The sequence below is a fragment of the Aquila chrysaetos genome, chromosome 12 (genome assembly GCF_900496995.4).
Source record: "Aquila chrysaetos chrysaetos chromosome 12, bAquChr1.4, whole genome shotgun sequence".
NCBI classification, from domain to species: Eukaryota; Metazoa; Chordata; class Aves; order Accipitriformes; family Accipitridae; genus Aquila; species Aquila chrysaetos.
In genome coordinates this window covers 4,108,593-4,213,217 of record NC_044015.1, presented here as the reverse complement: position 1 = coordinate 4,213,217, position 104,625 = coordinate 4,108,593, and the positions used below count along the sequence as shown (strand labels likewise).

General features: G+C 48.2%; 3 protein-coding genes across 14 annotated transcripts; 2 read left to right on the top strand and 1 right to left on the bottom strand.

Annotated features, from left to right (window-relative positions):
- Window positions 1-9,799: 9,799 nt before the first annotated feature.
- Window positions 9,800-72,430, top strand: RFX2 (regulatory factor X2). Of its 11 annotated transcripts, XM_030033332.2 has the most exons (19): window positions 9,824-9,958; window positions 11,485-11,646; window positions 42,252-42,439; window positions 45,136-45,225; window positions 46,220-46,296; window positions 46,952-47,216; window positions 51,573-51,647; window positions 57,975-58,156; window positions 60,463-60,582; window positions 61,695-61,810; window positions 62,715-62,833; window positions 63,157-63,269; window positions 65,342-65,493; window positions 66,448-66,545; window positions 67,190-67,339; window positions 67,730-67,938; window positions 68,276-68,429; window positions 70,110-70,152; window positions 70,308-72,430. In XM_030033332.2, exons 3-19 carry the CDS (start codon window positions 42,335-42,337, stop codon window positions 70,415-70,417), a joined length of 2,178 nt encoding a protein of 725 aa, XP_029889192.1. In that variant the 5' UTR covers window positions 9,824-9,958; window positions 11,485-11,646; window positions 42,252-42,334; the 3' UTR covers window positions 70,418-72,430. The 11 variants fall into 11 exon arrangements, with proteins under 11 accessions (XP_029889186.1, XP_029889185.1, XP_029889194.1 ...); XM_030033326.2 differs by lacking the exon at window positions 11,485-11,646 and having other exon boundaries at window positions 9,800-9,958; window positions 42,330-42,439; XM_030033325.2 differs by lacking the exon at window positions 11,485-11,646 and having other exon boundaries at window positions 9,800-9,958; window positions 42,327-42,439.
- A 1,145-nt stretch (window positions 72,431-73,575) lies between these two features.
- Window positions 73,576-78,056, top strand: LOC115349294 (la-related protein 6-like). 2 transcript variants are annotated; one of them, XR_005933752.1, is made up of 5 exons: window positions 73,576-74,647; window positions 74,791-74,964; window positions 75,101-75,311; window positions 75,878-77,260; window positions 77,722-78,056. XR_005933752.1 is itself a non-coding variant. In XM_030033367.2 (4 exons), the coding sequence occupies exons 2-4, from the start codon at window positions 74,801-74,803 to the stop codon at window positions 76,883-76,885; spliced, it is 1,383 nt and encodes a 460-aa protein (XP_029889227.1). In that variant the 5' UTR covers window positions 73,576-74,647; window positions 74,791-74,800; the 3' UTR covers window positions 76,886-77,358. The 2 variants fall into 2 exon arrangements, 1 of the variants encoding a protein (XP_029889227.1); XM_030033367.2 differs by lacking the exon at window positions 77,722-78,056 and having other exon boundaries at window positions 75,878-77,358.
- Window positions 78,057-81,281: 3,225 nt separating this feature from the next.
- On the bottom strand, window positions 81,282-88,934 carry DUS3L (dihydrouridine synthase 3 like). The gene is made up of 13 exons (XM_030033339.2): window positions 88,866-88,934; window positions 88,127-88,442; window positions 87,033-87,617; window positions 86,306-86,347; window positions 86,054-86,206; window positions 85,842-85,958; window positions 85,393-85,458; window positions 85,195-85,305; window positions 84,458-84,554; window positions 83,845-83,920; window positions 83,342-83,530; window positions 83,125-83,253; window positions 81,282-81,471 (listed from the first exon to the last, which is right to left on the bottom strand). The coding sequence occupies exons 1-13, from the start codon at window positions 88,904-88,906 to the stop codon at window positions 81,399-81,401; spliced, it is 1,995 nt and encodes a 664-aa protein (XP_029889199.1). The 5' UTR covers window positions 88,907-88,934; the 3' UTR covers window positions 81,282-81,398.
- Window positions 88,935-104,625: the final 15,691 nt, after the last annotated feature.

Below are 104,625 nucleotides of genomic sequence, written 5' to 3'. Positions count from 1 at the left end.
AGGGAAGGAAGGGAGACAGAAGAGTCTGTTTATAGCATAGCCATTTCTAAACTTAAACAAGTCATCTTTCCCACCAAGGACTTGCAACATTTTTCTGGTCATGTGAAAGGGTCTACAGCAGATGGATGTAGGTCTCTCTGGAAAAAAAAACAACAAACCAAAACCCAAACCCCCCCCCCCCACACACACACACAAAAAGACACACATACTCTAAAATCCCCCACCAGATTAAGTTCTAGATTCATATGCAACTCTCAGCTGTCACAAATCAACATAGCTTCAACAAAGCCAAGGAGTCTTCACCTCAACACACCAGCTGATAACTGACCTTTATCTGCCTCTGTCTATAATAACATGACTCTTCTGCAATTTTGTTCTCATAAATGATACTGGAGCAAAAAGTATTTGCCCTGTCTGTCATAGGCACAAACCTAGGCACAAACTTTTTTATTTTTTTAATACTTATTAAAACCTGTGGATTTTGAAACAACACAGTATAGGCAAAAGCTGTCTATTGTTTTACGCAACATGCAAAGTATAGTGTGTGGCATACGTATTTATAAAGCATGAAAGGCAGTGGAGAATTAGAATTTCTAGCCTATATAATAATTTAGTTTGATGCTAGATATCACCTCTCTTTGGAGGTCTTGCCTATATCTTCTGAACATTAAAGCTAAAACCAAATTGCAATGCTATTTATGCCCACAGGTAATTCCACTTTTGAAGAAGAATTTGATGGAAAGCCATTTGCTGCAAAATGAGCTGCATACAGAAGTTACAGGTAGAAGAGGTGTTTCCAGCAGCTCAGAAAAAAACTGAGTTGCATTTCCGGAACTTCAATAAACAAAAGAATTATATCTTTTTTCTTGCTGCTGTAGGATGAGAACAGGGGGCTTGCTGCCCAATTCCCAGGCCAAGGGACTTCCTTGCAATGGTGTCACAATATTTACCAGGCAGGTCTAGCCCAAAGCAGAACAAGGCTGTGCCCTGTCTGTCCTCCCCATTTAAACTGTGTTGTAACCAGGAAAGGGATGAATGTGTAACCAGCGTAAGAGATAGCAACATGGAAACATGCTCTATCACTTATTGAGTCCATATACTGTTCTGTGTGCTGTGAGACAGTACAAGCAGAGGAGATGATGATGATGGTTGACTGTAGTTGGAGTGCGGTGCAAGACCTACGTACCTCTACCTCAGTCTGAAATGTTAATAATCCACAGGGCTACTTAATATTTTTCTGTGTTTTTTAAACACAAACTCGCTGTAGTAAAAAAGTTACAGAACTTTAAAATGCTCACAGTCGTGAGCATGTTGAACTTCCCCGTATGAACAAGCTGAACCTTTCTGTTTAATATTCAGGTTCCAAAATTCTGTAAGACTTCAACTTTTTGTCCCAGTTCAGGATGGAAGAAGTGACCCGAAACATTGAAAACATTCACAAGATAGGCAGATAGAAAGTGGTTTTCTTTCCACAGTCTGGTTTTCAGAATAATTCCGTGCCAGCTTACCTGGTCAGCATACGAGTTACATTATATTCAGCTGTGTGGTCTTTGCCCTATTGCTCGTCCGTCCTGCAGGATGGCCAGCTGTGCCCGTACAGCCACTGCAGCACAATTCCCAATGGTGATTTTTTTTGTAGAAGAAAATTGTCCCTCCTCCAGTTGTTGTAACCCAGGATTTGTGTTGCATGTTACAGGAACTACTATGGCAGGAACCACCCGACCCAGTGGAGAGCAAATCTTACAAGAAGCAGCGCAAGCGCAGCAGCAACCCGACCCAAGCTGGCTTTGGTGCCCAATAACTCCACACAACACACCACCTCTCCTGTCCTGAGTGACCACTGTAAGACATGGAGCCCAAAGTCATGGACTAGATTAACTCCATGGACATTTTGTGGACATTTTACAGCTGTGGTCCGTAGACTAATGGAATGGTATCTGTGTATTATATCAAAGGATGGGAAGTGGGGTGTGGTTAATGAGACTGTATTGGATAGTGTGGGACCTGAGCATGATGTAAATGGTATGGAATAACGGGTGGAGAATGTGCTGGTTTTGGCTGGAATAGAGTTAATTTTCCTCATAGTAGCTGGTATGAGGCTGTGTTTTGGATTTGTGCTGAAAACAGTGTTGATAACACAGAGATGTTTTTGTTATCGCTGAGCAGTGCTTACACAGAGTCAAGGCCTTTTCTGCTCCTCACCCCACCAGCGAGTTGGCTGGAGGGGCACAAGAAGCTGGGAGAGGACACAGCTGGGACAGCCGACCCCAGCTGCCCAAAGGGATATTCCAGACCATAGGACGTCGTGCTCAGCATATAAAGCTGGGGGAAGAAGAAGGAAGGGGAGGATGGTCAGAGTTACAGCGTTTGTCTTCCCAAGTCACCATTACACGTGATGGAGCCCTGCTTTCCTGGAGATGGCTGATCATCTGCCTGTCGATGGGAAGTAGGGAATTAATTCCTTGTTTTGCTTTGCTTGCACACACGGCTTTTGCTTTACTTATTAAACTGTCTTTATTTCAACCCACGAGTTTTCTCACTTTTTCACTTCCGATTTGCTCCCCCATCCCACCGGAGGCGAGGAGCGAGCGAGCAGCTGCATGGTGCTTAGTTGCCGGCTGGCGTTAAACCACAACACAATGGCTCACGGAAATCATGCTATAGCAGTTGAGGTAGTTATTGCCTCTCATTGCCCCCCCCCTTTACCTTAGCTGCTGCAGTTCACAGTGTCACAGCTCATTCACTTTGCTGCTGGTCGGGGCTACAAAGCCAGGCTGTGCACAGAGGTGGCCAAAGCAAACGCACACGTACCTTTCTCTTGGCACTGCTGGGCAGATGATGGCTTTTGGCAGAGTTAAAACGGAGAAGTGTGGACAGACATGGCAGTTCACTACAGCCTGTTCATCAAAACCTTAAAGACTCAGCTACACCTCCCTTAAATACAGCTGAAGCTGTTTGCTGCGACCCTTCTTCCAGCAGGTCGCTGGTACAGAAACCCAACAGCTCTTCGCACCTGCCTAAGAGCAGAGTCAGGCATCTTCAACAGCAGATCACACCACTGTCAGATCCAGCAGATGAGAAGTGAAGTTCTTATGCCAAGCTACTACCCATACCTGTATATTTTTATTGCAGGCAAAAGCAACTGATATGGCTTAAATCACGTAAATAATTTGTCTAAATTGGGGTAGCTGATTTTGCCTGATACAGCAATTTCAGTGATTGTTTCTCAACTTCACTGCTGGTAACATTCACCTCCAAAACACACGAGAAGGTGGTGCACATTTAGGGCAGTAATCTTTCCACCAGTGTATCTATATCTGGGAGGCAAACAACTTTAGTGTAAGCCGCAGAAAGAGGTGGTTTGAGTTAGTGACTGGTTTTGCGTGGCTGCAGGCTGGGCAGTGGTCGCACATACTGCTCTGCCGGGAGAGAGGTGGGGGAAATAACCTTGCCTATTAGGAGACAACAAACTGATAAAGGTGTTAACATCTTCAGCCTGAAGTTGTCTGTTGATAATATTAACTAGAAAAAAGAACCCCAAAACAGGACTTTTTTGCCAGCATAGCTGCAGTCATGTAGTGCATTTTTGGAAGCAGTGGTAGTAACACTTTGGAGGTAAGGGGTTTGTGTTTGGGGTTTCTTTTTCTGCACTCCCAGAGAACATTGCTGCACCCATCCCCAGGTGAGCTCCTTCCTAAAGAGCCTGTATCCCCCTTATCCCCCCTTATCCCCCTGTTGCAGCACTCATGGTCATGGGATCCATCCCACCACATCTCCATGATCCCAAGCAGATGGTAGCCCTGCAGCTGCATGCAGGTCTCCCAATTCCTCCAGTTTATTCCATGTGCTGCTGGCATGACAGCACAGGCACCTCAGAGAGGCACCCCAGCACACTGACTTCCTAGAAATGGTTTTGGGAATTTCTCCATGACCATGCCTTGTAAACACTTCTTTGCTCACATGCAAGTGCTGAAGGTGACACCGCTTAAGCCATTTTGTTGATTTTGTGACCCCTTCCCGTCACATCACCCAGGCCCTTTGCTTGTTGGTCCATCACTCCCTCCCAGGCTGCTGGTTACTCTGTCCCTCCCCATCGTTCTTTGTGCCTGTGGTTATTTGGGAAAGAGGGGGAGACTCATTTAAACTCACTGCCCTAGAAAAGAAGTTCCGCATTGTACAGAAATTCCATTGAAACTTTACGCCAGGGCTGTTCAGTCACTGAGAGTTTAATTACAGAGATGTTGCCTCCATACAAAAGTTGTGTTGACATAAGCTATATTGGTTTAGTTATATCAACATGACTATCTTTGATTACATCCAAGTCGTGAACACATCCTCCTCTAGCTTCTGCAAGCTGAGAAGGCTACAGCTCCCCACGGGGTGTGGCATGTGTAAACCCACATATACTAGTTTTTCCATGACCATACTCAGTGTTTTTTCCAGAATTTCCAGACAGCTACAGCCAAACCAAACAGATAACACTCCAGATAAATGCTTCGTCCTTTAATTCTGCTGAAAGAAAATTTCCAGGGTGGGGGGAAGAACGCATTTGGGTTTCTAGCTGTGCTAAAAACTTATTAGGGGGAAGGCACGAGGTTGAGAAGAGTAACCGCTTCGAAGTCCACGTCCTCAAAACGGCGAGCCAGGAAGCCTTTGCCAGGGACCGTTGCAATACTGGCTGCCACCCAAGGGAGATAGAAGAAAGAGAAGGGAAGGGCTGACTGCCCTTTCTTCTTTCTCCCATCTTCAGCACTCACCTGTTTGTTTTCAGGCTGGGTAAGGCTGGAAGGAAAGCAGAGCTCTGGCGGGCTGTCAGGACAGGACAGAGCATCCTGTAACACTGGAGCAGCGGCAGCCTGGATTTCATTTTCCTGCTGAAGAGACGCATGGGCAGAGGAGGATGTGTGCCACGATGCCATTGGGAAATTCCAGCATGGCCTTGGCACAACCACGCTCAACAGATTTATCCTCTTAAGCCCAGCCAAAAGCACTGAAGTGGGTTGTTGTCTGACCAGCAGAAAGTTCATAAATGTATGATGCAGAAGACAACACTCCTGGGGCCATGGCTGGAGCAGGCTCTCACCCAGCATTATCGATACACTGCAGTGCTCGAGGGACGTGGCAGCTCCGTGCAGGAAAAGCCGTCGCTTCAGTTTGCTGTCCATCCCTCTGAAGAATTTTCCTCAGGAGTACCTGGTATGGAGATTTACTTGGGTCTCAAGTGCTTCTCTTGAGCACCTACCTGTCTACAAAACCAGAACCTATTCCATCTGCATCACAATTTGAAATGATTGTGAAGTTAAATTTTATCACTGATACATTAAAAGAAAATCCATTAGCGCAGTTTAAACAATTTTCTTAGCTTGCATGGGATGATGCTGATTATATGGTAGAGTGGACACAGAGAGCCACCAGTTCAGGCTCCTTAGATTTTGCATCACGTACACTGGGATCACTCAGGAGTCAGATAAATACAGCATGGACAGGGGGGAGCTTGACACAGAAAGCTTTTAGGTGGGGAAGTGCTGTGTGGGTTGGTACCTCTATAAAATAGGGATTCTCCCCATTAAAACTGGCTGAACACAAGCAAACTTTTTTTTTAAAACAAAGAATCCCAAAGGCAATTTTTTGTTCTGTTTTGGTTTTAATCCTCTGGGAATGTTTTCATTTTTTCAGTAAAACAATTCAAGGGACTAGTTTCATTTAAGGTTTCATTACCAGCAACCAAAACAACAGTATTTTTCATGGATAAACATGAAATTTCAAAGGATCCCACTACCTTTGCAGGGCATTTGCTTCCATCAAAAGACTAGTTTTTGTCAAAATCTCCCTTTAGTGAAATCAAGGAGCGGGATTGGAATTTAGCTGAATTCCAGTTTGCTTTGAGGAACATGCCCTCCTGTGGGTATCTGTTACAGCTGCAGCAAGCGTGCTCCTTTGCAAGCAGGCTTAGTTTCTTCTCTTTCTTTACCAGCAGCTTTCTTAAATAAGGCTCCTTCCCCCCAGCCCACCCCAATACTGTACAGGCTGAGAGGGATGAGATCTGGCTTAGGCAACAGGTGACAAGAAACAAGGAAAAAATTCATTCCACTGATCACCTTGACACAAGAGATGACAGATGGGTCCCTAATTAAAAATAACAGCCCTGTGATTACTCCCTGTGTTCCCAGGAGGCAACTGGCTAACTTCCAAGGTTTGGAGGACTTTATCAAAGGTTGTGTGCTGGGCATTATCAAGAATTTGGGGATATTGCTGGCAGGGTACAACAAGACAGGGAACATCTGCTTTGGGTTTAATACAGTAATAGACACTTTGGAAAGAATAAGAGTACATCTGAATGTGGTTTACATTTCTTTCGCGGAGGTACAGATGCCGTGCAGTGGAGGATCGTGCCCTAAAAAATAAAGTGATAACAGACCTGCAATAACACGTTGCAGGTGATATGAAACTGGGAAGGACCGCAGGCACTTCTGAAGGCTTTCATTAAGCTCTTAGTAAATTTGAGTGATCACTCAAAACAAACAAACATGATGCAATTCAATACGGCTGAATGCAAAGGACGGTGCTTAAGCAGGAATAAGCAACCACGGTATTGCAGGTTCACAAATAACTATTTACATAGCGCTCCTGTAGGAAAGGCCTGGATTTTTCTTACAGGAAAGCCAGAGTGTTGTTTAATTTAGAAAACAAGAGATAGAAGGAAGGAATGAGAACAATCTTCAAACACATCAGAAGGAGCTATTAAGAAAAAGATATTAATCTGGTCTCCATTTCCCATGGTAAAGGTGGATGTTTATGTGCATTAGATGACTTTTCAAAAACTATTCCATCTCTATTTTCTATTTTACTGTTTATTAAGCAATGACACCCTCACCTAAAAGTTGATCTTTTTAAATATCCTTGGCTTAAGGGCCTATAACCCATTAAGAAGGCAACTTATTTTTCTTTGGAGCTTCTCGAAATCTCACCTGGCATGTCCTCAGTGCTCAGACACACAACTCTGTGATTTTTTCCAGTATAACTCTCGTAGTAACCTATCGAAAGCAGGTACACCAACCCCAAATCTGCGGACAGACCAAATGCTACCCAGCCAGTCCGGTTTCTCCAATTTATATTGCCTCACTCAGTCACTTTCTCTCCATCTCTCCCTTTTCCAGTAACTCCTTTCCTGATATGTTAGGTAAGAAAACTAATAATCCTGCGGCGTTTGGAGCTGGCTGTGTTATTGGAGTCTCCATGGGTACAAATTCCACACACTTCCTTGGCTTAGGCTGTGACATACTTTTCAGAAAACGTTACAGAAAAATACATCATAAAAGCTTTTTATTGCATGTCAATAAGGTGATCCTTGAAATCTTGAAATGTCTGACGGGGATTTTTCAAAGCAATTGGAAGGTGCACATGGGGATTCTGCTGGGTTTAACTGGGGGAAAAAACCAACAAAAAACCCACAAACAAAAGTATTCTGTAAAGCTTTATAAAAAATGCTGCTTTCCTTGGCAGCACCTGCCTTCGAAAACCATAGAGAAGAACTGAGACCGACCTAGAGCATGTATTGGTTTTCATTATGCAGCCCTTACTGCCAGAATTAAAATAAACAGGAGAGGACGTGGGGAGCGGAGCACCTCCCTCTCCTGTGGCTAAAGCAAGTGTCTTAGCCACCTCAGATCTATCAGTCATTTTAAACTTCAGAGAAATGCCTGGGATATAGGGCTGGGTTAACTCGGCATGGGTCAGGCCAGCTCCGAAGCAGCGAGGTTGATGTGTGTTGGTGTGAGATGAAATTACCCGCAGTAAGAGGAAGGACGCATCCCCACTTGTTTTGAAAGCTGTGCCTCCATTCATAATTTCTTCTTCAGGAGCAAAACCGCATTTAACCTTAACCACAAAGCCATGACCAGGCTTATCAGCATCATAATACTATCAAGACCCTTTGGCTGCAAAGAGAAACCTCTTAGAATTTGAACAACGGAACCATCTTAACTTTCAAATATGTTTAAATTTGTCACCTCTTACCAATGCAAGGTGAAAAAGAGACAAATCACTTTAATAGCAGTGTCAGTGTTTCCTTCACCAACTCTTTCTTAGGGACAGGCACAAAACTCAGCCTGCATGAAATGCCAGAAAACAAGAGGATTTGGCCATTCTTTGGAAAAAGACCGGGACGAGACGGCTCAGCATGAGCCAGGGTTCTTGCAACTACTTAATATCGATTTCCAAGGGATTTGCTTTAACTACCTGGACAGGTTTGTACATGCTGATTTGTTTTTATAGGAATCTGTATCCAGAGGAGCATCCCAACCCTGCAGGGGCAGAATTTGTGATGCCCACTACAAAAAGCCTGTTTTTCCCCCCCTAGATGAAGGAATAAAGACCATCCTTATGGATAGATTTTAGGCTGCGTGTGTTCAGGACCCCTGGCACTGCCTTGCTGGCGAGGCCAGGCAGTCATGTCCGGACTGGAAATGTAATCTTAAGGCTACAAATCCCCTTCTTCACACAGCACATTGTTTCGAGTCTCTCCTGGTCACTCAGGGGAAGGGATTTCAAGGAAATCCCACCTGAAATCTGCTGAGTTTCCAGCCTGAACCGCTTCCAGGAGGGCAGAGGATGTCCGTGCCGAATAACACCGATTCTCACTGCAGACGTAGAGGGGATGTTCATTCAAGGGGAGAAAGTGTAGAGCTGAGGTAGCTGCTGCTTTTGCAATTCTCTGCGTCCAGAGACTACAGTTTAGGCTTCATTTTCTCTCCGCCACCAACACAAAACCATCAGTTACCTCTTCCCACCCATCAGCCGGTGCTCTGGGGGTTTTCCCCTGCACAGTATCCCGAAGCCTTGTCGTTTTGCACACGTGCAAATATATGTATCTGCGAGGTGACCGGATCCTGCACATTTTCCGGCCAAGCGCGGGTGTCGGGAGCCGTTCTGGAGCTGCTGGCAGATGCCTCCTCCGGACTCGCTCCGGCTCCGCACGGAGCTCCCCAGAAAACACGTTTGCTGCTGCAGCCATTTGGGGTTCGAGCCTGGCATTTTGTGGACTTAACCCATTCTTTAAACCCCATGACGGATGCTGTTAGACGGATAATTTTGCATCATGATGCTGCTTCTCTCCACATCCATCGCATCCCCCAACCGATGGGGCGCGGGAGGACGCTGCCCAGCAATTCACTTATCTAAAATTTGCACTAAACCAGGACCCCTGGCCCCTGTTTCCCCATCAGCTCCCCTCCGTCCCTGTCGCTCCCCTTTTGTTGGCTGTGACGTCACAGCCGGTCGCTATGGAAACGGTTTGACGTCATGGGGAACTGGGAGCTCAGGTAACGGCAACTGGGAGAAACCCCGAGCCCGCCGGTGTGCCGACCGCCTTTGTGCCGTCGCCCGGGAGTCAACGGGAACTTTCTAATATTTAATAGAGGAAAAATGAACTTTTTTCTTGCCCCCTCAAGATAAAAACGCGGAGCTCGCGGGATCGCGGCTTCCCGCCCCTCCGCGCCCCGCCCCCTCGCTCCCCGCCCCGCCCCCTCGCTCCCCGCCCCGCCCCCTCGCTCCCCGCCCCGCCCCTTCGCCCCTCGCCCCGCCCCCTCGCCCCTCCCGCCCCGCCCCGCCCCGCCCCTCTCCGAAGCGCCAAAGCGCGCGCCAACTCTCCGCCCCGCCCCTTCCCCACCTCCATTGGCCTACCCCCGCCGCCTCCCGCCCCTCCAACGACTGACAGCCGGCGCTCCAACAGCCGGCGGGGAGCCCAGCGGGCCACGCCCCTGCTCCCACCCCCTCCTAGCGGGAGTGGGCGTGGCCGGGCGGTGACGTGAGGGGAGAGGGTAGCAACAGTTGCCTCGAGACCCGGCGCCAGGCGCCATAGTGACCGTAGCCCTGGAGACTGTTACTTGCCAACGGGAGCAACGCGCGGCCCCGGCGGCCGGAGCCCAGCGCGGCCCGCGGCGCCCGGCGGGGAGGGCAGGTGAGCGGGGGCCGCGGTGACCCGCCGGGCGGGACGGGGATGGTGGACCGCGGGGGGGGGGGGGGGGGGGGGGAGCCCGGCCGCGGGGGTCCCGCCCGCTGAGGGGACCTGTGGTGAGGTGGAGGGGGGGGGGGGTGGTGAGGAGCTTCGCGGCCTCCGCGGAGGGCGGTAAGGGACGGCGGGGACCCCCACACCCCCCCCACACCCACCCGCCTCTCCCCCGCTCCGGCTGAGCTTCTCCGCCCCGTCCCGGCCGCAGGTTTCGTTTCCCCGGGGTCCGCCGCCCCTCGGTGCCGCCCGGGGCTGAGGGCGCTCCCCGCGCCGCCCCCGGGAAGTTGGGAGCGGCACCGCACCCGGGCGGAGCGGGGGGGGGGGGAGGCGACACCCCCCCCGTCCTTCCCTCCTCCCCCCCCCCCCCCCCCGCCTTCCTCCCCCGCCCTCCGGTGCCGGTCCCCGCCCGGGGAACGGGGATCCAAACCGCGTGGCGGTGCCTGTGGCGACCCGGGGCGGGGGGGGGGACGGGACACGGACAGGGACACGGCACCCCTCCCGCTGTAATGAACTTCTCCCCCGGTTCGTATTTTCCTTTAACTCCCTCTTCTGAGCATCAGGCTCGGAAGAAACCTCGGTTGCTACAAACCCCGGCGGGCTCCGGGGCCGTGTCCCAACCCCGCTCCCACCCCGGTGGCAGCTTGGAAGTGCTGGGGGGGGGGGTCGGGAAGGGGGGAGACGGGCCGGCCGGCCCCTCTGCCCTCCCGTTAGGAAGCTTGCATACCCCTGGTGGTGTCTCCGTTTTCCCCCGGGCGTTTCTCCTAGTCTAACTGGGGGGAGTGGGGGGGGGGTTGGTTTCAACTCCAGCTCATCCCTATAGTTTGCCAGAGCTCTGAAATCCCAGCACTTGCTTTCTTGTTGGTCTTAGAAACAAGCGAAAATTACAATAAGACCTATTTTTAAGCATCTGCCGTCTATTCTTGACTTGGTTTCTCCTGTTTGTTTTGAATAAAGTGTGTTGTGAAACAAGACTCGTCTCCTGTTAAAGCAGATTTTGTGTATGTGCCTATTTCAAGTGTGAGTGCCTGCAGTCTGATTAAATCTTTCCATTCTTTTTACTTAGATACTACTCTAAAGTGGGGGGTTTTTTTGGCTTAGCTATTGAAAGAAGCAAATCTTTCTAATTAAGGAGCAAAGTGGAATAAATAATAAATTTATTAAATCTACTTTATGTTTTTGTGCTTGGAATATCCTTAAACCGACTGTGCTCAGCTTCAGATTCATTTGTTAGTCAAGGCTTTTTTTGTCTGCTTCTGCCCAAACTTTTCAGCTCTCTATCTTGGTTACAAATCAGTTGAGAATAGAGAGTAATTGCGGGCTTAAAAAAAAAGAAAAAAAAATCAGTCTCAAAATATAAACCTTAACTTCCCAAAGGCTGGAGTTCCTTCTTTGCCTCTGCTGTTTGACTGTTGGGTGTGAGTTTGCTTCAGTCAGTTTAAGATGAATTCAGTCTTATCTCGGGTTTTATTTTGAAGTTACACGTCTAGTGGAAGGCAGTCTGTGGAAGGGAAGGCATCTTGGATGGTCCTCTCGTGGTTACCTAATTCAAGATGGGTTGAACCAGCCTCTGAAGGTATCTTTCTCTGTTGGGGGAGTCCAGGATGAGCAAAGTTTGACTTCTAGATGGCTGAAGTCAGGTGAGGAAAAAGCACGCTGTAGGACCAAACTGTGAGTGTTGGATACCTGACATCGGGACTGGGATGTGGTGGCTCTGACAGTGATGCTCATTGTTTCGTTTTGAAAATCTTAGTGTGTACTTTAAAAAAACCCAACACATCAACTGGTTCTTTACCTCTCAGTATTGCTGTCCCAAGGGACATGAAATTTATTTGAATTTTGTGAGATGTTTTGCATCTGCAGAAAGGTGTGGGCATGCTCTGGGTCGGGTTTTTTTTAAGCCTTTAGAGTTCATGTTCTCAAAGCTGTTCCTGTACCAGTGAGGTTTGGAAATACTCCTCTTTTTAAATGGAATGTGAGTTCTCAGGTAGCTGCGGGATCTTGGCCTTAAGGGTGAAAGTGCACACAAAAGCAAGCGAGGGGTTGACAACTGGAATTTCTTTGTCCTCACTTGCTCTCTGCAAAATGGGGAATGATCCCAGCTTGCTTTCTGCAAAACAGGGAACGATCCCAATGCATTCGTGGATGCTGGTAAGAGCATCTGCTGCCACAGAGGAACACAAGAGCCAGGTCCATCGGACTTCACATGGAACTCCCACAGACAGTCCCTGCTTTGCATTTCCCTGCTGTGCCATTTGCATCTCATGAATTCCTCTCATAGTACCGTGTCCCTGTCCTGGGGCCCTGCGTGCCAGCTCTGTTTGCTGTGGAGGGGTCCGAGCGAGTGCGAAATCCCAACGCTGTGCTACAGCAACTGGAGAGGGTGTAAGACGTGCAGGCAACGTGCTGGGTGCCGTGGCCATGGCCCAGTGCAGCAAATTCTCCTCTAGCATCAGATCTGCCCTTTCAGGGAGAGCATTTTGTCAGTTTGGCATATAAGTTTGTAGGTTTGGCATATAAATTTGTAGGTTTGGCTTATAAATTTGTAGTTTGGCATATAAATGGAGGCCAATCTTCATCAAGGGACTTGGCACCATGTGTCCCGTTGAGTCCCCCCCTGCAGCAGGGGTGGGAGGGAGGGAAGGGGTTGCCCATCTCAAGACTTAAGGCTGAGTGCAGTCTTGAGAGAGTAGCTGTTAAAACGTGTGTTATGTACGTGGAGGTACATTAAAAACATGCTTTCTGTATATTTTTGCATGTGTAAATCTGAAATTTAAGGCCGTAATTGATGAAGACATGAGCAGCCAGTGCCACTGATGTCATGTGTCCTGGCTATCTGTTGGGGTAAATTCTCCAGTGGAGAGTATTCCTTGCCACTAAGTCACCTCTGTACTTGTTACCCTCTCTGTGACAACTTCTTCAGGGCTGCCATAAATGTAAAGCCTCAGTCAGTGGTTAATAACTGCAGCTTTTCCTAGCTCGATCGCAGTAAAATAGATGGCGCCAGTCATTGTCTTTAAATAGTCTCACGCTTGTAACACCTCAGAGCATTGACAGCTGTTATGTTTAATCACAACATGTTTTTGCTTTTAATACAGGCCTGTAAACATATCTGTTTTAACATATTCTAGCATATTTTCCTTGTTCAGTTTTAGTACTCAAGAGCTAAAAGCGTCCTGCGGCATGCAGAGTCACAGCACAAGGAGGGCAGTGCTGATTCAACAGGCGTATCTTGCCGCTCGGCTTCGCAGCCAAAGTTTCTGCTGGAGGCTGCCGAGTTATATTTAAACCAAGTTTTCCCCTCTTTCCCTCCCTCGAAACAAATGCCAGCGCAGTTAATGTCTGGACGCCTGCCAGCTGGAGCAAAGCACTGCCCGGACCAGCGTGCCAGGGCTTGCCGTGGGTGCTGCGGAGAGGAGCGCCTAACCTCCCCCTGTGTCAGTGCATGCAGCTCCGTGATCCGGGATTATGTTTCTGATATTTGAAACATATGCAAGGTTTCTTTCTGTAATCTGCGCTTTGAGACTCGGTATTTTGTCTTATTTGGACTGGCAGTTCTTTATTCCTGTGTTCACGCACTCACAAATCCACCTTATTGTCTAAGAATGTGCTGGCTTTCTCACGTTAGGCTGTTTCCATCTAAGTTGCATATGAACTAATTATGCCATAAATACATAAATAGATGACAAAACATTTCTTCAGCGCAAGCCGTGTACCCCTTAATACACTGAACAAAGAGGAATCCTTTCGTACGGGGCACTACCTACAGACTATCACTTTTCTTAACACAGAAAGCATGGAGGAAATTATTTCCGGGCACATCAGTACACGAACTGTTTCCAGTTAGTGGGGAAAGGGAAAAAAACCAAACCCACCTTCATTTTGGGTCATCTTTTTATGGAAGATGGCTATGTCTGCATTTCACCCAGCTAAAACACAAGGACTAGAAAAGTTTAAATTTCCTTAATTTAGCTGACTTGTTAAAACAATATATAGTTCCGTATAGACATGATTTCATGTCAATGAATGCAAAAATCTTCCTCTTCCGATGCTATTCCTGCTTACTTACGACACTGGGGAGTTAGGCAGTATCTATCCAGCAAGGATTTACAAGGAGTATTTTAAATTGCAACAGAAAACAAGAGTCCTCCCAAACAGAGGTTTATAAACTGTTTTGTTTTGTTGATCTGGTATTACACCCGAGTTGAGAGCTGTAGAAGTGCCAAATGGAGCCATTTGAAAAGTAATTTAAAGGCAATTGATAAGCTTGCTTTTTTTCCTAAATTAGATTTCTATTAAGAAATTAGGATTTTCTTTTTCTGAGCTTAATAAATACCGAAGAAGTCTCAGCATAGTACAAACATAGAGATAAAGCTTTGAAAGAGATTAACACTTGAACATTGCAGTTGCTTTCAAAGAAACGGGGGTCACAGAATGCTGTGCCAATGATGACTTTATATAAAGCAAATGCAAAAAAAAAAAATCAGATTCTTTGTTTTCCTGTCACAAATCAATACTCTGCTGAATGAAATCCTGTGTCTCTAGCAAGAAGCCAACAGGAGAAATAATGGCATTGACTGCAGCAATATTCCTCACTGCTGCATCATGTAGTTCACTGATGCATATTATGACCGTCCAGTCTCCACAAATGATTTTTTTCTGTTTGAGGTGGTTCTTCTCTGGCTTTACGTGTGGGAATATCTGAATGTGGATGAGGAGAAACAACAGCAGGTACCTGCATGTAGGCTAGGATGAAGAACAGCCGTTTGAGACACATCCCTGTCTTCTGTGGCAGAGTGACTTCATGCTCAGACTTCTTCAGGGCAGCGCTAGTTTTTACAAAGTCTCTAAGCCTTACAAAGAAAATGCAGAACACAACCAGAAACAAAGCACAAGCGGGAGGCAAGAAGGCTTCTGTGGATGCCACCGTGTCCAAGATGCATGTAGCAGCGTCTGTCCATGGCGATCAGCAGCTGCTCTTCAGGAGTTGTCCTGCCTCTCGGGACAGCCCAAGCTAAGCTGATAAAAGCACTTTTCTGTTGCTTGCTGCATCTATGCCGTGACTTCTGCTACCGTACATAGTGCCGAAGGGTGTGTTTCCTTTCTGCACCCTTGCCAGCTGACGCTGTTCTGCTGGGAGAAATTCAGTGTGGGTCAAGGTTTCCAAAACGTTGCCTGCTCAGCTGTCCTCATAGGAAAGGATTTGTGTTGTACTGTGGTACGTGGCAGCAGGCTCTAGGTTTTGGGGCAGGAGACCTGCCTCCAATCCTGCTGCCTCCTCTCTTAGCCAGCGAGTGGCTCTTGGTGTTGTACACAGATGGAGATGTTTGCATGCGAAATTGTATTTTCCCCATCCCTTCTAGAGAAGAGGTTCATGGCTGGATTTACTTTTCTCCCACCCAGCTTTGGAGTACGCATTTTGCCTTTCCTGTCGGGAACTGAACCCATGCTCGCACGCACCAGCAGACGCGTGCTGCAAACCTGCGCGCATCTCCTTTGCAGGTGTGTTATGGATGAGTGAATCCTTGTAAAGTCCACATAGCATGAGTGAATCTGGGTGTGAAGAAAGATGGTTCTGTCTCCATAGCTGAGTTTTGTAAGTGCCCAACTCATTGGGAAGCATTAGGATGAAATCAGTACTGAATGTATGCGGTGATGCACCAGTTATCTAGAAGTTTGTCTGGGATTACGTGGTTGGTGGTTCTTTGAGGTTAATGCGTGGCAAAGGCCCCACTGAACTGAGCCTGTAATTAAGGATGCTGCTTCTTTTGGAGATGTCACTAGCTAAGACTGACAAGAAACAGGGAAGTAGAGAGAAAGGAAGAGGTGCGGGTGGAATGATTATAAGCAAACAACCTAAGCATAATAAGCAATTTCCTTAGCTGCCACCTAGTAAGTCATTGTGAGACTATTCTTTAGTATCAGCTTAAGATCCCATTGCCACCATGACAACCACAGAACTATTCTGGATAATTTCTGGCTTAACACACAGCTGATCAAACATTCACCTTGTTTGGGGAATTATATTAGTTATTCTATTTCTTCTAATCTCTGGTGGAGGGTATCTGGGATGCTGGGAGTTCAGCAGGTTTTAGAAAAAGGAACCTCATGCTGACAGGTAAAACCCGTAGTCAGGCCTGCCTGTGTGTGGCTGAGCAGGTAGACAGTGGGACACTTTACAAGGGCTTCTTTCTTTTTTTTTTTTTTCCCCTGAAACAGTGCTACAGTGATTAGAGAAACCAGGGCACTGAGCATTTAATTTTTATTGTTATCATATATAGACATCCAGCAGACCTACACTGCGGTGCAGTGATGGCCTGAATACAACACTGCTTGAAGTTATTCTACTCACTTGATTTGGAAAGGTTATTTATGGTGGATGCATATGTCTTCTGGAGTGGCACAGTCTAGACGATCTGAGCATGTTGCATCTGATAATAGCTTTTGCATGGAGGATTTCCCATGTTTTGTCGCTCAGACTAGACGCTGGTGTAGTGAAGCTCTAATCGCCTCATGTGAAAAGGCCTTTTTCTTTTGCCTGCTTGGCTTTCTCCAGGATCTGATCCTGAGCTGAACCAGTGCTTGATGATGTGTGGGTTGGATTAGTGCTTCTTGTGCCTAGGATGGGTTCAGAGGGCTTTCCTTGCTGGTAATGGACGATTTCACAATTAGACAATTTCTTAAGTATCCTTTACTTGGCATATAAATGAGGCTGTGGGACTGGCTAACAAGGCGTAGGGACAGTAACTCGAAATGCAAATGCCATTCCTCTCCCTGTCGCCTCATGGCTGTGGTAGGAGAGGGTTTCACCGGTGTCTGAGGACAGAACTGAGTCTCCACTTGGACAAAGCAGGGCTGGAGAAGGCAGCCTGTCCTTACCAAGCAGCGTATCGCTGCCTCCCGCGGGAGAGGATGCCTGTTCTTCACAGCTTGGCCAAACCTTTTCAGTCTGCTGCAACCCACGCTACCGCTGGAGAAGGGAAGCAAAAGGCATCTGGAGATATGTGTGATTAAGTGGACAAATGGCCCACCTCCATACAGCCGGGGGATGCTTATGGGAAGCAAGGCTGATGGCCGGATTCTGCACAGGGCTGGATATTCCAGTTGGTGCAGCCAGGTCTGGGGCCTTTCTGGAGAGCAGGCAGTAGTCTCCTATTTTCTCTTACGCAAACTGTGTTCTTGTTTGGGTGGTAAAGAGAATTTTTTGCATAGCCTCTGATAAGATGAAGCTTGCAGAAAGCGGGGAGGAAGCAAGTTCCAAGATAAGACCAACCTCTCAGTCTGGTGTAGGTACATTGTTTATCAGTGGTGTCGCCTCGCTGGTCTGTGCAAGGATATCTTTCTCCTTCTTTCTCCTCCCCTGAGCTGTCTTGGATGGTACAGTCAAAAAAACAACTTGAAATCCACCTCTGGGCTGTGAAATGAGGGGGTAGATGTGAATAAGTGCACGAGGACTACTAGTTCTGTCTAATTTATCTTCAGTCTCTGCATTTAAAGAAAATATTTTATATGCTGTTTAAACCCCCACCCTCTTCCCCCCAAAAGAAGATGAAATGCAGATCTTTTCAAATATTCATGACCTTAAATGACCAATCATGGGAGGAAATTTTTCTTTAATAGGTACAGATAATAAGAGAAATAATGGCTTCTGGTCACCAAGCTAATCTTCAGTGCTTCCTTCTTCCTAGCAAATATTTATTCTTCCTAATATGATAGATGTGCACCATTGTTCAGAAGACTTACACCCACCAGGGAAGTGAAATATCCCTCGCCCAGGTCCTAAAACCCTTGAAGAAACTGGGGCTTGCCTGCAGGCTACCCGTCCTCCACAGTTGTTTGAACTCATAATGCAGTTTTTTCTATATTAATTACCTTCCTGCAAACTGTAAATACAAAATTCACACTTCATGTTTTGGGCAACAGCTCTGTTACATTCACCTGCGGAGGCTGGCAACCTGCAGCACTGACTTGAGCTGGGCATTGCGAGAGCAAAGGTTGTTCCTACTCGTGGCTTAGCCTAGGGATCTGTTGGTGTCAATGTTTTCCTTTAGGAGTAGCATTTACTATGGTAGTTTCCATAAGATTGCTCCCAACACCGTGATCAGATAATATTCACCAGATAGGAGCCACTGGCAGGCAGGAGGCACTTAGATGGTTAGAAATGCTGCTTGCTGTGCTAATAAATGGACTTACTTAAATTTCAGGGTATTGTCTTGTACGCTGCAACCATTAGAGATAATTGTGTAAGGTAAGGAGTTGTAAGCCAGATAATTCATGTTTCAAATTATACTGGAGCAGCAAAAGTGCTTTTTGATTCTTATCGCTGCTATTTTCCACATTTTCATTCTTCCCAATCTGGATGCTGCTCAGAATTTAAAAATCTTTCAAAAAAAAAAAAAAAAAAAGGAAAAGAAACAAACCAAAACCAAAGAAAAAACAACAGAAAACCCCAACTTGTCTTTAGATAAAAAGTGCAATCAACATTTCTGTAACACTTAATAAACTGTGTATTCCCGGACGTCTACCTGGCCACTGAAATTTTGAGTCAGTTCATTATTTAGTCTTTCTTGAGGTAGAGGCACTAAGTAGAAATAGCTTCTTTTAGACTCATTAGATAATGTCAGTTAAAAACCATGATTGTTTGAGCTGTTACAGTGCCAGGAAGCCCATGTACCCCAATGACCTGTTACCCTCTCTGCCCCAAAGTGCTCGCAGTGGTTTCATGGGAGAGGCAGAGCAAAGATCGTCTTACGCCAAAGATGGGGGTTAATTATTTTGTGCTGGCAGCGGTGTTTTATCCCTCACAGAAACCTCCTCTGCAGTCCCCATCCAAGACATTCCAGTGCGATGCCTCATCAGCTGCTGCTGCTGCGTCATCTCCGTACTGTTGGGAAGAGCTGTCGCCACAGCCTTGCGTTACTAGGGAAGAGCCCGATGTGCCTTCACCTAAAGGATCTTTAGGCTATTTAAGATACATAACTCTTTTAGAGATCAACTTCACTGAGAGCAAACACCCTCCTGTGCCTTCACAGAGGAAAAGCATGACGTGCGAGCTGTCATGTTGGTGCTTAATAAACAAACTACAAACGCCTAATTATCAGAGTTGATTTTTGGGAGTCGGTATTCTGATTCTTAGCAAGGCGTGCAGACAGAGCATGCACAACTATGGGCCAGGCAGTGCCTTTCTGTTTATTCCACTGTATCTATTGTCATGGTGGATTACAGCTGAGCAGGATAGAGGATTGCAGGGTAAGTCTCTCCTATGTACAAGCTGCGGACCGGGTACTTTTCTGCATCTTTTTCATGGACACAATCACTCATAAAAACATGATCTGCCTTATTGTAACGCTGAGGAATTTTTAAGTCCCCTACTACTGCCCTGTAGGGAAATGTACTTTGTCTTTAGCTCCACAGGTACCATGCAAGCTCTGTCTCTGTATCTCGTTTGTAAAAAGCACTAATCATCAATTCCTTGATGCGGACTGAAAGGAGACATTTTAATGTCAAAACATCTGAGGGTTTGTCTGTCACAATAAAAGCTCTCTGTATGTTTATGCAGGCCCTGGGGCTATATCTGTATCTGTGTATGTGGAGATGCATGTGTATTTTATTTTTTTATATATATACACACATACATATATAAATATACCTGTATATGTACATATAGATACATTATGATAGAGTGTAGTTCCAAGAGTACACCATGCTGAAGGATGTTTATTCCACATTTCTGATACACCTCCTTGCCTCCGGACCCAGTCCTTGCTGGGGTGTCCGTGCCACCATAGACTGTCCTGCAGGACTGTGCTCTGAGGCATAAATTAGTCTCTGATATAGCAAGTCCCATCTTTTTCTGATCCAGAATCCAAGTCTATTGGTATCTGAGTCTGTTTGGGAAACCCTGCTTTATTTGCTCTGTGCTTTCATTTCCATTTTCCATTAGGGAAAAATTCAATACCTGCCTTTTTTCCAGGAGCCAGAAAGTTGAGATGGGTAGACTTGTAAGGATTAATATTTGTAAAGTGCTTCGAAATCCTCAGGTGATTGCTGCTTTACTCGCTGATCAAAATCACATATGCATTTTTTGGATGATGTCATTATTAAAGGTCTTTTCCAACCTAAATGATTCTATGATCATCGCCCTGCTTCATGCCCTCTCAGAATCCTTTGTGCAGAGGCACTTGCCTTTTACCCTCTGGACACAGAGAACAGGGATGCATGCTGCACAGCTCTGCCTGCTCTGTGTCCTCTTATGAGAAGCATAAGATGCAACATCGATGCAGTTGCTGGCTTCTCTTTGCTCCCCGAGATGTGCATGGGAATGGTCTTCCAGGAGAAGCACCTACTTGGTGGATTTTCCTCCCCCAGTTTGCTCTCCCTTCTGCAGGGTGCTGGCAATCCTGCAGGGTGCTGGCTGGTGGAGATGCAGAAACCATGCTGAGAGCCATGTTTTGGTCCTGATATATTGAGAGAGGGAAAACAACTAACCAACCCCTGGAAAAATTATTTAATTGAAGAAATGTTTTTTGGGGAAAAGAGGGATTGGCGGGTTTCTTGCTGAGGTGACTCCACTATCATTCCTCAGTCTGTTTTACAATCCAAGTGAACACACATGTAGAGTGCTGTCAAAAAGTGAATTTTGGAACAAAATATTTGAGAAGATGAAGAGCTAAACTCTGTTGTTCCATGTTGCTCTGTTTGCAGTACCCAATGAGAAACACAGAATAGTTTCAGTGACACTCCCTCTCTTTGCACATTTCAAGAGACAATTTATGTCGTGGATTGAATTTTTCCAGCTGTATTCTAACCTCAGGTCCTTAAAACTCAAGCTTTTTTTCTTAAATGCCACCAAATAACTAAATTAGTACATCATACATTGCAATCCTTATTCATGTTCCCTGAAGAATTATTTAATACTTTGGTGATGAGTCTCTTATTAGTCTATCATTAAGGAATTTTTGTGATAGCTTTCATTTTGGCAGCTACTTGGTTGAATTTATATTATGATGTTGGACAACAAAATGTTCCACGGTGAACATTTTGAATGAATCTCCTGATTTCTAACTGCTTTCTTCATATATGAGGATTGAATTACATGATTAGCCAGAACATTATGCAGTATTTCTGCTGGAGAAAAGTAAATTGTCTATGGATTAATTCCTACTTTACACTTCTGGCTTATAGCCATCCTAGACTAACAGTGAATTGAAAGTTGGTAAGAACTGACAGCCTGTAGCCTCTCTGCAATAATTTTTATACCTTCTTCTCTATCAGGTTTATAAAAATTTTACTAATTTTCTTGCATCAGAAGGGTAATGGTTGAGCTACTGCCTGTTCCCTGGAAGCATAAATTTCCCCCAAATCAGCAGTAGCATATGCTGATCAGTTAAAGAAGGTATGCAATAATATGGTCCAATAATGTAATAACAGAGGATTTTAATTTTAAAAGCTTGCCCCCCTCTTCACCCCCCAGAAATCTTACTCAGCGGGGTACAGCGAGTTGAGTGTCTTATTCCTTTGAGACAATAGTGTGTTGAAAACCTATTTTGGAAGGTAATCTAATCTCTGTACTGATACCGTTGTACGAGTTTATAACAACAGTCAGTGTTTTCCCACTGCAGAAGGACAAACAACGTTCTCGCTTGAACACGTGTGCATACACTCGCAGAAGTTCAAGGCTGCAAACAATTTTGTTTTAATTTTTTTTTTTCTCTTTGCAACTGGCTTCTGGCATTGTTGCTGTAACTGCCTCTTTCCTAGAGACAGCAATGTCTCTTGTGAACTTAATATAAGCTGCTTGTAGTACTTCTTTGAGTCTGTTTCTTGACTTGTGTCTTTGAAAGATCCCTCTGTAGTTTCATGTCAGTGTTGGAGGGTGAGCTAGCTGACTTTTTTGGCATATAGCGATTGTGGGAGAAAAAAAAAAATCCGATGTGAATGCTCAGCTGAACAATGTGCATTATTTCTACTGGAGTGCTTTTTGCCTGAGCAACGTAAGTGCAGATGTAGAGAAGATGATGGTGTTTTCTTTTTCCCCTCCATCTGCAGAAAGTAGAACTTAACCACTAAGAAAATTGTCATACTTGACTTTTAAAAACTGCTGTTAATGTCTTGATTGTATGTACTCCTCTGATCTATACCACTGAACTAAACCCATTCACTTCTGATTTACAACATGCTAAACAAGAACAGAAGCTGACCGTTCTGTCCTGGAAGATTGAACTGGAAATTCAGGATTAACAAAATCTACTTTTTTGCCTTTGAAACAGGCAGATGGGATCATTTAACATATCACTTGCTAAAGTTTATTTTGACTTTGCTGAAGTTTATTTTGACTGAAGTCTGATGTCAAGTAGCATCCCAAGCAAATATTTAAGAATAAAATACCATATTGCTGACTTACAACTCTGTTGCTGTTGGTTTAAACTAACTATGGTTATAAAATCACTGGTATTGGCAAAGATTCTGTTAGCAGAACAGTAATTGTTTGTATATAGTATTTTAAACCAGTTGTGTTTTCTGCTATTACGTTAATGGAAAGCATGTTTTGACATCTTCCCCTTAGCTCCCTGACTAAACTGTCTGGATTTGGAATTCCATCTGGCTGCACTGAAGAAACTCTTCCCTCTATTCCCCACCTGAATCTCTTCTCGGTAAATAAAGGAGCCCCTGAAAAGGTTAACTGTTTTTTAAGAGAACAAATCATTCTGCTTTTAAAATTGGCAGTGCAATGGTCTTTACTGGCTACCTGCTGATCTGAGGCTCTCCAGAGGTATTGGAAGCTTTTTCTAAAATGCTTTGAGTTGTTCGAAGCACGTTTGGCTCATAAATACCTACAGATCATAGCCCATGAGAGAGCTATGAGTCAGGGAGTAGGAAAGGGCCGAGTATGGATGTTTTAGAAACCCCAGTCCCAATACTTCAAGTAACAGAATAAACTGATGTTTCATTTGACAGTGCCAAAACTCATCCATAATTAATGCTGCTCGACCTGTCCTCTCTCCGCTTCATAAATGTCTTTTTTTTCTTCTTTGTCTCTTTGGGGAAGCATGCTGCAAACGGCGGATTTGCCCTATGGAATGGTGAGATTAGTGTTAGCTTGTATCTTAATAGAATCATCGCATGGTTTGGGTCCATGGGCAGGGACACCTTCCACTAGACCAGGTTGCTCAAAGCCCCATCCAGCCTGGCCTTGAACTCTTCCAGGGATGGGGCGTCCACAACTTCTCTGGGCAACCTGTTCCAGTGCCTCACCACCCTCACAGTGAAGAATTTCTTCCTTATAACTAATCTAAATCTACCCTCTTTCAGTTTAAAGCCATTGCCCCTTGTTCTGTCACTACATGCCCACGTAAAAAGTCTCTCTCTGGCTTTCTTGTAGGCCCCTTTAGGTACTGGCAGGCTGCTCTAAGGTATCCCTGGAGCCTTCTCTTCTCCAGGCTGAACAACCCCAACTGTCTCAGCCTGTCTTCACAGGAGAGGTGCTCCAGCCCTCTGATCATCTTCATGGCCCTCCTCTGGACTCACTCCAACAGGTCCATGTCCCTCTTATGTTGGGGGCCCCAGAGCTGGACGCAGTACTGCAGGTGGGGTCTCATGAGAGTGGAGTAGAGGGGGAGAATCCCCTCCCTCGACCTGCTGGCCACGCTGCTTTTGGTGCAGCCCAGGATACGGTTGGCTTTCTGGGCCGTGAGCGCACATTGCTGGGTCATGTTGAGCTTCTCATCAACCAACATCCCCAAGTCCTTCTCCTCAGGGCTGCTCTCCATCCCTTCATCGCCCAGACTGTATTTGTGCTTGGGATTGCCCCGGCCCACGTGCAGGACCTCGCACTTGGCTTTGTTGAACTTCATGAGGTTTGCACGGGCCGGCCTCTCCAGCCTGTCCAGGTCTCTCTGGATGGCATCCCTTCCCTCCAGCACATCGACCGCACCACGCAGCTTGGTGTCATCGGCAAACTTGCTGAGGGTGCACTCAATCCCATCTTCTGGCTTTCTTTTTAAAGACAGGTTTATGCAATTCAGTCAATGAAAGGAAAATTAAGAGAGAGCGGTAATGGGTCGATAGCTAAGCAATTCATAATTTAAGAAGTGAATCCCCAATACCACTGGAAGATATGAATGCTGACTGATTCCTCTGATGCTTTTGAAGCTGCGCAGCTCAGACGGGAGAATCAGTTTGAGGTGATTTAATCAAGCCACCTGTGCAATCTCTCTTATGGAAAAATCCATTGAAAGCTTCACAGCCCACACAGAGGAGCAGGGTCTTGGCTCTTAGTGTCTCAGACTGATCTCCCTCTACTTCATGTAATGACAAATCTTCATTGTTCTTTGCAGCAGAATAAGGGAGAAAAGTTGCTGCTGATGGTTCAGAGCAATTCCGTGTTTCTTGCACTGTGCTTTTTGCAAAAAACAGAATGGGTCGATGCTTCAGGTGGTTCTGGAGGGTGCTCAAAACCGCAGTGTTCAACGGGTGCTCCTGGAGGCACGGGTGGCCAGGCGCTACAGCTCGGACACATCCTCCCACCTCCTTAGTTTCCGGAAAGAAAATAGCCGCTCCTGGTTTTTGCAGCTTTGATACAAAAGTCGGCTGCGGTGTCAATGTGAGGGAGGTTGACCTTGCTTATAACAATAACAAGTTTTGTTAATCCTTGCACTGTTAATTAGGCTCTTTGTGTGAATTTGCAAACATCTGGGTGGCCAAGAGAGTTCCACTGTCCTTCAGGAACCTGGCAGAAGAGCCCCGATTCATCCTCTATCACCGTCATCTCATTCATATGATTTAAGAATTAAAATCTGTGCAAGTCTTACAGACGAGGGACCGAGACCGTGCAGGTTATCGTGGTGAGATGAACACAAGAGCACAGCATATGCTGTTTCAGTGATGGAGTGGCACAGGAGAGACCCTCTGTCCTGTTTGGAGGGGGTCTCTTGCCATTTAAACTCCGCCTGACCGAATAAGTGTGGCAGGCTGTTGCCATGTGAAATATCTATGAAAAAAGAATAAGCAGATGTCCCAAGCGCTGAGCCTTGCGGTCACTCACTTTGTCAGGTCGATTCACTGTCCCGTGCAATCACTCAGGAGAAAATAAATGGTGATGCTTAGGATATTGCTTCTCACTCTGCCTTTTCTGCTCCTTTGTAAAATACTGTATCATATAAAGCTTGGTCTGTTACAGAACACTTTTTGACTGCAAGAGTGTTCCTAGAAAACTTTTCTCTTTGCTAATGGTGCTGTACTTTTCTACTAGTATTTGCTTTGCTGATTATTTGGCCTTAGGAGAATAGTTACTTTGTTCCCAGCAGCTGATGGCTTTCCTTTCTGGAGGAGATGGATTTGTTTTTTCCCAGCCCTGAATAATTTAGATACTATTGATAGCTTAAAAATATTATTTTGCAGAGTAACTAGGTACTTGCGTTAGACTGCAAATGAGTACTTTTTTGTAATTCCACCTGCAAATTACAAAACTGTTACATGAAGTTTACTATTACAAAGCTTTACGGACTCCAATTTAGTTTTCAATTAATCAATTGATTTTGCGGGGGAAAATTTATATCAAATCTGAAAGTTCTTTTAATAGGTGTGTTTCAGAAATGAAATGATGTCTGTTTCTGGTTCCAAATGTGCTGTGACATCAGCATTAAAAAAAAAAAAACCAAACCCACCAAAAAACACAATTATTGCTTCTCTTAATTGTGAAATGGGGAGAGCCATTGTGTATGAAGAGATTCATTTTAATTTGAAAAGGTTTTGTCATCCTCAGCTGTAGCCCACTATCCTTACTTAGGAGTGCAGCCCCAACCCAGGAAATAGCTCCTAATTTGAAAACGAAACATTTTCTGGCTGGCCTGTCTTGGAGGAAACATTTAGCCTGAAAATTTGAATTAAGATGGTGACATAAATCAGTAGGATACTCTCAGTTGATGCAAGTACTAATTTCTTTGTGCAGAACACGGAGATGCGAGGTGTGATACAGAGCGGTACCCTTCTAGTCCCTGATCCGATGCACACGTAGAGGAGGAGTGCATAACTTTGTAAACCAAAGCATGCCTGACCTTCTCATTGCTTGCTAGCTGGTGGCTTGGCTGAACATTGCCATTGCTTGGCAGCTTCTGTTTTGACTGCAGTGGAGCCTTCTGCATCTGAAGAGGGGCTCTAATGCCAGGACCTTCTGATACCAGGACCTGCTCTCTATCTGGACTCCTTCCCAGGCTCTAAAGGTGTGTGGATGCTCCTTTCTGTTCCAGCTCCTCGTCTTCCTGCTGTTGCTTAGTTTGCAAGCGGAGGCATTCTTAGCATTCCTTCCAGTCTGCATCGTAGCTACAAAACATCTAATTACACTTCTCCACAACAAGTAGCCAGCAAATTAACATTATAATGGATCTTAAGGTTTTGTAATTACTCAAAAATGTCACTGAGCTGGAAGAGTGCTGGGCTCTGCCTGTCAGCAGCCTTTCCTTCCAGGGCTTCCAGCGGTGTGCTGCCACTTCCTTCTCCTGCCTTTGGAGTCTTCCTGCAGGTGAAAAATGTGTTGTTCTGAGGCCTTAGTGTCCTTAGCAGCACCTTCCTCCTCTAGTGTAAAGGGTCGTTCTGGTAATTACTTTTGATACAGGAGGGTCACCAAAGTTTGGGACCAGGCTCTCAAGGGGAGCCGAGTATGTCGCTGAATTTCTTTGCTGAGCTGAAGTATCCCGGCCATTTCTAAACACTGGCAGCTGCTGCTTTCTTTTGTCCTGTCCCAGTTTTGATTTTTTGTTTCTTCAGGCAAAACGTCTACTGAAATTGCTGGAAGAGTTGCCTTTGGCAAAGATGGAGATGCTACTTGCAGAACTGGTTGACAGGAGGGAGGGGAGCAGAAAGCCTTGCCCACTGTGTAGTTTCTGAAATTCCACCTTAGCTTCCCAGGCAGGGCAAGGGCATCCTTTGTGCTGTCCATCTCCCCTGCTTTACACCTTTGTGACTCATCCTGCCAAAATCAGGGCTTTATTATCGCAGGAGATATCACAGATTACCACCTCCAAAGGGAACGCCTCTCACCATTCGAGGGCTGGATACAGCAGGAGCAGTGGGGATGTTTGCGATGCTTCACTCTGGGCACTAAGCTTAAATCAGGATTTTAGACTCTCAGTGCAGGGAGCGCAGAGGCAGTTACCTCCAGAGGTTGGCTCAGAGTAGCTGCATCTCCTGGTGTACCAAAAATGAGTTCTTCAGTCCCTAACAAGGGCACTTAGGGTAGGTGGCTAATGCTGGGTGCTGGAAATTCTATGCACCCCATAGCACCTACATCGAGAGCATCCTATAGCTAAAGTGGGTATATTCAACCCTTACATGGCTTTAACTCTGTTTCCAGCTTAGTTTAGCCAGCATTAGCTTTTGGGAAAAGAACAGTCTGCTATGAATTGAGGTTGCTGCCTTTTTGTAAATACGGGGGAAGGAATGAAATAATAGTTAATACCTAATGCATATGAGCAGCAATGCTCCTCAGGTTGCCTAGCAGCCGGTTAGACAAGCAAGAGAATAAAAAGGGCTGTCTGAGTGAATGTGGTTGGAGCTGGTTTCTTGGTTTGCGGGTGGAATCTGACCCATGCAGTCCGTTTTTCTGGGAGGGGGAGGAGATGGTGGAATTTACCACTAATGGATATTTTAGCTCTGTCGGATCATCTCTATCCACTCCCCCACCCCCATCTGTTTTTCCTTTTCAGTTTTTCAAGTGTAACTTGGAAAGCTATAGCCAAAGGGAGGTGTTAAAGTTTTGTATGGTTTCTGGAGATGGAATGGGCAAAAAATCTCTCAAAAGAGACTTTTTCCTTCTATTTAGGACTGTATCTCTAGCAGTCTGGAGATCATTAGCATTTCACGGCCTCTTCAATATACTGCTCAGCACAAGCAGTAAATGCTGTATAGACTGGAAATAGCTCCTGCAGTCACACTTAACGCTTCTAACGTTGCTCTCATTCTTGCAAGAAGTGGATGTACATTTCATTTTCTGGAAAGCAAAAGTAGAAAGATACTTGGGGAAAAAAAAGGGGGGGGTTGAGCTGCTATATGATTGCAAATAGACTGCTCCCTCCCCCATGAGGCCAGAAATTCCCAAAAGTATAAGGTTGGATTAAAAACCACTAGGAGATAAAAATAAGGAAGACTGGCTGTTTAAATAGTGACTTTCTGAAATTGGGTGGTTCTTTTTACTTTGTCAGTAAAAGTTGGAAAGCTAGAAACCCTTTTTCTTGCCAGGCATAGCTCTGTGGGAGTAATGGGACTCTAGCAGCTGAAACCCTAAAACCCCCCACTAGCATCCTGACTTGAGATGAGAGGTGTCAGCTCTCAATTTCAATGTGTTTTCCTCATCCCAGCACTAACTTTTTAGCATATTAAAGCAGGAACGAGGGCACTTAGCGAAAGGAATGGAATGAGAAGAATCTTGGACTTAATTTGCCCATCTTAAGGACTAAGAATAGTGGCTCTTTCAAGGCACTTAGCCTCTTTTACACTCTGAAATGAGTTGATAGGTCTTGGATCGATGCCAGCAAAGATATCGCTTTAGTAATTTTGGTGGAAGGACCAAGGAGCAAGAGGGTCTAGAAAGCGACTTTTGGCTTGCTTCACAGGCTGGCATTTGAGTGAGACCAAAGTTATCAAGAAGTTGGTCACATTCATCTATGCTGCTTCTGCTGTCATGGCAGAGATGTTCCTCTTAGCCAGAATTATCTATTAAAGTCCTTTACTTGGCCAAATGTTGCAATGTTAAAGCATCTTTTAACCATGTTTCACACAGCTTGGAGACTTCAATGCTGAAGTCTACCGTAAGGCAATAGGTAGGATGGGCAAGGATACCTTTACTTACAGGAGCTTGTTTTCAGTTTACTTTTTTGTGCAATGAGTGCAAATGCTACCAGATCACCTCAAATAGCTGCAAACGGTGCGTATTTTACCCCTTTGCTGGGCAGATTCTTCAAGTTATGACATTTCTTAATTTTCAGTTGTCATTTTTAAGTTGCCATGCTATGCTGAGCTCTTGGCTGTCTTGCACAAGTGTCTGCTCTCAGCTGAATGCCGCTCTGAACATCACAAGAAAAGCTGCCTCCTTCAAAGTGTTCCTGGGTCTACTGTTCTCATGCAAGAGGCATGCGAGTCCCCCTGAGAAGGAGATAAATGCAATCAAATGCTAGAAGACCAAGGAGTAGTTTTGGGGGCTGAGGTCAGCAACAGTTTGGAAAAAAAAAAAAAATCCTTAAACAAAGAACAGAATTTTTGAAAGACCTTGTTTTAAAAGTGGCCCAGTACTATGACTTTTTATTTTTTATCCGGCAGATGAGTGATTTCTGCTTTCCATGACATCTGCCTCAGAGAAGTGAATGCCTTGCTGCAATTCTGTGGCAGTGCCCACACTTGGAAATCAGCAACTTCAGTGATAAGCTTTATTGTTAATCACTGTGAAGGTGAACTGATGTGATGCCAATGCCTAAGCTTAGATTTAAAAGTTGGAGGGACAAATTCTGCCCAAATTCTGCTCCTATTGAATCTGGGAGCCTGTGACAGCAGCATGTGGCCTTAATGATGATTAGCAAGCACAGCAGAACTTTTATGTTTTAGATCATACCACTGCACCCAGGACAATGATCTGTTTCCACCAGCCCAACAAAAGCCTATCTCTAGTCTTTATTTCCACAGAGAGCAAGCTCTCCCTTAAAATCCTCCGAGTGTTTATAAATTTTTGCTCAGGATTAGTTGCCTCAAATTTTAATGTAAAAAAATTACAAATTTGAGAATTTAAATTAGTTCTTCTAGTTCCATTAACATGGGAAAAACATCTTTCTGGTGAGTTTCTCCTCTTCATCAAATTAGAGGACACTCAAAAACCACACAAGCCCTCTCCTGAAAACTGATTTCCCAGCTGGACCACCTTTCCCCGGGCTCAGAGATACCACCAAGAAAAGCAAACCTGTTCTAAGTAAGCTAAATCCTGCTTCAGAGGGATCTAAATTCTGCTGGGAAACTTCTAGGAATCTACAAATAGGTGGAAAAAAAAAAGAAAAAAAAAAAGTTGAAAGAGTACTTGCTCAGGGACTTGGGTTTTTGCGGGTAGCTCTGGCCGTGCGATGCTGGTGCCTGTGCGGTGCTTCCCAGGGCAGCGAACTGGGGACACGGGGCTTTGCGTAATGACTAGTTCCTACCGTCTCCAAAAGAGGTTAACTCCTTAATAATAATTTTAAAAACAGAACAAAGAAAAAAAAAAAAAAAAGGGTTCGTTTCCTGGACATCTGCTTTGAAGAACACCGTCCAGCCTGTTAATCCATTTATTCTAAAATCACAATTTAAAAAAAAAAAAAAAAAAAAAGAAAACGAAACAAAGCACCAAACCCCGCAGTCCTCCCCCCTTCCTCCCCCCTCCCTCCCAGTTACTATAGCAAAGAAATTATTTGTCAGTCCTCCCGGGCTTCTGAAAATACCCGCTGACATATTTAGTGTGCCTCGGCGGCGGCGGCGGCGGCGGCGGCGGGGGGGGGGCGATGTTTGGTTTGGGCAGCGCTCCCCCCGTTGCCTAGCAACGCGCCCTGGACCCGCCGGCGGACCGCGTTGCCCCTGGCAACCGCTGTTGCTCCCCAAACAGCCCCGGCTCCGCATCCCCCCCCCCCCCCCCGGCTCCAGCATCCGCCTCTTCCTCCTCCCGCACCGCGCTTCTCATGGAGCTGCGGGGTGCGGGGGGTCCCCCCTGCCCCCGTAACGCCTCCAAGGACTAAAGACAACTCCCCCCCCCCCCCCCCCGAGTTACTTTATGATTCAAAAGAACTTAAATCTTCCCACTCGGCTTGATAAAGAGTTTAAGCCCGATCCTGGTCCGTCAGCCCAGCGCTGGAGGATGACGAGCTTTTAAAACGGCAGGTTTTTTGCCTTGCCCGCTTCAGTGGATGGATAAACGTAAGCGGGTTTTTGGGGGGGTTCTCTGAACCCCGCTCCGGCCGGACTACGCACAGAAGGTTTAGTGGGCCGAGAGGGCCGTCGGAAAGCCACCCACTCGTGTCTTCAGGCCAAAACCACTGCCCACAGGAATTTATTGCCTGGATAACAAGATAGAACTCTGTTAATTCTAGCGCGGTAACAGTCAATTCTCTTTCTTTGGGAGAGTGTGAACTGTTAGAGCCGTGTACAGCTGTTGCGAGCCTTTATTTTCCCCCGTTCATCTAGAATACGGTCTGTCCTATTACTGTCCTCACCAAAAATACAGCAGTGCCTTTCTCCGAGTGCAGAATATTCAAATACGTATTCCCAAACTGCGTTTCTAGGGCATCTAAAACAGGCTTCTCATTTCTTTGCCTTTCCAGGAAGAATTGCATGTCTCTAGGTAGCTTGTGTCTTCTATTTGGGGTCTTGTTTAGTCCTGGAGTCTGCAGTACCACTCACCAATAGCTGTATGAACCTTAAATTTCCACAGGAAAAAAAAACAAGCTCATTCCCCTTCTTCACTGGTAGCAGTGCACTGGTCTGGAAAGCAATCGCTTCTGTCCCATTACTTGCTGAAACATGCACTGAATACTGCGATGGAACAGTTGAATAACAACTGTGAGTTTAGTTTTGAGGACCCCCCCCCCCCCATGCCAGCCTGTGGCTCTGTTGAGCACACTTGCAAATGCACGTAGGCAATGCGGATTTTGAACTTGGGGAGTAGAAGCAGAATCATCAACAAGCAAATCCCAAACTCACGTGAGAAAAGTTTGCATGTCCCCTTGAGGGTGTTTTGGTGTGGCACTGATGTACTTAAGAAATGATGTACTTAAGAAATTATGTACTTCAGCCACCTTAAAAACGCCACAAAGATCTTGTGAAACAAGATTCCCTCTGTATAACCAATGTATGTCCTGCTAGCCACTGTGCCCCAGAAGAAGAACTAAAAGACTGATAAGAAGGGAACGTTCTGCCCCAGGAGGCGCTGAAAACTTGAGTAATTGCTAATAGGCAGGAAGTCAGCCAAAATCTTCGATAACTGAAGGAAAGGTAAAGGTGGCAGGAGGAGACCATGACCGCCGACTCAACTCCAGACCAAAAAGACTTACCCCCCCACTCTCCTTGAGCATGTGCTGTAGAATAAAAGAACACCGGACCTTTAATTCGAAGCGGGGAAAACTTCAGCCCAGTAGAAACTGTGCTAGATAAGTAACTACCAATAATAGTTTGGGGGAAGAACTTTGGAAATTAAATATGTATAACTGAACGGTATAAATTGCTTGCCTGTTTAGGCATGAGGGGTGCTAGCTTTGTGGATTACCACCTAGTCCCCATCTTTGCGCAAACATGAATTGGGGTAAAATACCTCCGCTTTGTGTATATTGGCGTTTCGCACACCGGGTAGACGACCCCACTTGTGGGACAACAGCACCATCACATAAAGGGTGAGACTCCATTTTCTGTGGCGTGCAGGAGCAGAGCCCAGACCTGTGTGGTGGTTCCTCCCCAGTAACACCAGTCCCTGCTCAGGACAATGCTCCCCGGGAGCGTGCAGACTTAGCACAGCCTGGAAGAGCATCTCGTGTGCAGGCAGAAGGACAGTGGGGTCGGAGCTCACGCAGATGTTTGAGAGAGACAAAGAAACTTGCCCTTAGTATCAGGAGAAAGCAAAGCCTTCCTCCTCCTCCTCCTCCTCCTCCTGCCTGCCCAGGCACTACCTGCCTTTCAAAGGGGAAAGGTGACCACTTCTTGTTTCTCTTCTTGCTCCAGCTCTCCTTTCTAGCTTCTCAAACTCTCCAGTACAAACCCACAGCAACAGTAACGCTCGTGCCCACTTGTTTATCCCCTCATGCCGTGTTTCAGTCCACCCCATGGTAGAATCTCTTCCGGAGACCTCCGGAGCACGGACTCAGCTGATGCTGTAAAATCTGGGACAAAGTCGTCTCTTCTCTGAACAGCCACCATTTATGTTTGTGGCTTGTTCTGCTTAACTTTGTTAAGCACCACAATGCTTGTGAATGGTGCTATATAAATAAATAACAATATACTGGGCTGTGTTGGCAGTGGTTGTTTCTGCTGTTCACTGGATAGGCGTGATGGAAACAGCTGCTGCTGCTGCCCCACATCAAAATGAAATACTGCAGCAAATCTCCTACTTCACACTTAAATTGTCAAAAGGCTGGCTAACCTTAAGACCATTGAAAGGATTGTCTAGTCTAAACAAGTAAAAAGTGAGGGTTGATGAATGTACAGGTTTAAATTAAGCTGACCTCTTGGAATTAATTTAAAATAAGTGACATATTCCATAGTTTTCTGCCATAGGACAAGCTATAAAAGCGGGTCTTGCAGAAACGTGGTCGAGTACCAAGGTTTGCAGTTCCTTGTTCCAAAATGAGCCCAGTTCAGTCGGGGAAGGATTAGCTGTACCCAGGTACCTGGGATCTTCCTGGGAGCACGCAGATAGCAGAGCTACAGACCACAGGGGTCGAGTAACCAGATGTTCTTTTTTGGCTGACAATTGAAACTTTAAGATTTGTCCTAGAAAGGAACCTTTGAAATGCTTTTGTGCCAGATTTTTGCTTGACATATTGTATTTCCCCTGTTGAATCACAGCCCTGGGAAACCTGTACAGTGCACATACTAAAAATATGGGAAAATTATTAATTTGAGCCCGGAACTTGTGCTTGCTTTCAGCAGCTAGCACCAATGAATATGTTGCAGCCGGTTTCTGAAGGGCCTGGACATGGACTACAGTGTAGTGTATGACTTTTAATTCCTCTTTCCAGATGTGAAAGCTTCCTTACTGCTCAGCAAATACCAAGACGTCGTTTCTTGGGTAGCATTATTTGCCATCACTGTAGCAAAACTTTTCTGAAGTCAAGATTTAGCTAGTATAGAAACAAGGAGTTTCAAGCACTTGTTGACAGGGTTGTGCTAGGCTAAAAATCTGGAACATTTTCTTAAGAACAAACAGCTGGGACTCGTGCAGGTAAGTCTGTTGGGAGACTGAGGGTGAAATGCAGCATGGCAGTAAATGGGCTGTATGCTGGCCCCTGCACTTCTGAGCACCAGAAGGGATGCATTCAGATCTGAAGGAATCCAGTCCTGGCTTTTGACACGTGAAGAGTATTCGTATTATTAACCCAGAAAGAAAATAGCACAGGTTTTTGTATGGGAGGGAGGGTCGCAACGTTACTTTGCCCATGTTCAGGTCTGAGATCCATGCACGTGGGATTTGTGCACAGGCTGCTGCCAGCAACATTAAACCATCACGGCTTCTGCTATTCAGTCTCAGCTGACTCTTAAGGAAACTCCAAATTATACAGCCAGCACAGATGCATTCCTCGCTCTCTTCTGCCTGTCTGAAAGTTACTTTTAAAGAAACAGCAAAGATCAGTGAACTGCTGTTACGCAACAATTACGTGTGTGTGTGTGTGCGCGCGCGCGCGCGTGTGTGTATATATATTACTTGACTTGATTCCATGAAATCTAATTAAAGACTGAGTGTATATTTGTATTTCGGTATATTATTAACTTGCTAATAAAAGCCATTTCCAAATTTGTATTTTTCCATGAGGACCAGGTCTCTGAAAAAAACCCAGCTATACTGCCTGCTGCCCTTGAACCGCATGTTTTGGGTTTATCTGTGTTTCCAGGTAACTAGAGCTCTTAGACAAGCCGCGTTTGCTTCTGTTTTAAATTAATTTAACCTAATCAGTGGAAGGCTCTGGTGCCTTCTCTGTTTATAACATTTTGAAGCAATGTAATAAGCAGCCTCTCCAGAATCAGCTTATTATCAAGTTCCTTGTCATGTTTGCTTCCCCCTTCCATCCCCTCCACTTACCACTGCTTATTAAAAGGCTAAAGGTTACGACATGCAGTTCAGGACACTCTTTAGTGCCAGCTCCTGTTCGTCTGGAAGAGCTCGCTTTCAGCTGCGATGGGGATGAGGGCATGTTCACGCTGCTCCGAGTATAGTGATGGCCCAAACCTCTCCCCCATCCTCTGCTGGAAGGGGATGCTGGTTTAGGAGGGGCTGGTTGTGAAAGGCAAACGCTGCTCCAGCCCTCGGGATGCGAACAGGACACAAGTGCTTATTGCTGCTAGTGGGAATGCCAGGCACCATCCCACAGTATCCCAGGCTCTGTGTCGCGTGGCTGCAGGCGTTACGGACTGTCCTCGGCGTGGAATGAGGGGTTTTGGTGCGGATGCCAAGGTTTTGATGAGCCAAGACTCCGTCCAGTCCTAACCTGCTCCTGTGATTTCTGGCTCCCTCTGAAAGCCAGAATAGCAGGCTCTTCTTCCAAGGCTTTTAGAGCAGTTAAAAACCCAGGAAATAATGTAGCTCTCCTAAGTCAAGCTGGTATCATGATTGCTGGTTGTACAACATTTTAGACAGGGATTAAGTTCAGATGCTAAGCAGCCAGACTTCCAGATGCTTTGAGCTGCACCCATTGCTAACAGCCATGTTGAGAGCTTTGTTCTCCGAGCATCCCTTGTACAGTCTGAAGGAAAAGAGAACTCCTAAATGGGGATGCTGGTAGAGCAGGTTCTCTTTGGCTCAGAGCAGGTTCTCTTTGCTCAGCCATCCAAAAGCAAAGAGTTTCTTTTGATTTCACAGATGGGTGAGCTGGAATCATGTTTTTCCAAAGGGGGTGCAAAGATGGGTGCATACTTGGCCCTTGGTCTCGGTTCAGAGCCATGTGCTGGCAGGCTGCAAGTGCCTGCTCGTGTGCTCCTCCGTCTTCTGAGTTTTTTGGGCAATGGAAAAAAAAAAAAAATTTTTCCTGATTGGAATTTCAGGGGAACGCCTGTTATTTCTTGCAGAGATCATGCTCTGGAGAATGCACAGCGGGGATAAAGGATGCATGTGGAGGCAGGAGGCAAGCTGGGTTTGATACAAGTATTTCCCTTAGTCCTGCTCTAAGGTGGTGTAATTCACTCAGTCGCATTTTCATTCACATCATCTTCTTCCAAAGAACCAAACACTTCCTATCTGTGCTCTGGTTAAAACACAGCTAATGCCTTTTCAGGGCAAATTATTAAATACAGACTAAGCCAAAAATGTTGAATGAAATGGAAAATATTTAAAGAAGGTTTTCTTTAGTAAAATAAATGTGGCATAGAGTGTGGTGGATAAAGTTGATGGATAGTGTGCATCTGCTAGAAAAGAAAGTCAAAAGCTGCTATTCCCTGCATTCCTTTTATTATTTTCAGTCACTTTTGAGAGCATTGAGGATTCTCAGTACTGAATCTATTAAATGTAAAAACCATAGTTTCTTATTCTGTAGTCAGGGGAGAAAATACCACTTAGAGCCCATATGGAATGTGATGGTTATATGGCATTTTTATTTCTTCTGAATTCAGTTTTTGCTGTTCTGGTTTTCCTATTTATCTAAGCTCCAAGCCAACTAAACCTGAATAAAAGTTCCAGAAACCAAATAACTATTTTTATATGTAAGCCTTCCTTTCAAAGTATGCAAAAAATGCACAAAACCAAACAAAAAACAGCAAAAACTTGGGTTTGAATTTTGATCCTAGCAGGTCAATGTTATGGATGAGAAATAGTTCATTTTTTAATTAAACTACAACCTTCCCATTATTCTCAGTAAAATACCAGGTATCAGGAGATTTGTATAAAAAATTCATAGCTGTATCATGAACTTGTATATGGAAATGTGACCGTATGTGATTCCCTGGTTATTTTACCCCCTGGTCAGCCCAAGATCCGTTGAACAGAAAGAAAACTTGGAGCACAAACTGTGCACAGCTGAGCATCCTGGCTGTTGGGTATACTAAATCTCATTAATAAAAAGGCAAGCATAATTATAGCAGGTTCACCTGGAAGAATAAACTTTTTCTGCCTTTATATCTTAATTTGAAATGAAAGCCATGAAGTACATCCTTCAGTCATCAAAAATCTGATTTACCATTGGTTGCTGTACTTCAAGGCAGTCATTTTCCTGCTGGATTTTTATGCCCCACATTTAAATCCTCTTTGAGAAGAAGTTTTTACAAATGGCAAATGGAGGGAATTACTTACTCAATAGAGGTAATAACACCCACCAAGGTTTACTGGGAAGCTTAGATATAAGTAGCTGTGAGAAACTTTGTCCCAAAGGTAAAATAATTGACTGTTCACCATAAAAAACAGCAACCAAAAACTCATCAAAGACATTTTCCTTTCCCTCATTTTTGTCCCAGTATTATATTCTATTTCAAAAGGTCTGCCAGAAAAAAAAAAAGATGTAATAAAGGAATTTAGAAAGTTTAAATAAGATTAAAGGATGACGAGGTAATCTTTGAAAAGCAAATTAAATAAAATAGTTAATGATATGTTTTGTCTTCAAATGAGCAAGTGATTCACTGAAACAGTAACAATTTTAGTATTTTGTAAGCAACACTAGTATGATTGTATGATTATTCTGGATTAAAAAAAGGCATTCACTGCTTGTTGGTGTAGTGTAGCTAATCTCTTTTACATTTCCACCTTCAAAAAATAAAGAAATGTAAATACATGACCTAAATACCCAACGAGAGCCAAGACTGTGCCAGTCCCACCCCTGATTTATGTAAGGCGGCTCTTAAAAAATAAAAATGGGGAGGGGGGGAAGTTACATTCACTTCAAGTGGTAGCATTTTCTTCTAGTATAAAAACACCCACGATTACAACCAAAGCGACCGCAGGCCTGAGGAAGGCAAGGACTTAAATCCTCTTTTATTCGAAGTCTCGGAGCCCTTGGGATGGCTGCTGGTGCTCAGCTAGCTGTGTGTCTCCATGTCCCGTTGAGTGAGGACCAGAGCACCAAAGAAAAATAAACCAAATATTTCCCTGGGGCGGACTCCCTGCTCTGGCTCTGATCAGCGCAGTTATTAGACGTTTGAGGTCTCGGCGTTTAGCTCCGAAACGTTTTTGTTTGAGTGTTCAGGAGCTGATCGTTTATATTAAAACATTCTGTGGAAAAATACTTGCTGTTCCTCCTTATCTCCTGGATGGCAGAGCTCGTGGGCTGCAGCACAGACTGAGCACCCAGGAGCGCCCTTCTCACTACTGGGGGCTCTTGAATCAGCCCCCCTCCTTTCCCAAGCTCTTTTTGGGAGCTTGGGGACTGGTGCAGAGGATGCTGCTGCTTTCCCTTCTCGGCACTCGAAGGCGACTCGCAGGAGAAAGCTGTGTGATATTCTTCTGCTGCCCCCTCCTTTTCTCCCCCGTCTCGCTGCAAATTTGAATGTGGAAAATATTTTGAAATGCTTCTGTTATCTCTGTTTTCCCAGCATTTTGGAGCTGGTTTACGCAGGAGAGATTAACAAAGGCAAGGCTATTTACATGAAGGCAACGTGGCTTATGAATGAAACGGTGACAACTGGAGTTTTTATCAGCCCTCAAGGCTTGCAATATTACTACTTGTCTTTCTCAAATGCATTCAGACTTTGACAGCCCTCTGAGACCAGTGCTCAAAAAATACCTTACCTAGGGGAGTATTGTGGCTTTTTTAGGAGTGGGAAAATTGAAGCTCAGGGAAGGGGAAGCATCCTGTTCAAGGTCACAGAGCAAGCTGGTGGCAGAACCAGAAATAGCACCCAGAAGTTATTAGTTTTTTCTGTATTTCCTTTCCTGTCACTGCTGTTTGCTTGGATACCGAGATAGCTGTGTGTAAACAGACTGTTTCCAGAGGCAGCAGCCTTGTTATCTGCCTGATTCATTCAGTGATGATGCAACCTGGAATCCAGATTTCTGCAATGCTTTCCACAGTCCTGATGCTGCATGTGACATCACCGGCCACGTTAAGCAACCAGACTTTTAAACTTGCCTCTACCTGAAATGCCAATGTCTTAAGTAAGGACCTTCTCACGGCGATTTTATTCCTTATGCAAGGTCAGGTCCCGTCTGCTCATTCCCCTGGCATAATAACTGACTTGTCTTTTTGCTCTTCTTAACCTGGTAAGGAGCCCTGGAGCTGAGAAAGTCAACTGTGGCTGCTCATCCTTTCTGTGACCCACCAGCAGCTTTGTTGACTACTAATTAGCTTCTCAGTGTGTGCAAACTCCCCGGTACCAGGGGGGCTGCCAAGCTGTCAGGCTGTCAGAAGCCACGAGACACCTTTTAATAGCTTCTCTTGGTCACTTCTGCTGCGAGAGAGCTACAGCATTCTCCCCCAGCCAGGAGTGGGAAGCAAGCACGGCTGGGATGAACCTCTCTTTCTTAGACCAGATCTAAGAGGCAGGCAGCAAATCTTAGATCTTTGGGAAACAGGAGGGTTCGCTTTTGAGCCACTGAGTCTCTGTTAGGAGAGGATGATCAAGAACACTGTAAAACCTCCTCCCCTGTGGGAGGTGAAAAATGAGATCGAAGGAGAGCAGCGAGTCCTTTCATGGGCATTTGCTTTGGGGACGTGGCAGAACTTCCCAAGAGCTGCGCAAGCGGATGGCCGAGCTCCAGCAGCTCATGTTCATTGAGGAGCTACAAGGGTGTTCCTTACTTTGCACACACAACTCCCAAGAAGAGGGAAGAGGAAGACTTTGGCTGCCACGTTTCCTTTCCTCCTTGAAAGCTGATGCTTTAACCATCCTCTGGAGCCCTGGCTCGGATGCCGGCTCACTTGGTAGCTGTGCTCCCAGGACGTCGCCAAAGCTTTGTAGCACCTTGCGATGGTTTCTCAGAGTGTAGGAATTCTGTTTACGTTGTCAGCTTTTCATCAGCGCAAATTGATATTAGCAGATGGTGCACATGTATCTGTCTCTCCAATTCTCAGGAAGCACAGGATGGCTTTAATGGGAAATTCTTCTTTATCCAGGATGTTTCACTGATAAACAAAACAATAAGAAGTCTTGTATGTGTGCCTTGGCGGTCCAGTACTTCTGTGTCTGTCTACCTTGTCTGGAAGTACCAGCTGCAGATTTCATCGGAGTCTTTGTGTCTGGCTTGGTTGTCATCATTAACAGAGCCTGCATTTTGTAACAAATCGGAAAATAATGTTGATGATTTATTTTGGCAGCAGACAATTCATCTTCTACCCTGCCTGCCTCTCACTGCTCTCTTTCGGTCACTGAGGGAAACCAGAAGACAAAATTTATCAGCAGAGATGAGTAGGTGGTAATTTTGAGAGAGCATCTCTTCTGAGTGTCCTTTTCTGATTATAACTACACTTGAAAAGAGACCTGAAATGCCAAGATCTGGCCCTGCCAGAATCATTCTCATATAGATCCTTAAAATATATTTGGCAACTTAACCACTTCTTCTGTAACCTCACCATGCTATATTTTTCCACTCGCAAAACCCTAGAAAGCCAGGAACTGGAGCCCTGGGCACAATCGATAGACAATAAAACACTCTTGCAAAAGTTAGGAGAATATGTATCCTAAAAGTGACCCCTCTCTTCTGCCTGAGCATCTTCACGTGAGCTTTATAAACCTGCCTCCTTTGCCAACAGTGCTGGCCAAATGTTTAGTTGCAAATAATTTGGGGCTGAAACAGGCGGGAGGCTATTTCATTAATTTACTGCAAGAATTATTCTTTTCATGATCGCACAGCGCTATTGCAACTGGTATCTTCTCACAAAGAGGTTTTGGCTAAAAACTATGCAGAGGCAGTGATGGGGAGAAGCAGGTGCTGCCTTTATATAGTGGAGCTGCAGGGAATGGGGTTGTGCACGTCTGCTACAGGCAGACTTGAGGGCTACGAAGGGCTACGGATGGTGAAAAATAGTGACTAAATTTCTTTGCCTTGTTTCTGGCCTGTTAAATTAAGCTGGTAGCTGTATTTGGAGCAGTGACTATGTGGGTTCTGTATCTACTTTTTCTCCTCGGTGCGAGAAAGATGATGTGAAAGAGAAAATTGCATGCAAGCTGTGGGGTTTCGGGGAAGTCAGGAGAGTAATTGTTATAATTTGCTAATGGGTAGCATGGGACTATGGCGTCAGCACTGACTGGAAAAAAGTCTTAAAAACCTGTTTTGTGAAGATTCTAAATATTTGGGGTTTTTTTCAGTGGCTGAAGGCGAATAAACAGGTAACTTTTGTAACTTCACCTCCCCCTTGTGTTTCTTTTTACCGCAAAGAGCTATCAAATGAGCAGGGTGCAGTGTTGCTCGGTTTCTCATTTTTCCTTTTGCCTCTTAAATTGCATAAAGTTGAGGAAAAAGTTTAAATATTGGATGGAGAAGGGGAATAAACCAGAAAAGATTTCATGCTGTTATTTGGAGGCTACGTTACGCTCAGCAGCAAGGCTGAGAAAGGAGAAATGACACTGCTCAAAATCTGGATGTTTCTGAATCTTTTGAAGTGACAGCAGAAAACCTCCTAAAATAGTTTTTTAAACAGGAACTTTCACAAGAAACTGAGAAAAAAAGGCTCCCCCACCCCTCCATATTACATCCAAAACCCCCAAATGACATTATTTGCTCTCGGGAAGCACCACCGCAGCAACCCTTGGTGTCCCTCAGGCAGCTGGGCTTTAACATGCCCCGTGTCCCGTGGAGGATGGACACGGGGTGCCGGGGCAGTGCCGTAAGGGAACGAGGAGATCCGGGGGATGGAGAACCTGTGCTGCAGGGCAGGCGCTCAGCCCTGCTCTCGTCCCATCTCTCCATCCCCAGGACATTCCCGCGTGGCCCTTGGGATGCTTCCCAAGGTGGCTGAGCAATGCTGGGTGAGTGCCGGGACGGGGGCACCCGCGTGACTTGAAGGTGCTGAGGGCATCAGCTCCGTAGGGTTGCAGCGTGGGAGCAGGACCGGAGGGTGATGGCGTGTCTGTGTTTGGGGACCTTGGTGAGGCTGATGGGATTTTGGGGCAAGGGCATGGATGGGAGGATGGAGGTGTTCTTTGTGGGGGTGGTTTGGGAGTTTTAAAATGATGGTGAATCACTGTTCTGCTATTCACGTTTGATTATCGGTTGTGATTATAAACCCAAATTGACCACCCCACTTTCCAAATGAAAGCATTACCTAAGCTCCAGGCGTGTACTTAGATTTGATTAAAATTTTTTTTTGCAGTAGTTAAACATGATAAGGCAGAGGGGGAGAAAAAATTATTTTTAAAATATGTTCTTACTCTTCCAGATCTGAAGTTATCCTCACTATGACACAATAATTTTCCAATGCTACTTTTCGGTTATATTTAGAAGTGCATTTTCTGTTCCTTCCCTCTCCTTTCTGTGGAACAATTGTGCAACTTTCTTTTTTCTTAATATAATACTGTATTAAAATTAGCTCCAAGACTAAAAAGAGTCCTCTGTGTAGGAAGGTAGCTACCTTCCTTCCTAGCACTTCCCCTGGATCTTCCACTGGGATTTTGTTCCTTTTAGGCACGGATTCCTCGGGCGTTTGCTGCGGTGTACAGCTGTGCTTTCCCTGGCTGATCTCCTCTCTGCTCTCCCCAGCAGTGAGCATGCAGAGTTCAGAGGGTGGATCAGACTCAGCAGCTTCTGTGGCACTTCACACTTCTGCATCAGCCCAAGCTCCGGTAGTGCAGCCAGTGCCAGCGTCTCAGCAGGTAACGTATGCACAGCTGGGAATGCCGTTTCCATGGAGAAGAGAGCTGCTTTACTGGTAGATGTATTTTAAGCCAGGGTTTTTATATGAGGGAGAGGATTATTAATCAGCTTGTTGAGGTAGTGGGGAGAACCTGTTGCTGGACTTTGTGTTGATAAAGGCCATAGATATTTCATGTGTTAGCCCTACGAATAAGCAAGCTTTAAGACATGGGATTTGGATTTTAACTTAGCTACCCAAGAAAGTCATTTCATGCCAGTTTGGTGTTTGCTTCAGTATAACATCCTGTTGTCATTATTTGGTATGTCAATAAAAGCAAGGGAAAATGAAACAGTCCTTAAAGGCATCTTTGCAAATGAGCTACTGAGCTCAACAGAGAAGAGGTGGAGGGAGTGCTAATGCACGGAGAGGGTGGAGGAGCCACGTGCTGGTCTCTTCCTTTGGTAGGTGGATCCTGACATTTTAAATTGGGGAAGGGGGACTCATGATTCATATACATGAATATGATGCACGTGGGAGGTCTCCTGATAGGAGAGAAATGGTAGCTTCAACTGATGAATGAAAACTACCTACTGCAAAACGGGAAGGGTTAAGTAAAACTGGTTCCTTTTTATGCCTTTTGGGGAACTATCAAAAGAAGTTTCTGTCGCAGGAAGCTGAAGGAAGAAGAGGATGGGTGGGTATAACTTAGCTACACCCTTCTCCAACTCCCAAGTGAGCAGAAGTAGCTGCCATTGGATGCTGATGAAAAGGAACAATTAAAAATTGTGAATTGGTAGGAGCATTCAATTCACCAGGAGACAGGGAAATTCACGTCGTGTGATTCGGTGCGTGGTTGGCCACCTCGCTGTCATCTCAGCCTTCCAACATCTTTGATTTCTCTGGATGACGTTTCTTGTTCGTATTGTAATGATGTGGATACCGCTGATCAATAGTGTCAAGTATCTTAGGGATTGTTGGTCATTAGTGTGAATTTGACTGTGACAACGTCTTAAAGAAGTTTAGAAAACCCATCGGCTTTGGATTATGAAATTACCCATCCAGCCTTTGCCAGTGCCGTTGTCATGACACGGAATATCGAGTGGAACTCCATGGATTAAGGAAGACCCCAAGGATGGTGAAAGATTGCTGAAGAGGAGGAGCGTCCAGAGCCTTCCCTTCTCACCAGCAAGACAAAGAAAATACTAGGAATGAACTACTGGCAGCATGACTGGTGTGAGGCTGAAGCCTTTGGTGTTGTTGATCACTGGTCTACCTTTCAGTGTGAGCGAAGGCTGTATGAACAGGATGGCCTCATCTTACAGGTTGGGGATGATTAATTTTTTTGATTGTAGGTAGGAAGGTAGTAGGAGCAACCGGACAGTGGCAAATTACAGAAGTAGCTGAGCTGGGCAGCTGCGCCAAAGGAGGAGATGTGTCATTTGGTAGAAGCAATGACAGAGAATGGGTGAAAAGTAGGAGAAAGGAAAGGATCGTGCTGAGACTTTGGCGTAGGTGGCACTGCCAAGACATGACTTGAAAAACGGCTTATAATGTTTCCATCGTGCACTGGTTACAACCTCTTTTGGAGAGAGAATGGACAAAGTGATGGTTGGCATAAGTGTACTGGCTCAGCTGCAGGATCTCCAATGTATCCAGACTTGCTGAAGGTCAGCCTGGGGACTGGTGATGTAGAGGCTGCCTAGAAATCTGGGCAATTATCATATTCCTATAATTCTGCTAGAATAGAATTTCTGGCTGGTTACAAAGGGCATGCTGGGAGGGTGTCAGAGGGCTAAAACCCATAAATATATACATATAAGGTAGCCAGTAATTGTCAAGGTCTCTTCTAGGATTCATGTGGGATTGTTTTGCAGCTTTTTTTTCTGTTGGCCCAATCTGCTGGGTATTTTTAAAGCCTCAAGCCACAGAGGATGACTGTCTCCTTGGAGAAGGTCCTCATCAGTTTAAAAGGCTATACTGATATTTGGCTCTGTTCCCGTGGGCCTCACTGAATCATTTCTTTCCATCCACCACATCCCCATGCTTGTTTTGCTGGATCTGCAAGGTGCTGAGCACTCTACGAGATGTGTGTCCAACCTCAAACGGAATGCTGGGCATTACACAAAGAGCAGGGGGACGGTGGAAATAACAGTGCAGAGGTAGAGGACAGAGTGACCACAGTAAGGCAACCCAAAGTGTTTCTGTGCCCTTGGCGGCATTGAAAGGAGATGCAGAACCATCAGAGCTTTGGTGCTGGTAGAAACTGTAAGGGCTGTGGTGCCTTGGAGAGTGTGATTTCTTGTTGCAGGAGGCAGAGTGTGGTTTGGTATAGCAGCTGTAAGAGAAGAAACTTTGCAACCGTAGGAGGAAAATGTGAATGTGTGAGGAGTGGTTCTTGTTTAGCTGCGACTGAACCTCACGTTGAGCTCCTCCCATCAGTCAACTGTTAGCTGTTATTTCCTTGTGTAGAGACTTAAAGATGATGCGTGTCAGAAATGTGAATCCAGCTTTTCCCAAGATCTGGGTACTGAGTTCAGGCTGGTGTCTGGTGCAGATTACATTGGAAGGATGGGGACCGCAGGGAGACTAAGAGGGGGGGTACTGCTGCTGCTGGAGTAGGAGGCAAGCTTTCCATGAAAGTTTGAAAGAGAATACCTAACTCATTTGTGTTACAGACTGAAATTAAGTGTATGTTACTATATCTTCTTCTTTCAGAGGGTTTTGGTCCAAGCAGCAGGCTCCGCTCCCAAAGGAGCGCAGATGCAGCAAATCTCTGTTCCCAGAGTTCAGCAGGTTCCACAACAGGTAATACCTCTGGGGTGAGACACCACCCAGGGACCCCGTGTCAACAGGACCCCACGTCCCACACAACATTTGAGACTGTGCCGGAGAGCTGCTTAGAAAAATCCATGCTCTTAATTAAAGAGTTGTGTGCAGTTAGAGAACGGGAGATCACTGTGAGAGCAGCTTTCTCCATGTCTCTCTTCCTTTCTTAGACTGATGGCAAAAGAGACTCTCAAGATATGTAAAGTTTAGAAAGAACCTTTACTGTAGCAGTTGTCTTTCATATATTTGAAGATTTGATGGATGCTTTTAATTGCCATTTAAAAACAGTCCTCCTCTGTAAAGACTTTTTTAGAGGCAAAGTGTTTGGGATTTTTTTTAATTACACAAATAAATGTACTGACTGCATATGGCTTCATAGAAAGGTTAGGTGACAGAGCCATGCAAGCGTTTTTGTTTATCTGAACTTTGCCTTTTGCAGTCCTTGTTTCCTAAGAAACCAGGCATATGTGGTGCTGCTTCATGTGTACAGTGAGTCTGACTCTCTTGACTTTTTCCTCTAGCAATTTTTTATTTGGTTGCTCAGTTTCAGAAAAAAAACTTGACAGAGGGCAGCTACGTTCCTCCCAGACCATTAAAAAAGGGGCTGGGGTGCAGATGGACACTGCCAACCTCCTCTCTGAAGGAAAGGCTGCAGCATGATCTCACCCTTATTAGTCAGCGGAGAACCAGCCCTGAGACATGTGTGCAGAGGAAACCCAGCTCCATTGTTTCCACTGCTCATGGAGCAACTACTTATTTATTTATTTTAATTTGACCTTTTAAAATAAATACGTCCTTTGAGATTCCTAAGCATGTCAGTTTTTTGTTTGTTTTGTTTTTCTTTTCTCTTTTAAAAAGAAAGCCTAAATGCCAAGGTGAGGTTGAAAGTTGTTTAAGGATGTAATATGCAATTTCTCCTGCTGTTCCTAGGCAGTAACATATCTGTAACTCAAGTTTATCATATTTGTTTCAGGTGCAATCCGTGCAGCACGTATATCCATCCCAGGTCCAGTATGTGGAAGGAGAAGCTGTTTATACCAATGGAACCATGTAAGAGTCTCTTGTTGGCCGTAGCAGAGCCCTGTTCCCCTCCCAGCTGGGTTGAGCCCTTTGGTCCTCCCAGGCTCCTTCCACCCCAGGTCTGCTGCTGGCACTGCCCGCCATTAAAAGGAGGAAGAGGAGGAACAACTGTTTCACATGTTACGTTGTGTGTGGGGACTAGTTTCAGCCAGACTCCAGCCTTGGAGGAGGTGTTGTCCTCATGGAGGGACTATTCTCCAGGGAATCCAGTATTTTCCTCTGCCCAGCCCGTTGTGTGGTGAGGTGGGGCAGCTTTAGAAACCAGAGCATAACTGCTGGAGGAAGAAGGGGGTTTTGTAAGGTTTCCTCTTCCTCCTGTCTGCTGTGCCCCCTGCCCTCCGGGATGCTCTCAGCCTTCTGCACCGAGGTTGCCTACAATGGCTGCAGAGCAGCTCCTGGGCTCTGTGCTCTCACTGTGGCTGTGGGCCTTTGCTCCAGGGCTGTCACAGGACTGCTTAACATTGTCAGGACTGACTTTTACAGCACAGGGCTCAATTTCAATGGAGCAAATCCCAGCAAAAATGGAGTTTTTTACAAAAGGTGGTCCAGATTTCAGAAACTGTTGTCCATGACTTTAGATCTGCAAGCCACTCTCCCCCTCCTGACCCTATTGTTCCTTTGACAGACGAGCCGCTTACTCCTACAACACCGAAGCTCAGATTTACGCCCCCAGCAGCGCAGCATCCTATTTTGAATCGCAGGGAGGTGGAGCTCAGGTGACTACAGCGGCATCCTCTCCTACAGCCATTCCCTCTCACAACATGGTGGGCATCACCATGGACATTGGGGGAAGTCCGATCCTCTCCGGCTCGGGAGCCTATCTCATTCATGGGGGGATGGAAAACACTAGACATTCTCTGTCACATACTTCACGCTCCTCTCCAGCAACGGTATGTAGCCCTGCAGATGTTGCAGCTCGGGGGCCAGGAATTTTTCCAAGGGAACTGAAAAGCCTTCAGAAAATAAAAATTCCTATCATTATCATTGTGTATATGTCTGTATAACATGCCATGCAAATGCAAGGGAGAGAATAGACACTGGTGTACTACAGATATTTTTCAACGGGAGTTTGGAATGTCTCTTTTGCCGGTGGGCAGAGGCTTGTCAAACTTTCTAGTGGATCACTGAAATTATGCAGCATGGACATAAAAGAAAATTCTCAGGGATTTTGGTTTTTTTCCCAGAGCAAAATGTTTTGTCTTTCCAATTCAAAAGAATTGTCTGTATTTACATTTTCTAATAAGTATAATATCTGAACACGGGGTTTGGCTTACCCAAAATAAAGAAATATATAAATATATTTTTAATTATGAAGAGACCTGAAAAATCCATTACTAACACAGTGCATAATTAGCACATAAGGTATGTCAAGCTGATCATGCCAAATGCACAGTGATCAAAAAGCCTTTGTGTGTATCTCCTACACCATTGTGTATTCTGTCCGTGCCATATGTTACAGAAAATGTATTTTAGGGACAATACTGATCAAACAGAAATGTTTTAAAGCTCTAATTTTTTTTAATCATGTCCCTCCAACTGTCAATTGAGGTGCCAGGTTGCTAGAAGCACAGCTGTACAGCTGTGTGGGACTCAGGGGGATACAACTATTAACCCAAAACAGCTTTTCCGCAGCTCGAAGCTACCAGGACTTTTATCTAAGAATCTACCAGCCCTTAGTAGCAGCTGCTGCCAGGAGTGGGTTGGAGCTCATTTTCTGGGACACTGCTCACCTTCCTTTCCAGACTGCCTTGCGTGTGTTTATATATTTGTATATGTTATGTAAACATAATTACAAATGTAGGTGTAATTCAGTGTATGTGGCCAGATTTTAAGATGCGAACAGCACCACCCAGGGAAAAAAACAGGAGCTGTTTACTACTGAGTACTCTTGAAAATCTGGCCGGTTAGGTTGTACTTTCTTTTCCCACAGAGTTTTAGAATATGGACTTAATGGGTTTTGAATCTTTGGGCCTTGAAAGGTTGCCTTTGATCCTGGAGTAAATGTGCTCTGCCTTAGGTCGAAATAGGGGAAAAGTCCTTAGATATGGGTGGAAAAGAAAATGACAGATGCATCTGGATGAGCTGGGGTTCATTTCTTGTGTGAGAATTGTGTGTGTTTGTGTGTATTTTAACTGTTCATAGTTAAAAACTAGCATTGGACCATCTTCTGATTTTTGCTCGAGCGTGTTATTTTGAAGGAAGTAGCTGCTGATCTTGTCACCTGCGTGGGACTGCATCTTGCAAAGCTGCACAAAATTACTCTTGGTTTTTGGTTTTGGTTTTTTTTTTTTTTATTTCCATGATGATAGGCACAATATAAAAAGCCCGAGTAGAATATGTGTCAATAGAAATGTCCCATGAACAGATTTAGTTTGTAGCTGTCTATCACATGAGATAAAGCTGTTCAGCAAAAAAAGAGTTTAAAAGTGACCTTTATGAAAATGCATCTGAAATAAATTCAGTCTGTTGCATGTAGGAATGAACTTTCTGAAGGTATTTTAAAACAAAATGTGTGTGGATCTTGTGGAGGGGCTCAAGAGGGTGAAATAGTGCATGGAAGATAGTATAGGGATGTGTCTGTGTGTGGCTTTCAGTTCTTTCAGCACAGACCAGAGTCAGAGGGGGATAGAGCAGAGCCATGATAACTGCTTTGAATTTCACATAATAATGGGTGGACAGATAGTGGAAGGCTTAAGGAGAGCAATGACTAAATCACATCAATGGGTAGGAACATTATTTTTTCGTGCAATGTCTTGCTTAAACAGAGAATAGGAAAGGCTGGTGTTAAAGAGGCTGGAGAGGCTGTAGTCCTGGCAAAATGTATTTAGGGCAGGATTAAGAGCTTTGTGGAGAGAAAAAAAAAGTACAGTTCATGCTGATGTACCCAAGGAAGACATAGTGTTTGCGTGTGGCCTTGGGGATATAGTGCAAAGAGAATGGATGTCAAAGTGGCCAGCAATGTGAGGGCTTGGCAACGTGAGAGGCAGCTGCAAGGGAATGGGGAAGCGAAAGGGCTTGGAGGGTGTTGAATGCTCGAGCAGAGCCGGCACCGAGACCTCGAAAGCAAGGAGAGTATCTTCAGAGGAGACTGGGAACAAGGTAGCGCTTCAGAATTAGCAATGGTGTGAGAGCTACCTCAGGAGTTTGAGGGACGTTTGGTAAAGACTTTATGTACACTAAAATAAAATCCTCAAATATTTAAAGAAACCCGTCTTCCATATCTGCTGGAATAATGACGTTCCGCTCCGTCAAATGGGCTGAAACAGGACATGAAGCAGTCCCATTCAATGCCTGTGCCAATAGAGCATTATTAATCTTCATTTAAATTAGGCTATACCAAGAGAGGAGATCCTTGAGACCTCCCATAAGTGGGTCCTCAGAGCTCCTCACCTTTGTGCAGAGGTGTTTAAGAGCTTTTAGCCTTTCCCCTGTAATATTTTTTTCTGCAGATGCAAGGTGTCCATTTGTATGGGATGCTTCCCAAAATGCCAAAAGGACAGGCAGTGTTTCTCTGCTTGCGTAAGAGGTGTTGCTCAACTGGCACTGCGCTGCTCCTTGAACAGAGGAAGGAAATGGTGTCTCCCTCTAACATTGACTCATTTCCTGAAGGCTGCATCAGCAATCAGTCTTTGGTTCCTCATGATACATCACGGTGTGTTAGACAGTTTTCTCAAAAAAAAACAAACCACTGACTATGTGTGACTGACCTGTTTTTGAATTCAGTGATAACTTCTTGAGAAGTGCCACGGTGATGGCATTTTTGGATGGAAACCAAGGGAGGTGATGGCATTTTTGGATGGAAACCAAGGGACGTGTGCTGGAGGTGCTTGGACAGAGTATCATGTTCAGACATGGATATGGCACAGGCTGCGTCTTTGGTTGTTGAATGTTACTTCAGAAGTTAGATCTGATTTATTCTGTTCCTCCACCTTTCTGACAGAGCTTGGTTTTGTAAATGGCTGTTTTCACCTCAACCTTTATCTTCACCGTGCTATGAGTCAGTGCAAACTGGAGTACAGGAGCTAGCTAGCGTGTGAAGGAGGCCATTGGCAGATCATTGTGCAGATGCTTTTGTGCTTGTGCCTACTGATGAGTGCACAACCCTGCATGTTAAATGAGGACAGATGCTAGAGACAGCTGCTGACTGGGAGTTTTACTGGCTGATATGTGCTGCCTTGTCCTGCCTGCACTAACAGGTCACAGATAACAGGGTTTGAGAACATCTACTGGAGAGAAACAGCAGGTTCTGCTCCTGCCAGTCCCTTAATGCGGTTGGTTTGGTTGGGTTTTTTTTGTTTTGGCGTTCTTTTTTCCTTCCTCACTTGCAAAAAACTTGTGCTCAGGAGCACTAGAGCTCTGGGACCAGCAGTCATCTGCTAAGTAGTTTGCCAGAGATTGCCAAGGGAGCCCCAGCAGCAGAAAGGAGAAGACAAGGGTCCAGGAGAGGGTCCGAGCACAAGGCAGCAGCCATAGCTGGGCTGAGAGTAGAACAGGAGCTACACAGAGGGAAGCAAGGAGGCTCTTCAGGGGCCAGAATGCCTCACTGTGACTGCACTTGCAGAAGCTCTGAGATCAATGGAGATGAGCACAAGTAGCATCAAGATCTGCCAGGCTGTCTTCGCAGGAAGAAGCTCACTTAATTGAAACCTGTCTTCTTCCTTCAGAGTCCCTTTGCAGTTCTCTTCAGTAGCAAAGAGCTCTTACCCTTTAGAGCTTATTCATTCTCTGTGTCAACCCTCCTTGTGCCCCTGTTTTATTTAGTTGCCGTTGGATTTTTATCAAAATGTTAAGAAGTAATAATAACTGAAGTCATTACTTCCAGTTTTCCTTGAAAGGTCTGGGTAAAATGCACCTTCTCTGGAGCAAATCTCCTTTGACCTACTGCAGCTTATCTGTCTGGTGGTGGTTTGGTCTAGGCATGGAGGGGAAAGGAGAAGAAAACTGCTTCTCTTTTATAAAAGGGCAATGCATCTAGTGGAACATCAAAAGCCCTCCCCCGGTCTCACTCTTTCACCCTAACAGGGATTCTTGCTGTGTTGTTAGTTTGCATGCCATACAATAACGTCTCTGCAGCTTCATCCCATAAGGACTGTGCCTCATCTGTTTGCCTCTTTCACAAGCCTGTTGATACAAAGCATTACTCATTCAAATATTAATAAAGAAATAATAATCCTGGCTGTTGCTAACTATCTGATTTCCTTTCTTTTTCTTTTTTCCTTTTTTTTCCTTGTGCACATTTTCTTTAGCTTGAAATGGCGATTGAAAACCTACAAAAAAATGAAGGGATTACATCACACAAAAGCAGTTTGCTCAACAGCCATGTAAGTTACAATCGGAATTTACAACCTTTTTCCTGCTTTGGTAGGAGCATTATTTGTAGCCCTTTGGTGTATTCAACAGCATGAGCCACTCAAAGCAGCCTGTGATTCAGCTGTGCTGCCCAAAGCAGCCCATTCCCAAGGAACAAGAATCTGCAAAAAGTGCCATGATGTTAATGTTTGTTTATGAGATGCTCTGGATTCTGTTAACTGCCTTTAGCCTGTGTTTATTTATCTCATCTGCCTTGCAATGGAAATTGCTGGCAATTAGATAAACACATTTGAAGAAGTTCTTTTCTTTCACTGGAATTGAAAGATGGCTGGAAAATAACTTGCAATTCTACAGCAATAACTTGGCGTGAATCATGACAGATATCCCTTAGATAGCACATACCAAAAGCCTGTGAATGCCTTTATTGCCTCTTTCTGTGCCTCAGGAAGACCATTACTGTTACAATGCTATGCTAAATCCATTTGCTAGACCTCTCTCTTCTCGCTATGCCAACAATTTCCCTGCTTTGTGTGAAGTTCCCACTATTCTACTGGGCCTTCTGCATCATGGTTTATGACTCCCATGCAGTAATGCTTAACGGTGAGCACATGCTTGTGTGAGATTTGAAGGGTCTAATTCAAGTCCTGTTGAAGTCATTGGACTTGCCTTCACTTCATTGTGTTTTGGGTTAGGCTGAAGCACGTTCTGCACTGATAAATCACAGTGCACGAAGTGGCACTTCTTTATTCTAACAGATTTCCTTTTGCTTTGTATTTGGGGGCAGATCTGTTGTCATTCTTTGGTCCTGCAAAAAAAATCTTTGCCCTCTTCACCCTAGAGAAATAGCCTGAGAAAATGAAAGGAACGTTAAACCTAACAGTCTGATTCTCTTAAGTTGATGTCAGACTCCAAGCCAGGGCTCCTGGATGAGTTCGATCCTTATTTCAGCTTCTAGAAATTGAAGGTTCCTTGTTGTAGTTGGTGAAACACAAACCTGCAGAATCAGGCTGGTAGTTCGTGTTCTGAGCATCTCTGTGCATCCTTCTGTCCCAGGCTGTGGCCGTGCTCACGTGCCCATGCTGTGCCCTGAGTGCCACGCAGATTTGTCTAACGATAACGTTGCTCTGCAGAATTTTTCTTGTCCGTGCCAGTGCAGAGCAGGATGGGGTGGGTCGTGGTGTGGTATTGAAAAAAACGCAGGAAAAGGGCAGAGGAAAGTAAGCGAAGATAGAAAAGAGATTTCATCTGATTGCAGGCTGCACAGGATGGAGTTGGGGCCCAATCCAGCCTCTGATCAGATCTTCCCCACCTTGTCTTGCAGGATAGAAGTAAAGAACGTAAAGTCTCTCTTCTCAGGTCACAGTTCATAGTTTGGCAGAAGGCTTAAGTTCTCTTACAAATTCTAAAGGAAATAAACTACTTTCTGAGCGTGTGTGTACACATCAGCTCTCTGCTCCTCCCTGCTGAAGATGTGGGTCCAGGCACAAGCAACATGCTGCCCTGGGCAGCTCCCGGGCTGGGGTGGGCAATTGCCTGAGCCGAGGAAATGCGTGGGGCCCTTGCTGCCCCGTGAACCTCCAGTGTCCTTGCTCTGCCTTTCTGGAGCACGGAGCGATGTCTGCAGACATGTGGGAATAACAAGGAGGCGATGGTACGAGCAGTGCCTGTAGGAAACGCAGCACATTGCAGAACCGGATCAGGCAATTTCTTTCCAGAGCTGGAGGAAGGTCGGTTCTATTGCCTGGGGAGTTTGTGCAGCCTCTGCCTGGGTTGGTTCTCAGGACTCAAATGAATGAGCCTTTCAACTGGACTGAGGGACCTGACCTCCCTTGGAGTTGAGCCCTGAATTGAGTAGGAGGCTGGACTGGAATCACAGAATCATCATCAAATGGTTTGGGTGGGAAGGGACCTTTCAAGGTCACCTAGTCCAACCCCTTGCCATGAGCAGGGACATCTTCAACTAGAGCAGGTTGCTCAGAGCCCCGTCCAACCTGACCTTGAATGTTTCCAGGGATGGGGCGTCAACCACCTGGAGACTGGAGGCTACCAGAGGTTGCTCCCAACCACAGTGTGTGGGACAGCCCGATGAGGGTGCAGCACTGAGCCCCTCTGCACGTCTTCCCTGGCACGTGCTGTGTTACAAGGGTTTCTGCTGTCCGGGATGTTTCAGGTCCCAGTCCCACCTCTTTATGTTAAAAAAAAAACAAAACAAAAAAACAGACAGAGGATTACCTATCCCAAATGCTTGTGTGACTGACACACGATATTGTCAGGCTTGCGCATGAGAACCAGAAGGTGAAGCAGCAGGTGACTGTGATTTTTCAAGGCTGAAAGCAAAATATGAGCTTGACAAAAGCTAGTAGCTGAGGAAGTTGTGAGGTAATGCTAATTGCACTCTTAGTTGTGACTTAATTGCTTTTAGTCTTAAGGTTGCAGATTTCTTCATTAAGTGTTCTGTCCCTCATTTTAAATTTCCCATTTTGCAAATCTGTAAATTCTTGGGGTAATGGCTTATCTTGTTGCCGTCAGCAGAGGTTACATGCCAGGAATCTTTGGGGTTTTTAAAAAAAAAAAAAAAGAAAATGAAAGGTATCTCAGTCAAGAGAGATTTTTTTTACATAATGCTGTTTAAACAAAGTCAATGTGAAATGGAGCCACACTTGATAACTTAATTGCGCTTCAAAAACTCTCTGAGAGGTTATTTAAGTGCACTTGAAATATCAAATCTGGAAGCCTAAGCTAATGTTAATACCCCAGTGACACATGATGTTTCTAATGAAATCATGTCAATCTATTACTGTTACTGAAAAACCTCTGCTCACAAGTGTACTCCAGAGTCACTGGGTCAGAGGATTACTTCTTTGCCAATTATGAGCTGGCAGATGATGCAAAGAAATTGAGAAAAATGACTACAATTTTTGTACACGAGTGCCTAAAGCTGGCACCTAAGGAAGCAGTTGGATGCTATAACCTGCCTGAGGCCCTACGGCTCCTAGATATCCATAGCACTCATAGGAATAGGAGGAAAATGCATTTTTTCCTCACTGCCTGTAAAACAAAAAACCAAACAAACAAAAACCCCAAAATAAACCCCCCAAAAAACATTGGACTTCTTTGCTGTGGCTGAATGGCTCTTAGGTAGGTGCTGATGGACTTTTTCCCCTGAGGAAAAGATCTTATTCCCAAATGGTGATTAGGTGGAAACACCTAAAATGAGACTGAACAGAGAAGTAGGAAAACTGTTAAAGGGAATAACTCTTCCTTGCCTGGGGGTGGAATGTAATGACCTAATGAAGGATGAATCTCCTGCTGGGGGATGCTGGAGCTTGTGCTCATGTACACGGATTGCTGGGGGCTTAACTATGCAAGGGACCAGAGCTGACAGGCATTTATTCTGGAAAAGAGACTTTCCAAGACAATGTACAGGTTTTGATGAAACTTTAATTGCAAAAGATTGGTGGGGTCGAGCAGGGAACTCCTGGTGGGGGGGAAGCGTTTCTCCCCATCGCTGAGCTGGGGATGCTCGGCAGGCACGCGGGTGGTCCATGGTCTGTCCTAACTCTGAGCTGGACTGAGCGGGGACTTAGGAACCTGCTCCTCTTAGTCTCAGATAAAACCACCTTAAATACGAACCATAAATGTGTGTCCTCAGTGGTTTCTTTTTCATAGAAGTGCCCATAAGAAAACCTTTCCAAACCTGGACCTTCAGAAAAAAAAGGTTTTTTCTTTTTCTCAGCCAGCCCCATGTATCGCTTTTTCCATCCTTAAAGAGCTATCCTTGAATCGAACAAGGACAAGGTTTTTGCTGAAGATTATTTTTTTTTAAATCAAAACAAACAGTCAATAGAAATAAAGTTAAAGTAGAAATGAAATCGCAATGTTCCCCTGTAGTGCCTATAACAAACAAAGCAGCATATGGCTGCATAGTGATTTTATTGGAACCTGATTGTAGTATAAACAGAAATGAAACTGTAGAATATCTTGTCATTGTCACAACTGAGCAAAATTCAAAAAGTAAACAGAATAAGGGACGCAAATGGAAAGAATCTTTAATGTTCTCATTTTAAGTGCCCGGTCTGTTACTACTAATGCAGGAAGAGCGAAAATCATGTTTTGAAAATTATTTACATTCTGACGTTTCTTTTTTTAAGCTCTTTTGTGCGTTTCAGAATAGGTTTCTAATTCAATCGTGGGAGTTCATATTGTGAAACTCTGTAATGTGTAAAGGAGTATAAAAAGACACTCGCAGAAAAAGAAAGCTGGAAGATGAAGGGAATATTCTAGAAATATCGGGGATTAGACTAAAAATGTCTAGGATCAAATTTAAATGAGAGGGTTTTACCTATATCTGAATTTTCCATAGTAACATGCAGCTTTTTTTTTTTTTTAAGGCTTGGAATTAGAACAGGTTTAGAAAATAAATAGCTGATCCACATTCAGTATCTTCCATAGGATAAATAAAATAAATGGTAAAAAAAAAAAAAAAAAAAGAACCTTCTTAATCATTAATCATTTAAATACAGGGGATGGGCCAAAATTAGCACAGCTGTGGACTACTTAAAAATTGAGCTCCAGCTGGTCTTTTATGTCAAAAACTCTGGGGTCCACTTTTGTTAGAAATAGCTTAATGGGTGGGGGAGGCTCAGGGCTTCCCAGGGATGTCTCTTCTGCAGACGAGAGCATGAAGGGACGCAGATCATTAGCAAACACCACCTCTTAGGACTGTAGGGTTTGGAGGTCAGAAAGATCTTTGTCTGTGGAAGAACACATCAAAGAGTGTCTTGGGTGATGTGTAAGTGGAGGAAGGTGGGAAGGTGACAAGCAGCTCTGTGAAAAGCAGGACAGAAGGGAAAATGGCCAAGAGGTTTTTCCTCTTCCCGCTGTGGCAGCCCCTGGTCTGCTCCAAAGGCCACCAAAACTGATGGGTCAAACCCAACTAATGAATGAAATAGTTTCAACTGTACAGCTTTGGATTCAGCTTATTTGATGTAGCAGAAGTTTAAATTTGGGTATGTGAATGATAACCACAGAACATACATTCATAGGTGCTGAAAAACCTTTGTGTGAGAGCAAAGTGGGATATGAAATACATAAACTGAAAATAACTCAATGGAGTGAGGTGTCAGAGATGTCATTGCACATTTCAGGTTGTATTTTCACAGAGTTATGGATATGAAACTTGAGAATAGTGGTAGATTGGGACCCCAAGGTTTCAGCAAGAGAAAATGGTGGAAAAGAGCCAGATATGGGAATATGAGTGGAGAGGACTTAAGCATGGGCTGACTTGTACATCCATGTGCATGGTTAAATCCCATCGACTTCTAGACTAAGTTTGTGCTTAATTACAATATGTGCTTGAACTATTTGTTGTAAGGAGATGACGTGGCTAATATTTTGGCATCCGTAACCTGAGTCTGTTTTGCCACTGATCTGGTGCGAATGCAGCTGCTGGTGGTGGAGCTGTGCCTCCTGTGCCCGCAGGGATGGAGGTCTGGAAGGAGAGGGAAGTCTTGAAAATGTTAATCCCAAACGTCCCTAACGACAATGAAAGGGCTTTTACCAAAGCTATTGATTTTAGTCCATTTGTACATCTAGTTCCTTCAAAAATTCACTTAATCTAGCACTTTGTTTTATTGATGTTGAAGTCATTTAGCCAGTTAAAGGAGATTGGGGTTTTGGGGTTTTCGCATTTTAATTCCTGTGTTGACATTGTGCTCCGGGCCTGCCCTTTCAGACCAGCTGGGTATAAATGATTTATATAAATTGCAAACTTTAATCAACAAATGTCAGAAGAAGTTCAGACAGTAAATTTTGAAAAATAGATGGACCACCTCAGATTTTTAAGGTTGCTTTGGTAACTGTTAATTTTATTGTTAAGGGAACAGTTGCAGACATGCCAATCTTCAAATTAATAAAGACTTTGCAGCATATTTGGTTCCCCTAAAATTTATTCCTCTTAGGCAATATCTTAACGTTTTTATTCTTGGAAAACATGAGTTCTTACAGCTTTATTTTGGCTCTGCAGGAATTCATCCAAATCCAAGGCGGACACTGAGATGGCAGGCGGATTATGTTTTAATGTTCTTGCAAAATCTGACAGCATTTTTTGTTTGGGTTATGAGCTTTGGGCTGGGGGTCCTTTTACTTTCATAAAAATGCAACTAGCATAAGTTATAAAACTTATATAAATTAACTACCCAGCATTAAGTTCTCTTGAACTCTTAACGTCAGATGGAATCTCCTGACATTTAAGCCTTGACACTGTTTGATGCAGCCCATTCCAGCCCTCTTTAGACTTTCATGTCTTCTTTATTTATTTATGTTTTCCATACATAAAGCTCCAGTGGTTGTTGGACAACTACGAGACAGCGGAAGGTGTCAGCCTTCCCAGGAGCTCTCTCTATAACCATTACCTGCGGCACTGCCAGGAGCACAAACTGGATCCAGTGAACGCCGCTTCCTTCGGAAAACTGATCCGTTCAGTGTTCATGGGGCTGAGGACTCGCCGCCTGGGAACCAGGTTGGTACGAATCTACACTTAAATAAAAAACCCCAAACTCCTACTACTTCTCGCACGCGTACTGAGAACCTACTGAGCATGATTTAGCAGGCACAGGCCTTTCTTCCGAGATCTACAGAAACAACCAACCATGGTCATGTGGGAAAAAGAATTGCTATTCTGAGGCACAGAAGTAATTTCCATGTGTTACGAGGCAAATCTGCTTTCTCACCATGAATCAGTGGTGTGAGAGGCTTGACAATACAGTTAATTTCAGACACGCTCCAGGTCGCTGGTGGCAGTGCCTTGTCCAGCTGCACAGTGGAATTTGGTCTAAGTCCATTTCCTACCGAGTCTAAGAATATTTTATTTGAATTTAGGCTGCTTCTCATTCCATTACTGTCTCAAAAAGATGAAATAAGTAATTTTCACAATTGCCACTGTCAGCTGCAGACCCCAAAATTCTGGTGCAGTGAAACGGTTTCTCCCTTTGGGTCCAGTAAATATCCTCCATCACGGATGAGAACACAATCTGTGACCACGTCTTTGATGCACACAATCTGTACAGATGTGAATGGCTTATTTCTTAAATTTCCAAAGTGTCAGGCTGAATCTTGTGACAGAATTTTTTGTTTTAAAACATCAAAGATCCATAGGATGTTACAACAAAAGCATAACGTAAGAAATTATACTTGCTGTAATTACGTATGTGTCCTTCAAGGGAGCACCCAGAGTATCTCCACCGCTTACACAGCTGAGTTTGCATTTTATCCCAGCTTCTAATTTTAAAAAAAGTAGCTAATGCACTAGAGAAACAGTGATTGCTCTGATTGTGTAAGATTTTGTAATAAAATTCAAGCTTAGATATTTAGGCTTCTAAACAAGAACAAAACCAGATGTGTCCGGGGCATTCCACAGCTGGAATGTGGAGGCAACAGTCGTAGGAAGAGCTGGAGAGAGTTTGGATTTTTGTAGATTGGCCCAAGTGCAAGAGGTCTGAAATAATTTCTTTAGAGGAGAGAAATTTTTTAATCCCATCAAGGATTAAAGAAAAAACAAACAAGCAAAAAACCCACTTAAAATTGTAAATGTGCAGGCCGGGGAGGATACAGTAAACCTCAATATATATGGAAAAAGCTGTCCACCATTATTTTCTTATTCATTCATTTAGATTATAAATGCAGCTGTTATTTAATTTGCAGGCACTTAAAATCACTTAAGACATGGCCGAAGTGTACTTCGTACCTGAGCAGTCAGTGCGTGTAAAACACTTCAGTACAGTGACAAAGACTGAACGATTCAAGCGTGTCCTTGAAAAAAACAAAATTTCCCCAGCAAGGAAGAAAGGGTTAATTCTTTGCCAAATATTCCTCTCTTAAATTTCTCTATGTAATTTTCCAATGGGAAGCATCATTGGATTTAGGGTGCCTCCAGACACAGCAAATGAATTTTAAGCACCCCCAGTAAGGGCTCTGGAGGCTCTGCTGCTGCTCCCCTGGCTCGGTCTCCTCTCCCACTGAGGCCTCAGCTTAACCGTTGTTAGTGACAAATTGGCTAAAGCCAAGTTGGACACACTGTTGTCATGTATCCATGGCTGCGTAATTGTCCTTCTCGTTCCCAAAAGTAGACACTTGGGGACTGAAAAATTCCAGTTTGGTGGAAAAACTTTAACTGACACATCTGTCTAATGTGATGGAAAGACATTCTCCTAAGGAGCATCAGAGCAGCTTTACTGACCAGCAAAGGAAAAAGAATTACAGCCTCTTTTGCTTGAAAAAAGCTTTCAGTTTTTACAAAAACTACAAAAATTAGCAACTCCAAGAACAAAGCCACATCAAAGCCCGTTGCCGTTGCTGTGAAAGTGCTGGCAACAGAAAGATGTTTTCTTATCATAGTTAACTATTCAGTCAGGCTTGTTTTATCCAAGTCTAGATAAAGATGGAAGTTTGTTTTTATGGAAAAAACAAATCCTTAAACCCTAATCAAATAGCAAAGCGTCCCCTGAGGTCTTTCTGTCATTCTGTTTAATAACACTTTGTATTGTAACACTTGTCTCTTCTTCTCCAGTTACCATGGGTTACTTGGAACAAACCTTGCCGGGTTTTAAATGTGGATGTCACTGAACTTTGCGACATGTGGTTTTAAATTTTATAGGGGATGATGGCATTCATTAGTTCAGCCATTCAAATAGCGCTTGGCAGCAAACCGACGTGTGCTGTAAGAAGTAGGGTGTATTGTCAAAACAAGCCTAAGAATAAATCGCAGGGCTACGACGTCCCTTCCATTGACTAGCTTACACTGAGCAATTTCAACGCTGATACTTCCAGGGGAAACTCCAAATATCATTATTACGGGATCCGTCTAAAACCAGAGTCTCCGCTGAACCGCTTGCAGGAGGACACCCAGTACATGGCAATGAGGCAGCAGCCCATCCACCAGAAGCAAAGGTAGGTGCTCCCAGCGTCTTGGATCTTGCTAGCGGTGCCCCGACGCTGCCGCGGGCAAGGGTCCTTTGCCAAAGAAAGCTGCAGACCCCATCTTGGGACTCGGCTTGGCATGCGAGCAAAGGGAGCGTGTTGGGACAGTTCAAACCCAAGTGTTGGTGAACTGCCAGAGCTGAGCTGTGGAAGAGGGGTCTGCAAGTCACTGGCTGCTCTGAGTAGTGGAAGGGTCCCAAACCCATTCTGGTCGATGCTCCATCCCTGGAAACATTCAAGGTCAGGTTGGACGGGGCTCTGAGCAACCTGATCTATTTGACGGTGTCCCTGCTTGTTGCAGGGGGGTTTGGACTAGATGACCTTGAAAGGTCCCTTCCAACCCAAACTGTTCTGTGATTCTATGAAATGATGTTTATCTGCCTATTCTGTTTGCCAGCGGCTTGATTCAGCCCGCCGCTACAGAGAATGCCACCGTATGTGCCACTTTTCACTGCCTCCCTCTGACTGAACTGTTCTAGGACCTCAGCTATGGTGTTATTTGTGCCAAATCAGTGTAAAGGACTTGGGGGCTTGTGTTGTGCTTGGGTGGGTTTGGGGTTTTGGGGTTTGTTTGAGTTTTTTTGTTGTGCAACAGTGCAAGTTAAATAGTGCTGTGGTTAGTCTTGTGTCTGAGTAATTTTGAATATAAAAAACAATGTGCAAAGGAATTTGGAATTGTCTCCAGGAAGCATGGGCACTTCTGGTTCTTGCTGGAGTGAAGAAGGAGCAGAAGAATTTATTTCTTCAGCTCCGAAACAGAGAGTAAATGCCAAAGTCAGCTCCTGAGACTGAGAGTCTGCACTCTGGCACCCACTCCAGCTCTGCTTCTCATTTTCTACTTTTTTTGATGTCACCTGAGGCAAACATCTTAACCCCTTTAATTCTGTCTTGGGGAGTGCTTTTCAAAAGGAAGTTCTCATTTTCACCCTCCAGTTAAGTAGGTGATATAAATGGTCAGCCCTCACAATGCTGGCCTTGAATGTATTACATGATGAACGCAAAAGTCTGCATGACTATGTTGCAAATACCATGTACACGTTTGCTCATGGCTGTGTAAATCCCAAGCCACGTTCTAAATTTAGGTATAGACCAGCACAGAAGATGGATGGCATGGCAGAGAGTGGGTCCAATAGTAACCCGCACACTACGCCGGAGCAGTCGGTTGCTGCTCAAAGTCAACATCATCTGCAATTCATAGGTGAGGAGACTGCTTTCATGTATTAGATATCTCATGTCTAGGCTTATAACTTTAAGAGGAAGGAAGGTCTTGTCCAGCAAGCCCTGGCTGTTCTGCATTTGTTTGCATTATACATGTAAGATATATGTATTTTATATATAGTATATATTCTAATAAGCTCTTGTAACGTCACACTTGCTAAGTTTATTTGCTAACTCCTATACCCACAGGAAGGCTTTTTCCTTGTACCACCAGGTCTGTTGGTTCCCTCTTAGTATGTATTTAATCCATCTAGTTTTATCCAAATTGGATAGAAGGAGTGGAGGTCCTGAAGAGCCTTGCTAAGACAGGCAGCCGGAGGGAGAAGAGCGATTCTCTTCATTGCAAAGGCTGCAATATGTGTCTGACTGCAGACAATACGTACGGACCTTCTCCTTGTGAGAGAAGCTCTCTGGCTTTGCTGGTCATGGATCTATGTGTCTCCATCATTTAAGCAGATACCAAATCCCGGCCAGCTCTGAGCCTTCTTGAAATACAATTTACAATTGCTCCTGATATGTCTGCTGTCGAATTATATTTTCCGTTTCTCAAAATAACAGAGAGACATTTTTCAGGCTTCGGAGAAAATCTAATGGGAAGCACAGTAGATGAGGACAATGTATTCATGTTTCTTTTATTACAGAGAGAAAGAAAACATTTTCCTTTCCACACTGAATAAAATGGGCTGCGGTTGTTCGCTTTTTGCACAGTATAGCAGCATGAATTGGGAAAGAACTAGATTATTGGTCTAATTTCTCCTGTTTCATCCCCAATTGAAACATGAAAGATAGCCACCAGCGACAGCAGCACCTTGCACTCATCTGTAGTCCTGTGTAATTGAGTGCTCCTAATTCTTACCATCTTTCCCAATCTTTTTTTTCCCTAGATGTAACCCATGTCTTTCCTGAGTTCCCAGCCCCACATCTAGGTAACGTCCTCTTACAAGAAGGGGTCACCATGAATGATGTGAAAACTCTGCAGCTTCTTTACAGGCGACACTGCGAGGTGATTATTTGGAATATTTTTAATTTATTTATTAAGTGATGTGGGACATAACCCATGTGCTCGTCTCATATCCTGCTCTTAGGAAAAGCTAGAATATAATAGGGAATGCTTGATTTGCTGGATATTATAACTCAAATATTGTGCTTTATGTTATTTTTTCATTGTGTGACCTGTTTTATGTTATGTTGATTATTAAAACAATGTCCTTTCCATTATTTTTCTTGTAAATAATTTAATCTAAATGGGAGCACGTGAAATTTATGCTTACACTGTGCGACAAGATGCTAGCAGAGCAGCTAATGAGTTGTGTTCTTTGTTGTTAGGCAACTTTGGATGTTGTAATGAATCTTCAATTTCATTATATTGAGAAACTGTGGCAATCCTTCTGGAGTCCTAAAACACCATCTAGTGATGGCTCTACTGCCCTGCCATCCAGGTATACGCTGCTGTGCTTTGATTATTTCTGATTGCTCCATTGTTTGGTGGTATTTTTAGTTTTAAAAATGCATGAAGTATTTTCAGCTTCACTAGGCATTTTGAGTGCTTTGTAGGACTTGAAAGTATTTACTTCCCCGCAGAATCATTACAAAGAGTGTCAGAAGTGTTTAATATCATAATGACCACACAAAGTTCAGACCTCCAAGGAAAGCATCTGCTTTGATTATGTACATCTATGCACCCTATACCTCCTGCAACCAGTGCTAATCCAGAATGCAGAGAGGAGTGAGAACGGGACGCTGCTTTCGTCATCAGGAGCAGACAGTAACAATTCTGTGCAATTAGGTATCGGTCTCCAGTGACATCTCAGGCTCTGAGGTTTTGGTGACATCTAAACTGACTCACTTCTTTGGCTGGCTATCCAGATCTTTAAGTGCCTCGTGTTTTGAGGCAGATATGGCAAATGAAGCTACTCTGATCTTTGTACTCCTGCCTGGCTCGTCATTATTGCCTTTTGTTCATCCTTTATGTGTTGGGAGGCTGCTGCCAAGAGACAGGGGAATGGAAATAAGTCAAAATAGAGAAAATAGAAAAGGTGAAGGTTTCTTCTTAAAATTTGCATTAAAAGTCTGTATTGTCCACTCTACTGATAATATAAGGACTTCCGATGTGGATGTTTTACATTCAGAAGAAAAATGGCAAAAGTTTGAGTAATAAGCAAATAGCCATAATAACCTGTAGAATATGACCCTGTTGTCCTCAGTAGATGTTACCCAATGGATATTTTCCCGCAAAGAATCACTGTAGCTGTGTTTGATTGTTTCAAAATCTCTTCTACTTAAGGGTATATCTCCGAGGCATATTGCAAAACCACAGAGCGAGCTGTGCTAGGTACAAACAGGCTCACTTGGATACTGGAGGCAGTGTTTCTGCAGGGCTCTGTCTAATCTAGCGTATCTTGCTAAGGCTATGTGCTCTAGTACCTCTCCATACCACTGTTAATAATCAAGATAAGTAAATAAAGCACTCCCTCCCCCTGCTTTATATATATATATATATATATATACAAATATAAACCCAAAATATTATCAAAGTGGCAAACTGTTTGAAAGGATGATAAAATGCAGAATATGGTTCCACTTAACTGAAAGTTTAGGTAGTTGATGGCCAGTTTTTCCATGTGAGTGTTCTAGGAGTATGCCTGTGGAGTTCATTTACTAAAACTGCTCAGGCAGAGGCTATAAGTACCTCTTTATAGTAAGTCCAAGGCTTGGCTTTAATGATTTTGATGTAACGCATGGGGCAAGTCCCTTCCAAATTCCCAATTCCCAGCATAGTGTCTGAGCAGCTCTGCTTTGATGCTCTGGCAGTGCATTAAGGCTTTGGTTTTCTCTGCTTGCTGTTTAACCAGGTATCTTATGCCTTAATCATGCAGAAGAAGTTTCCGTATATCTATAAAGCGAAAATAATGCAAGCTTGATCTCACTCAGTTAGAGACAATATGCTTTGCTCTCATCAAAACACCAAATCTTTTTCCTTCTGAAAACATTCAGCATTTGAAGGTGTTAAACACCTTGAAACCATTTGTAGTATCTATCGATATCGGCTTATCTGCTCAAACGACATTTGCTGCAAACTTTTTGTCTCCACTGCTACAGTTGAGGAGGTTTAGAGCACAGGAGAGAGGTGTGGAGGTTTTGGAAATAGCTGGGTCTGTAAGGAGGAACCAGCTAAGCCTTTGCTTGCTGAAATGGCTGTACTGAAGTACAATTCCCAGGTACACATGAACATGAGTGTGAGAAGGGAACCGAGGCTAAAGATAGAAGAAGCAAAGGCCAAGCACAGGGAGATGTGGATTTGAGGGAAAACTGTGGTCAGAGCTCTGACCCATGGACGGAGAGGAGCCTGCAGAGTCAAAGACGACTTGTACAAACGATCAGACATTTCCTTTTAAAAGAAACATGAATGGCTTTTTTCTGCTGAAAACTGGGGTTAGAAATCGAGAGGAAGGGTGAATGCACTGAATGCAAACCTGCTGCTAACGCTGCCTCCCTCCTCCATCTCCCGCAGCGAAGAAGAACACGAAGGGACCCTCCCAAAAGATAAGCTGATCACTCTGTGCAAATACGAACCCATCCTCAAATGGATGAGAAGCTGCGATCACATCTTGTACCAGGCCCTGGTGGAGATTCTCATCCCAGACGTGCTCAGACCAGTGCCCAGTGAGTATCCTGCAGCGCGGTCAGGAGGGCACGGGTGGTCCCCACTCCTGCTCAGCTCCTGCTCCTCGCTCAGCTGAGTCATGGGATGTTGGGTCTGACAAAGAGCGATCCATGAATCACTCGGTCTGGCTACCACTTGCCCTGAAGATTTCCATTATAAAAGCTGATTTAGAGGTTTTTGGTTTGCATACAAGCTAAAATATTATGGCAACAGCAGTATTCCTCCTGCAGCATTGCTCTGCGTCGACGGTACTTTGTGGCCCCTGGAAATTCCCATGCCTTTTAAAATTTGGTTTATTGCATATCACATCTCCTGACTTTGGCTAGGAGTCAAGGTAAAAGCATAGGCTTAATCCACAAGTAAGCGTGGCTAATCCTTGTGAGATGTTTCCTTGGAGATAGTATCTTTGTTTACGTAGGACTGTCATGTCCCCTACTGCATCTCCTGGAAATTTGGGGTCAGCTTTCATTTGGGAGATGAGATGATGGGATATTGAGGGTTTTCTCTCTGATTTGGCTCCTCAGTGAAGTGCATGTGTCGGTCTCCCCAAGGCCTCAACTCAGCCCTAGACTGGGCTGAGCAGTACTGGAAAGCCATGTCCCTTTGAGCTCCTGTTGTCAGTCTACATGCTGTGGCACGTGTGTGTTTTTAAAGAGTGTATTTCAACATTTGGAAAATGCTCAGAAGCGCCACGAATAAGAAAAGGATAAGAAAGAGTAAGAATATGAATACAAATATGAATAGGAATAAGAATAAGAAGAAAAGTTTGAGTAACAACATTAGAGAATAAGAAAAATTTGAGTGCATCTCAGGACCCAGTTGATTTCCTTGATGCTAAATCAAGATCACAGCTAACCAGCTCAGAGGCTGTGCTTTCCACGGCAGTCCTAAGCTAGCAAGTGGTGTCCAAAGATGATACAGAACTGCCTTTCTAACTGCAGACTTCTTTGCAGGCACGCTTACACAGGCGATTCGTAATTTTGCCAAGAGTTTGGAAGGGTGGCTGATGAACGCAATGAATGAATTTCCCCCGCAGGTTGTCCAGACCAAGGTAAGCAGAAGGAGCACGGTGCAGGTCAGGGATATGAACTGAGTGTGTGTGTGCATGTTGCAGTTTTCCACAGTGACTGGAAATCACTGCTGGGGTTTGGCCACGTGTACTCCAGACTGGTGTAATGAATAATTATGAACCAAAATCAGCAAGGAGTGGGAGGACAGGTAGGGCAATTCCTTTGTACCAGAAGCTGACGATGCTCTGTCCTATGTCCCGAAATTGCAGATATAGCTTTGTGGAAGAAAATCTCTGCACTGGAATGAGGCTGTCCTGCTAGAAAGCACAGGACACCTTATGGACTGAATGGCATTGCAGAGACCAAACCTAGGGCTCCTACTTCCCCTCTCCTAAAGCCATGGATTCTTGCAGCCTGTAATCACCTTGCTGGTCTCTACTGGAGGCAGAATGTGAAAACCTGTTAGTTTAAAGAACAGAAATGCAGAGGCTGGTTTGCAAGATGCAATAGATGCTGCGAAAGTGCTGCTCTGGAGCGTTCGTGTATGCTTTGGACAGCAGCGTGGGTGGGACTGTGCAGGTTTCCCCAGCTGATGTGTGCTGTGTGCTTGAGCTCAGCATTGAGAAGAGTTTGGCTTCCAGCTCCGTGGCCTCCTGCTCGCGGTGCCCTGTGTGCTGTCTTGCAGGTCGGGGTAGTGAGTGCCTTTGCGCAGACATTACGGAGGTACACGTCCCTGAACCACCTGGCTCAGGCCGCCCGTGCAGTGCTGCAGAACACTTCCCAGATAAACCAGATGCTCAGTGATCTCAATCGGGTCGACTTTGCCAATGTGCAGGTAACTTAGGGTATCTTTTTGTAGGTCATGTTGTCTAGAACTGGGACTCCATAATGAGGTTGTCTGCTGGTAACCAGCATCTTATTTCCAATACTAAAAAGCAATTAAGTAAACAATTTAACAGTTTTGGTGTTACTTTTCCAGGTAAGTTTGCCATCTCACTGTGAATAGTGGAGAAGGTACTAAGGAACTTCTGTAAGAAGTAGTGCTACGAACAATAATATAGTTCTAATAATAATATTGTACCGTGGTCTGGATGGATCGGAGAAGACGTGATTCAGAGCTGGTTTGGAGTCCTTGTCTACTAGAAACGAAGTTTAATTCCTGGGCTGGGATGCAACAACCATGCAGGCTTGGCATGAGTAACTGTCAACCCTTCTTCCTGAGCAGGAGCAAGCCTCGTGGGTGTGCCAGTGCGAGGAAGGCATGGTACAGAAGCTGGAGCAGGATTTCAAGCTCACTCTGCAGCAGCAGAGTTCTCTGGACCAGTGGGCTAGTTGGCTGGATAATGTTGTTACTCAAGTCCTGAAGCATCACGAGGGCAGTCCCACCTTCCCCAAGGCAGCCAGGCAGTTCCTGTTAAAATGGTCTTTCTATAGGTACATTTTCTTTCTCATTTTGGAGATGTTTCTGCATCGGGCTTAGGGCATGTAAATAGCCACTTGAAAAGCCAATGCTAAGTTCTTTACTCCCATGCAGCTCTGGTTAACTGTTGCTCTGCCCTGGTACAGAAGGGAGCGTTGTGTCTCCTGTATCCTTTCAGGATGGGGATAGGATGCTCCATCAACTAATTTCTTAAAGTCCTTTGATAGTCTTGGGTTAGAGGTAGAAACAGACCACTGTGTCCCACAGTACCTTCAGGGTCAAGAATTCACATCAGCCGTGATGCAAGTGTAAAACACAACCCAAATATTTTGTTTCCCGGTCATTTTCCAGCTCCATGGTGATCCGTGACCTCACCTTGCGCAGTGCTGCCAGCTTTGGTTCCTTCCACCTGATTCGCCTGCTCTATGATGAATACATGTTTTATCTGGTAGAGCATCGTGTTGCCCAGGCAACAGGGGAGACACCAATTGCTGTAATGGGAGAGGTGAGAATTGTTTATTCCCTAGAAACAAACCCAAACTAAGCAGCGCGTAAAGAGCACAAACCGCAACGTGTCCTGAACATGCTTTTATAACCATCTTTGCGGAAGGATTTACTGAATTGTTTTGGGTGCCTGGCACAAGGATCCAGCTCCTTGAGCATCTTCCATCCTGGCTCGTTAATACCTGAGCTGGTGGGTTTTGGGGCCGTTGAGCATCAGCAGGGCTTTGGAGGCCTGGAGCAGGGAGGAAAACGATCTTCCCACTTCTCTCCATAACCTGTGGGTACCAACCTGACTTTGAGGTTCCTGCCAGAGCAAAGTCCCATCAAACACAAAAACTAAACCGAGCAAAAAAAGGTCCAAAAGCTACTTTCCCTGCAACTTTCAGTGGTACTGTTCACTGAACTTCTTCAGGCCTCTGCAGGCTCCAGAGTTACATGCGCAGTCAGCCACTCTCTCCATTTTTGACTTGAAGAAGAGAAATGATGGGTTGTTTGTGTTGTTTGGGGGTGGGGGGTGGGGTGGGGTAACAAATCAGACTGTAAATCTGGTGCCTGGCTTGCAGGCAGGTCCTGTCCTACCTAGCTGAAGCCACTGCATCCGATTTTTAACTCTGAAATGCACATATTTAAAAGCCCCTGATCAACCTGTGACAGCAATATAGAAACTCCTCTTAGATTAAAACTGATCTCATTTGCTCCTTGAAGCTCATGCTGGTTTTTTTCTTCCACAAAGCTCATGTAGGGGAGCCAGACAAATCAACTGCATGCCTTTTGCTTTCCCTTCCTATCCAGTTAGACCCATGCTGTTGCACATAGCAGTGCTGTGACTTCCCACTATTCCCTGCAAAACCTCTGTCTTTATTGATATTAAAGGAACACGAAAGGCAGAGAGTGGCTTCCAGCAAAACTTAGCTGTGGGAGGCTTTCATCCTTCAGGTTTTGCCTTTCCTTCATTAAACTCTTGCAATATTTCTGTTCTCCAGGAGGAGGCTGATTCTTCCCAGCAAAAGAGGATGAATCGTGTCCTTCCACTTCTATTGCTCGCTTTGTAACTCCTGCTCTCCTCAGTTCCTCCTGCTGCCTAACTTTGCATGACTTTCCAGCATTATTTTTATAGCGATTTAGTGTTTCAGACCTCATCATAGAGGGAGACAACACATCTCCAGAAGCAAATATATCCCCAGCTCTCTGGTTACACTTGGCACCATGGCCTTGCAAGCCAAAGCATTCTCCTGACGTGGATGCAAAGGCTTGGCAGAGGGTTGCAGAGAGGTGGAGTGATGGTAGAGTCCCAGGAGAGGTGAATAGCTGGCATGTCTGAGCAGTTGCCGGACAGATGCAGAGGGCTGGAGAAAAGGTACCACCCTTTGGTCTGTGGCAGCACTTGGTTGTGATTTGGGAGATGGAAAAATTTCTCCCTTTGTTCCAGAGCTCGATCCTGCCCTAGATTGTTGCATGTGGTGTTTGCCCAGAGGTTTAAATGGCAGAGACAGACTTTTCCCCAAAACATGTGGTTGGTTTTGCTTTCTGCTCTTCACCACCAGCACTGCTGATGCTTGTGGTTTCTCCTGAGCGCTTAAGCTGCTCGTTAGAATTGCTTGGAAATAGATGCCAACTTGCAGGTCTGGCACCTTGGGTCTCCAGTAAGGCTCACTTACCTTGTAACTCCTTTTTCTTTCAGTTTGGTGACCTCACATCCCTGTCCCCAACACTGCTGGACAAAGGTACCTCCTCTCCCTCAAGGGAAGTCCTGCTGGGTCAGGGTTGAATCGCTGTGGGAGGGGGAACCTCATGCTTGGCTCTTCCACCCTGCTCTGTTGGGAAAAAGAACCTCTTCCCCTCCGGTCGCCACTCTCATGCTGAGACCTGTCCTTTGCAGATGACATTAGTGACCTGGGCAGCGAGGTGGACACGGGCTCCCGACGCGTGGGGGAGCCGCTGGTGAAACGGGAACGCAGTGACCCCGGCCACTCGCTGCAGGAGATCTGAAATGGGGATTCGGCTTTTCGCCAGCTGGACGAAGACATCCGGAGCCAGGTTTGACGGTCGCAAGCCTGAGTCTCCCCATATCTGCATTATTAGTGCCTCTTAGTTTCTCTTTATGTTTACTTGCGTTTGAGGATGGGCTCCGGGGTTGAGCCCGGGTGGGTGGTGGGACGGGGCTGGTTTGGCCGCCTGCTTTTCCTCCAGCATGACTGCTGGCCGGAAGGCGAAGGTCCAAAGTCTGCTACCGAGCGATGGAAGCCTCCGTTGTCAGCAGCGGATCGGATGTGCCTAGCTAGGAGAGGCTCTCCTCTCCAGCCTGAGCGAGGCGGGCAAACGAGGCTTTCTCTTTCAGGGAAGGTGGTTTGGGTTTCTTCCCCACTTCTCAGACTTCACTGTGATACAAACTTGAACCAATCAGTGCCCAAGAAGAAGGAAAAATACCTGACCCTTCTCCTCCAGCCTTTCAAGACAAGCTGTCCTGGCTCTGACTTTGCCAAATCATTCGTTCGGGGAGCACAGGACAGTACGTCTCTCTTGTACCCGCCTGGGGAGACGGCTCCAGGCTGCACGTCCATCTCGTCCCGGCAGAGCAATGCACATGCATGCTCTGGGACTGACACGTATGTGCTCTGGGACTGACACATACATGCTCTGGGACTATGGGACAAGCATTCCCACCTGCTCCCGTGTCTCTCCAGCTTGGCGTTCCATCGCTGATCCGCAGATGCTCCTGGGACACTGTCAGGCCAACTCAAGATACCAAAGGACTCTGAGGAAGTGGCAGCTGGTCGCAAAGTGTGTTCATTGCCCCCTACGCTCTGAAGCCCACGGGCAATCCCACGGGCAATCCCCATCCTCGCCAGGGTACCCGGGCAGAGGGGAACTCCTCCCACGTCCTGGGTTTTGTAAAATTCTCGCTTGATGTCCTGCTAAAATGTTGAAGGTAGGGTGCAGCTGCCTGCGGGGCTGCGTCCGGAGCACGGGAGAGGGTGTGTGATTGCAGTGCCTTAGGGTGGGCCAGCGTGCCTGCTTCCCCCTCCCCGCTCTGGGCGAGCCGGCGCAGCTCAGACCCTGATAAAAAACAACCCATCCCATGTAGCAGCGAGGGGCTGTCATGGGCCCCGGGTTTGCTCAACACTACGGTGGCATTTTCCCTTGCTGTATCGCTTCGCCTTTTCCTGCGGCATCCTTGCGGCGGTGGCTCCCCTGGGGCTGAGCTGGGAGAGCTTCTGCCCCAGCGGGGTTTTATTCTCCCTTTCCGTGTCCTGTGGGGTCTGGGCTGATGTGGACTGCAGGGCAGAGGAGGGGGGGTGGAATCTGTCGTCAAGCCAAACTGCAAAAACAAAGCTCCGGGGCAAATCTTTGTGTGAATAAAGGCCGTGTCATAAATAGCTTTTACTATTATTATTTCTAATGATACAGTATTTGATGTGAGCTTTTCCAGGGGTCTCGTGTACATTTGCATATCAGAGTATATTCTATCCAAATATATTATTTACTCATTTCGAATGGTACTAAGGTAGCTGTGACACTTTAAAAAATATTGCTAATGGAAAGTAAAAAGAAAGTGTGTATAGTGGCACATCTTTCCCTCTTACTGTCCCGTACTGTTGTCTGTCAGGATGATGTTTGTCTGTAAATGTCTCATATCGAAGTAGCAGGAGACAAGTGAGAAAGCTGGATTTATGTGTAAATAACAACAATGAATACTCCCTGGGTCAGAGTCCGCACTTCAGATCCTGCTGATGAGATAAGATGGTCTAAAAAAAACAACTGAGCAACCCAAGTCTTAAACTCCCCTGCTCCCATTGAGTGTGATATTAACTTCAGCTGGTACATTGGCTCTTCTTTGCAGCCGCTACCGACCGAACCCAGCCACCTTCTGCTTACCACGGACGTGCAAACGAGATGCTCTGGAGCTCTGCAGCACTGTGCAAGGAGTCTGGATAACCACCTAAACCCGATATGCACAAAATTCCCAGCTAAACCTGAATAGCAATAAATATATATCAAATGCTCAGGCCTGTACAATAATTGTTGTGGTCCCATTTCTTCTTTAATCACTGAAAGGAGATGTCAGGCAGATGCTGCAGCCTTGCAGCGTCAGGGGGAGATGCAGGATCTGCCCAGTGCAGTCTAATTAAAGCAATTTTGGCCAGGGATCCAGTGTCTGTGGGAAGGCACATTCACCACTCAACAGCGGCCAGTTGGTCGGGGTAATACTCCCATTACACCAGAGTTCACAGTGGGGAGAAGAGGCTGAAAGATCAGGCTGCTGCTAAGCACAGGGCCATAAGAAGCGTTTTCTAATTACACTTCCAGACCAGTTGTGGAGGATGGAAGCAGTGAGACAGGGATGTGACGAGTGACAGATCATTCCTGCTCTGACCACTCGGAAAGGGGAAAGTTTAGCCTCAGCCTCTCTCCCCCTGCGTCCTTGCTTCCTTCACTCTCCCTCTGGATTATGCCCCGTCTTGTGGGGATGGCTGGACCAGCCTGAGCCTCTCCCTTCGGATACTGAGTCTCAGGGCTGGAACAAGGGGGTTATTTCCCCCTGGGGAGCTGAGCAGCTCCTCCTGACCCCGAGCATACCCGGCTGCAAGTGGAAAGCAAAGCACAGCTCAAAATGCTCAGGCTCCCAGCTTCGGTTTGCCTCTGGCTCCATCGCCTCTCCTAGATGGGCAAATCCCTGCAGAGATTTCGGCGCGGGGCTGGGCCGGCAGGCTGGGGAGCTGCCGGGCTCAGGCGATGGGAGCCCAGCGAAGGACGCCCCGTGGTGTCCTGACTGGCAGTGGATCTGCCTCCCACCACAAATTCAGGTGAAGTGTGTCCTCGTTGTCACCTGCCACCAAGTGCCACCACCCTTCAGGGATCCCGGCTGTTCCCAGTTCCCCTGCTGGGTGGCTCTTGGCCACCTCTCTCATCCCAGGATTTTCTCTCGCACCCACCGTCTGACCGCCCCGCAGTCCCCAACCGGCAGAGAAAGCGGGGAGGTGGCAGGGGAGATGGGGGGGGTGACACCAACTGCACCAACCCCAGGGAAACCGAAGCGGTTTGGCATTGCTAAGTCCCTGTGACTCGTCCCAGAAGGATGAGCTTTCAGCCGGACGCTGCGGCACAGCCCAGGGATTCATCGGCAGCGGCCCTGCGTGACCGGGACGAGGTGGTCGGGCAGGGGAGACCGCAGTGCCGCAGCCAGGGACCGGCCTGCCCGTGTGGGAGATGCTGCCGGTCTGGCGACAGGTTGTTTCGAGAGCCCAAGGTGGACGTGCGACGAGCCCTTGGCCGAGTCCTCGTGGCCACAGGGCGCAGAGAAACATCGGCTAAACCCCACGCCTGGTCAGACAGGCTGAGGATCAGCCGGGTCGGGCTCCCAGGATCGATCCCTCCAGCCAGCACCTCTGGATCACGGCACCCTCCGCGCCCCTTCCCGTGCCCTGGCATCGCCCCTCGCCCGGCAGAGCCGCCCCTGCCTGCCCTCGCCCCCCCGCTGCTGCCAACGCGGGGCTCAAGCAACGGGGATGAGTTTCATCCCGGACCTCCTTCCCCATCTTGTATGTACTGAAGCTACGGGCTGGCCTCTGCCCCGCAGCGTCACCCCCTCCCGTGCCCGTCCCTGGGCTTCACCCCCTTCTTGGGGCTCTTCTGCTGCCTCTCGTTGGGGTAGGGGGTATTTCTGCAGGAAGAAGGACCTTTGCCTGTCACTCTGGCAGCACCAGGAGCCCAAACGGTGCCCCGGACCGAACCCTCCCTCCACCTCCACGTGAGCGTTACTGTCCCTGTGCAAGACACGGAGAAACCGAGGCACGGACCGAGACGCCTCATGGCAGAAGTTCACTGGCCCGCTGGGTAACCCGGGGTACTGGTACCAGTACTGCTGCCTCTGCTCCTCCTCTGCCCGGCTGAGCAGTCAGGGCAGGAGGGGCCCGGCTGGTCCCGGGGCTCAGCTGGGGCCATTTAACCTGCAGACAGGTTTCACCTGGAGCCTGGTGGGTCTTGGAGGGGGCAGGTCCATAACCACCCACTGGGGCTCATTTTAGGTGCCTGCTCTTATAAACCAGCAGCCTACTCACCTTAAGGGCTTTTTTTTCCTTTCTTTTCTTTTCTTTTTTTTTTTTTTCTTTTGCCTTTTAGGAGCCCTAGTTTGGAGGCTGGGGAGGGTTGAACCTGCTGCCTGCAGGTCTCCAGGAGGGAGTGCCAGGATTTTCTACCCTTCCCAACACTGCCAAGCAGGTAAGGGCACGGCAATGAGTTGCCTCCGCTCCCCCATCCCTGGACTGGGCTTGGGGGCTACAGCCCAGAGCTGGGCTCTGCCCTGGGGCTGGCTGCAGTCAGGAGATGTCCCAGCACTGTCCTTTTCCTATGTAACGTCCCAGATGAAGGACCATGTCATCGCGTAGCTCTGGGGTGGCCTTGGGGCTCGGTTCCCAGCCCGGCTGCAGCACACTTCTGCCTGTGCAAAGAAATTCCTTCCCGGCGCTGCAACTCCTTTCGCCACGGAGCCGCTCGTTTGCCCTGCTCAGCCAGGAGGACTTCAAGAGCTTCAGTGGGTACGTGGCTGCTGGGATATGTGTGTGGGGGGGGTGAGCCCTGGTTTTCCCTTATGTTTGTCCCCAAGGGAATACATGTTTTGGGATGGGTTTGGTTTCATGGTCTAGCACACCTGTGTCCCTGCTGCTTTGCCAGGAGCTTCTGCGCTGCGAGCGATGTTTTGGGGGCTGATCTCTTGGACCGCGACTACTGCGTCCCCGACCCGCAGCTGGTCAGGAGGATTGTGTCCCAGGTGGAATACTACCTCTCTGATGAGAATCTGGCCAAGGATGCTTTCCTCCTGAAACACGTCCAGAAGAACAAGATGGGTTTCGTCAGCATCAAACTGCTGACGTCCTTCAAGAAGGTAGGCAGCCCGTTGCGTTGGCCAACCGGGGTGGGAAGTGGCCTTCGCGTGGAGGGTGCCTGGGTGTCTGGGTGTGCTCTGGCTGCCTGCGGTGAGGTGGACGGGGAGGTGCAGGCTCTGCTCAGGCTGTCTGTGTCCCTGCAAAGCAAAGCGCTGGTGGTGCAGGGCTGGGCCCTGCTCTCTGCCTTCCACGGGCTGCAGCAGTTCTCCAGCCAGGGAGGGTGGCTGGGGAAGCGGTGAACAGTCCTCAAAGCAAGCCCAGGGCTGGGTTCACCTCTTCTGCCCGCGGTTCCCCCAGGCAGCTTTGGCAGAGATCACCCCTTAACCAAAAAACTGCAGGGAAGCACTGGCGCTGTGATGTACAGGGAAGCTGTGGCTTGTTGCCGCGGTCCGGGGGCACGGGGGACCTTCTCCCGCAAATCCCGAAGATGCTCACGTGAAAGGAGGATATCGCCTTGCCATGACCTCAGGTTGATGGGGTTGCAGCCTGCCTGGATGATGGGTTTAGACTGGTCCCTGCCCGGGGGAGACTCCCGGTGACGCGGTTTCACCCCTCTCCCCCGCAGGTGAAATACCTGACGCGTGACTGGCGGCTGACGCTCTACGCGCTGCAGTTCTCGGAGCTGCTGGAGGTGAACGAGGAGGGTACCAAAGTGAGGCGACGGGTCCCCATCCCCGAGTCCCTGCTGAGCATCCCCCCCAGCAAACTGCTGCTGGCCTGGGAGCTGCTGCCCCCGGAGCAGGACGTGCTGCCGCCGCTCCAGAAGAATTTCCTGGAGACCATCACGAGGATGTTCAGCCCCTTCGGCGCCATCGCCTCCATCCGCATCCTGCGGCCGGGCCGCAAGCTGCCCTCGGATGTGCGGAAATACACGTCTCGCTTCCCGGAGCTGCTGAGCAAGTGCTGCGCGCTGGTGGAGTACGAGAGCCTGGAGAGCGCCCGCAGCGCCTTTGAGGACCTCGGCCGCCAGAGCCGCCTGGGCGGCGAGAGCATCAGGGTGGTCCGGCTCTGCGGGAAGGGCTCCAAGAAGAAACCCGGGGTCGAGAGGAAGGCGGCAGAGAAGCCGGCGGACCAGCCGGGTTGGAAAACGCAAGCGGTGGCCGCGACCTTCCCGTACGGCCTCGGGGACTCCCTGCTCTGCAGCTCCCCGGAGTCGAAAGGTTCCCAGGCGTTGTCACCCCTCCTCCTGCGCAAGGAGCCCTCGGCACCCTCCTGGCCCGGCAGCGACTTCAAGCCCGACGATTTCGGCAACGCCTTCACCGGATCGCTCCTCACCGGGAATGTCTTCCCTCCGCTCGGGACAGGCTTGGGCACGGCCGACCGCTACGACCTCCGCTCCGGCCCCGAGAGCGCCCGTGGCTGCGGCTGGGGGAGCGGGGCGGGTGCCTGGGCGCCCTGGCCCAGCAGCCCCTCTCTAGATGCCAAACCTCTTGCCGGCAACGTCCCGGCAGCGAAACGGGTGCCCGAGCCCCTCGGCCTGCGGGATGGGCTGCTTCGCCTGCCCCACGGCCCCGATGGCACCAAGGGCTTTTGCGGCAGCTTTGGGAGAGGAGAGCTCGTCCTCCGGCGCTGAGGCTCCTTTACGTTTGGGTTTGGGGCTTTTCTTTTTCTTTTCTTTCCTTTTTCCTCCTCCTCTTGAGCAGAAGGACTCTCGGTGGCCCCCCGAGAGCCGCGGGCGGTGGCGGTGCAGCGGCTCCGGGGGGGCCGGTTTTGGGGCAAAAGCCAGCGCTTGGGGCGAGACGCCGAGCGGCGGCGGCACCGGGAGCTGCGCCGTGCCGACGCCGACGGGACTGCGCCCGCCCGGGGTCCGGAGCGGCTCCCGCCGCCCCAGCGGCACCCCTGGGACTGCCCGAAGGAAGGGGCTCAGCCCCCCCCCGACCCCCCGGTGCTGGGGGACCGCCCCGACGGGGACCTCACCCTGCACCTTCTGCAAGGCAGACCCGGAAAGGTGAGGCTGCTTCTCGAAGGTGCCGTGGGCTGCCTTGCTCCCGGGCTGTGGAGCTGGGATGGGAAATGGGCAATAAAGAGAGATGAGCTTTCCAGGCACTTTCTGGCCGGTTCTGAGATTTTAGACAGTCATTTTTTTTCTCCTAGTTTTTTTCCCCCCCTTCCCGGTCTTGCGGCTGCCCGAGGTGCAGCCAGAGAAGGGGAGGAGGGCCCCTGCCTGGCCCGCAGCTCCCTCCCTCGCCGTTCTTGGGGCGATTTGGGGTTATTTTGCTGTGTCGGTGAGGCAAAGCTGGGCTGCGGGGCTGAGCGCGGTGGGAGCCGAGGAAGGGTGTGATTGTCTTGAGGCTTTGAAGGGCTTTGCAGCGAGCCCTGTCCCCGCCGGAGGGGACGCTGGTCGGGTTCAAGGCGAAGGCCTCGCGGCCCTTGTTGTCGTGTGTGTCCGTGTCCCCCGCGGCCCCCAAGGTCTGTCCTTGTCCCAGGGGCTGCGTGCTGCTTTCTGCGTGGGGCCGTGTCCGTGAGTCCCGCAGGGACCTGTCTGTCCTGGCTTCCCCACCAAAGGGCTGCTTCCCCTGGGGAAGGGGACAGCGCAGTCGCTCCCGTTCCCGTCCCCCCCCACCATCGCCTGCCCCGCTGGTGGTGACTCGGGCCTGGGGGTGGCTGGGTTCCCCTCGGGGCTCGCCGGCTCGGATGTGGGGCTCAGCGGGGCTTTTGCACCTCTTGGGTGCTGTTTCCCGGTGCCCCCCGCGCTCCCTCCCCGTCCCACACAGGCACGGAGCGGTTCTGGGGAAAGAGCTTTTAATCGAAAAGACAAAAGAAAAGGTCCCACCAAAGCTGCTCTAAACCCTCCCGACCCCCCACCCGGCCCCCCTCCTGCCCCCTCCTCCCCCCCAACCAATACTCCCACTCCCCCCATCTCCATCTCACCCCTGTCGGACCCCCCCTCACACCCCCTTGTTGTCTGCGAGAGCCCTGCGCTTGCTGGGTGGCATTGGCGAGGAGCTCTGCGCCTGCCTCTTCCTCGGCGCGTCCGCCACGGCAGACGGGGATGGTGGCAGGTCCATCCCCGCATCCTGCCGTGGCTCCTGGGGCTCCATCCCGACGCTCTGGAATATTTCCAGGCTCAGCGTGGTGTCGCTGAGCTCGGGGATGCAGGAGCCAAGCGTGAGCAGCTCCTCCGGCAGCGACGAGGGGCTGAAGTCCCAGTCGGGGGTGGCTGCGCCGGTGCCACCGGTGTCCCCAGGCACCACGGGGCTGCTGCTGGGACCATCCTGGCTGGCCCCCCCCCGTGTCCAGGGAGCACCCAAGGAGCCTGAGGGCCTCCTCAAGAAGCACCGCGTCAGGCACTGCAAGGTCACCTGCAATGTCCCCCAGGGCTTGGGTGTGAGGGGCAGCGCAGGGGCTGGGGGGGACGTCGCTGCCCGAGGGGACATCGCTGGCGGAGGGGACATTGCTGCCCGGTGGGATGTCGCTCCCCAGAGGTGCCCCTGCAGGGGTGGCCGTGCCGGAGGTGTTGATCTTCTCCGACTGCCCCTCGATGTCCTCGTAGCCGGGGATGGATGTCGGCAGCGCTGTAGGGGGCTGGGGCCACCCCTCTCCACTGGTGTCCCCAGGGTCGCCAGGCACGGGGCTGCTGCTGGGACCACCCTGGCTGGCCCCCACCGTGTCCAGGGAGCACCCAAAGAGTCTGAGGGCCTCCTCAAGAAGCATCTCCTCGGACACGGCAAGGTCACCTGCAGTGTCCCCCAGGGCTTGGGTGTGGGGGGCAGTGGAGGGGCCGGGGGGGATGTTGCTGCCCGGGGGTGCCCCCGCAGGGGTGGCCGTGCCGGAGGTGTTGATCTCCCACTGCCCCTCGACGTGCTGGTAGCCGGGGATGGATGTCGGCAGCACTGGGCAGGCTGGGGCCACCCCTGTCCCCTCTCCGCTGGTGCCACCGGGGTGGCCGGGCACGGGGCTGCTGCTGGGGCCACCCTGGCTGTCCCCCAGCGCGTCCAGGGAGCACCCGAAGAGTCTGAGGGCCTCCTGCAGAAGCATCTCCTCAGACACTTCGAGGTCGCCTGCAGTGTCCCCCAGGGCTTGGCTGGGGGGGGGCAGCGGAGGGGCCGGGGAGGACGTCGCTGCCCGGGGGTGCCCCCGCAGCGGTGGCCGTGCCGGGGGTGTCGATCTTCAGCAACTGCCCCTCGATGTGCTGGTAGGCGGGGATGGACATCGGCAGCCCCGTAGGGGCTGGGGCCACCGCTCTTGCCTGATATTCGTAGGGGGCAAGGTATTGGGGCTGGCCCTGGGGGGTCCCCGGGGCTGCCCAGGCCAGGGGGGCCCCGCAGCCCCAGGGCCCCCACAGGGCAGCCCCCGGCAGAGAAGCGGCGCCTTGGCCGAGCGTGGCGCTGGCCGGTGGAGGCAGGTTGGTGACCGTCCACTGGATGTGGTAGGACCCGGGGGTCGAAGAGGCAGCCGCACGGATGCCCTCTGCAGACCTGCGTGGGTGAGAGGGAGCCGTGCTGGGCCGGGGGGGGCTCTCCAGGGGCACCCGCCGAGCCGTCCCCCACGGCCGACGTCCCCCAGCTGTGCGCCAGGCGCGTGGGGAGCTGGCGTGCGGGGGGATCCTCACGGGGGTGAGCTGCTGTGCCGGTGGGACGGGGTTGCACGTCGGGGAGGAGCCTCCCTTCTGGGAGGTGAAACGGGAGAGGTGGCCCCAGCTCTTGGGGAAGCGCTCTGCAGATCGCCTTGAGTGGGCACGCGTCACCCAGGCGAAAAGGGCCGGGGGGACGGGTGTGACGGGGATGCCGAAGGTGCCAGAGCGGCCTGGGGTGCCATACCTGCTGGTGGTGCCTGGGGGGGCCTGGGGTGCCCCCCCTGGCAGGGGTGCCCAGGCTGCGGGGAAGGGCTGCTCCTGCCCGGGCAGATGGCCCAGGTTGGCTGAGCCTAAGAGAGAGAGAGAGGAGCGATGGCCGGCGGTGAGCTCCGCTCTTGCCCCCGAGAGCGTCCCTGGGCTGCGGGCTTGGGGCCGGTCCCCTACCCTCGAGGGTAGAAGGTTTCGGGGAGCACAAAAGCCTGAAAACGCTGGGGCGCCGGGGGGGCCCAGGGCCCACGCGGTGGGGAGCTGCCGTGGTGGCCGCGCCATGGTCCCTTCTGGCTGTTGGCTGCTAAGGACTCTTTGGCATCTCCCAGGAAGGAATGCGGGGGCTCCCCGTGTTCCGCCCCACCCCCAGGAGCCTCCCCAGCTCCTCCTGGGGAGGGAAAGGGTTAAGGGAGGCTGGGGTGCCCCCGGGGCCTACAGGGGGGCTGTGGGTGCAAGTACTCTTGGCTTTCAACAGTATTTTTCCGGCAGGGGAAAAAGAACAGGTTGATTCGGCCGAGCCGAGAGGGGACCAAGCCGCGGCCTCCGTGTGGCAGATGGCAAACGCATTTGTGACTATTGGCCGTGCTTCTGTTCGCGGCGTTGGCTGGAGTGACGCAGAAATAGGAGAAAGGACTCTGAGGGCGCGAAGGAAGGCCACGCGGTGTCACTCGGTGGCGTGCTTTCCCCCAGCCCTCGCTCAAGTAGTGCTGTCAGGGATTTTAGTCGCCCGGTCGGAAAAGCAGCAGCTCTGGATCCCCCTCCGAGGGGGCCGCGCTTGCCCTGGGTGCGTGACACCCGGGAGGAGACGGTACCCGCCGCCGCGTGCTCCCAGAAAAGGCCTGGATTCTGCACAACGTCCGATGATGAGATGCTGGGGCTGTTTGTGCTCCGCAGGGATGGGCTTAGCGCATCCCCTCCTCGTACTCGGAGGATTTGGCGCTCCCAAGGACACCCTTGGTAGGAACGCAGGCCTCTCGCTCCCGCTGTGGGAGCGGTGTGTGGCCTGGGGGAGTCGGGACAAGTGCCGTGAACCGGAGGCCAAAGCTCTCTCCCGGCCTGTATCCTGTTAATGAAAGAGATTGCCCTCTGTTCGCGAGGCACCTCTGGCCGCCAGATTGTGCAAGGCCGTCTGCCGCGTAACTCGTGGCAGGGACCGATGCCGGGGGCGCGAAGGCAACCGCGCTTCTAAAAACATAAAACTTTTATTTCATTTTAGAGTGCAGCTGAGCAACCCCGCTCCTCAACACACACCATCCTAATGCCTCCTCTTGACTCGATGCCATGGGAAAGGGCCTCATCAGCCCTATCTGTAGGAATTTGCCTTGTGTTTAGGCAGGAAGGTGAAGCTGGTAGGTACAGGTCCCAGAAGCAGCTCACTGGAAGAAAGAATAGAACAAAACCAAGAACAAAACAACAAAAAAAAGAGGTTTGTGTTCAGTACAACAGAGCCACTGTTACCCAGCTGTTGCATGGCCTTGTGGCTCTATAGCGATGGTGACTGCAGTCAGCTGTGTCAAATAAGCCTTCACCCTCCCGAAAATTTAGGGCTGCTGCACAAAACCACCTCTGGTGCTGAGCTTTAACCCTGAACCACAGTACTGGAGGGATGCAGCCTCCAGATAAGGGCAATGCCCTTCTTGCTGGGGAGTCACCAAGAGTTGATGCCAAAATGGGTTCCTAAGTTTGGTGACCTGAATACCAGCCTCACCGCTGGCAATGACGTGCCTGTAATCAACACAGGCATCTGAAAAGCTCCTCCCCACCTCTCGCTGTGCTGGTGCAGAGCCAAAACCCTGTTAGTGCCAAAAAGTATTAAGGTCAGATCCTAAAATGATGTAAGCCAGTTCTATTGCAATCAGATTTATCCTAGCTTAAGACTTCAACTATTTCACACTTTGGAACACACGTTGTATTTTCAGTGCAGAGTAATTTTCTTTATAGTCAAGGCGGCTTAACTTATTTCCTGGATGCTGGTTCAATACAGCATCGCTAAAACTTTCCATAAGACATGTCAGAGAGAGTATCCCAGCAGGGCATAGAATTGCAGAGCAAGAGCCTGAATCTACAGCACAAAAGCAGAAATAGAGTGTGCTCAGAGAACCCTGCTTCTGGTTAGCATCTCCTTAAAATGAGCTTTTATGAATAAACCTAAATTGCTTTAAAATTTTGAGTTCTTATGGCTATAAATGTCTATTACATGGCACTGTAAAGACTACAGGTTACAAAGCTTTGTGCAGCCTAATGGAGGCAAGTTCCGCTTGAAAAACGGCATTTAAAAATTCTGATCAAAACTTGATGTACTTTTAACGTGGTTTTAGGCAGCTGTTCACAGTACTAACAAAATGGTTGAGGATTAGCAAAACCAGAGAAGGCTGTAGCCATGCGCTATTTTTGCTAATCTCTGTTTCCATGAGATGGGAAATAGCAGCTGGCTGCTCCAGCTCTCATTTTAGCTGTCTTTGAGCTTGCAAAGTCATTTCAAGCCAGTGCCTCAGGACTCATAGTTGTGGGGAAAAACAGTTTCCTGGACTTTGTTGCATGAACTCAGAAATCCGATCATGAAAAATGGGGAAAATGCTCAGCTCTCCTGACTTGGGGATGGGGATGGCCTTCCTGCTTGGCATCGGTATGGGCCTGGCAGGGTGGGACTGTCGGGGCAGAGCACGGAGGGGTCCGATGCTGAAAGCCTCAGACGTCCCATCGTTGCACTCTCCTCTGTTGGTTCCTACAACTGTCCTGGGATGAACAGCATGTCACGAGAGAGGCCAGCTATTCTAGATTTGCAGCGGGTACTGGATGACCTGCTGAAGCAGATACAGGGATTGAGAGAGCTTCCTATGGCAACTCCAAACTCAGTTAAAACCTCAATGTAAAGAACTGGTTAACCCTCGCTGCTTTCTTACAACCTCTTAAACCGAGGGGAAAGAGTCACCACCACCTCTTTGGAGGATACATGCAGGCACAGTGGTTTTGTGGGGCTCTGCAACCTCCCTTCCTAGCAATTTAAATGAAATTCAATGCTTTATTACCTTATTTTAATCCAATCGTCCACGTTTTGGCTCGCCATCAGCGTCTCCAGATAGTCTCTCCCCATGTAGTAAGGCGGCCGCTCGTTAATTTTCTGAGGTAGATGTTCTAGTAAGCCAACTGGAATATACCTGTAATGAAATGTAATGGCACTGTGTGCTGTTGTTCAACTGGTAGAGGCTCAGTGCGTTAAAGATCCTCTCAGCTGGGGAGAATTACCTGCACAGGAATGAGAGCCATTCCAGCAGGAACTTCCTGGTCTTCTCCACTCCCTGAGTATCTGACCCCCAGTGCTCAAGGCCATAGTTGGTGAAGTCTTTGAGGATATCAAATCTCTCGCTGGAGGAGATATCCCAGTGTCTCTGTTCCTTGATTTCAGTGAAAAGCCACGGTTTGATGAGTGCCCCTCTGCAGCCAAAAAAAAACGTGCATTGTTATTCCCATGACTGATGCTTCTGAAGATGCCAACTAATCTAAGAGACTTATTTGGAGTCCTTCCAGCACTTACTTGCCAGCTAATGCTGCTTTCATTTTTTTTTTTTCAATTTCAACAGGAAGCTGCTGTAAGTTCCCAGATGCAAACTGATTTTACCAATTTTTAAAGAGTAGTTTCACCAAGAGGAAAATTCTCATGTTTTGGGTTTGTTTAGGTATTTTTTTAATTCATTTTTTACTCCTGCACCAACAGAGCTCAGAAACGAAGAGGAAACACAGGCACTTGCCTTGCAATCATAATTCCCGAAACGCCCATCTGCATGGCTCGATTAGCATCTTCGTAAGACAAAATATCACCATTTCCTGTCCAGAAGGAAGGGAGAAGCCAGAGGTCAAAGTGATACACGAGGGCAAGTCAAAATGAGATAATCCAGGCATGGGATAAAATTCAAAATGGACACAGGGTCCGAGAGCCAGATTGTCCAAAGAGGCTCTGGGGCTCATGTTTACAGACTTCCAGGGATGCTTTTGATTAATGTTCCCCTTACAAGGAAAAGGAGAGCCTTCTCCTCTCTTATTCTCCACCCCCAACTCCTACCCTGAAGGTTTAGCTGGGACTGTCTGTCACGGTGCCCGAAAGCACCTGCTAAAAACGAAGTGTTTTGTGTCCTGCCTGTCCTTTCCCCTCCTACTCCGCTCTGTGCTCGTCACGCCTGGCCCCAAGCACACAGGCAGATCTGGTAACTCACTCCATCGTATCAGCAGCAGCAGTAGGGATACTCCAACCTTTCCCCCCAGCTAAATGTTCTTGGGAGCCTGGGTTTTTTTCTTTTTAAAAGATATTTCAAATCAAACATGTGGCACTTTCAGTCCACGTGACCAAACAACAGAAACACCTACCAAAAAGAGGCATGGGGCTTGCTATTTTAGCACATTCTGCTATGTAGTCCCAGTCAGCACCCCTCGTGTACCGCTGTTCCCTGGATCGGCCATGAAGCTGGGGAAGAAAGTCACAGTGAGACCTCACCAAATGCCCCGGAGGAGGCAGGGCAGAACGTGAGCGCTGGAGGAAGGTGCTTCAGCAAAGGCAACGATACCAGCCTGGGATAAAGGATCCCTCTGGATCTACAGCGCAGCCAGTTGCTAACAGACCGGGCTGTGGAAGTGGTTAGCAGAGCTGAGAAAGGGCTGGATGCTTTCTGAGTAATGTTTTGGCTATTTGCAAGCCGGAGCAAGAAGTGACTGTTCGCAATGAAAGGGAATATTCACTGTGGGCAGGAACTACTCATCCTCACGCAAATGAGATGGTCCTATCCTTTTCCCCACCCTGCTGTAATGAGGTTTATTTGGCTGAAACTTCTGTTCCAGAGCACTGCAGGAACCATCTCCCTTCGTAATGGATACAAGGCTCAGGAGCACCTAGAAAAATGCTCTCTGCTCTGAAAAATGCTCTGAATTTTTCTGTTGTTACCAGAACACACTAAAAGGTAGTACGCAGCTGGTCAAAGGCATTTGAAAGAGCTACTCAGCTGTGGGGAAGGGTAAGGTCACCCCCACATCGTGCTCTAGGCTGACATGCAAGCAGAGTTCCCCAGACACCAGCCAAGAATCTCACGCCACAGCAAGTATCCCTGTACCGTGACCATGGACGCTCCCCACTCCCGGATCTTGGGGATTATTTTATGAGCCACATTAATCTTTTCTTGCACCCCCGTCCGTATCTTCACAGTCAGCGGGACATCCAGCACCTGCAGAAATGGGAGAGTGAGGCCAGGCTGAGGCAGGAGTCGGCTCCATCAGCTCATCTCTGGCTGCCAGCAGGTGCTCTGACTCACCGAGTTCATCCCTCGGACAATCTGTTCAAACTTGTTGGATCGAGTCATCAGAGCACAGCCTCCTCCCTGGTGGACAAAAAATGGCACAGTCAAGACTTTCTGCTTCCCTGAATAGTGAAGAGCCTCCTTGGAGCTGCTCAACAGCAGCCTTCTACTCAGGGAATGCAGGTAAGGCTTGGAGCATCTCAAGACTTGGAGAAAGGGGACTCTTCAACAAAAAAAAACCCACAGCCCTTTCCCCTCCCAACTTCTGCTTGCTGCCAGGCAGAAACAGCTAACCATTCCCTACTCTCTGAACAGCTCATTCGCCTTCTGCCTAAAGTCTATTGCCCATAAATGAACTGGGAGCTCTGGATCAGACCAGCAGGAGCAGATCATGTAGCAGGCGACGAGGCAAAAGACAAGCATCTATTGAAGAAAGCAAAACATGCTGCAGAACATCTTCTTACCTTCTTGTAGACCAGGTCAATGGGACACCCAACATTGATGTCTACAAAGTCCACTTCAATTGTCTGGTTCAGGAGCTCGGCACATTTGGTCATTGTGTCTGGAAACGCTCCCTCCAGCTACCAAAGAGGGACAGTTTGCATGAGTTCAAAAGCAGCTTTTCTCTTCAGAAGTGAGTCATCATTTGCCTGGTTATCAAGATGATAGACCTCACCTGCACCCCAAAAATATCTTCAGTATGATGCCGTTTGAGGAGAGCCCACTCAGAGGACTGGCCCTGAAGCAGGTTTGTGCACACAGCCATCTCCCCACAGGTGACATCTGCCCCGAAGCGTTTGCATATCCTTCGGAAAGGGAGGTTACCACACTGAAAGAGACAGCAGAGAGATGGTTTGTCAGGAGATCGCACTCTGTTCCAAATGTGGCAATGGCAAATCTTGACAAAAGGACAGAATTATCTACCTACCGTGGTCAGTGGAGCCAAGTAGAGCTTGCCTTGGATTTCCAGCTGGAAAAAAACAAGGATGGAGGAGCACGTTAGCAGAGCTGAACCAGCAGTGGTTAAACAGGAAGATATTCCAGTTAGCAATTTTATCACTTGCTTTGGGAAAAACTCAGTGGGAAACCCAGGAAATGACCAGTTTTTTTTGAGAACCTCAACTATTCCCTGAGAATGTTATCGCTTGGATAAAAGAACCAGAAACTTGAACCGCTCAATTTGTTTTCAGTGCTCAGCTTGGAGAAAACTCAAAGCAGTTACAGATATAGAGGGTAGATAGATTGGCTAATGGATGTAAGGATGGAGGTGATGAGGAAGGACGGAAGTGACGAGGAGAGGAAGGAGGCAATGTTCTCACCCCAGGAGAGCACTGTGCAGTACACACAAACCAACCAGCCCCAGCCTTGGCTTTCTTTGCAGATCATTCCCACCCTCCCTGAGAGCTCAGCCCCTACCCTCCTTCACGTGCAAGGGACTGCAGCTTTTCTTGGTTCTCACCCCTCTAAGGACAACACCACAGCCCCGAGAGCTCACCTTCCTGCATCCTTCCCCTCATGACAGTAACACGGTCCCCAGGCAGCTCTGTTCTCTGCCTGCCTCTCACCCAGCTCAGAGGTCTCTTCTGTCTTCCCAAGCACAATCTTAATCACTTGACAGGTACACAAGAGACGGCAGCCCTCGACCAAACTCTCACCTTCTTCTTCTCACATGACCGCAGCTTTATAATGTCTTCGTCTGTCACCGGGCCCACTGTTTTGATGGAGGAAGCCTCCTCACCACTTGTGAGGCCGGGACTCTGCAAGGCGTCTGTTTTGGGATCTTCTCCCTGCTCAGGTAGGACAGGACATTCGGGGCTGTCTCCCAGACCCTCCTGGGGTGTTGTGCAGTTGGACACCTCTTGCTCCTCTTTAGAGCGCCCCGTGGCTTTGCCTCCCTTCCCACCATCGCCGTGGGGCTTGGCCAGAGCACGGAGGTACTCGTCAGCCTTCTTGAAGCTAAACTTCCTCTTGCGCAGCTGGTGCTGGAGGTCCTTGGAAAGGTTGTTCCTCACCAGCGACTTCCCTTCCCACTGCTTGGCCAGGTCCGTGTTGACGATGTTCTGGTAGCCGTCCCCGAGGTGGGCCTGGGCAAAGCGGCAGGTGACGCCGTAAATGCACTTGCCGAAGGTTTCAAAGAGCACGCAGCTGCGGCCCAGGTCAGCTGGCTTTGCGGCCATGTACTCGCCGATATCGTGAAGGAAGCGGCACCGCGGGCCAAAGTAGCACTTCTCTGCACACCCCTTAAAACAATAAAGACAAGGTTAAAACCTCTGGCCTCTGCTTGCTGGCCTGGGCATGCCTGTACCTTCCAGCACAAGCAAGGTGAGCCTGGGTCTGCCCCGGCCCAGAGAGGGGCCAGAACTGCTCCGAGCACCCATCGCTCCCTGGGTGACATCAGGCACCCCATGAAACACTCCCAGGAAGCTGACCGCTGGAACGTGCCACAGAAGGGCAGCGACGTACTCACTTGAGGGGACATTTTAGCACTACTGCTTCAGGGAAGCTGAGACTTTACTTGTTCCGCTCAGCAAATCCCACTTCACCCTCTCCCAGCCAGCCAACGGAGGCAGTTTTGCCAGCACAGCCCCCGCCTATGCCCACCCTGCTGGGAATTTGCTCTGGTGCCGGCTCCATCTTCAATATGCTTTCCCAGACTTCAAAATAAATGCAGCCCTCGAGCGGGAAGGGCCCACCAGGGTCCCAAATTTCCCGTTCCAGAGCAGCGCAGAGCAGGGCCCCCACACCCTACCTGCGATACCGACGGGCACAGCCTGCTCTGCTCGTAGTGGTTGGGTTTCATACACGGCCTGTTCTTGTTCTGCCCCCGGGCCCGCTTCCGCTCCGCAGGCTCCTTCTCTGCTCCAGCATCCTCTTGGCTTTCCCCATCCTGACCGAGGTCCTCCAACCTCACCCGTTTGGCGGGGGGCTCGCTCTGGCAGCTGCCGACCTCCTCCTTCTTCTCCTTGACCTCCTCCTCCTCTTCCTCACCCCTGTTGCCCGCCTGGCCGCCGGGCTGGCCCCCGGCCCGCAGGTAGGCATGGAACTGCTCCTTGGAGGCGAGAAACCTGCGGAAACACAGCACCCGTGTGAACACAGCCCGGGGGGACGGGGGAGAGGGGGGTCTGCCTGCCTGGAAGTGGGGGGGCTGCCGGGGCCGGGCATGTACCGGGGGGTACGGAGGGTCCGGGCACGCACCGCGGGGGTTACGGAGGGTCCAGACACGCACCGGGGGGAGGTTACGGAGGGTCGGGGCACGCACTGGGGGGGTTATGGGGGTCCGGACACGCACCGGGGGGGATGCCGGGGCCAGGCACGTAGCTGGGGGGACGGCAGGCCCCGGCACATACCGGGGAGGGAGTACGGAGGGGCCGGGCACGTACCGGGGGGGGGGTGTTATGGAGGGACCGGACACGAAGCGGTGGGGATGGCGTGGCCGGGCGCGTCCCGGGGGTTATGGAGGGGCGGGTCGGCCTTGGGCCCGCACTCACCGGGCGCGGACCGGCGCCACCCCTGCGGCCGCGGCCGCCATGCTGCCGCACGCGGCGATGACGCGAGGGGCGGGGGCGGGGACCACGTGACGCGGGCGCGAGCCGGGCGGGGCGGGTATAAAAGGCCCGGCTGAGGGCCGGCCGCCTCACAGCGGCGGGCGGGGTGGGCTGATGAGGGGGAGCTCGCTGTCCGGGCCGGAGCCGGGCGCTCGGCCGGGCTCTGCGAGGGGTCGTAGCGCTACCGAGCGCCGTGTCTGTCCGGCTGTGGGAGGCCCTGAGCTTTCTAGGCTTGCTCGGGGTGGGGGAGACCCTGAGGAAGGGGCTGGCCGGGGGAGCAGGCAGTCCCACTGCCCCGGGGAGTCCCTTGAGGTCAGGGTTGGTTGGGGGGCTGCCCACAGGCCTTCCCCCCCCCCCGTGTCAGGGTTGCCTGAGTGGGAAGAGGAGGCCGGTGTGTGGCCCTTGCACCCGGGAGAGGTGTCATTCCTTGTTGTGGCTCTTCAAGGGCTTCTCTCTGTTTTGGGGCACCTCCTGGGCGGCATCGTGTGAGGGATCCGGGATTAACAGGGATTAACACCAGCGGCTGTCCCAGGCCGTGCTCTTGAGCGGGAGCAGGGCTAGTCATGGCTTGAGGGAGAGGAGAAAAACACCGATGGGCTTTTGTCTCGTGGCTTCTGAGAGGCTCCCTGATTTTGGGGAGAGAGTCTGGCTTGTCTGCCTCTTCATAGCTGTCAGCTGGAGAAGATGGAGAGATTGTCATCTTTCTGCAGAGATGCAGGGTGCTTGGTGTGGGTTTTTGTATGTTTGGGGTTTTTTGAAGCAGTAAATGCAAGGCTGGGTTGCTAGGTGCTCAGCCTGAACTGGGGGGATGAGCCGTCTCCTGTTGCACAGAGCTGTAAATCTGCCTTAGAGCTGTCCCACGGGCAGAATTTTGTTGTGGCTGCTCCGGCAACAGGATTTTCCGTGTTACCCTTTGGAAACATTTTCAAGCTTAACCCAGCTGAGGTGTGGGAGGGCTTCGTCTTCCCACTGATGGCCCATGGGAAGAACTGGTCTGCACTCTTTGCAGCGGGCTGTGTGCCATCGTGCCTTCCTCCTGCTGTGGCCTGGCTGAAGGATGGATGGTGAGGCTGAAGGATGGATGGTGAGGCCATGAGACAAGGCCACCTTGTCTCTGGGGACTGGGGTTGTCCTCTGACATGGGCTGTAGCCAACACAAAACTGACTCCGGATCTGAGGTGCTGCCACACATTCCCGATGGTTGCATTAATGATGCTGTCATGCTAATGCAGCGAGTGAGGGCTGGAGTGTAAAGTCTGCCTTTGCGTTTGGTCTGTGGGTGGAAGTTCAGGCTGAAAAACAAACTGACACATCAAGTGTGGGGTGTTTGGTGTGAGATGGCACACGCTGGCCCCTGCTCCCTCCTCCGTAGCTGCCACGTCTTCCCAATGTGTTTATGACACTCATTACAGCCTCTCCTGGTCCATAGTCCCTGCATGCCAGAAACAGCCAAGAGCTGTGATCCTCTGAGCCCGTGCCTGGTGTGCGTGGGCCTCGAGCAGGAAAGATCTTGTAGCAAGGGGGCTTGAGGTCTCGTGGGGTGATGTGTTCAGAGCTCTCCTGGATGAGGTTTCTTTTCCAGTTTAGGCTCGCATCCCTTCCTTTGCAGTTACGCTCCGTCATCTGCACAACCTTGCTTGACTCATGCTTGGCCTGGGCTACCAAGAGGGTGAAAAATAGCTGGGAAGTCCAAATGACGAAAGATCCATGCTCCATCGTCTTTCCTGTCCCCTGCACTGAATCTGAGGGCCTTGCCAGGCCCTTTTAGCCGAATAAAAAAAATTACCTCTTTCTTTCCATGAGCCCAGGAAAGCAGGCTGGAGTGCAGTTTCAACCCTGCATTGTAGTGCAGGCACCAACAAGAGGAGACAGAAGGTAGCTTGTGTTTTTTGCCTTTAGGGACTGCTACAAGCTGGTGAAGAGCAGCTCTGCTTGTGATGCTGGGGAATTACCATAGTGTTGAGTTTGTTTATGGGCACCTAAGAGTTGTGTGTGCACATGGGACAGAGGTAAGATTGCACGTGGGGCTTTAATTTTGGTGTTTTCCTGTTTTCTGTTGCCTTAGCGCAGTCTTCTCCAGATGCTCCATCAGAAATGTCTTTTGGGAGGAGCTGGGAGCCTGGCAGGGTGCTTTTGCCATTGCCAAGGGTGGGCAGGTTGCATGATCAAGCCAGGCTGCTGTGAGAAGAGCTTTTTGGCTGATTGGGTGTTAATTAGTTTGGGAGTGAAATATGAGGAATGCAAAATACTATTTTAAGCTTCAGCTTGGCTGAGGGAAGGAAGGAAGGAAATGAGGCCCTGGGGATTAATGAAATGATTTCACTGATGTTTTTGTGGGGCAATAAGCCTGAAGTCAGAGTGCTTTTGACTTGCCGTACTCGGCTGAGGTCACAGACTTTCGCATCTAATCTCTTCTCAGGGCACTGGCTTGGCAGTTTTATGAGGCTGAGCCTCAGGCAAGCTTCCCAACAGACCCTGGGGAAGGGTCTGAGAGTGGAGCACGAAGCCCCTGGGATTGCCAGCTTTGCTGCAGCCCCGTGGGCACCGAATCAGAGCCAGCTGCGGTCTGTGTGTTGTGCATCAGCACAGCTGCTCTTGCCCGATGTGGCAGGGGCTTAGTTGCATGCAGCTGAGCAGCTTGGTGTTCACCCATGGTTGCTAAAGGATATATACAAAGGAAGTCAGGGGAATCTCTGATGGTTATGGAGAGGTGCTGCTCTTGTTGGCTGCTTTAGCTTTTTCACCCCTTGCTGTAATCAGGTCATACTTAGGTTGGAAGCGGGGCCAGGGGAGCGAGGAGCTGTGAAGCCTGCATTGCGGCTGCCTGAGCTGGACAGCTTTCGTGGGTGAGTATAGCGCCTGGATCGCCAGAGCTGTCACTTCAACATCCTTCAGCAGCACTAAAGCAGCTTTGAAGAAAACCAGTACCCAAGAACTCGCTGGGAAAGGCCAAGTCAGGAAAAAAGGAAAGGTTGATTACAGGAAAGTGTGATATATATATACAGGGAGAACTAAGTCAGAAAAAGTTCAGCTACTTCAATGTCCAAGTTAAACAAGACACATGTATTAATGAAACTACCCCTTCCATGGGCTCCTGCACAAAAGTCGGATGTGTCAAGCCCCTGGTTCTGGCTACTACACCCAGGTGTTAGCTGAAAAATGAGGTTCTGTAGCAGCCCCAAGAGGTCACCTCCACAGCTGCAGCAGGGTGAGAGTGGGGATAGAAATTTGGGCTGGTCACATTTGTTTGGATGCCTTTCATAGCAATGCAGTACTGTTCTGACAACCTTAGCTGGTTAATTGTGTAAATGGGCAAATGCCACAGAAGGCAGGTGTGAGATTTGCTGCTGATGTATGGGCAGGGTAGCTAGAGCTGGAAGTGAACCATCGGGTCCTATCCATCTTCTGGTCAAAGCAAAATCCATTCCTCATGTCTATTGTCTACTCTTTATCCAGTCTTGTTTTTAAAGCCCCATGCAACAGAGCTTCCAGCCTTCTGCAAAGGAGGCTATTCCCATTGCTCATAAATCTACTATCAGGAAGCTGTTTCCAAGATTAAAGCTTAAACGTTTCCCCTCTCTAGTTTCATGCCCCAGCTCCCAATTCCCTCCCTGCCGTAATCACCAGGTCTCAGTTTCCTCCCGGCAGCTGACGGTTCATGTGGATGCATGCTGGGGTTTCTATACCCCACACCAAGACCCCGAAACCCACTATGCCATGTCTGCCCCAAGAAGACCTGTGGTGGGACACTTTGGAAATGGGGTGTGCTCCTCAGATTCTTGTAAATGGCTGAGCCAGGCTTTGGGCAGGCAATTGTGTAATGGTGTTTAGAAAAATATCTCTCGCCGTAGTTCCCTCTTGGCTAGTTTAAGAGCTGTTCAGAGCGCTGACTTAGCGTTTGGCCCATGGATGGAGCAGTTAAAGGTCATTATCTGGGCAAGGTCTGTGTGGTTTTGGGACAAGCTGTCGGTGCACTGGAAGTGGACTGGAGTTCAGGGTCTGTTGTGGATATCGTACCACCTATGGCAGGAATGATTGTTCCTTAAGCTGCGATAATAAACCATGGTGGCGAGCCCTTGGATTGCAAAATTCACATGGTGTGTGGGCAGGGGTTTCTAACAGAGGCGGGAGTGAGGGAAGGAAACGTACTGGACATCTGGGCTCACGTGGGAGCGAGGGAGCAGTGTGGGATCCTGAGTCTCTTGGCTGTGGCATTCAGCCCTTCATTAGTAAAGCTTGGAGAAGACCCCAAGTCTTTTCATCAGACCCTAAAATAAGATGAAGCCAAGGCACCAGTCATGGGAGAGGCTGATTTCTTGGCAGGGGCTGCTCTGCGTGACGGAAGAGGCAGGATGTAGCTTTCCCCAGCGCCCCTGGGCACAGGAGTAGGGGAAGGCCCCAGTTCTCCCATTCTGGGAGCTCTGGGGGGGTTTTCACACCAGCCTTTGTCCCTCCTAGCCTTCATCGCCCTCGACCCTGCCGTTCCTAGGGCCATTTTGGGGCAGCTCCTTGGGTTGGTAGGGGGAGAGGCTCCTGAGAGGGACCCTTCTCTTCTGACCTCCCCTGTCACCTGAGGTCACCCCATCACTTTTCCGTGCAGGTTGGCTAATCCCCTGTGGCTCGGTTCTCTGTTGGGACTTCAGAGGAGTTGAGGATCTGGACAGGAAAGGTGGTTACCTTCAGCTCTTTAGCTGGCGTCTTCTAATGCCCTGTACCACCAGATAAAATCTCTTGTACATTTTTTATTTTTACATGAAAAAGCAACACTGAGATTTCCTCCTGACATTTAACTCAGTCAGTAAGTGACAAACCGAATAAACATTCCTGTTTCACTGGGACAAAGGCTCCAAGATCCTGCTGTGACTAAAATGTTTCATCATTTCCGAAGTGAAATGTTTCAGTTAGAAAAAATAAGAAAAGAACAACTAAAAATGACACGTTTCAATGTTTTTCTAATTATTTTCTCCATTTTGGCTGAAGCTATTAGTCAAATTTGGCCCCACTTCACAAATAGTTTTGGAACCTTCCAAAACTTCTATTTTGGTGACTTTTCCCGTCATTGATGAATAATAGTTTGATCTCTGCCCTGCTCGCCAGCACAGTGCGCGTTCCTGTTCACCCCTAGGCGCTTTCCTTTCAGGTTTGCTGCTGGGACCTGCTTTGGCACCCCAGCCCCGTGACTCCTGCAGCTGCCTGGCTGTACAGCCGCCTGCCTTCCCCCAGGCAGACTGGGGCTGCCTCTATCCTTTCCCACGCTGGATGTATGTCGAAATGCACGTGTGTGCATGTTGGGTGTTCTTGCGTGCTCGGGCCATAAGACTCTTGCTCATCTGTGTGTCTCTCTCACATGTGGATGGAGCCTCGGTGCCACATGGTGATGGAGCAGGATCTTTTTTGCAAGACCAATCCTGTGCTATCCTAGCATTTGCACCCCATGACGTACCTGGGCTGATCCTCCGTGCCAAGTTCCTCCCAGTCACTGGCACAACATATTTTTTGGATTCCAGGTGAGCAATGTTTTTTCTCCCCAAAACCTGGCTGCTATGAGCACGTTACCTCTGCAGCTCAGCAGCAGTTCTGGAAATGAGCTAAGGGAGCTTGCAAACGGAGGAATGGCGAGCAAGCTGGGATCTTTGCTGTTGCCTCTGTTTGTCCTCATGCTTGCTCTGCCTGCATGAGTCAGAGAGGAACAACATCTGTTGATTTTTAGGGTCACAGATGGTTTTGTTTAGCTTGTTAATCGTGATAGCATGGCCTGTGACTGATACATGGCTGCTTTCAGTGGTGGGTACTGGGGCTCAGAAACAAAAGGCTAAAGCATGTTCTTCTGTTGGTCAGTTTTGGACCTTACCTCACCTCAGCCGTGGTTCACTCCATGCAGTGGCCCAGGGAGCTGCCCTGCTCAAGGATGGGTGTTGCTCCAGGGCTAGTGGAGAGGTGGCAGAGCCTTGTCCCTATCCTTGCGCTTGTGCACTGCTCAGCCTCAGGAGGAGGGCTCTGCAGCACTGTTTAAAAGCGCTGTGCTTTTCAGAGCTCCCTTGTGTTGAATTTTGGAGTCGGTTGTTTCTTAGCATCCTTTTGTACCCTTTTGTTTACCTTTCTTCCTGAGGCACCTGAATGAAGGGGCTTCTTTGAATCGCCTCTCTCCCGATGCCTTCTACATATGAGTTGGTTGTTGAGCCTGTAACTGCAGGACAAGCAGATAATGCTAAAGGTAAGCTGGGTGGGTCACTCATGCCATTTCCTTCACTCAGTCCTCTTCAGCACCCTACTGGAAATATGGATTTACAAGAAACCCCTGCAATTTCTTTTAGTTTTGGAAAAATAAAATCTCAGTGCTAGTTTTATCAAAAGCCCTTCCTAGCATCTGATTTTTTGCAGACTAAGGTAGGTGTATTATTTTTTTCCTCCTCCTGACTAGAAGGTAGAGAGGACTGATGCAATGTCATCTAAGCTTGGAGCAGCCTATGCTGCAGCAGCTGATGAGGTTTTGCAAAATTAGAACCATCCCCAGTTTTCCCCTGTCGCTTGGTATGATGGTGCGCCAGTTTTTCATCCTCCCTTTGTTCTGGAAGACTCACCATATGCCTTAAAAAAGGAGTATTGGAGGCAGTTGCCTGTGCCTGCCTTGAGTGAGAGATACTCCTGTGTGTGTCAAGGACCTTGCCCAGCTTATAGGGAGGTTCCCTTTGTCTTAAGGGATTTGTAGCCAGGCAGTTTCATTTCTGTGCCCTGTATAGCTGTGCCTCTCCAGGTTGCTCAGAGGTGCCTCGGCGGGATTACACTAGCACAGTGACTGCAGCGTTGCTGTGCCAGTTGCTTGCGTTCAGCTCAACTGCAGAGCATGCACTTGGCCAGTATCACTGTAACTTAAAGGCTAGCTCAGCTCTTTCGTGAAAGAGGCAGCTGTCCCTATGCTGCGGACATGGTCTCATGCAAATGAGTGGGAAAAGAAGTAGGGGAACAGGCAGTATTGTCCCCAGAAAATGTTATTGCTTTTGAGATGAAAAGATGTCACTTCACTCTTTCTTCCTACAGCACAAGGGACAGAGTGAACCAGCTTTGGTTTAGCAGTCCTAATAAATATCATATGTGAGCTTTAGGGTGCTTATACAGGACAAACCATCCTTTTTGGCTTTTTGCTGCACTCGAACAGCTGCTGGCAGCTCTGCTCTTGCTGTTGGAGGGTAAAGGAATAGCAGCACTGAGAGCAGCCATTAGCTTTTTCCAAGTAGACCTTGGCAATGCCTGGGATGTGAAAAGTCCAGAAGAAAGCAAATGGGCTTTGGCTGGGGTCTTGGAGCCTGAACGTGAGCTGCGCTACCAGAACTCCCTGTACTGGTAGGGAAGTGAGGAGATCGCAATGTTTGCAATGAGCCTTGACACTCCCCTTCCTGAACTGGAAAACTTCCTTCCCATTTGTTTCTCCCACTCTACCCCCATATCCCTTCTCAGCAGGGACTAATACACTTGCTTTCTAGGCTGGCTTAATACTGACATGAGATTGCATCTCTGTGTATCGGTATGTGTGCTCCCTCCCCCTGCTAACAACGGTTGAATCCCTTGGCTAATTTCAGCAGCGTTTGGCAGAGAGGAAACGTCTCAAAAGCATTGAATTCCTGCAAGTTTCATGGGGGTGGATGGTTTGGTTTAGTACCCAAATTTTTGCCCCCCCCCCCCCCCCCCCCCCAAGGGAGGTCTCGGGCGGTTGGCCAGCTGGCAGAGTGGGAGCTCAGTGGTCAGTCGGCACATACGGCTGCGGCGTAGTCCAGTTCCCGCGCAGCAAGGTGGGAAGCAGATATAGGGTGATGGGGGGGGCACTGCAGGGAAGAGTAGGGGATACCTGGGGGGAGTATATATGTTGGAAGAATGTATGCATGTGTGAGATCTGGCATTACTGCAGTGCAGGGGCTACAACAGGTATGGGAAGGAGCTGTGATTATTGATGTGTGAGGAGAGATTAGGAGCTATAGGACATCAGTTCGTAAGGACTTCTTCCTCTTGCAGTACAGCCCCTGCTCAGCAAAGCAGTAGAGGACAGATTCCGTGTTAAAATGTGCAAATGGCTCTGTGGAAACCCTAAGAATATAACCTTGCTTTAAATAAATCCCTGAAAGCCACTCTAAAGTGAGTCAGGGATAGGTAGCCAGAGCCTGTTCGTGCTAGTTTTGACCTACAAGGCAGGACTGCTAACGCAAGCGCTCAAGCTGATGCCGTGAAAAGCTGAGATCGGAACTCAAAGCAATGCAAGTCTGTCCCGCTGTAAAATTGCTATTCCACAGAGTCATTCAGTTTTAAGAACAGGTGAAGATTTTTCCAAAGCTTTAAGGAATGCGGTGCCCTTTCCTGGTTAAAGGTAGGATCGTGGTCCCTTAAGTCCTATTGAAAAGCCTAATCCGTTTCTCCCCACAAAAGCTCCGTGTTTCCCCCTCCTTTCTCCCGCCCCAGGAGGTGGTCTGCACCAGGCAGCATTTGCTGAACTTGGCTCCGGAGAGTCTGTCTCCCTGCAGCTGCTTTTTCTGCTGCATCTCTGCAAATCATCAATATTCATGTGCTTCATCGGCAGAGCCTCTAAAGGGCTCTGGAAATCCGGAGTGGGATCCAGTGCTGGAAAAGTCTTTCCTGTGCGGGGTCAGGGAGCAGCGGGCTGTGTGTTTGCCACGAGAGGGGGTTATGAGCCTGCGAGAGCCCGGGAGGAGTGGGTGCTGAGGGTGCTGTGGCTCAGGGTAGGGTGCCTTTACAGGTCCTGGCTGGAATGAGCATCACCCTCCGGCTGCACCAAGGAGTTTGTTGTGTGCTCCAGCCTGCTGGGGCCACCCTGGTGTGCCATCTTGCCGCAGGGATGGGTTGCAGAAGGCAACTTTATCTCGCTCTGCGGGCTTTGCTGCAGCTTCAGCCCTGTGAAGGATGGGCTGACAGTGGATTAAGATGTGATAAGGCCCTATAAGTGCTGATGGATGGTTAAGTGGGATGGTGTTTAGCAGGAGTTGCGGCATCTGCCGCAAGGCAAATAGTGAGACAGAAGCACGTGTGGCAGGGAAGAGCTCAGTCCTCCTTGCTTCCTGCAGGTTCTTGCTCCCAGATGACCTAGTGTGGGAGAGCTAAAGCAGAAGGTGATTTTCCTGACTGCAATCTGGGTAAGGAATGCTTCGCGCGTCCTCCCTCCTCTCTAGTCTGGTTAAAAGCATCCCTTTCCTTGAACGTATTTTCCTGTGAGCTGCCTCTGCTGCCCTGTGCCATTCTCTCCTTTGCACTGATGCAACTCTGTGTGTGATTGCAGAAAACCAGTTTGAGGAACTGATCTGGCTGATCCTATTTATCTTTTCTCCCCTTTTCCAGCACAGGAGTATTTCCTTCGCAGGTGTTGCTCGAGCATGTTGTGTTCTGGGATCTGAGCTAATCTGCTTGCAGCCAACAGAACTGAAACTAAATTAGCCTAGCATACTCTTTTGTACCTTTCTCTGCTGTAATATTAAAAAGCCCTAATTTCTCCTGCTAGGTGATCTCCAAATCGTTGAGGCGGATACAGGTACAAAGAGCTTAGAGAAGTTGTTTAGTTTCAGCTGGAATACTGACTGGGAATTGAGAGGCCTGGGGTTTATTCTGTTGTTTTCTGCGTTTTCTCTGTTGCCGCCTTCCACTATTTTGCAGTCTTCATGCCCACATGCAAAGACTAAAATGTTAGAGTAAGGGGTTGGACGTTTGAATATCTTCCTGCTTTGGATATTGTCTCCCACCGTCAGAGAAGGTGGGACAGAGAATGTAGAAAAGGACGCTAATTAGGAAACCCTCTTCTTTTTTCGAGGGAGAAAATACTTAACCTATGGTAGACTTAAAATTTTGGACTCAGTTTTGCAATTTCCTTTGATCTACACCTGTTATGTGCCTTTGTGAGCCCAAAGATTTTTCAGCCAACAAATCACCTTAAAGCAAGGGCTAGTCCAGGGAGGATTATCAATGGGATCAAAAATCAGCCTAGCCCATGAACTTCTCATTCTGCAACAGTTCCCTTTTAAAGCCCCTATTTCTGCCCTGAGGCCACTGCCAATGGCCCCAATACAGCATTAAGTGTTTGGGGGCTACATGGTGAACTGGACTGGTTCAGAAGAAAAAGAAACCTGCTGCCAGACAGGGATCATTAGCCCCAACAGTGCTCAGCATTGCAGGCAGTTGTCCCGAGTGGGGAGCACAGGTGTGAGATGCTCCATCAGGTGTGAAGAACCCATAGAGGCTTTTTATGTATTCACAGTGGAAGAGCAATTGGGTGTCCCTGGTTTTATTCAAAGACCTGTTTTTTCCCTCCTCTGTGCTGCAGCCTCTACGTTCTTTTGGCTCCTGTGTTTGTTTAATTTGCTCCTGCTCCAGAGCCTAGGTTGCCTCCAGCAATGTCTTACTCTGTGGCTGTGCAGTTCCTGCCACAGCAAGGTCCTGGTCTTATTTTGGATGTCGGGACGCTAATTTGATATTTGCCCTCCCCACTCTATGGCCTTTTGCTCAGGATTTGAAGCCTTGGGAACGGTAGAGGTTCTGGGTCTGTGGAGTCAGGCCGGGTACATGCTGTGCAGTTGCAGCATTTGCAGTTGAATTCTTCTGTGAAGTATCCTTTATCGTCTGTCTGCTGCACAGAGATAAGTAATAGCCCCCAGTCCCCATCCATCAAACATAATTAGGTCCATTTCCTAACAACGCTTTGGACTGCTCAAGTGGGAGCTGAGAGGAAGACGGAGCACCTTGTCAACGGGCATCGCTTCCAAGAAAGAGAAGAACCACAGCCTCTTCCACGGTGCTGTGACTGGCTCCAGGGCAGGTTGCAAAATCCCGGTTGCTGGACCAACAAATGCCAGAGGCCCAAATATCTGCTTAAAAAGGAGAAAAGTCCCGAGTGATGAAAACCTTAGGGGTCAGGATAAAATCAGGTACTCGCACTTCGTGCTCTTCTGTGCCAGCATGCTCAGTGTTGTGGTCCTGACTAGTGACCTGGATTCTTGCCTCTGCCTCCCAGAGTCTGGGGGATCCTGGGCAAATCTTATAATGTTTTTCCCCAGAAGTGGCTATGGTTTATTTTTCCTGAGAAAGGATTTGTTTTTTAGAAGATATCAATTAAAATAGAATCTGAATCTGTTCCAGAGAGGGTGTTGGTTGGATGAGTGTCTCGATTTATTTATTTTATTAGTTTTTGTTGGTTTTTACATTGTTGACACATCCATTAGGCTACATACCAAGGAAAATGTGGAGGGGAGGGGTTAGACTAAAGCAACGGTGTCTTTTGAAATGTCTGTTAATCTCCATTTATACAAGGAATTTTTTTTCCAAAGGTCACAATTAAAACATGTCCCAGTTGACAACTTACCAAATTGTCCTCCACTCTCTGATTTAGTACCTTGACAAAATGTCCCGAATTTGACTTTTCTTGTGATTTGGGGTTTGGTGAGCTGGTTTGGTTTTTTACATTAGAGATCTTGAAACATCTTGCAGGGTGACAATTGAGTCCCCTCATGAGTGGACATCTGGTAGCTTGGTACTGTTACGGTCTCTGCACGTTCTCCACTTTTGCTTCAGATCCTATGTCTTTCGGTGCTTGTTCATCACCATCACCTCCTGGCCGGGGCTTGTACCCTAATGCACATACCGTGTTATCATTGAGCAGGTCCGTACGAGCTCTGCAGAATATACCCTTTTTGGAATAAAGTTTTTGCTGAACTGCATGGAAGCCAACATGAATTGTTTTGCCGGTTTAGCTTGCTGAAATGGTTCGGCACAGGGTGTGATGAGTGCGTGGGCCAGGGTGGATGTCCAGCCAAGAGGGCAGGGCTGGGGCAGCCAGCAGTTGCACTGGTTTAGGCTTCCGTGGAACTGATGCTGCAGCTGCTCAGGTTTGAGCATGCAGCTTTGACCCACCTCTGTGCCCAAACAACAAATCAATGCCACGTGTGGCATAAGAACCAAAGAGTCCTGGTCCTCCAGGTGTTGCTTTTTTCTCAGGACAAGTTATTAGCGAGCCTGACTTTCTTCTTTGGCTTTGCTGTCCTGGGACTCTGGCTGGCAAGCATAATTAACAAGGGCCAGGGTTTGTAATTCCTGGCACAGAAACAGCATTAATGGATTTGTTCAGTTCCCTTTTATCAGCCTTTCCAGCCTGCCTCTTATCTCATTACTTTGGGGAGGGCTGAGATGGGATTAAAAGGACACGAAGGCCTGATAAATGGAGAGGGAAACTTAAGAGCTGGGGCAGATCAATACAGGTCCATCATGAAGGCTTGCGGGGCTGACTAATTGAATGGACCCAAGCCCTGGGGAAACGAGGCTGCCATGGGTTGGAGCTGGAGCTCAGAGACCCCAGAGAAATGTGTCACAGAAGTCATGAAACCTGTTGGGCTGGGTGAAAGTGGAGCACATATGAAGGCATCTGGCACCTCGCTTCCTGCAAATCAATCCTCTGCTTCTGTTTCCTGACTCAGCAGTTTGCTGTAGTGCTGATTAGCATCTTGGCTGGATGAAAGTTTCCCAGGCATCCCAGCACTGCAAAGAGTTGCTAGTGCCTCCTGCATCTAAAGAAGCCACTTATGTTATTTGTGCTCTTCTCCCTGCAGAGGTGAACTGTGATATGTGGAACATATTAGTCACTGTCTGTAGAGGGCTCTGGATGGAGGTGGGATCTGGAGGAAAGAGAGGCAAATGGACTGCTGCTGTTTGGTATGGAAAGAAGGATGCGAAGTTTAGAAACTTCTGCAAGCCATCTAACACATCTGATGTTGCAAGGGAGTGGAAAACAGGTTTTGTGGGAGCAGTTTTCTCTGCACCTGGACCAATACCATGAGTGACCTTTATCCTGAATGCTGGGCAAGCTGCTGCCTCCTTATGCATCCTCCTTTTTTTCCTATCCTCATAGGCTGAAGGGGAGTATGTCCTTATGGTGGGGTTTGTAGGCAGCCTTGTTGCCTTCATGGAAGCAAGGAACAAGTCTCCCTGTTCAGCACAGAGCCACCCATCAGCACATGTTTTCATTTTGGGAATTTTGCTTCAGGAGCTTGGTTCTAGCATGGCCACTGACACAAAAACTGGCTTGTCGTCTACAAGCAGGAGAGCACTGTAGGGTCCTTCCCCTGCAGGGCTGCTCTCTGTCTTGCTTTGCCTGGGTTTGTGAGGCTCCTAGCCTGTAGGAGGGTGGGGAGGGGGGAGTTCTCTCCTTCCTCCATGCCCGCTGGGATCAGCATGGTGAGGACTTTGTGGTGGATGTGGACACTGAGTAATTTCATGTGACAGTGCTGCATTCCAGCTGAGCTTTGGCACAAACCCAGCCAGGAGTCGAGACCCAGCTTTTCAAATTGGCTCCTGGGGCATAGCCCTTTTCCCTTCCATTAAACCATTTTTTTCATTTCTGCTTGGAAGCTCTGAAAAGCATCCCGGGACTCTCCTGGGGACACCTCTTTTTGACACCAGCTCTGCCGTCCTTCACTCATTTTTCCACACAGTTTCTCAGGCTTCTGCTTCCCATGCGTCTCCAGCGAGAACCTGGGAAGAGCTTTCCCTTCACCTGGCATTGGCTGCAGATCTCTGCTCAGTCTCTTTCTCCTCCCTGCTGTCTTTCCCTTCCCCTGATTCCCTCCTTTAATTTGCCTTTGCTTATTTTGAATACAAAGCTCCTCCATCACAGTGTTTATAGTTTGCAAAGCCTTGGGCCCATTGCTTATTCTCCTTCTTATATCCCTACTTAACCGCCTTGGCTCCCTGTGCCCTTTCTCTGCTTCCATAGTATCCAGGATGAATCACAGTCCCTGTCCCCAGCTGTCTGCCGCATAGTTCCCATATCCCAGGAACCCGGTTCCCAGACACTACAGCAGTTCAGTCACAAAGTCCTCCTCTTTCTCATCCCTTAAAAATTGCTTTCTCTGGAGTCAGCAGCAGACGTCTTTGCCTCTCTCGTGAGCCTCCCAAGCTAGGAGCAGCCTTCAGCAGGATCTCTCTCATCTGCACGATGCCCAGGACATACCCAGCGTGGGCTGGATGAATGGCGCGGGCATCCCTTGCTCAGCTGGCGCTCAGAGCATCCTCACCTGCTTTGGAAGCTGCTGAGTCAGTGCTGGCTGGCAAGTGCTGGCACTGGGCTTATCTCCCTGGCACCAAGTAAATATCATCAGCTTGCTTTGTATCCACTTTTCCATATCGGCTTTTGTCATGGTTTCTCTTCGTCTCTTCCCAAAATAGGCCAGTCTGCTCTAAAGCACAAATGCCCGGTTCCCATCTTTGCAAGGGTGTGGTGAGGAATGAGTGCTGGCTGCATCCCAGCTCTGTTCCCCTCCAAGAGCTCCTGGACCACTTTTTTTTTTTTTTTTTTTTTTTTTTTTTGGGGGGGGTGGGCAGGGTTAGTGAACTGAATCTTCAAGCCACGTTTTGTGTCCAAGTGAAGTGAAGCCGATGTCCGTGTGCCGCTGGGGAGTGAAGCAATCAGAGAGCAAGTGTACAGCAAGCAGAAGACAAGTGGGATGAGGATGTGGGATGCTTTGGTCTGAGACTAAGTCAGAGCAAATCGCGGAGCCCGGCATCGGGGAGACAGACCCATGTCCTCGAGTCGGGGCTTGCGGAGAGGAGGGACAGGAGAGTCATGCAGTTAGCCTGACGGAGCCGTACCGGAGCAGGGCTGGAGCTGTAAGGAGCCAGGGATGCAGCCTGTGCCGAGCCTACGCCGTGGAGCAGGAGTGAGGCCAGCCAAAGGGCAGGGAGCACTGAGCGTGCAAACAGCGAGGCGGGGGCCGGGGTGGGAAGCCGACGGGGTGGCTCGCTGCAGCGAAGCCCTCCTTGGTCATGGCACTGCGGTGGGACCCAAGCAGGTCCAGGTCGGTGAGAATGGCTCTGCTCTTGCTCTGGGTGGCCTCTGGATGAGAGCGTCTCTGTCACCAAGGTAGAGCGTGGGCAGAGCGAGCTCAGGCCGGTTTGCTCCTCTCCGGAGAAGTACACCCAGAGTTTAAATTTCCTGACTGCTGCACTTTTCCTGCTTGTGACTTGGTCCTCCTCCCCTTCCCCAGGCAAAAGCATCTGAACTGAAGTAATTCTGCAGATGGAGACCAGGACACCGCATCACTTGAAGTCCTTCCCATCAGGCCAGGGTCACTCCAGTGGGAACCTGGGACTCAAAGCAGCCTGCCGTGCAGGTGAAGGCTGCAAAGCCAGTGGTGCACGGCCGCTCACCGGCTCTGGATGCTTTTCCTTGGTGGAAATGTTCCCACGCACGTCAGAGCCCATTGCTGCTGCCTTCGCTCGCCTCCCGTTGAAGAAGACGGCTCGCTCCCCTGTCCTGTCCTCCGGAGATGCAAGGTCTGGCTCATCCCATGCCTGTGCGTGAGGAGTGGGGACAGCGGCCGGCAGGAAAAGCGAGCCAGGCCAGCTCAAAATAGACTGCTTGTCGGAGTTTTCCACGAGACCTTTGAGACTCCTTATCTCCCCGCTGTCGTTCTGGCGCAGGACGAGTTGCAGATGGAGCAGCCTCCACGAGCAACGTTACCTCGGTCACCCCAAGGCTTCCTGCCGCTCAGGCAGGACACGAGGCCGTTGTCCCACGGGATAATGGCTGCTGCAGGGTACACAGCGGCCTCTCGTTTAGCAGGACTAATTGCGTGGAAGTGAAACCTGCCTAGTATCACGGGGACGGGGGATACTGAGAAGCCTGGCTTTGGTGACAGCAGCTTTAGCAGAGATTGGGCACACA

Bases quoted from the DNA above. Each gene is read 5' to 3' on its own strand.
- LOC115349294 (XM_030033367.2), top strand. From the start codon at position 74,801: ATGTCATCGCGTAGCTCTGGGGTGGCCTTGGGGCTCGGTTCCCAGCCC. The intron at 74,965-75,100 runs GTACGTGGCTGC...CTGCTTTGCCAG, and splicing joins GACTTCAAGAGCTTCAGTGG to GAGCTTCTGCGCTGCGAGCG. The intron at 75,312-75,877 runs GTAGGCAGCCCG...TCTCCCCCGCAG, and splicing joins TGCTGACGTCCTTCAAGAAG to GTGAAATACCTGACGCGTGA.
- DUS3L (XM_030033339.2), bottom strand. From the start codon at position 88,906: ATGGCGGCCGCGGCCGCAGGGGTGGCGCCGGTCCGCGCCCG. The intron at 87,618-88,126 runs GTAGGGTGTGGG...TATTGTTTTAAG, and splicing joins TGTGCCCGTCGGTATCGCAG to GGGTGTGCAGAGAAGTGCTA. The intron at 83,921-84,457 runs GTAGGTGTTTCT...CCTTCTGGACAG, and splicing joins AAGCCCCATGCCTCTTTTTG to GAAATGGTGATATTTTGTCT.
- RFX2 (XM_041127941.1), top strand. From the start codon at position 43,629: ATGAACTACTGGCAGCATGACTGGTGTGAGGCTGAAGCCTTTGGTGTT. The intron at 47,217-51,572 runs GTATGTAGCCCT...CATTTTCTTTAG, and splicing joins CACGCTCCTCTCCAGCAACG to CTTGAAATGGCGATTGAAAA. The intron at 70,153-70,307 runs GTACCTCCTCTC...TGTCCTTTGCAG, and splicing joins CCCAACACTGCTGGACAAAG to ATGACATTAGTGACCTGGGC.